This window comes from Ochlerotatus camptorhynchus, unplaced genomic scaffold, assembly GCF_037179485.1.
Source record: "Ochlerotatus camptorhynchus isolate MF236.1 unplaced genomic scaffold, CSIRO-AGI_Acam_v1.1 ptg000222l, whole genome shotgun sequence".
Classification (NCBI taxonomy): domain Eukaryota; kingdom Metazoa; phylum Arthropoda; class Insecta; order Diptera; family Culicidae; genus Ochlerotatus; species Ochlerotatus camptorhynchus.
Genome location: NW_027040712.1, coordinates 3729463 through 3873641, shown reverse-complemented (window position 1 = coordinate 3873641; position 144179 = coordinate 3729463). Strand labels below are relative to the sequence as shown.

The window sequence follows — 144179 nt, the reverse complement described above, 5'->3', positions numbered from 1 at the left end:
ACAATGGTCTGGTCGTTGGGAACGTGTGGTTCTGAGTATGGCGATGAGTGTGCAAAATATTACGCAACTCTATCGGAGGTGGATGCCACTTCGACTTGTTTCGTCTACTTACTACTCTCTGACGACTGTGCTGGGGAAGCAGCATATACATGTAGCTAATTGGTGGACTTGTTAGTTAATTCGACGCTTTTGGACAATGCTGGACATTTACCAGTTTTTCAATAGTTTCTTGTTGAAAATCAACATTCGGAAGCATTGTTATCGATGCGTAGCCATATTTCTGATAAAATTATTGTTGATTTTATTATGTGTAACACTCGGGTTATCAATAAGACATTTCACGCATAAGTTTTTGTATCCTTTCAAGGAAGAACATTGGTAATAATGTAGATGAATAGGATCAAAGCAACTGATTTTTGGGTTGTTCTTATCGATTTTTGGGTGAAATACCACAAACGATATAACTTATCGAAAAAAAGTTCTGTTTTCGATAGTTCCTCCTTATTCAAATATAACATGGCAGAACAGGAAACCCAAATTGATATGAAATATATGATACCTACTTTGTGAATTTAAACCCAGTTTTCTCAACAATTGTGCGTGCTTCAAAAATCTAACTAGACGTATGGATTCAGAAGGTCTATTCAACAAAATCCAAGCCTTATATTGAAAGGAAGGAGCCAAAATAAATCTATGCTGAACATAAAAATAAAAAAAATAATCATCACGTATGAATTTAGCAAGGTCCATTCTATAAAATCCAAGCATAACTTTCAAAGGATGGTATCAAAATTCAACTTAGCTGAAAAGGAAACCCAAATTCATAAAAAAATATACTTTTAGAATTACAAATCCGGTTCAACCTTCACGTATGGATTCAGCAATGTTCATTCTATAAAATACAAGCCTATTTTTCAAAGATATGAGCCGAAACTGAGTTCGGCAGAACAGAAAAATCAAATTTCTATGAAAATACGTACTTTAGTGAATATTAATCAGGTCCGTCCTTTTCGTGTGGATTCAGTAAGTTCCATTCTATAAAAATATATTAACCTTGAAAAAAAAATACGTATCGATTGTATAAAATCCACGCCTATGTTCAAAGGAAGGAGCCGAAATTCAACTTGGCTGAACGGGAAACCCAAATTTCTACGAATATACACTCCCGAGCATAAGTTTAAGGACACCCCAAAAAAAAACATGACAAATTTGTTATGTTCATATCTCTGTCATGTTACGTCCAATTTTCGTTCTCTGTAGATCATTTGAAAGGTATTGAATGGATTTTTTCTCGCAGGCGAATTGTTCAATATAATTTTCAAATTATGTGTTCTAAAAGTTCACCCAAAGTCACAATATGTTTCAAAATTTACTTTGAAGAACCGTGACTGATTTTCTCAGAATTGGGTGTGCCAAATTTTTAAATAAAAGTAGTAGTAGAACACTTATGCTATACCATTCATACCATTCAAATAATCTTTGGAGATCGAAAATTGAACAAAACATATTTGCATGGTTTTTTGGGGTGTCCTTAAACTTATCATCGGTAGAGTACCTTCTTTTGAGAATTTTCTAAAAAAAAATGTGCATGCTTCAAAAAATGTTATTTCATTTTTAGATTCAGCAAGGTTCATTCTATAAAACCTTAACCTATTTTCCAAAGAACGGAACCAAAATCCAACTTGGCTGAACAGGAAACGCAAACTTCCATCAAAATACGTATTTTTGTAAATTTCAACTTGATTTTCTCAGAAATTCAAAAATTCCACCCTAACGTATGGATTCGGCAAGCTCCATTCTATAAAATTCAAGTCTTTTTTCAAAGATCGAACACTGAATTCAACTTGGCAGAACAGAAAATGAAAGTTTGTATGAAAATAGGGTTAACTACCCCATTTACGGCCTATTAAGCACAACCTGCAATTAGTCTTTCTTAATCTAGCGCAGTTTAGCACCAAACGGAATGTTATTATTACTGATGACTTCCAAATTTATTTGCCTTTCCGTATGTACTGTAAGATTTGATAAAGAGAAAACAATCGTTGAGATATTATCAAAAGTCTAACACTGCTTCTTGACGCCAAACTCGGCCTACGGATTCTAAACTCGGCCAAACGCATTGAAACGCCATTGAAATGCCAATGAATTAACTTCGGCCTATCGGATGAAGATAAAATTTGATTCGGTCGGAGCGCTTCTTTTGTTTTTGGGAATAATGGGTTCAAACCTTCATATCACGAGTTCTCATTGACTTCGTTCTGTAGCTTATTAACTAAAGTATCGTACCAAACGCATAATTGACTTGTTAACTCTGAAATCATGGATTTATTTGAAGTTTTCTGCTCGATAGGCCCAAAATGGGCGATTAAACCGAAGTAGTTCTCTACCCTACTTACTTTTGTGAACTCGGTTTTATCAAAAATTTAAAAATTCAACCATTACGTATGGATTTAGCAAGTTCTATTATATAAAAAACAAGCCTATTTTGCAAAGTTAGGAGCCAAAATTCAGTTCGGCAAAACAGGAAAATCAAATTTCTTCGTTTGTGAATTTTAACCAGGTTCGTCCTTCACGCATGGATTTAGCAAGGTCCATTCTATAAAATCCAAGTCTATTTTCAAAGATCGGAGCCGAAATTCAACTTGGCAGCACAGAAAATCAAAGTTTTTATGAAAATACGTACTTTTGTGAATTTGATATTTCCAAAAATTTAAAAAAATCAACCCTTACGTAAGGATTCAGCAACTTCTATTCCATAAAATACAAGCCTATTTTTCAAAGATAGGAGCTAAAATTCAGTTCGGTAAATCAGATAAATCAACTTTATATGAAAATATCTTCTTTTGTGAATATTGACTATTTTTTTTTTTTTTTTTTTGTTTTTTTTTTTTTTTTTTTTTTTTTTTTTTAACTCTTTATTTGTTCCAAATTCAAAATAAATTACATTTCATTTTAACCTAGGTGCTCCAGTTACTGCAGTAACGTACCAGCCTTAATTGTTATGATATATATCTAAGTGTTTTTACATTGTTCATGTCTTGGTAATTCAGTATTTTAAACAGGTTTTTTAAACCTGCATGTCAGTATAACAATTGATATCTTAAAACTAAAAACTAAAACTAAATCTTATCTAAATATAAAGGGAATTAATCGTTGCAATTGAGGATTGCAACGATTTTTGCCTGAAATTATTAATTATTTTGTTGGACATTTGTGCTAAAGTCTCAACATTCGAAATTCTATGTACTTCGGTTGTACTGTACCAGGGAGGCAACTTCAAAATCATTTTCAGAATTTTGTTCTGAATCCTTTGAAGTGCTTTTTTCCTGGTAGTGCAGCAACTAGACCATATTGGCACAGCGTAAAGCATGGCCGGTCTAAAAACTTGTTTAAATATTAGAAGTTTATTCGTCAGGCAAAGTTTGGATTTCCTGTTTATAAGAGGATACAAACATTTTATATATTTGTTACATTTGGCTTGAATGCCCTCAATGTGATCTTTAAAAGTTAATTTTTGGTCAAGTATTAATCCAAGATATTTCACTTGGTTTGACCAGGAAATTGGAACTCCGTTCATAGTGACTATGTGACTACTACTAGGTTTCAAAAACGAAGCTCTAGGCTTATGTGGAAATATTATAAGTTGAGTTTTGGAAGCGTTGGGAGAAATCTTCCATTTTTGTAAATAAGAAGAGAAAATATCTAAACTTTTCTGCAGTCTGCTGCAAATAACACGAAGACTTCTTCCTTTAGCGGAAATGCCTGTGTCATCAGCGAACAAAGATTTGTGGCAACCCTGAGGCAAATCAGGGAGGTCCGAAGTGAAAATGTTATACAATATAGGCCCAAGAATGCTACCCTGAGGAACTCCTGCTCTAACAGGTAGTCGATTAGATTTGGAATTTTGATAATTTACTTGAAGAGTTCTGTCAGTTAAATAATTTTGAACTAATTTCATAATATAAAGTGGAAAATTAAACTTTTTCAATTTAGCAATCAAACCTTCATGCCAAACACTGTCGAATGCTTTTTCTATGTCTAGAAGAGCAACTCCAGTTGAGTGGCCTTCAGATTTGTTTGAACGAATTAAATTGTTAACTCTTAAGAGTTGATGAGTAGTTGAATGCCCATGGCGAAATCCAAACTGCTCATCTGCAAAAATTGAGTTCGTATTGATGTGAAGCATCATTCTATTCAAAATTATCTTTTCAAAAAGTTTACTTATTGAAGAAAGCAAACTTATTGGACGGTAGCTAGAAGCTTCAGCTGGATTTTTATCCGGCTTCAAAATTGGAACAACTTTTGCATTTTTCCATTTATCAGGAAAGTATGCCAAATGGAAACATCTGTTAAATAATTTTACCAAGAAAGACAAGGTACTCTCTGGGAGTTTTTTGATGAGGATATAGAAAATTCCATCATCACCTGGAGCTTTCATATTTTGAAAATTTTTAGTTATAGACCTTACTTCGTCCAAATCAGTCCCCCAGGAATCATCAAAAATATTTTCCCGAGAGAAAATATTCAGAAAATCCCGAGCAACCTGATTCTCAATAGGACTAGTAAGACCCAAACTGAAATTATGGGAACTCTCGAATTGCTTAGCAAGTTTCTGAGCTTTTTCCAAATTTGTGATCAAAATTTTACCACCTTCTTTAAGCGCTGGAATAGGCTTTTGAGGTTTTTTCAAAATTTTTGTGAGTTTCCAAAAGGGTTTGGAACTCGGGTCTAATTTAGAAATATTATTTTCAAAAGTTTTGTTCCTCAGGGCAGAGAATCGCTTTTTAATTTGTTTTTGCAAATCCCGCCAAATAACTTTCATGGCAGGATCGCGTGTTCTTTGATATTGTCTCCTACGGACATTTTTAAGACGGATCAAGAGCTGAAGATCATCGTCTATTATAATTGAATCGAATTTAACCTCGCATTTTGGTACTGAGGCAGCTCTTGCTTCAACTATAGAAGTAGTCAGAGATTCAAGAGCATAATTAATTTCATCTTTGGTTTGCAAAGGAATGTTTGGATCGAAGTTATATTCCATAAATGTTCGATACCGCTCCCAATTAGCTCTATGGTAATTGAAAGTAGAGCTGTTGGGATTAGAAATTATTTCTTGGGATATTTCAAAAGTTACTGGAAGGTGATCAGAACCGAAGTCAGCATGGGTAACCAATTGGCTACAAAGTTGGCATGAATCAGTTAAGACCAAATCAATAGTGGAGGGATTTCTTGCAGAAGAAAAGCATGTTGGGCTGTTTGGATATTGAATAGTGTAATAACCTGCAGAACAATCATCAAACAGAATATTACCATTGGAATTGCTTTGAGCATTATTCCATGAGCGGTGTTTTGCATTAAAATCACCAATAATGAAGAATTTAGACCTATGACGGGTAAGTTTCTGGAGGTCACCCTTGAGAAAATTCTTTTGCTGGCCTACGCATTGGAATGGCAAATAGGCAGCTATAAACGTAAGTTGTCCAAATTTTGTTTCAACAGAAACCCCCAAGGTTTCAAAAACTTTGGTTTCAAATGAAGAAAGAATTTTATGTTTGATTCGTCTATGGACAATGATGGCAACGCCACCACAGGGTCCATCAAGACGATCATTTCTATAAATCAAGTAATTTGCGTCCTTCTTAACCTTATGGGCAGGTTTAAGGAACGTTTCAGTTATAACGGCAATATGCACGTTATGAACTCTCAAAAAGTTAAATAGCTCGTCTTCATTATCTTTAAGAGATCGAGCATTCCAATTTACAATATTTAATGCTTTAAAATCCATTACTGAATTTTAAAGTCATGACAATATTATTTGCAAATTTTACTCCAGTTTGAATAGCATCAAACATGGAGTTAGATTTAAGCATATCAGAAATCATGTCAATTAATGAATTCTGTAAAAATTCCATTTTGGGGGCAGTAATGCTTCCTAAGTCAAAATTGTCAAAATTTCCGTTAGAACGTTGGTTAGTATTTTGATTTCTACCCGCTGCAATAGCAGCATAGGTAGCTCCATTAACTCGCTGAACATTGTTAGCAGCGAGGGGAGTAGGTACAGATGAAACATTTGAAGCAGGGGAGATATTTGTACCTACGGGTACGAATGTAGAATTTGTTCCTCGCTGACCGTTGTTAACAGCAGAGGAATTTGTACCTGGTCGGAAACGTGGAGCGTTTCCTACCTGTCGGTTAGAACGAGATTGTAGGATCGCTTTGCGAGTCTTACATTCCCAAAAATTGGATTTGTGGTTTTCACCACAATTTGAACATTTAAATTTCTTAGGATCTTCCTTCACAGGACAGTCGTCCTTTGCGTGAGAGGAATCACCACAATTCATGCATTTAGCTGGCATGTAGCAATTTTTAGTTCCGTGACCCCATCCCTGGCACTTACGGCACTGGGTGAGGTTTTGGAAATTTCCTCCAGTCTTCCTGAAGTGTTCCCACTTCACTCGGACATGGAGCATAAGGCTAGCTTTTTCTAAGGCCTTAAGGTTGTTTAGTTCACTAGACTTGAAGTGAACTAAATAAAAATCATTAGAAATCCCGTTGCGCGAATCGCCAGGACGGGATTTCATTTTCATTTTGATTACTTGGAGTGGCACAACTCCAAGTAATTTTGCCAGTTCATCTTTGATCTGATCCAGGGATTCACCACTGGGCAGTCCTTTCATGACAACCTTGAACACACGTTCAGTTTTGGTGTCGTAAGTAAAAAATTTGTGCTTCTTCTCAGTAAGATACTTGAGAAGACATTTAAATCCGTCCAAGGTTTCAGCCAATACACGGCATTCACCCCGACGTCCAATTTGTAGTGAAAACTTAACTTTCACGAAATTCAAAAGTTCCATGCGAAGAGCATGGAAATCGGTAGTGGTTATCACAATAGGGGGAATCTTTTCCTTCTTGGCATTAAGCCGGGAAAGTTTACTAGAATTTTTCTTGGATGATGGATCATTCTCATCATCCGTGAGCATATCAAATTGATTACTCAAATTAATTTCATCAGAAGGGGGGTCAAGAGTTTGCCCCTTTCTTTTGCGTTTAGGCGCCATGGCGGCAGTAAATTTTTATCCAAATCGACTTCCAAGCAGATTACTATAAGAATCTGAAGGATCGAAGAGGAATTTTCCAAATCGATATCCAAGAAGGATTACCTCGGGTAGGGTCCAAACAAGGATCGAAGAGGAATAAGAGGAGTTGAACAAGGTAGAAAATTTTTACAGGTTGAGCACTGAAAAGTGCTGTTTAAATTTGTTGTAGCTTTAGGTAGTAGTAACACTTCCTTCAGCAAAAAGCAAATAAATCCGCACGGCAAGAGAGCACGATGCGGACTGGTGAATATTGACTAGGTTCGTCCTTCTAGTATTCAGCAAGTTCCATTCTATAAAATCCAAGCACAAATTTCAAACGATAGAATCGAAATCCAACCTGGCTTCAAAAAAATCTACCATCACGTATGAACTTACAAAGGTCTATTTTTTAAAATGCAAGCATATTTTTCAAAGGTCGGAGCCGAAATCCAACTTGGCTGATTAAGAAACCCAATTTTTTATAAAAAAAAAACGTACTTTTGTGGCTGTAAACCCAGTTTTGTTTAAAAAAAAATCTACCATCAGGTATGAACACACGAAGGTCCATTCTTCAAAATCTCAGCCTAGTTTTTGAAGAATGTGAATCTCACAAGAACGAGGAAGGGGTCTAGGTGAGCGGATTCTACGTTAAAAGTCAGTTAAATCAGACTAACAAGAAAAGTTTGGACTCCCCAAGGAAGATGTTGAACCACTTCAGAAATGTTGGACTCCACCCTCCCCTTGGCTAGTTTTTTAACCTGGACGTTGGTGGGTGGGCCTAATCTTATGCTTCATAGTGGAGCGTTGGAGACGGTTGGTTTAGGTCCGGCATCGTTGGCTCATGCCGTGACAAAATAGCATCATGAGCATTTGATGAGGATTACTGAGCTTCCCCTCTCTGTTACTCCTTTATTTGAAAGCCGCGTTGTAGTACGCTTACGTATAGGCACTGACGTTGGGTGCGATACTGGCGGGTTTTGCCGCCAATCACTCTTATTTTATTTATTTTTACGCAGATAGATTTATTTGGGTTTGCAAGGGAATTATACTATTGAAATATTTCAGAAAGTGCTCAACAGTGCTCCTTCTACTTGCGTGACAAGCTTTTGTTGTTGTTTTCATTGAGATATTACTCAGGGAACAATGTTAAACACCATTTTTGTACATGGTATTGCAACTAATCTTATATGTGCTTCATTTTGATTTGGGATAAGTGTTTGAACTATGGCTCCTGATTTCCACTGTGGCGTGCTTCTATTGTGACATAACCATACGTATTTTTGTGGTGCGACATAGTGGAAACGTGTGAGCGTAATTGAAGCATATACCCTATGTAATTTAAAAATCAGCTAAGAAACTAACTTCAAAGTAAAGCAAGTTAAATATAGGTCAAAGTCAAAAACAACATGAAACACGTTAAATTTTAGATTACATTCAAAAGTGCAGGTACTTAATAAAGCAGGGTAGGTAGATTAGAGATTTCAATTATTTATTAAATTAGGCTAGAGATATCATAATCATCCACACGTTTGATCGAAGTGTTTAAACACTTGATTTTTTAAATGCACAATCACATTTACTTTAAGTGTATTTCACCTTGGCTCAATGTGTTATACACGTTAATTTCTAGTGTTTCAAACTTTGAAATGTTTCACTATCTATTCAAGTGTATTGCAGGTTGAATGACACTACTGTTAAATTTTGCATTTCAATGCGATGTGAAATGCTTGCTCAGAAAGGTAAACATCGAAAACAAGAGTTCTGATTTTACCCTATCAACCCGCCTCATATATGAGAACAACCGTGGCACAGTGAGATCGAAAGAAGACTCCGGCAGCAGCACATCCCAACAGTCTATGATCGAATCCCAAATCAGACCCATTAAAAAGATATGTGAAAGCTCTGGCCTCTGGAAGTTTTGTTTATATATTTGTCAATTCATTTTTAGAGTCGGTAGAGTAGAAGTCGATAAAGTAGAATATTGTAGAATATTGAACTATGATGTGCAAAGCTATTGATATCACCCTATGAGGAACATATGGAATCCAAGTGTGTCACAATTCAAATCCATAGTGTTCAGGCATGGTTCATAGCATAAGGTTCACACATGAAATGGATGTGTTTCACAATAAACGCAAAATTAAGTGTGAGACACATGATGATGACGTGTGGAATTTTTTGAGTGCAGTTGAAGAAAATAAAGCTCAAAAAAGTGTTGGTTTAATTCGGACAACTCTCTACACTTTAAGGAAAACTAGATGCCCTAAACAAGATTGTGTCCTTGCCAAACGTCAAAGCAGTTAACAAAAATCTGGGACACACTTAGGAAATCGTTCTAACAAGTTTGGAGACAGTTCAGAAAAAGTTAAATCAATGCAGCTAATGTGCCTTCACTCCAGAAAATGCGAAATCAATTCTTTAAAACTTGGGTTCGGCATATGTTGGATCACTTCAGGAAAGCTTCAACAACTTTAAAAACGATTGAATAACATAACAGAAAAGTTTAGACTCAGTTAGAAAAATATGGATGACTTATTCGAAAGTTTGAACTCCATGGCCATCCGGGTCCTTTTTTATCACGACCCAAAATTATTTCTTATATCGCAGTTCCACGTGTTTTCGAAAAAAAAAATCGCGGAGCTCTAGGATCAGTTTCATGAATGGACCACTTTTACGGATGTTTTGGATTTTCCGGAGGACGGTCCCATAGCCATCTGGGACCATGTTTATGTCACGACCCCAAATTATTTCTTATATCACAGTTCCAAGTGTTTTCGAAAAAACCACGGAGCTCTAGGATTAGTTTCGTGGATTGACCAATTTTACGGATGTTCCGAATCTTTCGGAGGACCGTTCCGTTGTCTCCAGGATCCATATATAGGAACTTTAACTGTATTCTGGTTAATTATGAACATTTGTGCCCATTAATCTAATTAATGGATCTTAGGCCACTTGCAAAACCCATAAACACTCCTTTAAACAAAAAACGTGTAACGAATCTTTTCGCTATTGAATAAAGTAGATGACCTTATTTTTAATCTTTTAACAATCAAAATTTTTGAAATTCATCAAGAAATGACTATGTTATGCTATTGCAAACTGGCCGTTACACGTTTTTTTCGGAGGCATCGTATCGTATTGTTAATAGATGTTACAACTTTTCTGACTTCAATGTTTCCCATGCTAGCTTTAAGTATTTATTCTTTAATGTTTTGTCATCCTAATTAAATAAATATCATTTCCTAAATTAGTTTAAGCATATATGTATCTGCAGGATTTAATGTTATCTGTTGAAACATTTTCCGCCCACTTCAGGAGGGGCACGGTTGGTCCTTCTGAATAAATAATTAAATAAAAAGAGAAAGTCGTAATCCTTGCATTAGGGTTCCTGTGCAGTTTGATTCCAAAAGCACCGAGTTTTGATCTATTTGAATTTTTCAACTAAGGTCAAACCTGTGCCCCAACTTACTCTACATGCCATTTTCTTCTGATTGGAAAGAGTGCTTTACTGCATATTTCAGCGAACACCAAACAAATTTTGTTGGTATAAACAGAGAAAATGAAAATGAATCTGCATAGCAGACAACTTTCCTCTTTTCCTCTTGGTCCTATATGTAAAACAGAAGTTTTCTACTCAATTTTCTACCCACAATTGCTAAACGCAGTCTGCGTTTGTTGAGATTCATTCCTCTTGAACTTGGTTTGTTATTCATCAATGCATCATTCCTATTACTCTCCATAGCAGCGATTCTCAAATTTCTGTTGCTTGTGACCCACTTTGAGAAATCCCATAAGCCAAAATGACCCTTCCAAAATGGCTACAAAATAAAAAAAATCATGTAAATTTAGGTTCTCTGAGACTGAAATATACGAGCGTCAATTTTGACATAAAATTGAGTCATAACAAATGCGAAATTCAACTCAAAATAACGTGCTTTTCGTCGAGTAACGAACTTTTCAGTCTCGGAGCACTTAATTTTACATGAAATATTTGTTTATCCTGATCCCTTACGTCAAAGATGGATTCCGTCACGTGTAAAATTAGTTATTTCTTAGTGTGTTCTAAGCCGTGCCTTCAAACTACAAAACAAAGAACAAAATGGCGTTGGATGAAAATAATATTCTTCTACCATATGCCAAAATATCTAAGCCTCCCGAATAAAGAAAACCTAACCTAACCTAAATAAAATTCCGACAAGTTGAAATTCCTGAAAAATAAAAAATACCATTTAGCTTTAAGCCAAATTAGTCCAAAAATACCTCAAATGGCCGAAAATAGTCTAAAAACACAGGAGTGTCATAAAACAAAAAAGTTGCATTAAAACTAAAAATGGCACAAAATCTCAAAAATGGCCTCAAAAAGCTAGAGTAGCTTTTAACAATGTTAAAATATCCTGAAAACTTTCAAAATAATAGGAATACCTCCGAAATTACCTCAAAATCGTTAAATCGTAAAAAATGGCCTCACAATCGCAAAACTAGCCTAAAATTACCAAAATGGTCTTAAAAAATGCCAAAAAGGCATTAAAAATTCCTAACGATGCAGTCAAAGTTCTCTTTCCAAACAGGCTTTAAAATGTTGAAATGGCCATGATATCTCTAAATTGACATGAAAACATCAATTGACCAATTATCCTGGAGTTAAATAGAACAGCCCCAAGCGTCAACAAGATTAACAAATTCATCAAAAAAATGGCATTTCAATTCGTTAAAGAATTGAAGACATCAAAATAGTTAAGGAAGGAAAGAAGGATTGCGTTAAGAGATTTAAATTAGTGTAAGAAATTTTCAACGCTTTTGACCTATTTGTCTGAATGCGACCCACCGGTGGGTCGCGACCCATAGATTGAGATATGCTGCTCTATAAAGATAGTACACAAGAAGAACGACATATTTAAAAACTTTACAAGTCATTTTCTATAGAAACGTAATTCGGCATGTTTGTTCTTCATTCTGGCTTTGAAACTCTTACACGAACTTTCACCTGCTCTCAACTTAGTGTTCTATGAAGCACTTGCGCAGTTATTGATGGAGAGTTTTTCTATGCCCACAAATGCATGATAGCGTTTTCAAATGTTCTAGAAAAATGTTCCTACATTAATTTCCTCCGAAAAACTTTTGAACAGTAACAACCCCACATGCTCCGAGTTTAGCAGTATACGATCGCGATCGAGAAAACGTCCCCAAAATTCATTTCGAGGTCGGTACCTAAAAACGTGACGTGGTTGTAAGATGAGCTGGCGCTTTTAGTTTGTCTGGCCATTTTGTTTAAAATACATGACAAATTTACATCCCTACACTTCTTCGATTATAAAAAAGGTTCCTTATCCTCGGTTTGATTCAAAATTTCAGTGTTTGAAATTCAAACAATGAGCAACAACTTTCATGATGGTCTATTTACATAAATCTTCTTCTTATTATTATTCTTTTTCGTATTTCAAGCCTATTGCTTATCGCATATTAGTTTATTGCGTGCTCTCAACTTAGTGATCTAGATGCTTTTCCACAGTCGTTAATTTAGAGCTTTTAATGCCTGTACCATTTTTGCATTAGTATAATCAAAGATGAATACTAAGATGAAACTGTCGGAAGAAAAACTTTCAATTTTAGTGTCCTCTTTCGGTCCCTTTCATCCCATGAATACCTCCAGTATGCAAGGTAATTTTGTGGTTTAGCTGCCCCCTCGCTTTTTTTTTTTTATCAAAACAATCACACCGAAATCAGAGATGTCCCGTTTTTTAATTACTCGATTAACAACTAATCGATTATTTTTTGTTCGCTGTCCTGTCATTTTTCCACCAATGAGAGTGCAAAACATGTTTGAAACGATCGGTGATGATCCTCTGAAGAAGTTAATGCTTATATCGGCATGATTTAACCGATTACAAATATTTTACTGTTCGGTTCGTTAATCGATTTATCGATTATTCGAATGAAAATCGGCCATCACTAGATGAAAATGAAACGTCATTTAAAATACAAGGACCGTACATAAATAATGATACAATTTGAAAGGGACCGGGGCTAATCACAAATTACGTCCCCACGGTAACTGAAATAAACACGAGCGTTCACCGGTTGGTATAATTGTTTTTGAGGTGTTTGTGTGGATCTACAAACGACAGGATCACCAGCACGTGAATCAGCACAAGTGTACCCCCCGACTGTGTTCACTCGGCTGTCGACATAAGCAGGTGTCTCATGTAATCGTCTGTTTACTCGGCAGCAACCATTGTGTGGTCCTCCTCATTGTTCTTCATCAGCAGTTCTTTCGGTCGATGCGTCGTCGACTTTGGAAAGCAACCGTTTCGTGATGAATGTGTGAGTGCTGACCACGTTTTGCGTCCATTGCTGCAATGCAAGCACTATGCTCCCCGTTGGCGAATCAGCCAAACAATGAAACCACTGGAAGTGGCCCCCGTTCTGGTGGAGGAGGCTTATTGGATAGAGGAAGATAAAATGTTTATTGTGTTGTACTTTTTGACTGTAGTTTTAAGATGTATTGTATAGTGAACAAGAATCTTCGGCTCTGTAAAGTTAAGTCGGTTGAGCCTTATCAAATAAATTAAGAAACAAAAAAAAATAGATAGGCGCTACCAAGGGGCAAGACAATTTCAATATATGTTTACCGTTCTTTTGACGGTTTTAATTAACGAGTGCCAACGCGCGCACAACTTAGCATGGAACGAACATGGACTTTCTCTTACGTGCAAAATGCCTGGCTGGAGATTTCCAGCCGGGTCGCAGAGAATACACTTGATTTATTGAGAATGTCGAAATGCCGAGATGGGTAGTCCCATTCGGATCGAGCTCAAAAATCAGAATCACTGTTTATTTTTTTGCCATTTAAATGATCTTTATTTCTTGTGATTGTGTGGTTTACATGTAAGAATTTTTTAAGTGACACAGATGCGTCTTTTCAACTTTAGTACATTTGAGATTTCAATTATTATTTACAGTTCCTAGTCCTATCAGGCCTATTTTAAAGTATGACCACCTTAGTGGGATTGGTTTGATTTGAATTGGAAAAAGGAGACTACTTATAACTACTATTTACAACTACAACTAACCTACAACTACTATGTACACCTAACCTACTATATACAAATTGCTTATCAAAGCATGTTCTGATAAATTACATTTTTGTGCAAATTTAGTCTTAATTTCGTTAATTTTGGAATCTATTTTGGCAATGCCTGCCTCTTCATGTAAATTTGTTATTCTAGTGTCGAAAGGACGATCAAGAACCATCCTCAGCACTCTATTCTGAGCGACCTGGATTTTGTTCCTGTGAGTCTGTGCACATGATTCCCACACCGGAGCTGCGTAGAGGATCGCAGGTGCTATGATTTGTTTGTAGACGGCCAGTTTGTTCACCCTTGAGAGGCGGGATCTGCGGCAAATCAGCGGATACAGACACCTAACCAAGGCGGAACACTTGACTACGGTTTTCTCCACATGCGAGCGGAATAGGAGCTTTTCGTCAAACAACATCCCGAGATAGGTTACTTCGGCGGACCACTCAACCCTTGTGCCATCCATGATTACAGTACAAGAGGGAGCCGGTTTTAGTTTGGGTGATTGCCGATGGAGGAACATGATTGTTTGTGTTTTGGAAGCATTGATTTTGATTTTCCACGTGGTGGCATAATCAGCAAAGGCGTTAAGGCATCGTTGAAGTTTGTTCGTTATTTCGCGAGGCATCCTTCCTTTGACGGCTATTGCGGTATCATCTGCAAACAGGAAAAACACGCAACCGTCTCCAAGGGGAGGAATGTCGGAAGTGTAAATGCTGTAAAGCAAGGGGCCCAGCAGACTGCCTTGCGGGACTCCTGCTGGGATGGAAAACGTGTCGGAAAGACAACCATTCAACGATACCTTAAACGACCTTTGCTGGAGGTAGCTACGGATGATTTTAACCAGATGTAATGGAAAGTTGAAGTTACAAACTTGAATACAAGCCCATTGTGCCAGACATTATCAAACGCTTTCTCAACGTCTAACAAGGCCATGGCTGTGGACTTGGATACAGCTTTGTTACTTCGGATGTTATTCATCACCCGCACTAGCTGGTGATTGGTGGAGTGATCACTGTTTATTGAACATGCTTATCCTTTTATATTGAACATGCTTATCCTTTTATACAAATTTGGTTACATTGGTTTATGTGTGGTAGAGTAAGATATCTATGGTTTAGAGTGAGACGACTGGAGTGACATATAATTTGTCCAAAATTGCTCATCCTAGCATAATCGATAAGTTTACATGTACTTTACTTAAGCGCTTGGCGTTGTCATCCGAAACCTTTCCTGCTGCGCGAACGACCTCGGACCACACCGGTAGGGTGGAGAGAGACGAGAGCGCGCTGAAAGTCCAGTATCGAGTGGCTACACATATGGCTCGTTTAGAATTGCATAATTGCATTCTTTTTACCCGGGCGTTGCCTTTGCTGTCCGGGGGTGAATGAATATTTACTGTTTTGGTTGTTTAGTTATGTCAGGGAATGGAGTATCATATTTGTTAATTTGTATTTTACTGCAATAGGGAATGGTATACCACATATTTCAATATATTCCCAATATTATCAATACGCCAAAACCATAGTATCACTGTCAGGGCTGGCAAATTTCATGTTCAATTAAAGATCTCACGCTATATGTACAGAGATACTTCTGTCACTATCATCGGATGAGAAAACGATTAAATAGATTTTCTTCAAAATCTCATCGCATTTTTTGTCATGGCAAAACGTGACAGTCTTGTGATCATTGCAATTATTGCTATTAAAGTTACTTGTACCGAGAAACATTGGCGTAGCTAGAAAATTTATCTAGAGGGGGCCTAGGGGAGGGGTGTTGTTTTTTTTAATTTTGCTTTTGGGTTTATTTTTTTCTGTGACCAATAATAAGACATTGAGGTTTACTTTTATTTTAATGGTGAAACAATAAATTTGATTATATTTATTTCATAGCAATCATTGAGACCTCAATTGGGCGAGCCTTAAAAACATACTCAATTAGAACAAGCAATGATCCTTTGTTCATGCTTTTTGTAATGAAATCACATAGCGTCCGGATCTCATAAATAATAAATCTCAAACTTAAGAAAATGCTCAGAGTAAGGTAATTCCATGAATTTTGTAGCTAGCTATTATTTAGATTCTGAATATTTCGTCATCATGTAGGTGCTAAATCACCAAGGCACGGGTCTTCCCTATAGAGAATGTACAAACATGTCCATAAAATCTAGATTCATCATTCAAGATTCCATCAGATTCAATTAGCTGGAAAACTTTTGAATACCGTAATCCGGGGATAAATTGATCACTATTTAACGTAAATAAATAAATTTCTACAATAAACTTAATTGAAAAAAATAATGGTATTTAAATCAGTAGCTATGAGGGCTATATTTTCCTGCATTTTTTTTATAATATTGAATGTTTTGTTAATTTTTAGGAAATATTTGAAATTTTAAATTTGTAAATATCGATATGGGGTGAAATTGATCAACACCTCAAATAGCTGCCCAGTGCATTCCTAGTAATTGTTCTTATTAAATGTGGATTCCATGAATCCGATTCAGATGCTAAAACTCTTGTGTGAAAAGAGTTTTGAGCAGAAACACAAAAAAAAAACCCGAATTTATCCACCTATGGTGTGATCAGACCCTTCTTACTTATTCAAGTTTATTTATTTTATTGTCATTATCAGTGACCAAGCCCCCCACCCCCGTGTCATCCAGTGACGCTACGCCACTGCCTGGGGGTACCCGGAATATATCCGGGTGTAGTCTATTTGGTGAGGCTACCAATCACCTTATCATCGTATTTTAATGTGATTTAATGGGTTTTAATTCAATTCATATTCAAGCAACTTCCCCGGGGTACCCGGAACATGTCCAAGAGTGTGTCCAATGTGGTCTGGAACACTTAACACGACTTGCATTGATCTTATTTTTGAATTCTGTAGTAATTTGATGTGATGGTTTTAATACGTTTTCCGTTAAATCCAGCGTGAAGGCCCTTATTCACCGGATCTTATTCCGGCCATATCTCCGGAACCGGTTCACCGATTCCAAAACCGTTCAATAGCGTTCAATGGGACCCCAAGACCTATCATTTGGCGCCGAGTTTGTCCAAATCGGTTGAGCGGTTGCTGAGAAACGTGAGCGCATTCATTTCGTTACATACACACACACATACACACATACACACACACACAGACATGTTCCGATCTCGTCGAGCTGAGTCGAATGGTATATGACACTCGGCCCTCCGGGCCTCGGATCGATAGTCGGTTTTTCAAGTGATATCTATACCCTTCTTTGTAAGAAGGGTAAAAAGATGTCTTAAATGCACAACGCCTAAATGTAGGTAATGTCATTCAAAATCACTGGTAATTTTGCGAGAAACATTCTACCGCAATTTTTAAAATAATTCGGATTCAATGACACTTAGTTTAGTAAAACATGATATTTAAATGGTAATGACATCAATCGTTGCAGTCCTATGATCGTTTGTTTGGATGTTGATATTGTATGCTAATTAACGTCAGATCTACAAAATTTTAATTTATGCAATATTTTTCTTTTCTTCTTGTTAGGAAAAACACATCAAGGCAATCATTGGAGTCTCATGATGATATACTTCTAATATTTCTCTTAATATCTATCAAATGATCAATTTCACCCCGGTGATCAATTTTCCTCCGGATTACGGTACTTCCTGAACAACCTACAGTCTTGACAGAACATTAAATTTTTAAATAGTTGGAGATCCTCAGAACTTGATCAACCTGAAGTCTTGAAAAAATATCCAGAGAACTTTACTTATATCTTTATCTATATGGAGATCTTTTGAATATTTCCTGCTATCTAGGAAGGATGTCTGAAAGAACATCCTGTAACATAACTCCCTTAAGTTTTACTAAATTTCCTCAAATTCTACGAAGTTCCCTGAACTTATTCCAAATTCCATATTTTTTTCAATCTCTCGTTTCGTTTAATTCTACGAAGATCTCTGAAAATTTTTGCACCTCTGCAAAGACGCCTAAAACATCTACAAATATTCTTGAACGTCTGGAAAGTACCTTGAAATTTAACGAAGTTCTTAAAACCCCCAAGAATTTCTTTAAGCTTTTTCGAATTCAGATCTCTGACAATCTGCAACGAAGTTCCCTATACTGAAGTGAGAATCCCTGAAGTTCCTAGAAGTTTATTGAACTATCTTAAGATTTTCTACGAAATTCCCTGAACTTTTTCAAAATTCCTTACACTTATATGAAGTTTTATGCAGCTCCTCAAAATGCTACGAAATTCGCAAAACTTCTACAAAGTTTGTTGTACTTCTACGTTTCTCGATGATTTTCCGCGAAGTTCAACGAAAGAAATTTCTTGCACTTGTACGTAATTTCCACAACTATTCCACGATTATGAGGCTTAAAAAAATGTCCTGAAATTATATAGAGGTTCCCGATCAATAATAAGCTTCCCTAAATTAAAAATAATGTGTTGAGGCATGAAGCTTTTCAAACTCAAATAAATTTTCCACTTCTTCGCAGTTTTCAGAACTTTTCCAAGTTTTTTTTTTTATTTTTAGCATTATCGACAAATTCTTAGTCGAGAAAAGCATGATCTGCCCGAAAATGGACATGTTCACAGCCTTAGTTAGTCACTCCAGTTAAATTAAAGTCACCTAAGAACTCTTTGAAGCCAATTTGTTTGCTTCTTTGGTTCGATTATACGTCAATTATTGACAGTTGATGTAAACATTACGAGTTTCAACTTCGTACATGCGTTTGTTTGTTGATCAAGTACGTAGTGTATCGATGGTTGTCTCGGTGTTTATTAGTCGGTGAAATTGTAAGAATCAGGTACATTATATTCACGGTGGCTTCAAGAATCAATAGCTATGCAATGAACGTAGCTTTAACTCATGTCAACATCAGCACCACCACTATCACCGACGGCGGTTTCAGGAACCAATGGCCGTGCCAGAGGATTGATTTTAGTTTACATTTAGAGCTCAAAGTAGGCCTCGCATTAAAACTGACGTGTTCCGGACGACCACATTACAGAATCTGTTCATGCGGTGAAACATTGCAAATTCTGCATGCTTTTTTATGCAAGTTTTTAATAGAATCTTACATTTCTTGGTTGGGTGTGAAAATACGGATTCTCGAATCAGTCACTTATGGAGCAACTCTGGATTTTCTACTTTTGCTAAAAGATCTTATACATATTTCACCACTAATTGCTTGCCAACTTTTATCTCATCGAGAATCAACGTAATATGAGTGGAAGAATTCTTGAAACTGACCAAGACGATCATATCTTAACTAGGCATCAGTTGAGTTCAGGCCCGAATAATGCTTCTACGGTACTGTTTTCTTAATCTTAATCCATATAAAAACATGGAATAAAAGCTGATTCCCCACTTGCTCTGGTAGTATCTGAATGTTCCCCATAATTTGTTCGGCCCATAAAACATCCCAAGATGAACGTCATTCTGCTCCCCCATCCCATGACAAAGCACCGCCATAAACAATTCATCGTGAATATTGGGTACTAATAGTCTTTGCGCGGCAGGGTGTCATACTTGTGTTTACAACACCAGCAGAAGACACCCCAACTCAAAGCAACATCACCATATTGAACGGGAAAATCTCATGCTGCTTTGGAGAGCAAGGATAGGAATTCATCCCCGTCTCCCGTTGATAGGCCAACGGTTATGGAAAACTGGATGCTCTGTCCGTCGTTACCACCCACCAACCGTGTGCCTACACACAGAGGAGTCAAACACCACGCAGTTGGGGGCGCTACAACAACATTCCAGTCATCATCCCGTGGTGGTGTTGGGTGATGAGATGGCATCGCCAGCACGATGAGCTACTATGAGTGTGGAATGTAACACTTCGGGGGAGAAAAAACGCTTCCGATGCTGAAGCGGACACACGTTCACAAGACCGTGCGGGATTAAGGATGCAACACAGAGCAAGCGAAGAAAATGTGATTCCTCTTGCTTGAGCTTATCCTTACATCATCCATCGGCGTCATTGTGCGGCTCTGGCGTGTTTCGCTGTGGGTGTGTGATAGTGTGAAAAAAACTGGAATGCTAACAGCTGGTACGGAACATGATACTGTTTTCTCAGTTATGAGTTAGAGGGAGAGCCGAAGAATGCCGAATGGTGGTAATAATGACTATGATGATGATATGCTACTTACTAGTAGTGAAATGTGTCTCAAAGTGACGTTAGCAGCCGGCAGGCAGTATGCGAACAAGAATTTCTTTTACTCGAGCTAATGAGCTGAAGCTTGAAGTAGTGCAAGTGGTTTATGTTGTAGCTTTTCGTCTAGAGCTTTCAGTGGAATTTCAGCTAGGCAAACAAAAAACATAACAACTTTGATTCAAAGGAAACCGAGGGTTAAGTGTAAAACAACAGTGCCACCCACGCATCACACTTTATTCAGTTTCCATTCATAAACTTTCCCATTCGCAATTAGGTCAACGAACGATTTGTTATAGAGGTTTACTTTCTTATAGCCATTCAGCAACATGTGATGATCACTTTACGACCAGCACTTTCAAGTAATCACCAAGCCCGTTAGTAGCCCGATAAGGGGCCTTTATGAAATATAATGGGTGTCCCTAGAAAAAATAGTTATAGGTAATATTGAATAACTTTTTAAATTCAGTTGGTACGTGAAAGTTATCTTCTTAAACTTTTTTCTACTCATTACATTGTACATTTTTGCTGAAGGAAGCGCCTCGTTTAATCCTTTAATAATAAAAATGTTACGACCAACTTTCATGAAAAACAAGGTTTTTTAATTTTTGATTTCTTCAGTTTGGGGGAAGAACGCGGATACAGGTCTTACAGCAATCGAAAGGATATGTTCCAATACATTTTTTGTTGGTCAAATCAAAGCTTAATAGTGCGGAGTACATATATTTATAATTAAGTCAATAAACAGCGTTATAGTTTTCCAAAAAAAAAGAGATTGTAAATTGATAACTTGAACCCATAAAACATGATATTATACATCCATTCGAGTTTGAAAATTGGTTTCTTCGGCAAAATTGCTTTTTCCCTCTCACCCCAGCAGGCCTGGGTTCAATCCCAGTCGGCGCTGCCGGGATGTTCTGATGCATAACATCTCTGATCACGCCTTCCTTCGGATGGGAAGTAAAGCCGTTGGTCCCCGGTTCATGAGTTGATGGGTCGATAGGTAGGGTCCAGGTGTGGGAGCTGCCTTCCTGGCACGTCGGTAGCATTGGTGCTCAACACGGAAAACAAGATCGACGGAAAAAACAAACCAAAGGAAAAAAAATTGCTTTACATAAACAGTTCTACAACTATGTCAAACTATGTGCTAGTCTATTCAAACAATGAAGAGTGTGAAATTTGGGTGATTAAAGGCAGACTAAAAGTAAATTGGTACGCCCCTCATGCGCCGCTAGCACGCCTCTAGTGTTGAGAATCGAAAATCTTTCACAGTTGTTTGTTTACACTTCTATAGAGAACAACTGCAGTGCAACATGGTGCAAGTTTGACCAAAGTAGTCGAACGCGTTCAGAAATAACTTGAAATTGAAAATACCTACCTGGAAAATCAGGAGTAAAACGAAATCCTCGGCCCAACGTATAACAACAGCATCCGGGTTATATCAGGTCTCCTGCCCTCTACTCCTGCCGATTCGGCCTGCGTGGAAGCGAAGATCCTGCCTATCCGGTACCAGGTCATGAATGCAACCGTCATCAAAGCCGCATCATTTGTTGCGAAAACATCTAGAAATGGCAGGATCTTCCTCCTTGATGAGGGGAACAGAATCCTGCGCACGATCGCCAACATCGACCTCCTCCCGGTGGCTAGGACCCACTGGCACGGAGAGAAGCGTTGGTTCTCTTCCGACGCCAATATAGATAGCAGGATAAAGAACCGGTTCAAAGCAGGGGACAACTCCCAGGCCTTGCGTCGGTCCGTTGCCGAACTTCTCAGTTCACGAAACGCTGAATTTTTACACCGGTACACTGACGGTTCCCGATCCAACTCAGGCGTTGGCATCGGAGTATCCGGAAGTGGTATACTTGTTAGTAATAGTTTATCGCTGCAATGCTCCGTCTTTTCTGCTGAAGCTGCTGCAATTTTTCATGCAGCTACAGTACCTGCCAGCCAACCAATCCTCATCCTGACGGATTCCCACAGTGCCATACAGGAACTCCGTTCGGCAGCTCCGTCACATCCGTGGATCCAGGCCACACTGAAGTTCGCCCCAAGGAGCACCGTATATACATGGATACCTGGACACTGTGGGATACCAGGCAACGAGGCAGTGGATCAACTCGCTAGATCTGGACCATCCGGTCCCAGATTCACAGATAAGGTGCCGCTGCAAGACATCAAGCGATGGATCAAATCCACAACACGAAAGGCATGGAACGAAGAGTGGTTCGGCGCCAGGGGACCTTTTATCCGGAAGATCAAAGGAAGCACGGAGGCATGGACGGACCTCCGGAATCAACCGGATCAAAAAGTGTTATCCAGGCTCCGAACCGGACACTGTAGACTGAGCCACAATCTCGGTCGAGGACCATTCAAAAAAAAGGGAGGCCTTTCCAGCATCCGGAACCTCCTCGGAGACAACGTACCCGCTGCTGACGCCCTCTTGGTTTTCCTCAGGGAAGCCAAAATGTATTATAGTGTTTAGTTAGGTCCTTTTGTCATTTTCTGTTTGTGAGTTTTCTTCAGGCTGTCGGGACGGTTCCGCACGGGATGAGCCTTTGGACCTCGTGACGGTGCCGTCTTGTTCCGATTAATGTTAAATGTTCATTTTAACTTGTCACTTCCTATGAAAAGCCTGGAAGGCTGTATTCCAGCAGGCGGTGGGACGCCACGTGGGATGAGCCGTCGGCCCTCATGACGGTGTCCACTCGCAGAAACAACAGCAACTAACGAACAACAATGTTCGTAGAAGTAATATACTCTGTCAACATAAAAACTCCGTTTTTGAGGTTCTTCTTCTGAGACCTCTTTATGACAAAGAGATGAACTAGCCTTCGGCTAAAAATCTCTCAAATAAAGATTAAAAAAAAAAACTATTGTTTGTGCTGTAATTGAGTTTTAAGTGTTAACGAAATTGTGCTATAGTGGATTGCCTCCCGGAAGCCCGGTTTTCCGAGTACGGATGCCACACTTTCGGCGTGTAGTTCTATCGAGAGTCTCGTGACCGTGGGCGAGTTTGAATCCGGTCCGGTTGGTGAATTTAAACGGGAAAGTGCTGTCCGTCGCGAGTGTTGGTGGTGATTCGGTGGTCAACGTTGCCGAGAACCAGCAAGTTTTCCACTTGCAAAAGTGCTCGGCTGGTGGTCTCTCGCCAGTGTCGGAGATTGCGAGCAATCTGAAGGATGTCTCGCTTGATACGCCCAAGACTGGACGGGCGGTAGCTGGTAGCCGTGAACGGTTCCTGGGAAAGCACTAAACGTGAACCTCGTTCCAGATGACCATTGGAAAGCAAGCACATTTGTTTTCGTTAAACGAAGTATTACGACAAAGGTAATTGCTATTAGATATTTTTGCAAACAGTGACAGATAGCGGACGTGCAGATCCCGGTGAGGTGCCGGGAAAAGGTGTTATATCGTAGACAAATGGTGAGTACAAAGTTTGCTGTGTTCCAAAGCGAAACATTAATCATATTTTGTCGTAGAGTGTAGTGGTTTTTAGAAGCTCGATGACCCTCGAGGGACCTTTCTTTCTTAATGAGTAGAATATTATGGGTTTAATCCGGTTTGTGTGTGTTTTTTTTCATCGATGGAATAAAGTGCTGGTGTTTCCGTTAGTTCCAGACTGATTCGAGATTTGAGCATTATTCTCGATAACTTTTTCAGAGGGACGTATCAGCTTTTGTAAACAATGCATTTGGCCGTCGATTTGGCGTAACTGGTAGCTCGCCCACGCATGATAACACTATCATCAGATAGGGAAAATTTTCTCCAGTTACGCCAAATCGACGATCAAATGCGTTGTTTACAAAAGCTGATACGTCCCTTTGAAAAAGTAAACGAGAATTGTTTTTGTAAGCATTAACTTAAATCACCGATTTCTTGCGAATAAGCTCGAAAACTAATAACACAATTTGGTAGCGGAATGATTTCATTATCATTTGGTATAGTTTGTTAGGGAGATTTGGCTTTTATACGTCAGAAATCTGAGATTGACATTGTTTGTTTACAGAAGCAATAAGGCCCAAATCTCAAATCAAACCGGAGTTATTGCTAAATTCTAGAGAAAGTTTGAAAAATTATGCTGAACTTCAGCTATCTCCATTAGGGTCCACGGAATAGCAAGTAATGTATAAAAACATTTAGATGCCCCCCTCGCGATCTTTTCAATACACTATATTATATAAACCATTAATTTCATCACATATTATTGTTACATTCATTCATAACTCTGAGCGTTTGGTACAGTATGTCCACGCATCCTTCCACCCTTGTAGATTCACGAAATGCATCTCGGTTTAAATAGATTTATTTAAACTCAAATCATTTCACATAATCATCTTTCCGGCATATGCAACGCAGCAGACTGGCCGTTTTGATGTTTGTTTCATATCAAAGATATGCTTTAAACATCAATGTTGACAAGAAAAATTATTAGGCGTTATCTAACCTTATCATTTTCCAGGATGTTTCCCGTACTGGCTCATACTGGCTGCGTTTGTATTAGATAGATAGATAGATAGATAAATTCATCCATGTTCAAGACAGATCCCAAGTTTTTTTTCAAGCTCAAGATATTTAATAAAATGTCTTACTACAATCTTTCACTTTCCAAAATTCAACCATGGCGTTCAGCATAACAACCTTAAGTCTTATGTCTTAATGAGACTTTATAAATCTTTCGAATTATTTAACTTCAAAATATCAACTTTATTGTAGAGCTCATAAAATCTGTCACATTTGTATAGTAGAATTATTGTTTATGATTCGTGGAACTAAATCAAAATATTTGAATTCTTGTCACCCTTGGCCGTTTTTGACATCCTCTTACTACGGCGCGGAGTGTGGCCCACACTTGACGTAGAAACTTGCAATATGGCCCACCATATGCCTTCTGCTGTGCACTTCTGAGATTGAAGGTTTCCGTCTTCGGTAAAGTTGTTCAGATGGACAAGACCTATCCTATACTATTGATGAACAAAAGTGACTGTTATGAACTATATTCTAAAGTGATTTATAAGTGGTTTAGTGGAATAATTGTATTCCTTATCACGTTAGTTTTGAGAAAATATTTTTAAATAAACGAAAGCTTAAATTGAATTGCGTATTTCTTTCTAAATGTGGATGACAGGAATTTCTTGAACATAGTTGGCAACTGATGGCCAAGATTGCTGAAGAGAGCGATATTCTAATTAGTTAAAATATCTAATAAAAGCACAACATATAAACAAAACTAAGCTCCATAGATCTCTGGGGAGTGAATTCTAAACTATGATTATTACCATATAATTGTTTTATTTAATCATAAAAACTTTGCTGAAAACAGCAACCTTCTATCTAGGCAAGCTGTAAAAAAAAACTCGAAACAACGTGAAGCAACAGTGAGAACTGATGAGCAAATTCTGAGCTAAACTGTTTACCATAGAATAGGTCTAGTTTATCTGAACAACTTTGCCCAAGATGGGAGCCTTCTATCTAGTCAAGATGTTAAGTTCCGGCAAACAATACAAAATTAATGTTACACGAGCACCAGCTAGCGAGTGAATTCTATGCTGAACTGTTTACCCCGAAATTGGTCTTATTTATTTGAACAGCTTTGCTGAAGATGGAAACCATCTATCTAGTCCATCTGAGGGCAAATGATTCAAAATAAATGTCACACGAGCGCTGCCTGGTTAGTGAATTATGAGCTGAACTCTTTACCATAAAATAGCTTTTGTTCATATGAACAACTTTGCCGAAGACGGGAACCTTCTATCTAGTCAAGATGTTAAGTTAGGGCAAACAATGGAAAATTAATGTCACACAAGTGCCACCTCGTGAGTGCAATCTAAACTAAACTGTTTACCATAAAATAGGTCTATCTAGTTAAGATATTAAATTAGTGGAAACAATGGAAACTGGATGTCACACTAGCGCCACGTGGTGAGAGAATTCTGAAAAAAAAACTCTGTTCCTACGGAGTAGCTGCTGTCGATTTGAACAAGTTTGCCGAATATGGTAACCATCCACATAAGCAGGATATTTAGATATACTGAATCAATTCTATCATATACTATCTATAGTTCTGAAGACCTTGTAGTCTTGAATATCTTTGCAGAAGGAAACAACAATCTACATGATTGGGATCTCGTGATATATTCATCTCTAATATCACAATATGCCACTTCATGGGTATAGTTTTACAATGAACCCCCCCCCCCCCCCCCCCGAGAGATCAGCCCTTTAAAAAAAATCTGATAGTTTAAACAGTAATTCATCTAAATTTACTTTGCAAGTAATTTTAAATTTCAGAATTCTATTGAAATTTCGTTAAGATGCGGCAATTATAATTTGGGGTCGAATTGACCCCAGGATACAGACAACGTTTGTGTTTCAATAAAAATTTTCCAATAAATATTTTTTCATGTTTTCTGGAGAGAATGTTATATTGTATTACAGAGCTCTGGTGGACGCACCTATTCACGAAAGAATTAGTAAAATCCATTGATAAATAATAAAGTTACAGGCTCTCAAAGTGGCCTAGGGTCGAATTGACCCCAATGTACAGAAAAAGGGTTGAATATGGAGTCACTGAAACTTATACATTCAGAATAGAGGTCACTCCCATCCCCATTCAGTTGATTCATTGTGTATTTCACTGGTTCTGATCAATCACGGAGTAGCAACCATTGATATGTGCAGTCAGTCTAACCTAAGCTATGCTAATAAATAAGGCAAAATCAATCCAAAGTTTCGTGTCGATAGTTAACGTACTGAGCTCTAGAACAATGTCATTGTTTCGAAAGGCTTATTTGAGTTTCCTCGTTTCAAAACTTATAACGACAACTGCCCAACTTTGTAAAAGTAATCATATGGGCTTACGAAAAAGTTTTCTTTATTCAAATATATTCCGGTGTACAATCGGACAGAAGTCGCATTCTTCGACTCCACACAAATGTTTACCGCTGTAAATAATGATAAGTTGGGTATACATCGATCCTGACAACCTATCCGTAGCTCGAGATGCATTCCAGTGTGATTTGCTATTCTACCATCTTACACCCTTCCGGTGAGGTACTTTATTTGTTTACGCAGCCAGTTAACTGACGAGCACCAATGCACTTTGGCGCGCACTTGGTCGGGATGTTCCTTGGCCGGAAACTTTTCCATCAGCACCACCCGCATCTTCTGCGTGCAAAATAATAACAACAAGTTTAGCCATTCTCGGCATCAGCGTCTGCCCGAGAAGACCACCCACTCACTGGGATGGGAAAAACGAAGACGGAAAAACTCGACTCGGCTCCGGCGTAGTTACGATAGTATTTTCCACAGAGCCGCCGTATGGGTCGGTCGGGATCGTAACTAAGCCCGATCCGATCCGAGCTGGGGCGTCGCGATGGCGATGGCGTGCTCGACGCCGACCGCCAGAATGCTGTACAGCTGCTGCTGCTGCGGGCAGTGCCTGACTGTCGGGAGGGAAAACTCATATAAGAATGCGTGGCTGCTGGTATCAGTTCATCATTTTACTATCGGTTACTGTTGCTTGCGGTTGCCAAAGTAGGGACCTACCGATAGACAGATCTAGCCAGAGTGAGAGAGCGAGTGAGGCGAGTGTGAGGGACACTGGAGGGAATCGCTTCCAGCTGTTGAGGACGGTGTTTGATCACACACAGAGGGAGCACACTTCCACGGCTGCTGGTGCTTCTTTTGTCGTCGGGGGTCGGAGTCTTGTTTGAGAAAGGACTTGCTGAGTTTCTGGCTCATGTGAAAAGGTTAAAAAGGCGAACGAGCGTGTGTTTCTTTTGCAGAGACTTCCTGAACGACAAAGCGTGCTCTATTGTTTCGAGAGCATAGTTTGGTGAAAGGCGTAGTGTTTTCCGGCGGTTGTGAATAGCGTCAACTAGGAATTGGCAGCTTCGGTTCCGGAAGTGCGCTAACAAGTGAAAGTGTTACCCGCGGTTAGAAAATTGATGAGTCAAAATGAATAAGTACCTGGTTGGAAGACTGTTGATCTGCCTGTTGGTAATGTTTATTGCTAGTGCTCGAGGTGCTAGTAGCTACTTCTACGATTCGGAGGAACCCTATCCCAACCTGCTGGACGGTAAGTGATGCATGTTCTGTTTCGAAATCGGTGCCATAATTCCACTCTTATCCAGTGAAGTGCAAACATATGGTTGCCTGTGAAATCCAATGCAGTGAAAGCGCGCATTTCGATGGGGTTCGTGGTGTTTGTCATTTCAATTTCCGTCTGTCCAAATCCATCCTGGGACATGAGATGGAAGTGGATAGTAGAGAAACGGGTAATATTAGGGGTCCTGTTCAATGCTGTGCACGTACGGTTAGTAAATATAATATCCACCAGATCGTGAATGGGTTTTATGTCCTTTCGCACACACTCTACACGGTATTGGGTGTGTACTTTTGTTGATTTAAGAAGTGCGAGTTTAGAAGGGGCTGATTATTTCAAATGGAACTGCTAACGGCTTAGGCTATTTTTTTTTGAATGCGATAGATCTGATTTCATTCTTTTTACAACGTCCCCAAATCAAGTATTAACAAGTATGAGTAGTGCCACTTTTATAGGAGAAATACAGTAGATATGGCCCGGGGCTCTACAATATAGGAATCGACGTACAGGCACTGTAATTGTAAAAGTTTTTTTTTTACTTTTCTTTGATATATATATCTAATAATACTTTCTTTTAGTATAGGCACAGCTACAAAAAAAAAATACCGTGTTGGAGATGCACACTAAGTCTACGGTTTGTACGGAAGTACATAATGTTTAGTTTTGTCACGCGAATTGAGGGGTGTTTAGGTGATCGAAATTTGTATACCCGATTCTTTCGGTAAATTTGACATAAATCAAGATTTTGGTTTTCTTAATATTTAAACCTGTTTATCTCCGGAAATATGGCCTTAATGGCGATTTGAGAAGTGTTTAGGTAATCAAATTTTTTAATACCCGATTTTTCCATTAAAATTTTTGAAAGTCATCATGGGAAAATAATAATAAAAAACAAAAAATGTGTTTATTTTATTGCAATTTCAGGTAATTGTCTGCTCTTTTAAAAATTGTCACATGTATAATGGTTTATTGGTATTTAAATTATTAAACAATATTTTACAATTATTAACCTGATTTTAATGAATATGTATGATTTTTTTTCGTTTTGTCTGAAATCTTTACCATGCTCCTAATTACGATCATTGGGTTCCGTTCATACTTTTCATTATATTTTCCCGATAACTGTATACCTTAACGTGTTTGTATAAGAAATTACTAAAAAGTCGTTGAAAATTGAACTTCAGGCAATTTTCGTAGTTGATAATTTGAATCCTTTTGTTAGGTTTGCTCATAAAACTTGTGGCATGCTTCTTAAGCCGATGTCTACATTCTATTTTTTCTAGAAGTATCCCATGATTTCTTCTGAGTGCTTTTCAAAATTTCCTAGGTAAATATTGGGATTCTTTTTGGAATTTCCCCTGAAATTTTCTCCACAATACTCTAGAATGTCTCTACAAAACACTCTAAAGATATACCTTATTACGTTTTTTTTAACTCTTTATTTGTTCCAAATTCAAAATAAATTACATTTCATTTTTAACCTAGGTGCTCCAGTTACTGCAGTAACGTACCAGCCTTAATTGTTATGATATATATCTAAGTGTTTTTACATTGTTCATGTCTTGGCAATTAAGTATTTTAAACAGGTTTTTTAACCTGCATGTCAGTATAACAATTGATATCTTAAAACTAAAAACTAAAACTAAATCTTATCTAAGTATAAAGGGAATTAATCTTTGCAATTGAGGATTGCAACGATTTTTGCCTGAAATTATTCATTATTTTGTTGGACATTTGTTCTAAAGTCTCAACATTCGAAATTCTATGTACCTCGGTAGTACTGTACCAGGGAGGCAACTTCAAGATCATTTTCAGAACTTTGTTCTGAATCCTTTGAAGTGCTTTTTTCCTGGTAGTGCAACAACAAGACCATATTGGCACAGCGTAAAGCATGGCCAGTCTAAAAACTTGTTTAAATATTAGAAGTTTATTCGTCAGGCAAAGTTTGGATTTCCTGTTTATAAGAGGATACAAACATTTAATATATTTGTTACATTTAGCTTGAATGTCCTCAATGTGATCTTTAAAAGTTAATTTTTGGTCAAGTATTAATCCAAGATATTTCACTTGGTTTGACCAGGAAATTGGAACTCCGTTCATAGTGACTATGTGACTACTACTAGGTTTCAAAAAGGAAGCTCTAGGCTTATGTGGAAATATTATAAGTTGAGTTTTGGAAGCGTTGGGAGAAATCTTCCATTTTTGTAAATAAGAAGAGAAAATATCTAAATTTTTCTGCAGTCTGCTGCAAATAACACGAAGACTTCTTCCTTTAGCGGAAATGCCTGTGTCATCAGCGAACAAAGATTTGTGGCAACCCTGAGGCAAATCAGGGAGGTCCGAAGTGAAAATGTTATACAATATAGGCCCAAGAATGCTACCCTGAGGAACTCCTGCTCTAACAGGTAGTCGATTAGATTTGGAATTTTGATAATTTACCTGCAAAGTTCTGTCAGTTAAATAAATTTGAACTAATTTCATAATATAAAGTGGAAAATTAAAATTTTTCAATTTAGCAATCAAACCTTCATGCCAAACACTGTCGAATGCTTTTTCTATGTCTAGAAGAGCAACTCCAGTTGAGTGGCCTTCAGATTTGTTTGAACGAATTAAATTGGTAACTCTTAAGAGTTGATGAGTAGTTGAATGCCCATGGCGAAATCCAAACTGCTCATCTGCAAAAATTGAGTTCATATTGAAGTGAAGCATCATTCTATTCAAAATTATCTTTTCAAAAAGTTTACTTATTGAAGAAAGCAAACTTATTGGGCGGTAGCTAGAAGCTTCAGCTGGATTTTTATCCGGCTTCAAAATTGGAACAACTTTTGCATTTTTCCATTTATCAGGAAAGTATGCCAAATGGAAACATCTGTTAAATAATTTTACCAAGAAAGACAAGGTACTCTCTGGGAGTTTTTTGATGAGGATATCGAAAATTCCATCATCACTTGGAGCTTTCATATTTTGAAACTTTTTAGTTATAGACCTTACTTCGTCCAAATCAGTCCCCCAGGAATCATCAAAAATATTTTCCCGAGAGAAAATATTCAGAAAATCCCGAGCAACCTGATTCTCAATAGGACTAGTAAGACCCAAACTTAAAATTATGGGAACTCTCGAATTGCTTAGCAAGTTTCTGAGCTTTTTCCAAATTTGTGATCAAAATTTTACCACCTTCTTTAAGCGCTGGAATAGGCTTTTGAGGTTTTTTCAAAATTTTTGTGAGTTTCCAAAAGAGTTTGGAACTCGGGTCTAATTTAGAAATATTATTTTCAAAAGTTTTGTTCCTCAGGGCAGAGGAACGCTTTTTAATTTGTTTTTGCAAATCCCGCCAGATAACCTTCATGGCAGGATCGCGTGTTCTTTGATATTGTCTCCTACGGACATTTTTAAGGCGAATCAAGAGCTGAAGATCGTCGTCTATTATAATTGAATCGCATTTAACCTCGCATTTTGGTACTGAGGCAGCTCTTGCTTCAACTATAGAAGTAGTCAGAGATTCAAGAGCATAATTTATTTCATCTTTGGTTTGCAAAGGAATGTTTGGATCGAAGTTATATTCCAATAATGTTCGATACTGCTCCCAATCAGCTCTATGGTAATTGAAAGTAGAGCTGTTGGGATTACAAATTATTTCTTGGGATATTTCAAAAGTTACTGGAAGGTGATCAGAACCGAAGTCAGCATGGGTAACCAATTGGCTACAAAGTTGACATGAATCAGTTAAGACCAAATCAATAGTGGAGGGATTTCTTGCAGAAGAAAAGCATGTTGGGCTGTTTGGATATTGAATAGTGTAATAACCTGCAGAACAATCATCAAACAGAATATTACCATTGGAATTGCTTTGAGCATTATTCCATGAGCGGTGTTTTGCATTAAAATCACCAATAATGAAGAATTTAGACCTATGACGGGTAAGTTTCTGGAGGTCACCCTTGAGAAAATTCTTTTGCTGGCCTACGCATTGGAATGGCAAATAGGCAGCTATAAACGTAAGTTGTCCAAATTTTGTTTCAACAGAAACTCCCAAAGTTTCAAAAACTTTGGTTTCAAATGAAGAAAGAATTTTATGTTTGATTCCTCTATGAACAATGATGGCAATATGCACGTTATGAACTCTCAAAAAGTTAAATAGCTCGTCTTCATTATCTTTAAGAGATCGAGCATTCCAATTTACAATTTTTAATGCTTTAAAATCCATTACTGAATTTTAAAGTCATGACAATATTATTTGCAAATTTTACTCCAGTTTGAATAGCATCAAACATGGAGTTAGATTTAAGCATATCAGAAATCATGTCAATTAATGATTTCTGTAAAAATTCCATTTTAGGGGCAGTAATGCTTTCTAAGTCAAAATTGTCAAAATTTCCGTTAGAATTACTTTGGTTAGTATTTTGATTTCTACCCGCTGCAATAGCAGCATAGGTAGCTCCATTAACTCGCTGAACATTGTTAGCAGCGAGGGGAGTAGGTACAGATGAAAAATTTGAAGCATGGGTGATATTTGTACCTACGGGTACGAATGTAGAATTTGTTCCTCGCTGACCGTTGTTAACAGCAGAGGAATTTGTACCTGGTCGGAAACGTGGAGCGTTTCTTACCTGTCGGTTAGAACGAGATTGTAGGATCGCTTTGCGAGTCTTACATTCCCAAAAATTGGATTTGTGGTTTTCACCACAATTTGAACATTTAAATTTCTTAGGATCTTCCTTCACAGGACAGTCGTCCTTTGCGTGAGAGGAATCACCACAATTCATGCATTTAGCTGGCATGTAGCAATTTTTAGTTCCGTGACCCCATCCCTGGCACTTACGGCACTGAGTGAGGTTTTGGAAATTTCCTCCAGTCTTCCTGAAGTGTTCCCACTTCACTCGGACATGGAGCATAAGGCTAGCTTTTTCTAAGGCCTTAAGGTTGTTTAGTTCACTAGACTTGAAGTGAACTAAATAAAAATCATTAGAAATCCCGTTGCGCGAATCGCCAGGACGGGATTTCATTTTCATTTTGATTACTTGGAGTGGCACAACTCCAAGTAATTTTGCCAGTTCATCTTTGATCTGATCCAGGGATTCACCACTGGGCAGTCCTTTCATGACAACCTTGAACACACGTTCAGTTTTGGTGTCGTAAGTAAAAAAATTGTGCTTCTTCTCAGTAAGATACTTGAGAAGACATTTAAATCCGTCCAAGGTTTCAGCCAATACACGGCATTCACCCCGACGTCCAATTTGTAGAGAAAACTTAACTTTCACGAAGTTCAAAAGTTCCATGCGAAGAGCATGGAAATCGGAAGTGGTTATCACAATAGGGAGAATCTTTTCCTTCTTGGCATTAAGCCGGGAAAGTTTACTAGAATTTTTCTTGGATGATGGATCATTCTCATCATCCGTGAGCAAATCAAATTGATTACTCAAATTAATTTCATCAGAAGGGGGGTCAAGAGTTTGCCCCTTTCTTTTGCGTTTAGGCGCAATCGATATCCAAGAAGGATTACCACGTGTAGGGTCCAAACAAGGATCGAAGAGGAATAAAGTTGAACAAGGTAGACATTTTACAGGTTGAGCACTGAAAAGTGCTGTTTAAATTTGTTGTAGCTTTAGGTAGTAGTAACACTTCCTTCAGCAAAAAGCAAATAGATCCGCACGGCAAGAGAGCACGATGCGGACTGAACCTTATTACGTTGTCTTTTCTTTTAATTCTACTACTATTGTATCATTTTACTATTACTTTAATAAAAATCTATAATAGATACGTATTTCGTTTGCAAACTTTTTCAGTGTCTAGTTATCACTGAAGAAGTTTGCAAGTTGTAAAAGAAATACGTATCTGTTATAGTTTTTTTTTAAGTAATAGTGAAAGTGAAAGTGATACAATAGTAGTAGATGTAAAAGGAAAAACAACGTTATAAGGTATACAATTATTCTACTAAAACGCTCATAAATCAATTTCTAACTCTTAAGATAATCTCTAAAGAAATCTGGGAATTCACTTTACATGGTATCGACTACCTGGAAAAAACATGGAAAACCAGAGGACTCAGGGAATTCCATTTGTGACCTGGACACTCAGGTAATCACAGGGAATTTTCTTTAAATTCAGAGACTTATTTCTCAATCCTTATTCATAACTGCATTTCAAACTATAATGATATCAAAAACGACTTGAACAATTTAAATCCAGGCGAAAGTTCTTGTACAAACATATCTTAAAGATTTAAGACATGGACAATTTCCTCAAAGTTCTGGGACGTACTTCAGTTTTAGGGTTTCGTATTTAGTAAAATTTTGAAGATTGCGGACATTAAAACAAGTTTCTGAATTACTAAAGTTTTGAAGAATTCCGGACTTATAAATATTTTTACTATACCGTTTATTTTTTTTATTTAATTTTGTTTAAGACCCAAGTCTTAAAACAAAAATGAAGGTTTCCGTTTACTTTGAATTTATTAGATCTCAGACTAGGAATCAGCTTAATTAAGCTCTTTGAATATGGAAAAAAAATCTAGGCTCAGAGTAAAACAAACTTAAGATCCTGGATTGAAGAAAAAAAACATAGTCAAGCGCTTTGAAATATTAAAAAAAAAATCAGGAATAGCAATATCTCGAGCTTGGAGCAATTTTGAAGATCTTGTAAAAATATTAAATATGTATAATTAAGATGAATGTTCAACATCCTGAATTTTTCAATTTTTTTTTATGATTCTGAGCTTCGAAAACATATCATGATCCCAGAGGTTCTGAAAAATGATCCCAGGGGTTTTGAAAAATTACTTTAAATTTTTGATAAATCGAGATACCTAATTTAAAAAAATCCGGCCTTAGACAAATTAAAAAGGATCAGCTTCCAAAGCCCAAACCGAAATTTGACTTGTAGGACTTGAAAAAATGGATCCTGGATTTGCTCAAATAGGGGAAATGGATGTAATGCCGGCCTAAATGCCTCTAATTTGGGCTAATACCTAAATTCAGCAATCGACTAAAGGTTCAATAGCGACCAAAAATAAATCAACATGAACATAAACTTCACATGTCAATAGGAAAGTTGAGAAAAACATTCTAACTTCCGGGAAAAGTTCTTAAAAACTTCAAATGGAAGTCACAAGAAACACCCTGGAGATTTTTGCCGAAAATTAAATGGAAATAAATCGGAGAAGTCCGAAAAAACTTCCCAATTCTCATTGTGTTTGTTGTAACAGTTAAAGTTTATAAGAAACTTAATACTGAGAGTGGACCGCCATCCTTCGCCTCCGCCAGGCAACGCCATTTCTTCAAAAGTTCAGAAAAGCTTCAGGGAAGCTCTTCGATATTCAGAGAAGCTCTTTAAATTTCAGGATAATTCTATGAGCTTCAGGGACAATTGGCACGCTTCAGGGAAGTTCAATGTGGTCTTGGTAAGTTCTTCGAATGTCAAAAGAGTTATGTGAACTCTATAGCATAATTACATAGCTCTGAAACTCCAGGAAAGATCTACAAAAACAAGGTTTTTTTTCAATAGTCCGGAATGCTCTGCAATCTTTGCGGATGTTCAGCGAACAGCAGGGAAAATGTAGTAACATTAAGAAAGTACTGTGAAATATCTGCAAATTTCATGAAACATTTGAAAATTTCAGAGAAGTTCTGCGAATTTCACAGAACTTCTAAGCACAACAGGAAAGCTTGAAGAACTTCATCGAAGTTCTACGAAATCCAGGAAAATGTAAGAACTGTCTCGTCGGGTGGTCGTTGGATCAACTCCCTCTCCATGTCAGAGAAAACAGGTACTATCCAGCTTTTTACGCTCGAGCGACATACAATTTAAGGCTGTGTTCCATTTGGAAAATTTTCACTTAGATTTGACACTTCGAAAATAAATTAAGATGTTCGAAAATCCCTCTGTTGTTGATCGGCCGATTTTTGAGAAAGCGTTTGTCGAAATTGATTCCTTGTCTGTCAGAAATAAGTCTGCTGGAATAGCAGGTTTATTTGAAAATTTTCCATCTGTCAAATTTAAGGAAAAATTCACCAAATTGAACACAGCCTAATAGCGAATTTGTTTATTATCGAGGTTGGAACCAGTTCCAACCCGTGCGAACCCGAACTATTTGTCAGTGCGAACCTTAAACTGAGGTAGGTTTTAAAAACAAACGATCAAACTGACGATTGTCATAAAACAAGCAGCTCCAATCTTGATACCCGATCCAGGTTGGACCTAAATAATAAACAAATTCGCTATAAATCACCCCTTTCTGGCGTATGACGATTACCATTATGGCAAAGACCAAGATGGCCATGATTGATGAAATTTTTCTGCACTTTAGCAGCGCTAGCAACACAAATCTGATTTCCATTTTTGTTGAGTCGATTTCGTGCATAATTTAATTTTAATCATTATTCCTAGTTTCACAGATACAGAAAACGCATGTAAAGTGTAAGCAAGTGTAAAGCTTTCATCGTTTTCCTAAAGTTCAAATAGCGTGTGATAATATTCGAAGAGCACTTTGGATCAACTTCGTGACGCTCAATGGTGCATCCGGAAGTAATCTAGTTAGCACCTCCCGGTCAGAGCTGGTAAATATCACGGCCGTCATGTGACAATGAGAAAATAGCCCCTCTCACTATCACGAGACGAAACTACCTATCACTGTCATTTTCCAATGATCAAGCACTCATGAGAATAATTATTGTGCGGTTTTGACATCAAAACTTCTTACTAATTTAAATGAATTAAAGCAAGCAACCGTATGTAATCGGTAAAAAGAATATATTATTAAGATTTCCTCGTAAGTAGTAACATTAATAGCAATAAATGAGCTAGTAATTACGATGAACACAACACTGTCACGTTCTGTCATGACAAAAAAAATCATTCTAAGTGTTTTTATGTTACTTCATACGCGAAGTTTGCGATTTTCAGAGTTGGTTGGAAATGCTATCTAACATGACGCTTTAGTGTGATAATTTATTAGCTAGAGAATGATTTTAGAAGAGGGTAGGTGGATAGTTCCGTAAGAGTACGGCAGTATGAAAATTGAATAGAAGTTGAAAATGAGAGAAGGGTCATTAATGCGACAGTACTAAGTCAAACGCACACCTTTTGCCTAACCCATACGATGTACACGGAGATTTGAAATATGTCTTTAAATCTACAGGAAAAAAGTGTGCAAAATTCGCGTATGAACTAACATAAAACACTTTGAATGTAACAACTCAAGACGGAAGTGGCCGTCAACAATGCTGATGATGGTACAGCACGCAACAACCACCCTACTGCTTTCTCTCTGAGATGACCAAGTTGGTCATGACGAGAGGAGCAACACAATAGTTGGGTAAAGAAGAATTGTATTATAACACACCATCGACTGGAAATGCTGTCGGCAACACGGGGCTTTAGGTAGTGATGAAACGTAGCTTTTCCTAGACTTACAATAAATTCTATGTTATCAGAATTTTTGTTAATAAAAAAACAATAGAGTTTGTTGTAACATGATCAAATTGTTTCGGGATTTTTTTTGAGGTTACGGTTACTAACAATTCCGCTTTTCTATTATTAAAGTTAATTTTAAAATAGATTCTATTGTATATAACAATAAGTTCCATTGTATTTTTATTGTTTTTGACAATACCATTATTTTTGTATGGTCAATATTTATTCGGATATGGACATATGACACATGCCACGCTCTTTCAAAATCATGAAGTTTGACACGTCGCACGGCTTGTTTTAATGATAGAAAAGAACTCTAGACAAACATTTCAAAAAGCCCTATCTGCATTTATCGATTCTCTTCATCCACTTTCTCTTTCGTTAATGGCTCAGCTGTAAAACCTTTCCCTGTTGTATTTGACGTTTTGGGTGCAATCTAAGATCTTCCTTTATCAAACCATGTGGTAAAAAGAGCGCAAAATCTGTTTGCATAGCAGTGGTTATCAAAAGAGAAAGTCGATTAACAGAATCGATCAAAGCAGATAGGACCTTTTGAATTGTTCATCGAGAACTGTCCCAAATAGATTCTACCGTAGCCTGCTCCAGACTTTTCGAAGTGCCCCCATAAGTTTGTACCGAAACCAATCTATATCTATTGGTTAGATCTTTCAAAATCATGAAGCTTTACACGTCGCATGGCATATTTAAGTGTTAATCACGAATTGTCCTCACAAAGACTCCGCCGAAATCTGCTTCAGATGTTCCGGACTGGCGAAATTAGTTTGTACTTGAAACCAATCTATGTCTATTGGCTTGATCTTTCAAAATCATGATGTTTTATACGTTTCACGGCATGTTTTGATGTTACAAAGAATTGTCCCAAAATGACCGTGCCGGAACCAACTTCAGATGGTTCGGAGTGGCCACATCAGTTTGTACCTGAAACCAGTCTATTGGCTTGATCTTTCAAAATCATGAAGTTTGACACGTCGCACGGCATTTTTTGGTGATAAAGATGAATTGTCCCCATCGATACACTGGTGGAACCTGTTTCGGTATTTCGGAGTGGGCCGTGTTTGTAAACATTACTCACATGGTTATTTTTCGTTGTACTAGGGTAATTGATTCTGGTTGGACCAACCCAAAAACTGACAATGGTTGGACCTATTTTTTAAATCACTAGTTTAGTCAATCTTAGTTAATTGGTTTTTTCAAAGATCGCTTTACTATCATAAAAAAACTCTTTTTTTCAATTTGCATGGATGTTTTAATGAAAAAAAAAACTTCAAAACAATTGAGTTTCAATGTGTTTTCAAAAAACTTCACTTATCACGCATTAGCTCATCATAAAGCCTTACTTTCAAACATACTAAAAAGGAATATTTTTTTAATTTTTTAAAACTTTCATGCAGTATAAAACTGCTTTAAGATGTAAACAACACGTTAGTACGACATTTATCCATTGGTTTCACTAAAATGTTTGAATAATTGACAAAATTCGAATTCGAATGGTTGAACCTACGCATGATGATGGTGGACCTATGTGTTCCTTAGACGGCCGCTAGGTGCACTTTGGTTTGTTTACATCCTTCATGCGCAGCTGAATTGAAATTTGATTTCGCGTTGGCCGAGTGTTCAGTTTCTTCGATTAGAAAAATTGCTGAAGTAAAGAGTTATATAAATTAAAAAAAAAATCACTTACCGCGTACCAACGAAAACGACACATCACGCAAAAATTAAGGGAAACCACGGCAAGAAATATGGAAGTGAAATAGTGTTGAGTGTTGATTTGGAGTACCAACTAGGGGATTTGGTTTGTATGTGCGCTGCTTCTGGCAGTCCCAAGACGGCCAAAGAGATCTTAGAAGCTGCTAAGGACTTTGTGTTACTATTTGGGCGTAAATTTAAAGGAAGGATTCCATCGTCAGGTTGGCTGAAAGAGTAACCACCGGTTTCCGAACCACCACGAAAGCGCCGAAAGAATCAGTTATAGTCAGGCATGGAAAATCATTTACATTCATTTCATGCATTCATTTACATTCGTTCGCCTCTAACTTGTTTCATCAACAGCATTTCGCAAAACGATGTATAAAGTTTTAGTAGGTTTTGTTATTAGCTACAACTTTTGTTCATAACTCAAATCTGTATCTCTCATGCATCACGAATTAGAGCGGGCAGAACTTGTTACTGTTTTTCAGTGAATGTAAAATACATTCACTGAAAATCAGTAGTGGCTTCTGTTCGCTCTGGTTCGTCATGCATAAGAGATACGGATTTGAAATGTTAACAAAACTTGTAGCTAATACCAAAACCTACAAAAGTTTCACACATCATTTTGCGGAATTCTGTTGATGAAAAAAGTTAGGGGCAAATGAATGTAAATGAATGCACGAAATGAATGCAAATGATTTTCCATGCCTGGTTATAGTAATATGAATTTATATTAAACCTTTCTCATACACCTTTTGTGTGTAAATTAACTTGAAATAAAATTTTAACAAACTAAAAATTGCTAACTGAAACCTATTTCCGAAAAAAACTTCTAGGAAAAAAAGAAGTTTAAAACTGGAATTAATTCACCTGTGGTATGATCTTCATATTCCTGTAAGTTCTGATATTCTGTCATTTTGAGCCCTTAAATTCCCTGGGGGCACCCAGAACATGCCCGGAAGTGATCAATGTGTCCAAGGCACTCAATATTGTTATTGATCTAGTTATCGAATTTGTAAGTAATGCGAAGTGTCGCATGATAGGTTTTATTCCTTCCATGTCATATGTAGGTCCATGGTCCATACATCCTGGAACGTGTTCCGGCCATATCTCCGGAACCAGTTGACCGATTCCATGAATATACGATCGCTTTCAATGGGACCACAATACCTATAGTTTGACGTTAAAAAATTTCCAAATCGGTCAGCGATTTTCGAGAAAATGATGAATAGCTAATACGTGGAAAGTGAACTTCTTTAAAAACGCAGTGAAGCTCAAATTTGTTGATTTTTTTTTAAATAACAGATTTATAAAAACTGTATAAAAAGAGGTTTGTCATGATACCAATGAGCTCTGAACAAAGTTTTTGAACAAATATTTATAGCATTTGCAAAAATAGGTCCAACCATCATCATTTTTTAGGGCCAACCAAAATCGTAATTCTTTGCTGAATAAAATCGTTTTATAAAATCATATTATTTAACTTTTTATGGTATTATTAGAAACAGGAAAGGTAGATCTTTCCCCTAAACACGCATTTCCATAATTTTTTTGTTGAATTAATAAAAAATACGACATGAATTTTAATGTTATTTGAAACCAGCCTATCCATCATCGTCAGTTACCCTACTTGTGAGGTGATAAAATAGCAGCAAACTGATTTTGGGCTGTCGAGGACGAGTGCGTAAAAGTTAAGCATAATGTATGCATGACATATAAAGTGATCTTTACCGGTTCAGAATTGAATCAATATTATAAACCGGAAAAAGAACAGCGGTTTATAGATGTTCAGCTGTAATGTGTGGGGAATTACATAGCTTAAATAAGCATAATAAAGGAATAAAATATAGAATGGCTTTTACCGATTCAAAAGTGAATCGATAAAATGAACATATAGGGGAAACAGCCTCCATACACAACAATAGACTTCTAACGTTGCTAATGTACCACAACAATAGGGCTGTTTCCCCTACAATAAAACATTTTTCAGTTAGTTGAAATTGCTAAAACCTACGACTGGATGCCTTCCTTCCGATAACAACTTGAGTGCAATAAAATCGATAGAACTGTTTCAAACACATCGTCGGTACATGAGCGAGTTGGCGATCATCTCTTTTTTCCAGTGGTGGCGGGGGGAAATACCCCTCACCATCCCTCTCCAATGGGAGAGTTTGGTAAAGAGAGATGATCAAACCGATTCTTACCTTCCTAAAAAGTTGTCCTTGCTCGTTTTCTACTCTCTATATACAATTTCCACACTGGTGTACTCTAACGCAACTATCAACTTTATACTTTCATCACCTCATCTCCTCATCTATCGAAGAAAAATGACCACTTTAGTCTGTTTTTTGAAATTAGCATCTTCATTTATGTAAATCGTTGACTTCACGCAGAAGTAATACAAAACATATAGTTAAAGTGCATTTTTTTAGTGTTACCAACAACGTCCCATAAATGTAAAATAGACTACTTTAACGGTTCCTTTATACGCGCTTGAGGTTTAATCATAATAAAAAAAATCATTACATATAGAATAGACTTTTTCGGTTCAGATTTGAATCTTTACACAAAAATCGGTTTGCTATTTTCTTGAAAATTACATAGCAAATAAAAATACATTTACCCGGGTCATCACTGAACCGGTTCACAAAAGCACCAACCAACTCCCATAAATATAAAGTAAATTACTTTAACGGTTCCCTTATGGGCGTTGGAGGTTTAAATAACCGGGTGTAAAAAGTGACTTGCTACCAGCCCGGACATCCGGACATGTTCCGGATACCCTAGGGGAGGTGGCCAGTTTCTGGCTTGGACCAAAACCCATTCATGCGGACACTCAAATCACATGAGAGTTCAAAAACAAGTGCAATTGCGGTTATATCAAGAGCCCAGGATCACATTAGCCACATTTGAACATGTTCCGGGTAGTAGAGCGTTCCTTTCAAGGGCAAAACCCCATCATACGACACATAGAATCAATACGTAGGAAGGGTTAGATCAACCGATACAGAATTAAAATCGATTAGTGCCCTAAATGCTGCACCCTTATAATCACAACTGTTGCATATCGCGTGTTGCTACCAATTACGCCCGCCATCGCCCGAAGTGACGCTAATGAGTGCATAATGGGTTTGATTTTCTACCTCATTTACCGTGTCGTGGTTGTAAACATCGATCGACATTTAATTAGTACTTGAATTAATGCAATTAGTTTTGCCTAGTAGGAGTTCCAATGCAATACATACCAGTAAATGCAACCGATTGGTGAAAGAAAGCCCGACTTTGCGTGACATTTGACCATCAATGGTTGACTCGTTTCCGGTTGGTCCGAAAGGTTTCAAGTCCTAATAATGCCACCATCAGAGCAGAGGGATGGTGATGAAAGTGAGCTCATCACACACCACAAACATATGTTTATCCACCGTTTATGGTTTTTACTCAGATGCGTTTTAGTTGGAATCAGGGTTGCTTCCACTCACTTCGTTGTAAAAAAATGTTTTTCGGAATAATGACATCACTCAGAGTGAGCGCTCACGAGTTATAAAATCGCTGATTGTGACTCTCTGAAAAGGAAACTGACAGGTTTTATGTGCCAAACACAAATTTCACAACCACAACTTACAAGCACACAATATCATTATTAACATCTAGGCTGAGTTACATTTGGTGAATTTTCGCTATTCCAACAGACTTATTTCTGACAGACAAGGAATCAATTTTGACAGACGCTTTCTTGAAAATCGGCCGATCAACAACAGAGGGATTTTTGTACATTTTAATTTATTTTCGAAGTGTCAAATTTAAGTAAAAATTTCCAAATGGAACACAGTCCTAATGATTTCATAATTCCGAAAAATGTTTTTTATAGCGAAGTGAGTGGAAGCAACCCTGGTTTGAATTACCGAATGCCTGAGTGGGTGGTGACTGACTTCAATGGTTGCCTGAGCTATAAATTGGTTTATGGCTTTTTGGGGGAGGTGTGTGGATGTTTGTTGTTTGTTTGTGTAAATTTGCACAGATAAGGGCTATAATGATTGTGTTGATTTCAATGCTACAGCTCTTGACACTTCAATTGGTGCTCGTAAAACTTCTGGTAAAGTGTTGTTCCAAAATTAGATCTTCTTTTAACGAGGACCTGTGCGTGCAAGGCTTCACCAACTAGACTCACCTCGGTAAGCAAACACACTCACTGTATCGTGTTTACTTACTCAGGTCTCGGTGGTAATTTAACTGAGTGTACTGGATCAACATTTTACTACGAATCCATGAGGATCCAAAATAGAATGGGTGTACACAAGACGGGCATCTTTGAAAGGTTTCGGTAGTACGGTGGTAAAGGTCAGAGAATTTTATGGAGTCAATATTTAGAAACCGAAAGTGTGAGCAAATTTCAATGTAGCAGAATGTACACAAGGTCTGTTCACAGTTTTATTGAACACATCTTGATGGTAATTCTAAGATGACTAATAAAGTAATTTTGTTTTAAATTCCTCCAGACAGGTGAGCTAAGTAAATTAAACTTCAAGGCGATTTATTTCCATTTCATTGACAAAGCTGGGTGACAAAATACTCGAAAATTGAGCAAACATTTTCCAGTTAGATAAACACCTAAGTTGACTATTGAAATATGACATATGTCACGGCAAATTCTCATCATCACAGCAGCGATTGAACGTGGGAGGAGATTTGTGAGACATGTTACAAGAACAAGACAAAAAATATGTGATATCTGATGCTTCGATACTTCACAGCACTCAACGATGTAGGTTCCTGTTGCGACACCTCTGTTTTCCAGAAAAATTGTTTCCTGGAATGAGAAACATGCTGGAAAAGGTCTTCGTGACAAATATCACTTAGGTACCTGATGAAGCCCAGCAGGACGACAGCTTTTCACATACATTTACTTGAAGCGAAGTTTGCATGCCTTATTCATTGAAATGGTGAACCGCTCGTCGCCATCGGCATCGGTATAGACGGAATTGTGGCAAGGAGACAATGTTTGTACATGTACCAGTACCTTCTGCAACCCAGTGACGCGGATGATGTAAATTGAATCATTTCGATTCTGGGCATGAATGGATAGGAAAAACTGCGGGCGGATGTACGAAAGAAGTGTTGGGATGGAAAAAAAAGATTAATTTTATCGTCAATATTGGCTCAATAACAAATCGGCCACCTGCTGGGTGGTGGATGACAGCTCCTAGGAATTTCCATTTCTTTGACATGGGTCGGATCAGGATCAGTCACATCCTACGTGATGCTGATGGGAAAAAATCAAACTTCCTCGAAGCGTGATTGAGACGTCCGTCCGGTCGGTTTTTGGACTTGATGTGCGTGATCATGGTTGTCATGAAAAGTTCGGGTGATGACGTAAAACCCTGAAATCCCTGACCAATATTAGCTGCCAATCTTTCATGAACATTTGTTTTCGTATTACCTATGATTTGAATATGATTATCCGTACGGCAATTTTTATTATCTTCGTATGATGATTATTATTGAATATTTTAGTATACAGCTATCCTCGAAGAACGCGTTACCTACAGAGTTGCACCCCCATCTTTTTCTCGGGGGAGTTTCAACTAGTCGGTCTGATTTTTTGCATGTGAGTAGGGTCAATGGAGAACTACACTGAAAAAAGTTTTCACTTAGTTTCTATTAGGAACGCACATAATATTTTTCCAATAATAAGAATAATGATTTTTATCTGAATATCACATTGCATAAGAAATTCTATATGAGAAATCATATAGATTTCATTGGACACATAATGTTTATGTGATTTAGTGGTGCATTTTCCAATTATTGGATTACATGAAAGTTATGTGAAATTCATATGGATATTTTCCACTGGTTATGTGATTTATTTTATGACTGTAGTCACTCGCAGAAAATCAGAGCGCTTGGTTGAAAACCCACCGAGACAAAGCGGTGGGTGCAACTCAGTGGGTAACGCGTTCTTCGGGGGAAGCTGTAATATGTGGGTAATTTGTACTGGAGATCGTGGTAGGCCGCGGTGAAAAGTTGACGTGTTTTGTTTTTGCAGCTGTATTTTTTCGAATGAAGTTTTATGATTTTATGTAATTTTCAAACGCGATTGATGATTTCAAAAGTGTTTTTAAGTGTTAGTGATTCAAACAAATTCTTTAGAAATGTATCCTTGTCGAGGGGAACCCGTTCCACCAAATTGACTTTTAAAGCACGCTGTTTGTGTTTGTGGAGGAGAAAACGTTATTTCTCTAAGGGAATCTTCCGGAACCGATTCGCTGGCAAAACGGGTACCTCTAGAGTGCGTGAAAATCCTGGGTGAAGTGCCTTGAGAATTTCTAGAAGAAAAGTGGCATACTCGCAAAAAATGGAATAAGGAAGTTATTGACGGCTTTGGATAATATTGAGCAACTGGTGGAATTAGGTGAGAGTTTTCCATTTGAAGGAGCTTCAAATTACTGTTTTGTGTTATACATGTGGGTCTCGTGACGCAATTGAATTACATCTTGAGACATTTTCCGCGGTGTAAGATCAAACAAAGTCCGGTTCTAAACTCTTCTTGTGGACAATGTACACAGTTTTTCCATTTTTCTTCATGGTGGCTTAGAAATTGGAATGCTGTTTTCCTGTTTTTATGTTACCTTAAATTTTTCCTGTTTCCTCAAAAGAGAAGAGAAACGATAAAATAAACAGTATGCAAATGGAAGCAAAGGCTTCAATCAGATGAATCAAGAGGAATTCGAAACAAAATTGGTAAAAAATTTCCATTGAAATCGATTAACTGCTGTTGAACAAATTACAAAACCATACATAAATTACAAAACTATACATAAATTCAGCAATCGACTTAATTTTCAATAGCGACCAAAAATTTCCATTAGTACCGTCCCATCTAGATAAAATTGATAAATAGCATATTTTTAGCGGGGAGGGCCCAATCTTAGATCAACATTAGGTCAACATTAGAGCCATTTCCCCTACGTGCCAGATTTGGAAATGATTATTTTTGAATATGGAAGTGTGTTTATAATACAATTATCCATTTGATAAAGGTAGAGTGAACATGTGGGGCTTATTGTAATTGAAAGTGACCTCGGAATGGCCAGGCATTCTGAAATAGGTTACAGGAGCTGCAATAGAGCTAACACCTTCTAACTCCCGAACTAAACCTGCTTTTATGTAATGATTATAAAAAAGCAGTTTCCTTTCATAATATTACTGCTGGCCAGTGGGGACTGTACAGACACACCCACAATATGTGGGGAATTTGTACTCTAAATGGCTTTGAATTACTTGCAACAACCAAGACAACCAGAATGCATGTCAAAATTGTATTTTTTTTTAAAAAGAATTCAAACATATTTATGTACAGTGCGTTCGGTTCCTTCGTGCAAATATTTTAAGGAGTGTTAGAAGATCACATTTGATGAAAATAATTGTTCTACGCATATGCTCAAATCTCAAAGATTACTGAGTTATTAAACTTTTTCTGTTTTGGTCTATGCTTGCCTCTAACACGGAAAATTCGGAGAACTTTGAGATTTGGGCGTAATTACTTTTGTAAACAAACATGTCATTCATTGATTTCTCGCGAATAAAAGAACAATATCGTGGACAAACTATACCAAATGATAGAGGAGTCGTTCATCTACCTGTTTGTGTTGTTAGTTTTTGAGATAGAACTTTAATTCGCGAGAAATGAAGTGTTTGTTTACAAAAGCAATTACGCCCTAATCTCGAAGTTCTCCGGAAATATGCTAGTTAGCACACAATTATCGGCTCCATTGGATAGCTTAGAAAATTGTATAGTGTCCTATCTACTTCAAGTAAACTGCATTTAGTTACATTTTATAGATTAACATGTCTAAAATTAGGTGTTTTCCCCGTCGCTCCACGTGGCGATCAAGTGTGATGTTCGCGCTGCATACAGACGTCATGAGAAAACACGGTGGGGTTGAATTAACGACCCAACATTATGTGTTTAGAACAAAATTGCAACAACACTAATTGAGATGGAAAATTGATGTCAAAGAGAGAGTTATAAACCGCTTTGAGGGGCATATTTTGGATAGACAAAAAATTTACTTTATTACGTATCTTTTGAAATAATAAGGGAAAACTCTTGGATAATCACTTATTTTAGACATGTTTATCTCTTAAAATGTAATTAAATGCAGCTTACTTGAAGTAAAAATGACACTATTAAGTAGGCAATTTTCTAAGCTGTCAAATGGAGGCAATAATTGTGTGTTAAGTAGCGAAGAGTTAGAGTCAATTTACTCAGTAATCTTTGAGATTTTTCATCAAATATGATCTTTCATCAAAACATTTTCAAACATGTGTAAACGTCAAACGCAAGGGAATTGACTATGCGCGCCACAGGTGGCGGTACTACCAACTACGATACTTTTTAATTGTCCGTTAAATGCTTGTTCGATGAACAACTTTCGAGTGTTATGTCTGTTTGTCTGTGTTATCAGTGTCAATCGATTCTCCTGCTATTACACTATATACTGTCCGAATATAGGATCACATCCCATTTTTAAATTTATTTACCAGTCAAATTGCTTTTTGACGTAATCACCTTCCGATCAAAATAGTTTTCGATGCTACTTAAGTCACCCGATTTCTATGAAGATGCCGTTTGACTTAAGTAACAGCGCTGAGAAACCCGTGAAAAGTGTACGTTCGTCGTTTCGCTTTCTCATTATTAAAGTGAATAAATCGAACTGTTTGTTGCTAAGATGATTTCGGTGGTCCTAAATGATGAATGGGCTGCACTTAAGGAGACGTAATTGATAATTCTCCCGAATATCCTGGTAAATACACTTTCACTTAAGTAACAATAGGGGCCACCAAACGACGTATAATAACTTTTGACTCAAAAACCAGTATTTTTTAGCATGAAAGCTAGCGATTTGCATTTGTATGATTAAAACCCTGTTAAATATGTTAAACATTGCTATCATTATGAGATTATATATGTTTAATTGGAAATAGGAATAACTTTTCGGTAATCAAAACAAAACTTTATTTTTCTCGGATTGGTGCGAATGTTACTTACGACATAATGAAAATTTACTCTTGAAATGGAAATTACTACTCCTTCTCTCTCTTTTTATACAGGTATTCCACTAAGGTGCCCACAGGATTTTGCATAGTTGTTTGGGACCGCAAATGAAACCAAAAACACATTGTTCTGAAAAAATGAGCATCCTAATACATAATGTTGCACAACAGAAGTCTTTTTTTTTAGTATAATGCTTTTATTTCACGTTCTATACAGCTCTTGTCAATCGTTTGGGTTTCGCAAGAGCAAATGAACAAACGATTGTCTAGCGGTGCTTTCAACTGATATTTAAGTGTCCTTTGCGCACAAGGAGCAATTGGCTTCAGCATTCTTGGACATTAAGAGGGCTTTTGATTCAGCTTCCATTGAAATTCTATCAGACAATGTGCGCAGATGTAAACTTTCTAGAATTTAAAATAATTTCTTATACAATTTGAAATTCCATACGTAGAACTTCGCGGAAAATCAACGGGAAACGTAGAAGCGCAGCAAACTTTGTAGAAATTTTGAGAATTTCGTAGCATTTTGAGAAGCCGCATACAACTTCATATAAGTGCAAATCGTGTATTTCTTGGCAAACTTTGAAAGTTCCTGCTTGTTTACTTACTCCGGAACATCAAACTTGTGCTGGGCGGTGAAAAACAGTAAAAACAAGAAGCTGCCGGAAGCCCGCCTTGACGTAAGTCTCATCATCCATGATAAGACAATGAGTCAAGATTTTGAGCCTTCTGCACTTTGTACGTATGCAGTCCCTCTCGGTCCTTGGCTCTCTGAACGAAAGACTTGGAAAAATTTAACTTTTTGGCCACATCCCTGACCGAAGCATCGTAAAAGCGTTTAAAACGCTGTACAGACTGGAGAGTTATAACATGTTATAACGGTTGTCAAATAATTGCAACACAGAAACCACCATCAAGATAGCGCTATAACATGTTATAACTCTGTAGTCTGAACGTACTATAAGCGGTTAACCATTAAACTCTTTCAAGACACGCTTGTGATCTTCATCACTAATAGAACATCCCTTCTTACTGCATTTCTCCTTCCGTTCGATGCTCAGAGTTTCGTAGTAACGTTTAATCACACGACTCACCGTTGACTGCACGATTCCGAGTTGTTTTCCGATGTTAAGAGAGATGAGGATTTTCCAGGGGCTTGCGAAAAATCAATTCGCGACGTTGCTTTCCGGGTGACGCCATTTTTTCTAACTCTTCGAAAAACTGACAGCGATAAAATACAGTGTAAACAATACACTCTAAACTACTTCTACCCTAATTTTCAAGAGAAAATACCCAATAGGTAATTTTCTACAGCGTTTTTTTCCGTGATGCAATTTGATTTGGGAAAACCCTTTATGCCACAGGCCCTCCTTGGCACCCTCCAGTAAAATTTTCCAGTTACACCAATGGAAGTAAAGCCGTTTGTCCCCGGTCCATGAGTCGATGGGTCGATAGATAGGGTCCAGGTGTGAGAGCTGCCTTCCTGGCGTCGGTAGCATTAGTACTCAGAACGGAAACAAAATTAAGGGAAAAAACAGTTCTGCTCTGCTCATCATACCATATAGGGTGAGAGACCAAGTAGTTGAGGAACTAAGACAATTTATTTATTAAAAATTTAAATAACGATTTACGTACAACTTTTCTACGTCAAACTATAGCTTTCAATCTGTATTTTGTTAGAAAAATATTTCATCGTTATTAAATTGTATACATTTTTCGAAAACTTGTCCTCCATTAATAGGAACATTGTTCCAGTAGTAGTGATAGTTGCTAACTTTGGTTCCTATAATAGTGGAACGCATTGGTTTCTTATGGGTTCCACTATTATAGGAACACTACCGCAACTATAAGTGCAGAGGAGTGAAAATCTTATGTAAAATAAATTGTTTTCCGTCATTTTTGGGCAAATCTGCTTTATTTTAGGAGAGCTATCGATGAAAAATAACCTTATCCGGTTTCGCTCATTATTCTGACGCAACCCTCATACCGCAACTATAGGTACACCACTATTACTGGAACACCTACTCTATGGAAAAAATGTTTCCAAAATATTTTAAACACTCAGTCATTTACAAACAAATCCATATGAACTTGCTCTTTCGACGGTAATTAAAACAACTCTGATGAATAAAAAAATAGATGACCACACTTTAGGTTTTTTTTCGAGAGATTTGAACTCCAATTTTATGTCAATATCATTATTAAAAACATAATTTCCACGTGAAAATATTTTGAAAATATTTTTTACATTTTTTATACATTATATAGGGGAAATGACGGCTTTGGCATACCAGACTATTTTCCGCAACCCAAATTGAAACACTATTTTCACTGGATTTTCTTACGAAAACACTTCGCTGAATGCATGCAAACGATTCTTTATGCTTTCAGCTTCAATGTGACTATATTTTTACCACTGAGAAAAAGCAATCTAGCAAGGTTTTCTTGAAATGAAACACACGCACTACAAATTGTAGCTGATTTCGAGTTGCCGATAATAGAACAGCAGATTTACATGCAGTTCAAATGGAACGGTTGCCGAAGAAAAACTGGTTGCCGACAATACTCGCTCTCACTAGAGAAGATTGGAGCTTTGTAAAAGCGTTTCAAAACAGTTTTTGACAATTCTTTCGACTGAAATTGTTAGAGCAGCTGGCAGCAAAAGATTGTAAACAAACCAATACAGCATATGTGTGCGTTCCTTAGAGAAAAAGGCTATAGAAAGAAGGTCGCTGCTTAGGTTGCCGAGAATACGTAAATTCCCCTATGTGTTGGTTTAGTTATTTTACAGCATTCCAGATTTTGACAGATTTTATAATTCAACTGGACCAGATTTCTTCGAAAATGACCTGGCAACGCTGGAGCTATGAAAAACATAGGAAACTGGTTAGTTTTAGTCTGCAGCCGTAGGGAAATCGGAGAAAAGTGGGCATGTACCGTCATCTTCCGTTTATGAGACCTTGCACCATGGAAATCGTTGCAAATACAGTATGAATTGCGGATACGACCTTAGCCTGAGTTAATTTTTTACCAAATTATGTTTACCACTCACTGCTTTATCATTGAAAATTTATCAAATTCAAGCCTCCTTTTTTAAACGAAGATATATCAGAAACTACAATACTCACAAACTTGCTACTATATAAATAGTAAATAGAGCAAGGTCCCACGAAATCATAAACACGCTCCATTATATGTGTATTTTTATCACTATTTCAACCATATTAGCTTTACCATAGCTTAACAGCCAGCAAATCCCCTTTGTTTATTGCTTCATGCAATAACAACACAACCTTAAAAAACTTTGCCCATGTCCACCGACAAATCAGATATCACCACTCAAAACCACATTATCGAAAAAGCAAACTAATTTCAAAACTCACTTTTCTAGCCACATACTTGTAACCACATACATGCGACACCAACACGATTAAACTTATAGATTAGATTATGAACACCTACCACTAGAAAGGAATAAAAATGTTCCACAATCAGTATAAATATGGATCACATGCACCTGGGTAAAGCTCCACGCCCACCTTTCGAAGTAAATCCAACTCAACGGATAAGCCCCCCCGATACAGTACAGCTGGATAAAAGTGGTCAATGTCATGAATAACGATAGCAAACTTTCCCAGGTCTGGTCGATTATGACATGAAAGAACCGGGAAAATCAATCGGTTGCTCGGAGCACTGAAAGCCGGTGGAGTTAACCCACGTGTCGGCATCACATGGACGTAAATCGCCGAATCCATCTATGAATGGTCGGTATCATCGATGGTCCTTATTAAAAGTGGCCTTCTTCGAAGTCGTTTTTCCTCTTACAATGTCAATCAGCTCAGAATAGGTAACGCACAATAGCATTATTTCAACCGAATGGATGTTCTTCTAAAGTGACCTGTCGGGATCGGCTTTTCCGATTGACTGAATGTGTATTGAAATATTTGTAAGCCAGACAATGATTTCGTAATCAATCAGTTGGTAGGAGGTTGTAGGACATACGTTGTGAGTTTTTCACGAGGGGCGGGTTTTAGTATTATGCTTTGAAATCTACCACGACAGAGACGGATATTGATTTTAATTTTGTGTGAGAGTTTGCCTTTTTCATTTTATACACATCTATACTCAAACGAGTACTTAATTCGGATGTGTGTGACAACTGAAAAAAAAAACTACGTTTAGGTTGGGTGAGCCAGTAGTTGAGGTACTAAGACAATTTGTTTATTTAGAAATAAACAAACGATATGCATATAACTTTTATTCGTAAATCTATAGCTCTCAATCTTTATTTTACAATTAAATTTTAAATTGTGAAATTGTATACGTTTTGCGAAAACTAGTCATCAATTAACAGAAACTCTGTTCCAGTAGTTGTGGTAGTCGCTAACTTTTGTTCCTATAATAGTGGAACGTATCGGTTTCGAATGGATTTCACTATTGTAGGAACACTACCGCAACTATAGGTGTAAAGGAGTAAAAATAATAAGGAATATTGATTGTTTTCCATAATTTTTGGGCTAATTTCAAGTTTCAAGTTCTACTTTATTTTAGGAGAAATACATATGAAAAATAAATTTATCTGGATTTCTACCATTGTTCTGGCATAAACCTCATACCGCAACTATAGGCACACTACTATTACTAGAACACCTACCTTATTATGACCAATTTTCGAACTAAAGAATGTACACATTATGATGCTATGATGTGGGGTGATATTATCTATGTCATTGGGCTGAATAAGTCACTACGTCTAATGGTTCAATGGGCCAAAATTTTCGATAAATAATAATCGATTGATCGATTTAATCATCGAAATCATTGAATTGATCTTTTGATTCGATTCATTTTTCAAAATGGCACAAAAATGTTTCAAATATATTACGTAAATATATTGATCTTACGTTACATAAGCTATCTTGTTATGACATTTCAACTATAATAGTAATTTATTGTGATGATTGATATCATTTAGAAATAGATTGTGTAGTACGTACGCTGTAAATGCTTTGAGTGTAACATACATCACTGCTGGTCGTTGAAAGTTAAGCATTTAATAGTGTAATAGAAATTAAGTAATTGCACGAAGTTAAAACATTAAATGACTCACTCATTAGAATCATATGTAAAAGATGCCTGGTCAGTGAAATAGGTGTGTTGCATAAAACTAAGCCGGCGCCGGTGGTGTAGTGGTAAGCGTGCTTTCTCACCCCAATGGGTCTGGGTTCAATCCCAGCCGAGGTCGGTGGGATTTTTCTGAGGCATAAAAATCTCTGGTCACGTCTTCCTTCGGAAGGGAAGTAAAGCCGTTGGTCCCGACCCATGTGTGTTGTGATGGGTGCGATATCCTACGCAGGTGTGAAAGCTGCCTTACTGCACATTCGGTTGCCGTCAATGGATGGCAATCGATGTCCGTCGGTGATTGGCACTAGATTGCGGAACAGAGACCGACGTTAAATAAAGAAATGCATAAAACTATAGTATAGACAGCTTGAAAATAATCGTATAAGTTTTATTAGACTAATGACACTTAGTAACCGCTGTGCCCTCCATTGTTAAGTAGAACCTTTTTCAATCTTCTTGGCATTGACTCAACCAAGCACTGAAAAGTTTCCTTTGGTAAAGCATACCACTCTTTTTAAACTGTGGTCCATAGTTGATCCTTATTTGAAAATGCTTGACCAGATAACTTTCTTTTAAGCTCGTTCCATAAATTTTCGATGTGGTTGATATCAGGAGACTAGGCCATGGAATAACCGACACTTTGTTTGCACTATTCTCTATAATAAAGATTAAAAAAAAAACTTTGTTTGCACGAAACCATTCCTTTACATACTAAGAAGTGTGTTTCTGATTGTTGTCTTGCTGAAAATGCCATATAAGAGGCATGTTCTCTTCTGCATAAGGGAGCATAACCTCCTCCATGTTTTTTTGTTTTCAAATCTGGTCATGATAAAATTAATACGGAAAATGGGACCTACTCCATACCAAGAAAAATAGCCCCAAACCATGATGCTACCACCTCCATGCTTTTACGGTCTTTACCGTGTACCGCGGATCGAACTCTTTACCGGATGGTCTAAGTGAGATTATAGTAAATGACTATTTTGATTTCATTTGACATATGGAAGTTTTTGCTCAGTATACTTGATTAGGTAAGTGATTCAACAGGTTACAATATTTGTTTCATTGGTATTATTAAAGCAAAAAAGATTAACATATGAAACAAAGCGATTAGATGGTCGGAGTGTAAAAGCAGGTAAGTACGAAAAGTACTTAATTCAGATATCCCAAACTCATCCAAGAGGGGTCCCAAGAAAGCCAATTGAGCCATGCGTTTTGTATTGAGCCGATATCGATTCTGAGTGGTTTCACTAGTTTTGAAGAATTACCTCTCTGACAAAACACTTGTTACCATTCTTGATAAATAGTCTCGAGCAATGGGGTATACATGGGGATACACACAGGATCGACAGAACGTGGGAAAACAGGCTGATGCAAGAAATTTTGTAATTCGGCCAATATGCCCCCATGGTGATCCGGTTCTGACATAGCAGAGAACCGATGAACCTGAAATATGTCATAAGAAGTGAATGTTTGTACATATGTAGATTAATAACTTTCTTTACCATTTCTTCAGATGTGTACAATCATCTCATCCTCTTTCGGTACTATAGATCTGCTCAAACACAATTTCAACTGCCCGAACGTGAGCTGAAGACTCCAGGGACAGGTCAATATTAAATTGCAAATGCAAATTTACTGATTTTTTTTGTTGGATCGAAGCAAAAAATCAATTGAAAAGGATCGATCCAGTCGATTTTTGTCGTTTTTGGGATTTATTCAAAAAATCGATTAACCGAACCAAAAGAATCGATCTTTTGTGTTTCGATCCATGATCGCCCATTGCTACTTGATATACCTCAAATAAAAAAAAAAAGAGCGGATCATGCTTTTAAAACGGAAAAATTCGCTATGAATTTTTAAACCAGGTATTTCTTCAGATGAAAGCTTTTCTCTACGGTCCATATACATTTTCAGGGAAGTAAGTCGTTGGTCCCCGGTCCATGAGATGCGTCGATAGATAGGGTCCAGGTGTGGGAGCTGCCTCACTGGCGTCGGTAGCATTGGTACTCAGCACAGAAAACAAGATCGACGGAAAAAAAATCAAGGACAAAAAAGCATGCCACTGCAGATATCGCCAAGGCGTTCAACTGGACACCGGACATCCTGGCTTAGCTTGCGGACTGGAATTTGCGAATTTTCAACCACCCCGCTTTTTCAAGTGTGCCTCAGTAGCCACCATTCATGTGGATTATTTGAACAGACTGGCGTCACGCAGTCACTCTCTTCAGGGTGCGGATGAATGGGGTGTTCCTCAACTTCGGCTACCACTTCAGTGTGATGAAGAAAAGCTGCCAAACGAAGATTTACCTGCAGCGGACCCTTGATAAAGCATGGTCCACTTAGTAATAGAACAACATCATTTGGGTCTATTTCGGATTTAAATTAACGGATTTGAAAATGGTTTTTTCTCAAGTGCATACAATGATTGGAACGTGCAAAAATTGGTCGAAAAAAAATCGTTTCTTTCAGTCAAAATTCATATCATACAAATCTTCTTATTTTTCTTTTGGTAGTACAATTCATATATTTAAAGGAAAAATGTTCGTTTATTCTTTTGGTTTGCCAAAAAAAAAAATTGCCGTGCCTTCCGTTTAACCCCTTTCATTAAATTTTGCACAGTGGTCTCATCGACCTTATTCGTCGCTGAATGTCAGTTAGATTTAAACTGCTGCTCGTTTTCCATGGATTTATAAGTTTTTTTGAGATTCCGTTTGACCATGGCCCAATTTCGTTCGATAGGGCGGAGTTCTGGGCTGTTGGGAGGGTTGTGGTCTTTGGGTACCACAACCACGTTGTTCGCATCGTACCACTCGATTGCCTTTTTCCCATAGTAGCAGCTCGCCAAAACAGGCCAGAAAAGCACAGGACTATTATTTTGCTTTAGAAATGATAGCAGCTTTTTCAGGCACTCATGGACGTAGATCTCTTGATTGGTGGTTCCCGTAGTAATGAAATACCACTTTTCAGACCACATGTACATATGGCCTGCAAGACGAGATATTTTTTCGGGAACTTCGATAGTTTTGAAAATATCAGCCACCTTCTCTTTTCCTGATGCGGTATAAAACTCCTGTCCCGGAAGCTACTTGAAATCCGCCTTCACATAAGTTTCGTCGTCCATGACGACACAGTAGAACTTTGTGAGCAGATTCGTATACAGCTTTCGGGACCGTTGCGTTGCCGACGTATTTTGTTTGTAATCTCGGTTCGCCACCTTCACCTTCTTAAACGTCGACAACCCGGCTCGTTTCTTGGCCCGCTGCACAGTAGTATGGGAGCTTGCCAGCGACGTCCCGGATGGAGAGGTTAGGATTCCGCTTATATTTCACCACCACCTTCTTCGTCGTCGCTGCCACGTCCGTATTACGATTGCCACCGCTTCCAGGCTTCCTGGTGGTCGACAGACGCTCCCCAAACACTTTTTAAACGTTTGTCACGGTCGATTTGACCACATCCAGCAATTTTGCCAACTTGGCGTGTGAGAACGTCGGATTCTCTTGCTGCGCGAGTAAAATTTTGACACGCTGCTCCTCTTGCTTGGACGTCATTTTGAAAACTGGAGAGCAAACGGTGAAAACTCATCATAGGAACCATTGTATGTACACTCAACTTTCAAATGCAGCATTTCAGGTTTTTTTATGCATTTTCAACAGAAATACACCAATTTGAAGTTGAATAATTTTTGCGCGTTCCAGACTTTATTCTCTATATTTTAAGAAAAAAAATACAAAACAACATATTTGGCGCAGTTTCGAAGGAATTCTCGAAATTTTTCCTTAACACGACCCATCAAGTGCTGCACGACGGTATCGTTCACTATTTTGGCAATTTTATCCCAACAATTTTTCATCTGAGCTGCCGATTTGATGACTGTATATTTGACCTTCAGTTTCCTCTTCATAATTGCCCAGTAGTTTCCAATGGATCTGAACTTGGGACAATTGTACTCCGACTGGACTAGACTCCGTTGTCATTGTACCATTGTTGTACTTCCCGGCTGTAGTGATACCTCGCAAGATCCGGCCAAAATGTCAACGGACCATCATGTGACTGGATGAAGGGCAGAATTTACTTCTGAAGACATTCGGTTTTATAAACCTACGAGTTCATCATTTTATCACGAGGTAGACAACCTAATGTCCCAGTTCGGGATATTTTGGCTAGATGCGATCTGGAGTTTATGCAGCTCATATATGTTTTCTTTAAAAATATTAACCATAGATTGTAAGTTTGATTAACCTTGTGTTTAGTTTGTATTTTGTGTGTGTGTTTTTTTTTGTATATTTGTTTCTGTAATAATTGTATAATTACAGAGTTGATATAACGTCGATAGAATTAAGTATATTTTTTAGAAATAGTGAAATTTTTAAATCATAAATCATATTCCAAATCTCCTTTGTCCTCTCCCGATCCAAACAATTGTCATCCACTAACCTCGAGAAGACCGCGAGTAATCGGTCAAATCCTTTAATTTTAGATTTAAGACATTTATAATGTATAAAGAAAATGATAACTTGGCTCTGTAAAGTTTATTCGATTGAGCCTGTACAAATAAAGTAATCAACAAAAAAAAATCATTTTATCAGTGACGAAAACTTTTGTCTTCTAGCCACACCTGCAAATTCCTTGTTAGGTCATATATTTGCGTGCGAATTTATCCGGAAACACAAATTTGAACCTGCCAGGGACACCTCCCTGAGCCTTCGCCTTGTAAAATTTTGGTCTTGGAAGCTGTCCGAAGTCGGCCTTTACATAGGTTTCGTCATCCATAAGTATGCACCTGAGGGAGAGTCGCGAAGAGAGAAAAATGGAACGTGAAATGCAGCCAGACGGCTGCTGTCACGAACTGTCATTGGGAGCTTTTCTTACAGTTGAACAAGAATACACAAGGCGGTATTGAAATCTAGCGTAAAGTAATTTATGACAAACTGTTGTTTCCAGCTATTGTATTCAATGGGACACCGTTTCCTTTTAATTCATTCAAAATACACATAAATCAATATTGAAAGATACCATTAACCAAGATTTTGTCAAAACATCTAGTGGCATAATAAAATACCAAACAGAAAAGTACAGTTTCTCACTGCACACTGAATCATCTCAAACAATCACTACACGCTCAAAGCAGAACACGCTATTTTGCTACGCCAGTTTTGATTTGATTTCAATGGCACAAATTTGCACGACAAGAAGAAAAAGTAAGGGAGAACAGCCCATAATGCACCCCTGGGGTAAAATGCCCACTTTTAGAAAAACAGCGATAACTTTTCCTCAGATGCATTTTCCGGGTAACGGTTTGTGATTGTTTTCAACTGGAGGTTTCACAAATAATTCTTGATCATAAAATCATGTATTGACCTGCTGATTCCTTAAAAAATTACATTTTGTGCAAAACAGGACACAGTTGTTAAAATCATCGACTGTAAATTAAGCTTTTAACATCATATATCACAAAAAAAATAACAAATTTACGTTTCGTATATTTTTTAGAAATTTTACTTGATGAATCACAGTTTAACATTCTATTGAGATTTTGAGACCTTATTTCTGATGTAACATAAAGAAATAATCATTTGAAATACCGCTTCCCTTTGCACTATCTACTTGCAGGGGTTATGGTTTGTTTACCATGGGGTGCATTTTACCCCAATGTTGTGGTGCGTCTTGGCCATTGTTGTCGTGCGTCTTGTCCCAATGTTGTGGTGCATATTGCATCATGAATCAGGCGTTTTGCCCCGCTATCATTTTGGAAGCAATTTAGAAAACATGGTAATGAACCAAACGCCATTACTTTCTTCTTGATTTTAGCTTCCATTCGCCAGCCATTGACGATTTTGCTTAAAGGGTGCGTTTTGCACCATCCTACCCTATACAATGAATTTCGTGTGTGCTATCTACTTCTCCCTCCCAGGTATGCACCCACCGGGCTTTGGCAGCAGGTTGTCATACAGCTTTCTAGCACGGGTTCTAGCTACGGTATTCTGCTTGAGTGATCGATTTGGTTGCCTACTGGCGCGATATGGTTGTAAGCCTTTGTGGTAGCAAATTTGCTGCACTATACTACGGGCGGCACTATACTTTTTACTCAAATCGCACGGCCATACCTGGGTTGCTTCTAACGGACCTTACGACCTTTCCATTGAGCTGACGGTTGGCAGTTCCACTCCGGCATTTACTTTGAGGCTTCCGATTCGTCGTCAAGGTTTCCCTGTACGTTTTGAGTATTCGCCATACCGGGTTTCTAGTAAAATTCAACACTTTATCCAGCTTGGACGCGGACCACAATGGATTTTCCAGGTGACTGTGCATGATTTTGTTGCTACACTCCTCTTGCATGGTGACTGTCTCCACAACAAGAACGTTTTATGAACTGAAAAAGTACAATGTTATTGACAGCAAATAGACATCAAAATCTTCCAAAAACGTTCACTAGGAGTGCTGTAATAAGCAAAAGAGTTTGTTTAATTACTAAGTGGGCCATGGTTTAAGAGAGTCCTCACGAACAACAGATATATTCGCATGCGCGTGGCCTAAGCGGTGATAGTTTACTGGCAACTGACTATAGCCCCGCACATTATCAGGCAATTGGGGCGACATCCGGACTCATCTTTTCCACTCCTGGGCTGGCGGCTAGCGTTAAAAGTGGAAGACTACTTTTCGGCACGTACAATCGACAATCGACTTCGCAAAAAAGACTACAGGAGTAGATGACGGAGTGTCCCTCTTCGTGGAAGCAAACAGGCCTTTGAAAAGCTTGGCAGACTAAGAGCTCCTCCGGTAGTTTTGAATTTCTGCCTGGTTCGAAGGGGAATTCCCCAGCGCTGTTGCTTGCACATATGTCTTACCTCTTGGCGGAGCTCCTAGGAATGAAAGCCACGGTTTTTCAAATACACGAAGCATCCATGTTTCAGAACAAAAAAATATTATCCCTTAACATATTCCTGAAGAAACAATATTGATCTATTCTTTAGTAACTAAAATGCACTAAACTGTAACGGTAAAGTATAAATGACGGATCCACTCATCCACGTAGCTCCTAATAAAAAAGCGATTAGAATCAAGCGGCCCTAACCCTGACCATAACCTTCTCATCACCGTTGCAAAACAAAGCCCTTCAATTATTCCATTGATGCGATGAATTATTGCAGCTTGTCATAATCGCCTCGTAAAACTATCCATTAAAAAGTAAACTGCCCCATATAAACGGTACTCGTATTCGCACTGGTGGATGTGCTCCAGTATGGGATCGAACCAGCACAATGACACGATGGCGATAGTAAACCCACATTACTTAACAAGGAGGTGACACGTGATGAAGCATATTATTTTTATCTCCTGGTGATCAGGATCGCCACAGTTTACTCCCCACCCACGCACGTAGTCTACGATGCGGTGAAAACTAAGCCCTATAATTTTATGGGATGATTCCAAAGTGCACGCGATGATGTATCGATGTTTGGTCCCTATCATCCATAAAGGACTGACATAAAAACAAAAAAATGGGCATACATTTTTATCACTCAGCGTGATGTCTGCTGGGGGACATTGCTGGTTGGGGAAATTTATGGATCACAAATGTATGACGTAAAGTGCAACATTTTTTTTATTTCGTCGGTGGTGGACTAAAAGGATAAACAGCTAGCAGATCAAAAAGAATCAAGACACAGTGGGCACTCGGTCACAGTACTGGCTCTCGCAGGGGATTCTCGTAAAAATGGGAAAATATGGCCACGAGAATCATCGAGAGCGAAAAAATGCATCTCTTCTTTGCAGTCTCAACGTCCCAGTGGAATAGAAGAGGCGGATGATGATACTGGTTTGCAGGGAATATCCGTTTCCGGTGGACCAAGTTTTAATATTTTATGGACATATTGAATCGATATATAGATGGAATTTATACTCAAGCACTTGAACTCAGATATAGTGTGGAGCTTGTTGACAGTGGTTTAAAATTGTTAATTGAGATATGTCGATGTTGATCAAATTTTGTTGCAACGGCAATCTAGGGCCTTCTCTTAGACTAGTCACACACGGCGTGAGGGGATGAGTTTGATTTCCGGTTCTGTCAAGGTTTTTTTTTTCGGCTTCGGTGTAGGCTAGAGAGTATCATTGTGCTTTGAGTAGCAACAACATACGAATATACAAAAAATGGACAAGCTTAGAAAGTTCACAATAAACAACTGTGGAAATGCTCAGTAGGGTGGGTCAACTTTACAACCCACTGCTACCATTGCTTTTTCGATATATATTGATGTCCTCAACATCTCTGTCAAATTTAAACGAATTTGGTAATGCTTTGGATTTTAGGGAGAGCTCTAAAGTTTACTCCTCAGAAAAATGCTACGCTCGGCTCATTTCAAACTCGCGAGTGAGGCTCCATCAAGCCTGGTTCCAAGGACATTGTCACTCTAGTCAATTGGCATGGTGTCTAATGACATGTTAATCAATTTCTGAAAATTTTGATAAACTGCACGTCTGGTTCTGCTGAAATCAAAGATTGGCCACTTCCTCCGAGGTTTCCGGAACCTGTTTCAGCAACTTTGGGTGGTCCATTTTGGTATTCATGTGCGCCATCTTTCAGTTCTTATCTCAACCTACAACTTTGCATAACCTGCAACTTTGGTTCTATCAAATTGTCTGAGCTTCGTAAAAAGCGTGGATACCCGGGTACCCCGTCACCCGTTTAAGGGGTACAAATAGTACATGGCCACTGATTAGCCCCTCATTCACCCACATTTTTTCACCCAGATCGTTTGTGTTAGTATGTCAGAAAGCTTTATAGCGATAAACATCACGTAAGGTAGGTGTACCAGTTATGACCATACGTTCCTATTATGGTGTGTTCCAGTTATGGCCAATGGAATTCCCATAGGCCATAATTGGAACACATCATAATAGGAACGTATAGCCATTACTGGTACACCTACCCTACATGATTTTATTTCAATTCAAACATCAAAATGTGTACCCGGGTACCCCGTCACCCACATAAGTAAGGGAAATTGTATTGATTTTATACATTAAAGTACTGCTCACGTATAAAAGAAGAAAAAGCTTTGAAAAATATTAGATTCTAATATCTTTTCTTAGTTTTTCGAGAGAACTGATCATGCATAAAAGAAGGAAAAATCTAATGAAAATAAAAGATTTTGATTTCTAATAAATTTTTCAAATCCTGAAATTCACAATTTTTCCAAAGTTCTAAATGTATATTTTTCAAACTCAAAGACTTTAATGCAAATTTAATTTGCAGTATCTCAAATAATTCGCATGATTAAACATTCTAAGAAGGTTATATTGAATTGATAGTATTTTTTTTAAACTCTTTATTTGTTCCAAATTCAAAATAAATTACATTTCATTTTAACCTAGGTGCTCCAGTTACTACAGTAACTTATCAGCCTTAATTGTTATGATATATATCTAATTGTTTTTACATTGTTCCTGTCTTGGCAATTCATTATTTCAAACAGGTTTTTTTTTTAAACCTGCTTGTCAGTATAACAATTTGATAGTAATTTTTATTATATCATTCAACATTCAGCAATATATATAAAAACCAAATTTTATCAGATTCAGAATATTTACTTCAGTTTTTGGCCTTTCGATCTTTTGTCCTCTTCACCATTTGTCCTTTCGATGTTTTGTCCTTTCTACGTTTTGTCCCTTTCGACCTTTTATACTTTCGACCTTTTATACTTTCGACCTTTTGTCGTTTCGACTTTTTGCCGTTTCAACCTTTTGTCGTTTCGACAATTTGTCGGTTCTACCTTTTGTCGTTTCGACCTTTTGCTTTTCGACCTTTTATCCTTTCGACCTTTTGTGTTCGACCTTGTAGCCCTAAACCGCCTGTGGGTATGCTTGGAGCTTAATAACTATTTACACATAAGTTGAAGCAATTTGCGATCTTCGACAAACTTCTTCTGCACTATATTACCAATTTAAGTCAAAGAAATTACCAAACTTGACAAATTTTTCAATTTTAGATATGAAAATTACTTTTCCCATTCATTTTCGCATACAAAATTCAAAAATTTCCTGCAAATTCAGATCGTTACCAAATCCGCTTGAATTTGGGAATCACAATACAAATCGAAAAAGCGGTGGTTAGCAGGAATTGTGATCTGCCATATAAACTTGACCCACCCTAGTGCTCATAGAACGTACACTATTTGAGGGTAAGTGTAATGTGGCTCTATAGTAGAGGACCATGTCTGAATCTCATTTTCCCGCTGCAACTTAATTTAATTAATTGTAAATCTATGCATCAACAATGAACTGCGACCGATGGTGGCAACAATGTTGCGTCCCGTAGGTAAGCCTCCCATGTTTTGCTAAACATTAAGTTTACGCTACATCTCCTTCACAGCCCACCATATCTTCAATTGTGATGTAAACTTATGTATAAGGCCTGCCATAATTTACCATCTCCGTTTCCGACTAATAAAATTATAATCGTAATCTACATACGTAATTAAATATCCAACCCGTTCCGGATCGTCCGCCCGCTACAAAGAAAAAGCTATTTCCACTGGCTGGCGACAATGTCATGAATAAGGTTTCTGCTCCTATTACATCCATGATGGCAACGATGCAGCATACCTACTTAAAAGCAATTTTATTTTGGCTAGAGATAGAGATAGTGGCTTGTTTTGCCTATGACAAGACAATGGCGGCGACAGTGTGCTGAAGTGACACAGCCAGTGTGTAAGAAATGTTCCATACGACCCACGTCGGGACGGTGGTAATTTATACCATTTCATTCACAAGGATGTTGTAACAGAAAGCAGCACCTCTAGGAAGTGTAATTGTGTTCATGTCATGAGAGAAAGCAATCGCATCCCAACGCGGGTGGTATTGTACGCTTGTATGGGTATGTACATGTAGAACTAGTATTGTTCCCATCCCATTTGAATATGTCAAAGTACTTGCTAGGGCTGGTTGCAGGTCACTATTTAGTGACTTGGTCACTATTTTGAAGCCATTTTTTAACGTAGGACTACGTCTGTTATTTATATATGGGGGTACACTTTGTGAAATCGAAAATGGAACATGTAACAAAATTATGAAAGATTTTGAACGTTAATAGCTCAGTTTCCTCTGGACCAATTCCAATCATTTTATCATCGATCGATCAGAAATATTTCTACGCATTTGTACAATTTAAGACTATCATTTTTCAAAATGTCACTATTGAAAATTGCATGAATGTGCAACTGTTGCTATGATAATTAAAATTAGCACCGATTGCCTGCGAAATGCGATTTCCCTAACACAGATTTCAAAGTTGAATTCCATCTGGTCAGCACCGAACGGTGTTTATTCAATCACCGCGTGGTGAGTGGTGGTGTCCTCCGGTATACAACGAAAGGCTCCCTGCAAGCAGCTAGCTATCAAGGCTGGCCTTAACCGCTGATTGTATGCAGTTCTTATCACCGTGTGTGATGGTGTCCGGTCGTCGACATCATCAGCAGCAGCAGCAGTGCTTTCGGTGCGTGGCGCTGAACATTGTTCTTCAGTACACAACGAAAGGCTGCCTGCTAGCAGCAAGCGGCAGCCCACATGAGCATCCATAGAAGGAGGAAGAAGGCACACCGCTATTGATCGGAATCAGTAGCTCGTCGTGAGTCGCTGTGGGCTATCTATGTCAAGCGCGTCATACTAAAGAGTATAAACAGAGAGAACTCTGCTCAAATTCCTATTCCTACACAAAACACAAGCTCCTGCTGAAGTTAACAAATAAGATTTATTATATAAGACCACGTAGTCCTACGTCACCATTGCGTACAACTCCATAGGGCTGTCTCTTGAAGTTTTTATTTTTATTTCAAAATTGTCATAGACCTATTACAAATTAATCATTTCGTCCGGTCATTTTTCACAGAGATGGCGCTGTTCCGCTGGTAGGAAGTGATAAAAATCCCCATATAGAATTTGAAAGAAGTGGGAATAATTCGCTTTCGGTGCATATTCAGATCAAAAAAAGTGAATGACAACCTAAAGAAACTAGTCAGGGACTTTGTTGTTCAGTTTTGTTTCCAGGAAATTATTGTTAAACAAGCTACAATTGAATAAAAATGTTTTTCCCCATACAGTTTAGGCTGCTTTACTACCAGTCTCCAGAGAGCCAAAAAAAAAATCAAATTTGAGAGAGAAAATTCTCTCAACATGCCATGTATTTTGATGACACTCGATTTGTGATTTCCCTTTCACAGATTACAAAATAGAGTACCTGACACTACAAAACATGTCTGGTACCTCTATATGCATTTAGTTTAACATTTGAAGTCTCTCATTTTTATATAATCTGCGCAAAAGATACTTTATACCCCGCCCAATACATACAAATCGGCGGGAAATTCTGTGAGGGGTGAGCAATTTTGTGTGCAGAATGTGTAAAAAAAGGAGGAACTTCGAATATTATTCGAAATGCATATATAGTGGTACTTGACATGTTTTGCACTGTCCTCTGTGAACAATTAACGTAAAAACAGATTAGGATTAGTTTACGATAGATGTCACCGCAAACAACAGCAGTGACATCTGATGGAAGATGAATGCAGAAGCTTGACAAAATGATTAATTGCCAGAGGTTTCGAAAGAAGTTCTAAACCCAATTTTGTGACTATTTTACTTCAAGATCTTGAATATTTTCCAAGCCAAAATGTAAACTTTTTTCAAAGGCCAACAATTTGACACGTGGTGATTCTCGGTGTCTAAACAAATACTAATGTTTAGACACCGAGAATAAAAATCATGTCACAGAATCTGGAGTTGTATTGCCTTTTTCCATTATAATAATTTGGCAATACACAGCAAAAAATAAATTTTAATATTACATCCAAGAGGATGCACTTCAATCATGTCGAAAATCTCATGAAATTTTTATGGTCACAAAAATAAATAAATGTAGTAAAAGCAGCGTAATGTCAGTTCATGCACTGTATTGATGATAATTTTGTCCTTTTTGGCAAGTAATATTACACCATATTTTCGACACGATTGAAGTGCATTCACTTTGATGTGATCTCATTTTTTTTTCCAGGTTCAGGTTTTTGAAAAAAAAATATATGTTGATGTTCATAAAATGTTTTCTAAGCGTCAGGAGCATTAAAATTGTTCAAGAACTGTGAGCTTACAGTCCATACGTTTTAAAAATAGAGAATTATATCAGACCTTCCAATTTTCTCAATTTTTTTTGTCTTAGAGAACTCGATTTTTTAAGTCCCAGCCAAAAAAATATATAGGGGAAATGGATGTAATGTCGGCCTAAATGGCCATAATTTGGGTCCATACATAAATTAAGCAATCGACTAAATTTTCAATAGTGACCAAAAATATCCATTCTTCTTCTTTTTCTTCTTCTTCTTCGCATTTCAAGCTTATTGCATATCGCATATTAGCCTATTGCGTGTCCTCAACGTAGTGTTCTAGAAGCACTTCCACAGTTATTAATTGAGAGCTTTCGATGCCTGTACCATTTTTGCATTGGTATAATTGTGTGGCAAGTCCAATCATACTTCTATGCCCAGGGAAGTCGAGAAATTTTCCAACACGAAAAATTCCTAGACCGGACCGGGAATCGAACCCAGCCACCTCCAGCATGGTCTTGCTTTGTAGCTGCGCCTTTACCGACTGAGCTAAGGGAGGCCCCAAAAATATCCATTAGTACTGTCCCAATAACGCGTTCATCTAGATAAGATTGATAAATAGCAGATTTTTAGCGATGGGCCCAATCTTAGATCCATAAGCCAACATTAGAGCCATTTACCCTATCATATTAATAATATGATCCATTCTTGTCTTTTCCATACACTTCAATGGCGGCCCGAAAAATATTGCTTTTCGCAGCATCTACACAGCAAAAAATAAATTTGAGTAAATTTGCACTTCAATCATGTCGTAAATCTCATGTAATATTTATAGCCACAACAATAAACAAATGTAGTAGAAGCAGCGTAATGTCAGTTCATGCACTCTATTAATGATAAGTTTGTTCTTTTTGGTAAGTAATATTGCACCATATTTTCGACACGATTGAAGTGCATCCACTTTGATGTGACGCTCATATTTGAGTGAAATTTACTCAAAAGCTATCAAGTTGAACATTGCATTAGGTCCTAATTAACATCGATCGATTGTTTTCGTCGACTTTCTCTTTCGTTCTACAAATCCGCTTCTTGCTCTGTTTACCGTATTAGATGCTAGATAATTGCTTCTTTTATCGAACTATGTTTTAAAAATAGCTGGAAATGTATATTCATGACCCTGGGCTTAGATAATTAAAACACAGATTACTCAGTCGGGCATCACTGCTTTTGCTCGAAAAGTACACGGTAAAAAGTTATCACATCTAATCCAAATGCTCTTGCATTTGACTCAGTCTGTTATGCGGCACTACGAATCGAAGTGATTTATCATTTATTTGCGTATTGAAATAAATTGATTTGTTGTTGAAAAATATGTGCTGTATAACACCTTCAAATCAAAATGATTAGCATTTGAATTAGCACCACTGTTTTCATCCATTGAATTTGATTAGTATTGCTTTTGGAAGCAAATGTCAAAAACGCTCATGCCAAACATACTCGCGAAGATGGCAAGTCAACAACAAAATGAGGTCAAACGAGAGAAGCGATAGTTCTCCATTTCCACCCGAAATAATTTGCGTTCTAGAACGTGAGTAATACGAAATTGTTGCTGTATTCAATAATTGTGTTTTATTCAGATAAGTTCGATTACAAAACATTGTCAAACTTATCAAATTTATTGCTCAATGTCTCGTCTTGCTTTTACTAAAAGCCTTGTGATGTTGTTCAATCTCACTTGGAAACATGTGATCTGGGTAGTAATATGATATGGTCATATTCTGAATAACATATAGCAAGGATTGCAGTATATACATGTTATATATTTATTTAAACCCATTGTCAGCAAAAATTAAATCCAAACATAAATTATTTAAACTTCAAGTGATAGATTGTTAATATCACTATGGTTGACATTTCGAGTTCAAAGCACAGCACATCAACAACGATGTGCAATACAATTTAAAATGAAGTGATTTGCTGTTGATTTCATCGTGCTTCGATATGATCTCTTCCAAGGGATTTGCACATCGAATTGCAATGTTTGGCAAGTAGTGCAAATTCAACAGCAAATCACTTTTCATGAACGTGATGTTTTTTTTACCGTGTAACATTGATAGCGCGCTATCTGTCGGCTAACGGGTGCGCATTTTGAATCAAAACTGCCCTGCGCACTTTAATGTTTTGGGTGGTGCATTCCACATCTGACGTTGAAAATTTAAATTTTGTGCACTGAAAAAAGGTTTCACTTAGTTTCTATTAGGAACGCATGATTGTTATCTGAATATCAAATAGCACAAGAAATTCTATATGAGAAATCAGTGTGTCTATATGAGAAATCACAGAGTGTCTCGTGCCCTGTCTGGTTACTTCACATCCCATCGGAAAAACCCCTTTTGGATGTGCGATAAATGTGCGGAACTTTTTGAGAATTCGCACCTCCGATCCATCACCAATTTGGCAGTTGAAAAATCACCACTGCTTTCTCTCACGGAAGCTATCACGAATTTGCAGACGGAAATTAAACAGTTGTCATCAAAGCCTGTCCCGTCAATTCTGCCACCTGCTGTCAACCGATGGCCAACACTTGAAGCAACTCGACCATCAAAACGATTTCGTGGATCCGACTCTGTGGTGCCTAAAACATCTGAGTGTCAGTCTGGTTCAAAACTGTTGGGTCAGAACGTCATCTCTGTACCTACATGTGAAAAACCGGCGGCAAAATTCTGGCTCTACTTGTCCCGTATCCAACCGTACGCAACGAAGCAATCTCTGAAATGGTGAAAGCCAACCTGGAACTCGAAAATGAACCTGATGTTGTGAAATTGGTCGCCAAAGGAACCGACACCAGTAACATGACCTTTATTTCATTCAAAGTCGGTCTAGACCCAGCTTTGAAGAAGAGAGCTTTGGATCCATCATCTTGGCCCGAAGGAGTTCTATTCCGTGAATTCGAAGATCACTCGGCTCAAAAATTTCGGAGACCATCTGGTGTGAATCTAACACCCACGCCAGTGACACCGCAGACGACGTTTGCAGCAAATCAACCGATGGATGGACCCCGGGACGCGCAAAAATAAGCATTTTGGAAGCCTCTTATCCACTCAGCACAGTCGCGCCGATAAATGGTGAATGCAGTCGAAGTCGTCCCGGCCCTGTGTCTGATGTGCGAGAAGAGGTCTTCCAGCTTGCTTGTCTAGGCAAGTATCAACATAATTTTCATAATTTCCTGCCTGATGATGATTCCCTCCTCAGATCACCAACTTGTTCTGCCGGGAGTACCTCCAGCCAACATGGACAACGCCTTGAACGTCCCCTACCTATGTCGGGACGCGCCGAAAATTCCTACACGCCGGCATCTCGTGACAACAGTTGTGGAATTGCTGGTGACAACGATGTTTGGCTTTACTTCCAAAACGTACGTGGTCTAAGAACCAAAATTGACGACCTGGTTGTAGCGGTATGTGATTGCAATTACGATGTCATCATATTGATAGAAACGGGCCTTGACGACAGCATCAACTCACTGCAACTTTTTGGTACTGACTTTAATGTATTTCGCTGCGATCGCAGTGCTCGTAATAGCCAGAAAGCGAAGTTTGTAGGAGTGCTTATTGCCGTGGCCAGCGTTTACAAGTCTGTTGAGATAAAGACTATTAATGGTAGTAACCTGGAACAAGTAAGTGTGTCTGCCTGTATTCGCGGAAAGCGGTTCGTTCTTTGCGCTGTATATATTCCTCCAGATCGTAGTCGGGACGTAGGTGTTATCGATGCCCATTTAGCTACTCTTCGTGAATTACGTGATGCAACTCCAGATGGTGACCTTTTGCTTGCTTGTGGTGACTACAATCAACCACACATAGCATGGGATTGTCTTGATGATGGAATCTTAAACCTTGATCCTTCCACGACGTCTGCTGCCAGTGCTGCTCTGATGGATGGAACGAGCTTCCTGAATATCCGGCAATACAACTCTATTCGCAATCACCTGGGGCGCATCCTAGATTTGGTTTTCTGTGATTCCGATTGCAACATTGTAGTTAACGAAGCGGTGTCCCCATTGCTTGCTATTGATTTGCATCATCCACCGATTTTATTCTCCTTACCAACTCAATCCGATTGTGTTGACCGTGTGGAATCCCTTGATGCTGGTTTTTTTTTTTTTTTTTTTTAATTCTTTATTTAAGAGATTTTTAGCCTTAGGCTAGTTCATCTCTACCTTGATGCTGGTGAACATACGCTCGACTACTCAAAAATCGACTTCGTCATGCTCAACGAGTTCCTGATGAGCTGTGATTGGAGCAGTATTCTGGCAACAAATGACGTCAACGATATGGCAGCACAATTTTGCAACATAATTTGCAATTGGCTCACCGATAACACTCCAAGACGAAAACCTCCTATATCTCCTGCTTGGAGTTCTCCTCTCCTGCGGCTTTTGAAACGCGATAAAAATTCCTGGCAGCGTAAACTTCGCCGACATCGAACTTCTGAAACGAAACGCAACTTTCATCGCGCTTGCAACGCCTATCGTAAGCTTAATTCAACCCTATACAAGTCATATGTCTTGCGTGTCCAGACCAATTTACGTAGAAATCCCAAGAGCTTCTGGAAGTTTGTGAACTCCAAGCGAAAATCGTCGAATATTCCTTCATCCGTATTTTTTTGGCGATTTGGAGTCTACTTCTATGCTCGAATCGTGTGATCTATTTTCCCGCCACTTCAGTTCTGTTTTTTCGGATTCAGCCGCCAACGCAGATGAAGTAGAAAGAGCGGCTTGCAATGTTCCTGAGGGTCTCATCGATTTGCGTACATTTGTGGTTAGCAATATGTATGTCGTTAAAGCTGTTAGGAAGTTGAAGAAATCTGTTTCATCGGGTCCTGATGGTGTACCTGCAATCATTTTTTGCCGCTGTGTTGCTGTTTTAGCTGAACCCCTAGCTCGCATCTTTACCGCTTCGTTGCACCAAGGAGTTTTCTCCGAAATATGGAGACATTCCTTTATGTTCCCTGTCCATAAGAAGGGCGACAAACGTGACGTGACAAATTATCGTGGCATAACAAGTCTATCTGCAGCTTCAAAATTATTCGAGATCATTGTGAACGATGCTATCTTCTTTCATGTCAAGAGCTACATTTCAGCAACGCAACACGGATTTATGCCAGGACGCTCAGTTACATCAAATTTGCTGGAGTTCACCTCAACATGTATAAATCACTTGGAAAATAGGGCTCAAGTTGATACCGTTTATACCGATCTGAAAGCGGCATTCGATTGCATCGATCATGGTATTCTTCTTCGGAAAATGTCTCGCCTGGGAATTTCGGATGGTTTGGTTGATTGGCTGAAATCATATCTTTCCAACAGAACACTTCGTGTCAAGCTGGGTTCGTGCACTTCATCACCATTTGCTGCAACCTCCGGTGTTCCCCAGGGCAGCAATTTAGGACCATTGCTGTTCACAATCTTCTTCAACGATGTGACGCTCCTCTTGCCGAGTGGTTGTGTGCTCATATACGCCGATGATCTCAAACTATACATTGTTGTCAAGAACGTCGAGGATTGCCGTCAGCTCCAAGCAATGTTAGACCAATTTGTTGATTGGTGCCGCTTAAACAAGCTTTCCGTCAGTATATCAAAATGTGTGGTCATGACATTTAATCGCACAAGAACGCCAATCGTATTCGATTACTCAATTGATGGATTTGTACTAGAAAGAGTAGAACAAGTAAGCGACCTAGGTGTAATGCTGGACCCTAAACTTACGTTTGACTTACACCGTTCAATGGTAATCACTAAGGCTAATCGTCAGCTTGGTTTTATATCAAGAATCTCAAGAGATTTTTCGGATCCGTACTGTTTAAAAGCACTGTACTGTTCACTCGTTCGTCCGATTATCGAGACTGCATCTGTTGTTTGGACTCCCTACCAACTTTCCTGGAACATCAGAATAGAACGTATCCAAAAAACATTCATTCGTCGAGCATTAAGACAACTTCCTTGGAGAGATCCACTAAACTTACTTCCGTATGCTGAGAGATGTCGCTTGCTAAGCATGGACACGTTACAACGACGGCGACAAATTCAACAGGCAACATTCGTCGCGAAGTTATTAAGTGGTGAAATTGACTCTACCCACTTACTCTCTTGCTTGAACTTTCGTGCGCCAAGCAGATTTCTACGCTCAACGTTCCTATTGCGTCAAGACTCACACCGCTCTTCTTTTGGACAACATGAACCTGTTACGAGTATGATTCGCACGTTTTCTACAGTTGAAGAGTTGTTCGAGTTTGGGGAACCTGCTGCTCAATTCCAGAGACGTATTATTAACTCCAGATACATTTAGTATTTGTTATGGCTTCTGGTTCATTAAGACTTATTGTCAGATGGATATATTAAATAAAAATAAAATAAAAAATAAAAATATTGATTTCATTGGACACATAATGTTCATGTGATTTAGTGGTGCCATTTCCAATTAGTTATGTTATGAAAGTTATGTGAAATTCACATGGATATTTTCCCCTGGTTATGTGATTTACTTTATGAGTAGTTATATATCACAAAAATTTACTTTATGAGTGTATGTCATTGGTTTGCTTTTTATTAGCTGTGTACAATCTTAAGCGGAGGAGAAATATTGTCAATTATTTATTTATTTATTTATTTGGAGAGAAAAGCCCACACTAGTGGGCGCAAAACCTCATCATTTCAGTACCAACAGATAATATGGAATCCTACTGATATATTTGTTTGAACTAAGTCCTAAACATATTAAAAGATATTAATGATAACATAATTAACTTCATTTAAATACAGAAAACAGAAACCGAAGCAGTTATAACATTTGTTGAAAATCTTGCACATGCTAGTTAACGGCTCATTAGCGCCGTAGTTTGTGCGAGAAACCGGGATATTGAAAAAATAAAAAGAACGTAAATTTACGCGTCTGATATTGACATTCAACTGCTGCAAAAGTGAAACGCAATTAATGACCGATACTAGGAGATCAGCGATGAAGGTAGCCTTAGAGATGCCTCGGCGAACACTCAGACATCAAATTACAGCGACTTTCATAACTAGGGAGATTGAAAGGATCATTCCAGGGGAGGCAAAAGAAGGGCGAAACGTACAAATCTTCGCTGAATGGCCTCAATACGATTCACCCCGTTGCTGTAAAAAGGAGCCCATACTACGGAACAGTACTCTAATGGGAGCGGACTAGCGAACAATAGAGTGTTTTTAAACAGAAAATGTCCCTAAAGTCTTTGGCAAAACGAAAAACGAAACCAAGTTGAGAAGACGCCATAAGCCACATGGTCCTTGAAGGTGAGTTGTGAATCAAGAACGACGCCTAAGTCTTTAATGGTAGATTCACGGCTTAATATTTGCTCCTGCAGGCTGTAAGCATAACAGTTAGGTGATTTTTTCCTGGAAAACGTTATAATGGCACATTTAGAAGCATTTAATACCATCTGTCACACCAAACAGTAAAAACGTCCAGCTGCTGCTGAAGCAACAATGGGCCATATGAATAAAAAGAGTTTACTTTACTTTCCCGTGCTTTTCTTACGGGAAAAGTAAAGTAAACGCTTTTATTCATACGACCTAATGCATCACTTCGATCTTTGATGACAAAGTATAGTTTGAAATCGTCAGCATAAGACAGCTTCAGGCAACGGATCGAAAGGTGAACGTCATTCAGATACAATAAAAATATAAACAGTCCCAGATGACTGCCTTGAGGTACACCAGAAGACACAGCAAACGGTTGAGAAAAATGATCTCCAATCTCCACTGACATATGTCGACCGGTGAGGTATGATATGTTGATATATTGATGATGTGCAACTATATTGTAATCAATATCGTCAATCTCTGCATTGTTGATATTGATGATAAGATTGGCAATACGATTATTGTCAGTTTATTGACGTGTATACCGTCAACTTTAGAAAATTAATTAAATATCAGTAATTATTCATAAGATAGTAGCTATTAAGGGTTGCGTTTATTTAAATTTTTAGAACAACATGCTTATACAACTCTTTGTTGTAGGAAGAGACGGTTGCTGAACGCAAAAAAGTATCGTAATGTTTGCGATTTGTTTTTGAACTTGAACCGAATTGTGACGAACCAGAATACAGGAAAATTTATGTCAATTTTACATAAAAATGAATCATATATGAACACCATTTGGGTTTGTTTGCTTTGCGCCCAATCAAAATAATTTCATCGGGGTAAATTGATCTTAGCGTGCAATGTAATCAATGCGCAGGGAGAAAAAATAGTTCACCCGTTGTCCGCCATTCTCAGTCCGACGCCACATTTTTGTTGCCAGTTTCTATTCCGAAGTGGCAAATCTATGTTTTAATTATCTAAGCTCTGTGGATGTACACGCTAACTTGAAAGTACTCATTAATGAGTAAAAAAAGACCCATTTTGAAGAAAAGTGGCTTAACTCATTAATGATTAAACAATTTTACCCATGAATGAGTATCTGTTACCCATTAATGATTAACAATTACTCATTAATGGGTAAAAAAATTACTCATTTAATGAGTTAAGCCACTTTTCTTCAAAATGGGTCTTTTTCAACCATTAATGGGTACTTTCAAGTTAGCGTGTAAAGAGAAAATCTACGAAGAGAATCTGTCAATGTTACTTAGAAGCGAATGCATTGTTCGACTTGCTTTCACTTGACTTGACAATTCGTTATGTTCCAAGTAACATTGCAGGTTTTATCGAGGTTTTATAGCAATCTACAAGTCTTAATCATGATCTACAGGACCCTCATTAAACCAAAATTGTTACTTGGGATGTGTGGTCGAGAGATGATCTATTTGGCTTTTATTCGGATTCCAAATGCATCGTGCTTTATGTTCTCTGTATCAAACGAAAAGAAAACACTTTCTTCCTCATCAATTCTTACGCGAGAAGTGAAAGTGACGTCAACAATGTGGTTACGTATCAATGATAAGGAGTGAAAAAGAAGCGTGATTTCACATGCCAAACCTTTGCAGATCGGGGTTCATCTTCGATAGGACGAAGTTGAATCGATTTATAGACCCAATTTGAGTACAGTAGACCGACATAACATCCACATACCTCGAAAGTTTTCTTGTTAAAATGGTGAGTTTTACAATTTTCAGTCGTACCTAATATATATTTAAATAATAAGAATATCGAAGCTTGCATGTTGACAGTAAAATATCGACTGCAACTCAATTATTACATAAGATACGGCATAAAATGCTATTGAATGCTTCATATTAGACACCATGTACAAAAAATACCTCCTGTTCTTGCATTTTACATATTAAAAATATTATTGTAATATCTCATAGTGTCATTATTTTGGAAAAGTAGCATTTTAGCTGTAATGAGCATTTGTACGTTTGGGTTAATGTGCTATAACCAGCAGGTAGCATAATTGCTTAAATTCTATTTTTTCGGCTATGCTTGATTCTGTTCAACTAGGTACGAGAAATTTACAACCAAATTTTTATGAGCTCACTGCAGACTGAGACCTTTTTCATCGTTAATAGCAGCAAACTTGGTAAAAACAAAAACATTGCAACTTCTCAATTGATAAATTTATGCAGCTTGCCTTCCTCTAACGCGTTACTGTAAGCCATCGCCAGAGCGATGGAAACTTTTTCACTCCACGAACTTTGCCTTTATCGTTTTGCAAAATTGCTCAACTTCTCCTACCCGTTACAGTTGTCTACTTTTGTGTGTGTACTCCGACTGCCAAGAGCACTATCCTGATGAATAGTAATGGAATACTTTCCGTGATGGTTTATGATAATGGTGACACAGTTCGAGCCAGCTCAGATTTCGCTGAATCTTGGTTTTCATTGGCGCCTCATTTCTCCAGACTGCAAAAAAGTCGTATTCGAGAGAAGAAAAACCTTTTCCCTTTATAAAATCTTTTCTTATGTAAACTATTGTTTTTAAATACGATCAACATTTTTATATTATCATACGTAAAACACAGAATTTTCTCTCTTATGCAAATTATATGCATATGAACTGGACTGCAGATGACGTTTTTCGCCATAAAGGTGCTCGGGAGATTTTCCCAGAAGCCAAAGAGTTAACGGCGCCGGTGGTGTAGTGGTAAGCGTGATTACCTCTCACCCCAGCAGGCCTGGGTTCAATCCCAGTCGGCGCCGCCGGGATGTTCTGAGGCATAACATCTCTGATCACGCCTTCCTTCGGATGGGAAGTAAAGCCGTTGGTCCCCGGTTCATGAGTTGATGGGTCGATAGGTAGGGTCCAGGTGTGGGAGCTGCCTTCCTGGCACGTCGGTAGCATTGGTGCTCAGCACGGAAAACAAGATCGACGGAAAAAACAAACCAAAGGAAAAAAAAAGAAGCCAAAGAGGATAGAATTGACTTTCCACCACACAATATCTATGTATACCTAGTGGCAACACACCTCGTGCGAGCTTCAACAATGCGTGGGTAAATACAGGTCAACGTTAATTCGGGAACATTGAAGCCTTGAAACGAAACCTAATTGCCAAACGATGAGTGACGCAATTCCACGTCGTCATACTTGCCGTCGTTGTCAATAAGGGGAATTAGTGTCTATAGAATCTGGCTGTTCTATTAGATGCTTGCCCACCAATCTGAATGCTTCCGTCACGCGCCGTCGCATCGGTTACACAGTGAGATGGATGCTTCGATGTTGAAAGCTAAATTTGTTTCAATTCCTAGAAAGCTACGGAGGAGTGTTCGGAAAGTGCTAGTCCAAGGGGGCTGTCATGTACGTCATTCTATAGAAGATGTGGCGCTGGACTGAACTGATCGAAAAAACGGAAGCAGACATTAAAGTTTTGATGGTATGATGTTTGGGCTTGACCAATTGCAAATTTTTTCAAAAGTTAATCTGAGATGGTGATATTAAATACCCTGCACTGTAATTTCTATCCAGACACATAGTCCAGAAATATGGTTGCTTTTAAAAGATAGTTTTTAAAGCCAAATGCCACGTAAATTTTATGGTGACCCTGTAGCATGTTCATTACCCAAGTAACCATAGGCACGTTATTTCGCCTTTTTGGCTACAGATTTCTTATAGGCATATGAGTTTGCAAAAAAAAAATGGTAAAGATTGATGAAGGTTTAGAGGTCACGCAGATCGCTCTTTTGGGAATTTTTCATTACTTTTTAATGCAGAATGTTTACGTTAAATCAGGAATCGAAATTACCATTGATGTAACAAGATAAATGGCACTTTTCACCCGTATAGAGAATGAAAAGTTAAAGCAAATAGCGAGAGAACTTTGTTTAAATCAAGCAATTCTCTCGAGAAAAGTAGCCATGATAATTTCGTCTCACTCGGTAGTGACAGCCGATAACTTTGTTTCCTTTTCGGGTTTTTTTTTTATCTGGTGATTATGATTTTTCACCCCTCCCGAGAGCCCGATTTTAAGCTGTCTTCAAACCGCAGCAAACTAAATAAATAGGGGAAATGGCTCTAATGTTGGCATATGGATCTAAGATTGGGCCCATCGCTAAAAATCTGCTATTTATCAATTTTATCTACATGGACGCATCATTAAGACGGTATGTACTAATAAATATTTTTGGTAACTGTTGAAAATTTAGTCGATTGCTGAATTTATGTATGGGCCAAAATTTGGGGCATTTAGGCCGACATTACATCCATTTCCCCTATGTATTTAATTTTCTCTCGTTTTGGTCCTTAGTTGGCTCAAACCAATAGAGCAGTGGTGCATATCCAACGGTCTGTGTGCCACATTCGGCCCGCCAAGTGAGTTGTGCGGCCCACGGAATGCTTTCAGTCTGTGGAATGTGTACCCGAATGTATGCATAGAGTCTTAATGTGTTTTGTAATTTCATAATAATCATTATCCCCTGAATTAACTTTGCATTTTCCTGTTGATTGTCTAGGAAAACACATCACTATTCCCTAAGTATTCTGTTTAAATTCGGTTGAAATACTCTTTAAAATTTTCGTAAAATTGTTTTTTCATTTCAATGAGCTTTTTTTCAAAAGTATCCTTGGAATGTTTCCAGAAGCTCTTTGATCTTTTGGAATCTTCTTCGAGATTGGCAAGAAACTATCCTCCGAATTAGAAATCACATTAGAATTCCTTTGAAACTATTATCAAATTGAGATTCCCTTGAATTTTAGATCATTCAGAACTCTGGATTGGTCAGAATTTCCCTGGAATTCTCTTCAAACTTTTTTCTTTACCATGCACAGATTTTTTTTCAGAATTTCTTCACGAATTTTTCATGCAAATGCCAAATTTGTCTTAAAATTCCGTTCGAATTTCCCAACAATCCATTATAAATATTTTTTTAATTCTGTTAAATTCTCCTCAATACTCCCATGACACCACCCTCAGGTGTTGTGAGTTTGAACTTCCATGAAATTCAACTCAAAACTACAGCTAAATAACCTCACCTTGACGCTATTACAGTCCTAGAATTCATTTGGAACCGAATCAACTTAACTTTCAGATTCCTTTCGAATTCTTATCACAATTGGGTTGTTTAGGTATATTGAGGTGGGATGAGATAAAAAAATTCGTCAATTTTGGTGCACTGTAACTATTTTATATAAGTGCTACTACATTAGCAAAAAACACTATCTTAGCGCCCCTCGGACGGACGTATGAGAGCGAGCTGTCAACTAATATATTTACTATAAAAAAAAAAAAAAAAATGAATCTTGATTTGAAAACTGAACTTTATGTTAATAAAATCGATGCAAATATCCTTGTACTCAGAAAACGAAGCTCTTTCAGATGATGTATATAAAAGGGTATGTTTTTCGCAATCAAATAATCCAATTCTCTTGACATGTATGTCAGAATTACTTAAAAGTTTTTGCCGGCATTGGTTTGAAAATCCTGACAGGATTCACTTGGAGTTGTATAGTTTTGGATGTTTTTGAGAATGCTGCTCTGAATTCTCTTTGAGTTCTTCTCAGAGATTTTTTGAAATTCCCCTTAACATTTCCTCACAATCTCCTTGGAAGTCTCGTCAGAATCACCATTAAATTTTACTTATTTGAATTCAGAATAGTGATCATAATAATCTTCTAGAATTTTTCTAAAGCTTTACTCACAAACCTTTTGAATTTATTTTCAGAATTGCTTTCTAGTCTCTTCAGAATTCTTCAAGAATACTATTTTTATCCTGTGAGTTCATCCAAGTTCAAAAGAAATCCCTAGTAGTTTTCAAGCTCAGATCTTAACTTTTCATTTTCAAACTCATGGTTCAAAAATTAATACTTTTACTACAATCTATCTCTTTCCTAAATTTGGCCTTGTAACCCATTCAGCTCAATGGCGTTGCATATAAAACTTTTCCGCGTTTCATTTTAGTTAAACGGGAACCTAGTTTCATTACAACCCATCGCTGGTTGTGAGAAGGTGATCACGCCGTGATCCACCCTTATCCGCTGACTTGCTCCTGCTTGCTGCAGGACCAAGTGCCACGCCGTCCAAAGCGGTAATGAGCAGAGGCACGACAGTAGCGCTGTTTAATATCTTTTCAGGTTCAAGCAAAACAATGTTCTTCTGAAAAAAAAAGCTTTTTGAAATTAAAAAAAAAAAATGTTTTTAAAAATAATAAAATCTTTAATGTCCCAAAATGTCCATGTCGTTTTTTTTTTTAATTTTTGTGTAAAAAAAAAACTTTTAACGTTTAAAATGTTTAAAATTATGGACACTAAAAATTGTAAAAACTCGTAGAACATTTTTTTTATAAAACATTTTTTTTCATGTAAGTTATACTCAGAAAACAATGTTTGAGTAATTTTAAATCATTTTCCGTGAAAAAAATACACAAGCAATTGTATGCACAAAAAGTTTATAATAAATTTTCTTGATCTACGATTTTTTGTCAGTTTCCAAGTGTCTATTCGAAAAATTTACATTTTTGATAAATTGAAAAAAAGTTGAAAACCTGGGATTTTTTTTTGAAAAAGGGGAAATGGATGTAATTTTGGCCTAAATGCCCCTAATTTGGGCCCATACATTAATTCAGCAATCGACTAAATTTTCAATAGTGACCAAAAAATATCTATAAGTACCGTCCCAATGACGCGTCTATCTAAAAAAAAATGATAAATATCAGATTTTTAGCGATGGGCCCAATCTTAGATCCATTGGTTAACATTGGAGCCATTTCTTCTTCTTAAATTTTTTTAAATTTTTTTTCATGAAATAAATAAAAAACAATATTTTGTTTATTTTTCTCAGAGAGACACATTTTTTCTCTACAACATTGTTTTTGACGTCATTTTGACCAGAAGCGTTTCCGTACTATAATTTTTGAAAAATTTCAAAGACGCCATGTTGAAAATTTTGCAAGATCCAAAATGGCTGAATTTTAGCAAAAATGAGAATCTTTACCCATAGCAAACAATTACGGAATGTTTCATATAAATCGAAGAAGGACGATCAATTTGTTTTCACTATTTTTCCTGGAACGGCTCATTTATGGAAGGGGTACGATGATTAGAGACCAAAAATCAACGGCTGACGAAATTTTGGCGACATTTGACGAGCACTAATGGGCTTGAGCATTTACACATCCTGTTAATGCTCGTCAAATGTTTTGATAATTCACTTTGAAATGTTTATGATCAGATTCCAATTACTGTTTGCGACCAGCTCACTAATGCATCATTTACATACTTCTCTCCGGGCATGATTTGTGAAAAACAAGTCGGAAATAATTTGCATTTCACTTGATGGCGGAAATAATCGGCAATTTGTCTATTTTCCCATCACACGCTGCTCTCTGTGGGAGGACTGCGTGCTCGATTGGTTGTTGGCAGGATTTTGGACATGATTCAAGCCACTTTATAGCTTTCCTGCCAGAAAATCAGCAGACCTTTCCGCGCCGTGGGAGGGCGGCGAATTAAATGCGAAATTGTGTTATTTTCTTTGTCATTTCACCACCATCACCCCTATTTAAGTGGGAAAGCCCGAAGGCAAACAGTCAATGAATTTCAATAAGATTATGTTCAATCAATTTGGGCTAAATTTAGGGACTTTGGTCTCCGCAAACGTTCCAATGAAGCTTGGTTGCCTTATTGCTATTAATAAATTGAAAGGTTCTGGATTGTTGAAAAAAGCTTTCAAATGACGATCAAATCTAGATTGATTTCTTTATGCTGTAGCATCCGGTCGCAGTGGTCGGTCGGGGTGACACGGATAAGGTGTGTTGAAAAGTTGATAAAGTTCCATATTTTCATTCTCCTCCGGTAAGTCGCTTAGGTACCTAATCCTTCTCAACAAATCGATCGAACCAAAGCCACCGCCGACAGAGCGATTAAAGTAAGGATTTCCTTTGAATGGCAAGTCAATTCCTAGAGAGAATGTAACACAGGACTAAACCAACGCCTTCGGCAACAATTTCGCGTTGGCAGGGTCGCGGAAAAATCGAAAATGATTGCGGTAGACTGAAAAATGATTATTAAATAATCGGTCCTTGTGAATGGCACCATGGCTCCATTCATTTTTTCCAATCTGAATAGAAAACTGCGTGGGTGAAAGAAGAATGAAAACTTGATGATAATCTTATCCTCTTTTGAATATATTGATTGCATGGGGGAAAACTTCAGTCTGAAGGATGTTTCTTTATTTGGTTACTGTAGTGGCATTCAGAATAACGCCGCAAAAAGAAACGTTTATAAATTAATGTATTTAAGTATTTTACAAGAGATCAAAAGTTTATTAAAGAAAGGGTGTTGCTGTTTAGGTTTGATTGAAACCTCTTATGTTTTTTTTAAACGGATTACTGGCTCAATATCCATTATTAATTTAATTATAAATCCTTGTAACGCGGGTGGATCTCCTTTTTGTGGTGCGTTACCGGTGTATGATCTACCACATCCAACTCTGAAAGTCGTATACTGCACGTATGAAGTAACAAAACACTTTGATTGAATGTGATGAGATGACGAGAGAAGCAAAACAATAGTTCGGTAAAGAAGAGTTGCATTATAACACCACTGCCTGGAAATGCTCTCGGCCACGTGGGGCTTTAGGTAGTGATAAGCGCACACTCTTTTGCCTGTCGATTTGAGGAAATACCTAAAATCCTCTCACCCATCAAAGTGTAAGTCAGGTATAACAATACGCATTTGATTAGCATTGTCGCATAAATGGCCCTTCGCTCAATTTCAACTTCTGTTCAATTTTCACACTGCCATACTCTAGCGGAACTATCCATCTATCTACTTCAGAACTTTATCTAGCTAATAAATTGTCGCACTAAAGCTTCATGTTGATATTAGTATAGCATTTCCTCCCAACTCTGAAAATCGTTAACTTCACGTATGAAGTAATGCCGTGGATACACTTGTATGACAAATTATGAACAAGAGCATTATTTGTATAATAAATTATGAGCACATCCATGGTCACATTTGTATAGTTTTTGTATAGTTGTTGTGTAGTGCTCATAATTATTATACAAATAATGCTCATGCTCATAGTTTGTCATCCAAGTGTGTCCGCGGCATAACAAATCACTTTGAATGTATCTGTTTATGTTATGATGGTTCATGTTATTATTAATGTTGACATATGACATTTCAAAAGTGCATTTCGAGTCATATCGACCCTAAGATGCATTGTTTTTCATATGTAATGTATTTGAATTAGCGACCGTTGGGCTGTATTAAGTCAACAACACAATTGTAAGAACATTAATTGAACCTTTTTACTGGCAATATTCTATTAACGCCCGAATTATATCACATTTATGAAAAGGACGTGATATCTTCAGGACTAGTTAATTGTAGTCTAAGAACTATTTGAACAAAATCTGCGGTTCCAATCTTCTAAACCACACGGTGGATCATATGAGGATGGGCTTGAGCAGTGTTGGGAAAATATAAAAAATCAAATCTCACCAAAACGCCATAGATCACGCTTGATTTTCGTAAACAAAAATCAACAAGCAAACAACTGCGGTTGTTTTTGCAAGCTGTGATATCGCATCAAGCTAACAAAACTCAGCAGCTGCAAATCTCATCAAACTGTGGTGAGGTTGAGTTTCATGATTTTTGCTTTACACCCGAATGCAACCGAAACTTCCATAACGGCTGGCAGCAGTCACTTCGTGTCTGCCATCGGTGAAGAGTAAAAAGAGATAGCAAACTATACTTTCTTTTTCTAAGAAAACGATGTGCAATGGAATCATTTTTGTGTCGAGTCAGAGCTTGCAAAAGAGCTTGTTAAATCAATATTAAGCATGATATTTTGTTCCAATATCACACGTGATATTGCGAGCGCATGAGAGCGGAAAAAAAATCAATTGATTGCTGGTTTTGCCAACACTGGGCTTGAGTATGATAGACCACCCGTGATTCCAAAGATCAGCTGTAATTGCACAAAAAAAAAAACCAATAGATGGCGCTTGCTAGTAGCGGTCATTCTCAATGTGAAAATGCTAGTGATCTAATATAAACTGAAATCTAATCGTACTCAGAGAATGAGTCTCTTATACTCATTCGTATGGAGCAATTTTTTAAAACCGTTGGTTACTCATGCGCTGAGTGACCTACGCTTTAAGTAATTACACCATGCGAATAAGTGAGAGTGACTCACAACTGAGAAAACGAGACTGCCTCTCTGAGTTAGTTTTGTTTTAAGTGTGTTTTGAGCAATACAGGCGCCAGTCACGTCCGAATGCAGGTCATTTAGGAAGAGGGAAGAAAATTGTTGGCCTGTTACTAGCTTTACTGGAAGCCGAGAAGTCCTCAGCATCATAGGAAGGGATGAGGGTAGGTAATAGGTGAAAATTCGTCTTGGTAAAAGATTTGTTAAATCATGTCGATGCAAAGGTTGTAAAGGAACTTGAGACTGAACCTACGATTTTCTACCCAGTAAGCAAAAATGGTTACCATTAGGCCACCAGGCCCTGGCCAAGCTGCTGTTATCTTTTATTGTCGGTATTAGTCTCATCGAAGACGATATTTTCAGAATTTTAAATCATGGAGCCTGGGATTGAACCTACGATCTGCTGCTCAGTAAGCGAACATTTTTGCTATTTAGGTAACCAAGTCCCTTCTATTTCAAAAATAATTATGAATGAGTTTAATCAAGACGGTCTTAAGGAATGCAACAAGGACTATCATAGCCTCACAAACTCCCGCAAACAAAACTACACCTTATTAACTAAACTCCACCTTGATAACGGCTACGAGTGTAATTTGAAATGTTGTTTTGGAGAGTTGATTGCGCTTATTCGGCGGTCACAGAAATAATTGCTCCATTTTTGTCGGCATAAACAAATGTGTAACACACCTCCTTAACACTATTGGTAAATCTTGGAGAAGACGAATGTGCATCGGAAATGGGAAAAGTGTACACGCTCTTTGTTGAGCACGGCAAATGAGAATAACTCAATGGCTGAGTCGAATTCGACTCAATATTGCAAAAAGTGAAGTTACTCAGTGAATGGCTAACATTTTCCTCGCTTTTCCAGGTAAAATCAACGAAAATTTAGTAGTAAACCAATAGAATGACTGACTCTCGATTTTTCTCATATTCAAGAAGATTTTCGTGGAAAATCGAGGAAAAGTTACCCACCCACCAAGTAACTCCACTTTTGCAAATTTTCAATCGAATTCGACTCAATTTAGGCTCGTTTATGTTTTTCAATGCATGCAAAAAGTTGTTCTGCAAACGCTCTGAAGAGCCTGTTAATGTTCAATATGTATATGTGAGATTATTAACCAATCAGAACCGACTGCACTCAAATCAGCTCAGCCATTTCCAAGTAAACTGAGAAAGTTCCTATTAAACAAATACCATAAACGAACAATAACACAAATAGTCGAATTCTTCCACAATGGTTTGGATGATACCCCAAATACGTGGTTAAGCAAAATAACCATAACAAATTTATTAGGGTTGCCAAGTTTGATCTCGAATTTTCACTTTTTTGTTCATATCACCGAAGCCAAATACCCGATCAAGATAAAAAGTCAATAGTGTTCTGCCATTAAGGCATTTTTTGAGTAAACATTTTCAAAATTTCACTGTATCAAGCTAAGAGTGTATATAATCACAGTAGACATTGGTTGTCAGAATAAGTTCATTTGTTTACATCATGGCTTCACCGCGCTCGAAACCAAAACGCCGGTCTATCCGCTCCTGGCAGATTTCGATCAAATTCCTGGGCAGGAATTTTATATCTCGGTTGACCGGAAGAGTGCCCCGGAAGAATGTAAAAACAAAAAGAAATTCGAAATTCGTTAAAATTTTTTAATGTTCCTTGTCAGCAATCTGCAGTTGTAGGCTGAAAAGCGAAACTTTCGTTACTTTTGGGACTATGAACCAGCAAATTTGTCGGGAGGAGAGCCTATGGAAGAGACTACTGCCTTTTCTGGAGCAGCATGCGGTGGGTTGCCTTTTCTAGCCGGACTTGGCAAGCTGTCATCACTCAAATTCCGCCAAACAGTGGTACAGCGAAAATGGTGTCACAATGGTTCCCAAGGAGATGAATCCGGCCAATACTGCGGAACTAAGGCTAATTGAGAAATACTGGTCAATTGTGAAGCACACGCTGAAGAAAAAGGGTGAAATTGAAATTGACCTGAAGGATTTCAAGCGGAAATGGATTTTGGCAGCCAAACATGTGGGAACATGGCTCGTGCAAATGATGATGGGCCGTGTACGAAGAAAAGTTCGAGCAATGGCCTATGGTAAGAAGGAAGACTGAAATAATTGTCTTACAATAAGTATAATATCTGCTTATGTATTAGAGTGGGCCATCGTTCTACGGAAAAACGCAAACTTTACCTCACCAGTCGAGTACAACCCTTTTTTGGTTCCATTTGGAGTCACAAACAACTGTCCAAAATTTGGGGACGATTGGTTGTAACTCGGCTTTCCGCATTGCGTTTGAAATTTGTATGGAAATTAGCATGGGAAAACCAACTTTTTTGCATTGAGTAGCGTTGAGTATAATCATATTACCAACTGTTGGGTACAACTAACTTACTTTTGGTTAGAAGGCTAGTGGAAAATTCCATACGAACTGCACACAAGTAAATGAAAATTACTTTGACCCGCTTAACCTACTTTTGGGTTCCTGCACTATAGTGCCGAGATGAGTGAAAGGAACTTAATTTTGGGTATTTTTTTCTAACCGTGTAGAGACCACAATTTTGCATGAACCGTGCAAATAAGTATGAAAATTCATAACAACTTTGCCAAAGAAAGTACGGTGCTAGAATGTATCTAAAAAAAGTTATAACTATTCAAATATTTGTGGTTTCAATTAAACTCAAAAAATCCCTTTTTCTGCCAACACTGCCGGTGTACCAATGGGAGTCAGATTCCAAAATTAAATAATATCGGAGTTTCTTATCTTACCGATTTGGTATGTTCAGATGAATTATTCAAAAACAATGTTAGAGATGAACTAGCCTAAGGCTAAAAATCTCTTAAATAAAGAATTAAAAAAAAAAAAATATTAAAAACAATAGCTCTATCTCATATCAATTTTTTCAAACTGAAATAACTTCGGAGTTTCTTATCTCATCGATTTGGTATGTTCAGAATGAATTATTGAAAAATATTTGCTCAATCTCATAAGCGTTGTTAGAGGGGGGAGGGCTTACTATGTGCAGTTTTTAAAACGAAAATTGTTGTAGTGTCGAATCCGTTTCCCTCCCTAGTCTTTTTGCGCAAGCGTTCTCTAATACACACCAATCGTCTATTACCGACGATATGTGCTTGTACCGCAACCACTCAGTATCGGTCGATGTGAACAAATACAGCTCGTATGTGTTCTACATCATACATGTTGGATAAGGGATGTCCAATGCAGTATGAATAGAGCAATGAGTTGTTGGCCTCACCTCCGACCACCGGGCCATAGTGATGATTTAACATCAAATTTATTTTTGGATTACGGTTAACGACTTATAGTCAATTTTATTTGTTCATACGAAAGTTAGAAGGTACTCTCAGTACTTGAGGGCCGGAAAGAATACCCCCCCCCCCTCCCATATCTAACAACGCCTATTAAATGGAGTACATGTTTTTGACTACATCTGAACATACCAACTTGACAAGATCAGAAACACCGAAGTTATTGCAGTTTGAAGCTTTACTTCCATTTATATGAGTGAGGGGGCTGGGGGTTTAGTTAGCCCCCGTCATCTCTTAATACGCCTATGAGATTGAAAAATTGTTTTTGTATAATTCATCTGAACATACTAAATCGATGAGATACGAAACTCCGAAGTTATTCCAGTTTGAAACTTTACTTCTGTTGATATGATGTCCCCCCTCCGACTACTTTTGAATATTTCATCTGAACATACCAAACCGATTAACTTCAAAATTATTTCAGTTTGGATTCTGACTTTCATTGGTACACCGGCAGTGTTGGCAGAAAGAGGGATTTTTGGCATTTAATTCGAAACATTGATCTTTGAACAGCTATAACTTTTTTTTAGGGGTATTCTAGCACAATACATCCTTGAGCGCTTGAGCAAAGTTGTTAGGCACTTCCTGAGCTATACTTTAACGCATTTAGATGCGTAGTTTGAGCAGTTTGTGGTCCCTAGTAATAAAGATGCAAAAAAGTAGGTTTTCTCATACTAATTCCCATACGAATTTCAAACCAATCGTCCCCAAATTTGGCACAGTTGTTTAAAACCCCAAATGGAACCAAAAAAATATTGTTCTGAAAAAATGATCATGATGGCCCATCCTATTATGTATAGCTGTTACATTGAACTATGAAAAATAAAACGCATTTTTAAAACCCAACAAGATTTTCGTGTTCGATTTTTTTCGTGTTCAACCTTTATGTGGCTCAGATATAAACCAAACGGAACTGGTGTCACTCAAGTGTTTGAGCAGCACTACATTTTAAAATTTAAATCATTTCATGAAAAGTTTATTAAGCTTCAGTAGTTTCAAACGATTCACTGTTTGAGTTGCATTTTTTCTTCTCTGCTCTGTCCATACTGAGCTTTACGCCAGCCCTCAACGTAGGTAATGATTTTTTAAGCGCTCGCACAGTAACGATTAGTTGAGAGTTGTCCACGTCTTATAATTTTTATCTTTGTATATGAGCATGCATGAGCATGATTGACCGCCCACGGTTTATAATTTTTATCTTTGTCAATGTCCAGGAAAGTCGAGATAATATCCAACAGGAACATTTGAAATTGAACCCGCCGTCTTCACCATAGTCTACCGTACCTTCACTGCAACTGGCTAGTCTACGGGGAGGCCCCAATTGCAATTGCATCAGACCATCCGGAAAGCATCTACCTGTTTCACCACAATAGGAAACCACTATTTTATCCCCCAAAGCTCTTCGGTAAACACCATCCGACATATTGTTTACAACAGTAATAGATGCACTCCCTTATAGAGCGGCTTGTGTTCTCGTCTTCATTAGGTCGCCTCCACCGCTAGCCAAGGAATATTCCAAAGCTGTGGTATCCCTCGTTCCCTCTGGTAATGGTGTTTACTTTTCTCATTTGGACTCCCCAAGCGTTGCGTTGGTTAGTCGTGCACGTCTTGTCCCTTAGCCGTCGGCCGTTGGTACGACCATCAGGAAGCCCCGGCCGGACGGAATATGAGATAGCAGCACAAAAAAGAAAGTTTTCCTGTTGCTTGTCTTATTTATTTATATCATTCCACTTGAGCCTTCAGACCGGAGTACCACTTCCTGATGGGTATCATAGTTTAATTATTGGGGACTTATAAAGGTACGGTGCAAACCGGCGACTGAGCGGGCAGTGCATCTCTGCGATGGGGAATAATTTCCGGAAGCAGCACCGAAGGTACGATGGAATAAATTGAAGGAAATCCTACACCCAAAGTGTAACGAGATGCAACAGGTGGCTAGCAACACGTGATCTTTTGTTTGTTGTGCAAACTGGGAAACTTTTCTTATCGAATCTGCTGCTTCCACCACCTACCTACTATGAGCGGAGCGGGCGGTTGATTGCTGGGAAATCCCTTTGAGCTACAGGTAACTGGATAAAGTTGGATCCCACTTCAAAAGTATCCATCGTAATCAACTTCCTTTGGATGTCCTGTAATTTACTGCACTTTCTGCTAGGTTGGTGAAATCTCTCCGTTGCGAAAAAAAAACAAATTTCCCAAGAAAGGTGAATGGGATTTAACCCGATTTAAAACTTTCAAGAGTTGATTGGTTCGCAGCAGAAGTATTTCTCTTAATCCTAATCTAATGACATCATTTCCAATTTGTCTGCCCATTGAGATTTCTGAGGAACGTTGACGGCACTTAGGGAATTATGGGAATGCTCAATCCCTCTTTTTAATTTTCTTCGATATCTCAGCCAGTTTTGTTCAAATTCAACCCTTTTGCCAATCACATCAACGAATGGTTACTAAGTCACAGTTCAAGGATCATATCAGTAGATGAATATTATGTTTAAAGATGTTTAAACCATTTTTCTGAATTGTGGAAAACGGACCAGGTATCCGCACCATAGGGAGACTTGATCCCTTATATTTCACTTGATTTTTGCACAGCAATAGTTTCATAGCAGTAATTTTATGCTTTAAAAAAAAGTTGAAAACTGGATCTAACCACCTAGGGTGATATTTGACCCTGCCTATATTACTTCCAAAAATCCATCATTTGACAGCAAATTCCACAACAATGAAAAATAGCATTTTTGTGCATTCCCCTTTTTGCAGTCATAATGGGTGCCTTGGACCACAATGGCATAATCTAAGTTTGTTCTGAAAGTCCCGAGTTATGGCTTTGATTCAAGTCTCCCTACCTAGGTCGTAGCAAGTCTCCCCACTAGGTGAATTTTGACATAGGACTACGTCTTTAATTTCTATACTGGGGTACACTTTGTGAAAACCGAAAATGGACCATGAAACAAAATTATGAAAGATTTTGAACATTAATAACTCAGCTGCCCCTGGATATATTTCAATAATTTTATCACCAATCGATCAGAAATATGTCTACGCATCAAAAATAAATACTTTCAACTGATGATTTTCAACAAGGAACTATTGAAAAAGTGTAATGTCAAGCATTATCTAAAGTACAAATAAAAAGTTATAATTTTTTCACTGTTTCAAATCAAAAACGGAAAGAGTTAAGATAATAGATGATCGATCAATTAAAAGAACTAGATTTTCTTCACATTTGTTCCGTGCCCTAGCGGTCCTACGTCAAGCTCCCGTTCAGACCCTTCTCCTTTTTTTCTTTTGAATTCTATAAAATTAAATATTTAATTAATTCATGATTACCTGTTGGAAGGTATGATATTAACCATACGTAAAGCATTTTTGACATTGATAGACCGAACATTTTTCCACGAGACTCGAAAAGCCTTTAACCCGTTAAAACAACGAATAGTTTTTTTGTAAACAAAGTAAAGATATTTCAGATATATTCTTATTGAAATAATGAATAGTAAGTGTAGAATACATAACACATCGAGCGCATCATCATGAAAATAATTGCCACGGACCATGTCTCCGACACACAGACACAATCAGGCTAAGGCCTTGTTGTCCTCTGCTGTCCGAAGAAGTCGTCTCCACTCTACTCGATCCATGGCCACAGTTCGCCAGCCTCGTAGTCTGCGAAGGGTCCGCAGGTCACCTTCTACTTGGTCGATCCACCTTGCCCGCTGCGCGCCTCTTCTTCTTGTTCCTGTTGGGTCGCTTTCTAGAACCATTTTCACTGGGTCGTCGTGCGGCATTCTTACGACGTGCCCAGCCCACCGTAGTCGCCCAATTTTTGCAATGTGGACGATGGATGGTTCTCCCAGCAGCTGGTGCAATTCATGGTTCATTCGCCTCCTCCACGTTCCGTCATCCATCTGCACTCCACCGTAGATGGTACGCAACACCTTCCGTTCGAAAACACCAAGGGCGCGTTGGTCCTCCACGAGCATAGTCCAGGTCTCGTGGCCGTAAAGGACCACCGGTCTAATCAGCGTCTTGTAGACAGTCAACTTCGTGCGGCGGCGAATTTTATTCGACCGGAGCGTCCTCCGGAGTCCAAAGTAGGCACGATTCCCTGCCATAATGCGTCTTTGAATTTCTCTGCTGGTATCATTTTCGGCGGTCACCAGTGAGCCCAAATACACGAACTCATCGACCACCTCGATTTCGTCACCGTCAATCTGAACTCGGGGTGGGAGGCTAACATTGTCTTCCCTAGAACCTCTTGCTTTCATATATTTTGTCTTTGATGCGTTGATGGCAAGTCCAATCCGTCTAGCTTCAGCCTTCAGTCTGATGTACGTTTCCGCCATCATCTCAAAGTTCCGTGCCATAATGTCAATGTCATCGGCGAAACCAAGGAGCTGGATGGACTTCCTGAATATCGTGCCACTCGTGTCTATCCCAGCTCTTCTGATCACACCTTCTAACGCGATGTTGAACAGCAGACACGAAAGTCCATCACCCTGCCGTAACCCCCTTCGAGATTCAAAGGGACTCGAGAGTGTCCCCGATACTCGAACAACGCACGTCACTCGATCCATCGTCGCCTTGACCAATCGCGTCAGTTTATCCGGAAATCCGTACTCGTGCATAATCTGCCATAGCTGATCTCGATCGATTGTGTCGTATGCGGATTTGAAATCGATGAACAAATGATGTGTGGGCACGTTGTATTCGCGGCATTTCTGCAGAACCTGCCGAATCGCGAAAATTTGGTCCGTGGTAGCGCGGGCACCCATGAATCCCGCCTGGTATTGCCCCACGAACTCTCTTGCATATGGTGACAGACGGCGGCATAGAATTTGGGAGAGTACCTTGTAGGCGGCGCTCAGCAGTGTGATCGCGCGGTAGTTGCAGCAATCCAACTTGTCGCCCTTTTTGTAGATTGGGCATACGACACCTTCCATCCACTCCTCCGGTAATATCTCCTCCTCCCAAATCTTGGCAATTACCCAGTGCAGCGCTCTAGCCAGTGCTTCACCACCGTATTTCAATAGCTCACTTGGTAGTGGATCTACACCAGTTGCTTTGTTGTTCTTCAGCCGACCGATCTCCTCCTCAACTTCTTGAAGATCAGGGGCCGGTAGCCTGTCGTCTTCTGCGCGTGCTCCAAGGTCTGTTGCCGTGCCACCTTCGTTTTCTGCTGCTTCACCGTTGAGGTGCTCGTCATAGTACTGCTTCCACCTCTCAATCACCTCACACTCGTTCGTGAGAAGGTTACCGTCCTTGCACATATCGGCTTGCGGCACGTAGCCTTTGCGCGAACTATTTAGCTTCTCGTAGAACTTCCGTGTGTCGTTTACGCGGTACAGATTTTCCATCGCCTCGCGATCTCGATCTTCCTGCTGACGCTTCTTCCTTCGGAAAACCGAGTTTTGTCTGTTCCGCGCTTGTCTGTATCGCTCCACATTCAATCTCGTGCGGTGTTGCAGCATTCTCGCCCGTGCTGCATTCTTCTCCTCTACTAACAGTTTGCATTCGCCGTCAAACCAGTCATTTCTTCGGTCCGGGATTGCAGTACCTAGTGCCGCTACAGCAGTACTACCTATGGCTGAACGGATGTCCCTCCAGCCATCTTCAAGAGAAGCTGCGCCAAGCTGCGCCAAGCTGCTCTTCCGTGGGTAGTGCAACTTCCAGCTGCTGCGCGTAGTCCTGGGCAACTCCGGTGTCCCGTAGTTGCTCAATGTTGGGTCGTGGCGTTCGACTTCGACGTGTGTTATGCACCGTCGAGAGTTTTGAGCGCATGCATACTGCAACTAGGTAGTGGTCCGAATCTATGTTCGCACTGCGGTACGTGCGGACGTTGATAATGTCGGAGAAGAATTTCCCGTCGATTAGAACGTGATCGATTTGGTTTTCTGTGTGTTGGTCAGGTGATCTCCAGGTGGCTTTGTGGATATCCTTGCGGGGGAAAAAGGTACTTCGAACTACCATACCCCGGGAGGCTGCAAAGTTCACGCATCGTTGGCCGTTGTCGTTCGATACGGCATGCAGGCTGTTTGGCCCGATTGCCGGTCTATACATTGCCTCCCGTCCTACCTGAGCGTTCATGTCGCCGATGACGATTTTGACGTCCCGTTGCGAACAGCCGTCGTACACCTGCTCCAGCTGCGCATAGAACGCTTCTTTCTCGTCGTCGGGTCTCCCTTCGTGTGGGCAGTGCACGTTGATGATGCTGTAGTTGAAGAAACGGCCCTTAATCCTCAACTTGCACATCCTCGCGTTGATCGGCTGCCAACCAATCACGCGTTGGCGCATCTTACCCAGCACTACAAAGCCGGTTCCCAGCTCGTTGGTGGTGCCACAGCTCTGGTAGAAAGTAGCCGCTCGATGCCCGCTTTTCCATACCTTTTGTCCCGTCCAGCAAAGTTCCTGCAGTGCTACGACTTCGAAGTTGCGTGGTTGAAGTTCGTCATAGATTAACCTATCGCAACCCGGGAAGCCGAGCGATTTGCAGTTCCATGTTCCGAGTTTCCAATCGTAGTCCTTATTTCGTCGCGTAGGTCTGTGCCGATTGTTCCGATCCGTATTTCTTTCTTCGGTATTTGCAACTTTGTTTTTTTTTCCAGGGCGGCTTGTTGGGCCTGCCCCAACCCCCTGTCTCGCCGGGGGACCATCGTGCACAGCTCTGTTTAGAGTCCCACGCTGGCACTAGGACGGTGATCAGCCGCTCCTAACATGGAGAACAGACGCCGTTTTGAGCCGCACCTCCATGGTGAGTAGACGCTCAGGTTTGGTGAAGCATTTCCTCTATCACCGTACTATGGTTACCACGCCAGTGTTCGCGTCGCACCTCTTCACTTTGCTATTGCCGGACTGGCAACATTGCCCAGGCTACGCCAACCAGCTGTGTCCATGTTTCAGCTGGTAGTCTTTTGTTATCATATGACTCGAGGAGGCGTGAAGTAGGAACTTGTGAGGACCAGGGCTAGGTATTCCGCTCCTTCCAGGTTGTCAACTCACCATTTTGTAGCCATGTCTCCACCCGGATCAATTAACCCCCACCCTCCCCTACAGATTGTTTTGTTTCAAGTCTCAGCTGCAGTGACGAGTGCATAATTTATTTTTATATTTTCAATTTTGCTTTCAGATGACAATGAAGACTCGGAAAAGGCTATGTCAGATGACAGTTTACTGGACAATATGCTACAACAAGGTGCTTCCAAGTAAGTAGCAAAACTGTGAACGTGATTGTTTATGTTAAGTGATTAAAACATCAAATTGAAGCGCGGGTTGCCAGCGAACCAGGAAAACCGGGATATAACCGGGAATTTGAAATGTAACCGGGGAAATAAATAAACCTTATCATACGAACAAATTTTCATGCCACAATTTAAAAAAAAGCTAATAAAACACAGCAAACCTTTACCAAAAGAATAACTTTCTATTTTTGCTGCATAGTTTCCATTAGTTTCCCGTCTTATTTTTTAGAATTTGGTCATTCAGCAATATTTCAAATTGATATTTTGCCCTATGCCAATTTCCGATGTAAAGTGCATTGAATTTTAAAGAAAACATTGAAGATGCTGGATGTGAAAAATACCAAAAAATCTTGATGATAATTAATAGAAAATTCCGAATATAATTCCAAAAGCATCACGAAACGAATTTCTAGAAAATTTTAAGGAAACTGGAAGGAAGCAAAATAGCAGAATAATTTAAAGAGGTCCAAGATAATTCTGAATACAATTGAAAGACAATTCTGAAGGTAAATGTTTGGGAAGTCAAAAGAGAATTAGAGTGATTTTTGAATAAAATTATAGCAGGAATCTTCAATTCCTACAAAATGCTTTAAAATTCAAAGAAAATCTAAAGATAAATTAAACGTTTTTTTATGGATCTACAGAGAATTTCTAAACTGCTATAAATATTTGTTTTAGGGACTCTCGCAGAGAATCTCAATCGTATTTTAAAAGAAGTCTGAAACAAATGCTGGGAAAAGATTCAAAAGGGAATGTTTGAGTATATTCTAATAAGATCTTGAAAAAACAAGTCCAAATTAGACCCAAGAAAAATGCTGCTGTCTTTGTAATGACCCACATAACCTAGTGATCTTGCAACTGTCGGCTTTATATTTAATTTTAATGTTTATCGCACAACCAGAAAAAATTCCAAAATTACAGGCAAAAATCGAGAAAACCAGAAAATATGCTAATCAAAATTCGTTGGTTACGTATAGGAACTTTTCAGAATTCCAAAATCCCAGAATTAAAAGAATGAAGTCTCAGCTATTTGAATTATTTCAAGTTCGGCGTTTTAAATATTTTTTTATAGTTTTGGAATATCCGGCATATTTAACTTTAAATGAAACACCTTAAACCATGAAGATATTTCTAAATCCTGGATCATACAATTTACTAAGCATGAAATCTTTAAAAATCTAAACCTCGAGATTTAAATTTTTTCCCAAACCAATCAACTCTCTAATAAGGAAAATCCCAAAGGTAGATTTTTCTCCTTTAGTTTACTTAAATCTTTGGTTTTTATTAGTTAGGTAGGTTCCGATGCAACACATTGTAGTTTAATTTTTATACCTGTGATCTTGACTTTTATACCTAGGGGATGAGTACTTAAGGGGGTTAGATTTTGATAAGTTCTTTAGTGGGAATGACACTGATGAAGACTACACATTGTAATCGATATACGTATCTGTCATGTATACCAAAATTAATTAAGTGGAATTAAATGGAAGATAGCCTTTTTTTTGCTGTTTTATGCACGTTGTATTCTTCTGAAATTCCCATGGAATTACCATAAGAAGTTCATCTCAGAATTCCTATTAATTCTTTGAAATTCTCCTCATAATTTCCTAGGAAATTTCTTTTAAATTTGTTAAAATTATCACCGAAACATCGTTAGAATACTCGTTCAACGTTTTATTAGAACTATCCTTGGAATTCAGAATTCAATTTTCGTTGGAATTACCTTAAAAATTTCTTTAAAACTCTTATGAATTTTTCAGTATTATTTTTCCTCAAAATGAAAACTTCAAATTAAATTTATTTAAATGCATACATGTTTGAAAATAAAGATTCAGAAAACCTATGTCGCTTTATTCCTTAGAATTTTATAATATGTTATACTATTTTCACTAAGTAGTCAGAACTTATACTACCAAGAACATAAATAACTGAAGGGTACACACGATACTGACTTAGCTCAGTCGGTAATGGTGCTGCTACGAAACAAGTCTATGCTGGAGGAAGCTGGGTTCGATTCCGATTTCGATTTTCCGGGGTGGAACATTTCTCGACTTCTCGACTTACTTGGATGTATGATTGTACACACATAGAAAGCTCTCAATTAAAATGTGGAATCGCTTCAAAAACACTAAGTTGAGAGCAGGTAAACAGCTAATATGCTATGAGCTTGAAATAAAATGTATTTTTAAGTAATGAAAACATTAGTCGCGTATTGGTATTTGAAGTCGCGGATTTCTTTATAAGAAATCGCGGATTTCGTGTATCAAATTTTGAAGATCTTGCTACAGCCCTGTATTTAAAACCCGCCATTACCGAGCGTGGAAAGCTGGATACCTTTCCCTATTATCGTCAGGAGGGAGTTCTTGAGCGCTTATTTTTTGCATCATATTTCAGAGCTTCGAATGGTCAACATCGAGCGCTCAAGTACTTCCCCAACTAGCATTCGGTTTTGTTATGGATTTGAAGTGGTTTAAATATAAGGCTTATAGTGGACTTGGAGACCCTTATTAAACCTGAAATGTTGCTTGGGTTTGTTTATGCCCTGACAATAATAGCTAAAGATTTGGCCGACACTTTCATTTTCCCTATAGAATATGAAGGAAATAAAACAAAGCTAAGGCCTGCCTTGATCGATATTGTCAATGAATTTTTGGATAGATATGGCAACATGATAGATATGAGAGAAGGGTGTACTGAATTGTTCAAAATAAACGGATACAAAATCGTGTTTTCATGCCGACAAGACATGGCTGTTAGTATAATTTCCAATTAGGTTAACGAATGTTTCATTGTATCGATGTTTAAGCAACCACCAATTACAAACGATTTAACATGATTGGTGTTTATCGTCTACCTAGTTATCGCTTCTCCAAGTTTTAAAACAAGCTCGAGTAAAAATTTACTAGTATTGCAAAGTACAAGTGTGTATTTTTGGATGGAGATATGAATGTTCCTATCAATCGTCCATCAAATAAGGTTGTCAAAGTCACACGTGCTTTGAGAGGCAAGATACTTGAACACGTAGTTTTCAGTACACACTGAGATAATTATTCCTACAAATTTCATAAACTACATCGTATGAACGTATGCAAATACGAGCCTGAATCAATTTCATAATTATCTTATGTTTTCATACTCCATCTATAGCATTCATAATTTGATACAACAAAAGGTATACGAAAAACATTAAAATTTCATAAACACATCGTATGAATTATTTTGGTTCCGCTTACGGCAAAAAATCATACGATGATCGTATGAAATTTATTTAAACAGTGCAAATCAAAACAACAACAAAACACAAGATGGCGGATCCAGCTTCAAGACGTGGCGCAAGGCTCCGTAAACCTGTAAGTAAATTTAATTCATATTGTTTCATTGTAGTTTAAAACTTATTTACATTTGTAGACAGTTAAGCAAGCTGCTGTGGACGGGTAAGTGTCAGATATATGTTTTGTTTTTGTGTTGATAATTTAATACAACAGTCAATTTTTTTGAACAGGAATCGGACACGAGTACAAACAAAACTACTCGCAAAATCGTAAGTATAAAGTTTTCAGTTGGCTCGTTATTTTTCACAGTACTGAAGGTAATCCAGCCCCGAGCTAAAAGCCTCCCTAATAAAGAAAACCTAACCTAACTTTACAATTTTTGTTTAAAGAAATTGGAACCACCATCAATATCCAAATCAGCTTTTCTTCCTGCCACAGCTTCAATAATTCAACTGAGATCTTCTATTCCAGCTGTGTTCTAGCAAACAGGGTTGACAGAAAATTACGCTAAAGTGCTGCAGAAAAGAAAGACACTGAAGTCCTTGGAAAATGTAGGGCAAAACAAACAACAAAATTTCTTAAAAAATTTAAACTAATCGGTTTCATTTTCAATCCTCAGCTACCACAAATTGACGAACTGGAAAACCGTTTAAAGCTGCTACTCCAGCTAGCAAAACTGTATCTATTGCTGCAGCTCCACCTTTCCCAATAGCATCAGGGTCGACGACAGTTACCACAGTTACAGAAAACACGAGCTGCCTCGGAGTCTTAATTTAATATATATAATATAATAAATATAATAAATAATTGCTTGGTTTAACGGCTTTCTCAGTCTTAATATCACTCTAAAGACTACGATTTAATATGCCCGACGCTTCAGTCATAGGTTTTAGTTCATTGTCTATGGCCGAAACGTCGGGCAGATTAAATCGTTGTCGTTAGAGTGAGATTAAGACTTAGAAAGCCGTTAAACTAAGCAAATCACTCAAGTACTAGTCGTCACCATCACTAATAAAGTAATTAATTAACTCAAACTATATTTTTCATCCATATCCTTTATGAGTTTCATACGAAATGACAAATGAAATTGTTCGTAATATCCTATGATAGCTATTGTTCGTTTAGATTGAGATTCATAGTTATTTGCATGAAAAATCATACGATGGCTGATTGACAAAAAACTGACAGTTCTTCATAGTTCGGTCGTATGAAATTCAACATAAAATCTTGTCGCAAAAAATCATACGATATTTCTATGAAATTTGTTTGATTAATAATCTCAGTGCAGAAATGGCCTGCTCAAATACCAACGAAACCATCCAAACAGACGCCAGTGATCATTCCATGATAGTGACATCTTTAATATTATAGTATCTTCAGAAAAATAAACTCAACTATTAACGAAGCGAATCATCAGCCATAATCAATTGAATGAACGTTTTTCCATCGCTCTAAGTACTAGTACTGAGTGACTCACTGTTAATGATAAGGTACGTTGTATTGCGTTGCGTTTGTAACGGAGTAATTAGTAGATTGCTTACTGGCAACTGTCATGTATCTACTTTAACGTTATCATTCTGATTGCTTAAGGAAAATTATTTGGGAGTGAACAGCTCTCCAATCAACGTTCAGAACAAGAAAAGCATGACAATTACCATTGCCGGCCACGCCCATCTTCTCCGTTACGGGGAAAGGAAAGATATTGTTGATGTAAAATCTACTTAACGGGAGGTCGGTGACCCTCCGACGCCCCCATAGATGCTACGGAGTTGGAAATTTTCTCAGCTACAACTTTGTTGAGGTCCACTTTTTGTTAAAATGTAAGGAACAAAAGTTATTGATGATTCAAGTCACTAATGTCTTATGACTATGCTCAATCAGCTGTTCAGCAGGCAACATTGGTGTTTCTGATGGATAGAATAGAGCACTAAAATCATGTCATGTCATGGCTACTATGTCACACTGCAGAATACAGTGTTGCTCACAAAACAGCTGCTTGATCATGCGAAAAGATTATCAATCTCTTAAACAATTGATAGCTATTCAAACCGACCTTTGGCTAAAAACTGATCATCTGCAAAGTTGTAGCTGAGATAATTTCCAATAAGAATAGTTATAGAACTACTTAATAGTGTAACATGGCAAATTACTTGAAGATAATAAACAAAAAGTTAGGTTTTCCGATAGTAATTTCCATTTAAACTTTAAATGGTTTCTGCCATGTCAGTTTCATACCAAATGAGTTCAAATTTTGGGAGTATAATGAAGACCAGTTTTGGAAGCTTTTGAACATGAGCGAAAATTTCAAAATTTGCATCAGTCTGCTGCCCATGGATGACCTTGGATGTATGGAAAATGATGAGAGAGAGAGAGAACCTTTTATATCCAAGATCTCCTAGTCAAAGAGGCTACAACAAATAAAAGACCGAAGCAAAAGTGACTATTCCCAAGATCTTAGCAATTGATGGATGAACTTTTGGGGCGCAAAGTCATAGCGCTGTGCAGTTTCGTTGAAAATCGAAGATAAAGAGGGATCTCATGACATGCAAGTCAGCAACATGTTCAACGATTTCTTTTACAGCATTGGTGAGAATTAAAGCCAATGGAAATAAAAGCGACAAGGTTATATGGAAACCGGTTTCCTTTGAAAAAGTTATTCTATTGATTTAGAATCTAAAAGTCAACAAATCTGCCGGACCAGACAATAAAGTTTGAATACAAAAAAATCCGGACACGAAAATCTTGGTGGGGTTTAAAAATGCGTTTTATTTTTCATAGTCCAATGTAACAGCTATGGTATTAGGTATTAGGTATTATGCAAAAAAGGCAGTAGTCTCTTCCGTAGTCACTCCTCCTGGTAAATTTGCTGGGTCATGGTTCCAGAAGTAACGAAAGTTTCGCTTTTCAACCCCAAACTACAGATTGCTTACCAGACAAGGAATTTTTTGGGGAATTTCGACTTCTTTTTGATTTTACATTCTTCCATGGCACGCTTCTTGTCAACCGAGGTCGTTTCGAGCGTGCAGGATTGAATCACGACGTGCTTGCCCTGGTTAAGGCATGATATAAACAAATGAACTTATCCTGACAACTAATGCCTACTGTGATTCTTTACACTCTTAGATTGATTCAGTGAAATTTTGAAAAAAAAATCTGAAAAAATGCTTTTTCCGAGCGGGAGAAAATAATTAATAAATTTCCTACCTAATTCTGATCTGATACCAACATTTACTGTTGATCAGCATGACAAGAGATAAAATACCAAAAATTTGCATGCAAAATGTTTGTAAATGACAAACAATTATATTTGGATAGCAAAAAAATGCCTGTGTAGTATTCTTTTGGTATTGCATTTGCAAAATTTGGTATTGGAATGGTATTGGTGGAACATTTTTTCGGTATTATTTTTTTGGTATGTCTCTTCTTATGTTAGGCTCATCCATACCAATTTAAGGTATCGAGATATTCGTTCCTGCTCGGGTAGTGGCACCGTTTTTAATGTGTCCGTATTTTTTCGTGTTCAACCTTTATATCAGCGACAATAATTAAAAACCATCATCTAGCATTTGCAAACATACATCAACATCAACATGAAATTATCGATCTGTTCAAGGCAAACCTCAACACCTTAAGCTTGATATCTTGCGCTGATGCGTAAATTGACACCAATGCAAGTCTGGTTACGTATGGTAGCAACCCAGCTCTCGGTAAATCCTTACGACGTCCTCAGCTGGGCTTCGGTCTTGTAGAACACCAGCTCTCTGTCAGGTAACTTAGACTGCCGCTTAGAAGCCGCAGGGCACCCCGTCGATCTTGTTTTCCGTGCTGAGCACCAATGCTACTAACGCCAGGGAGGCAGCTCCCACACCTGGACCCTACTTATCAACTCATGAATCAGGGATCAAAGGCTTTACTTCCCCGAAGGAAGGTGTGATCAGAGCTGTTATGCTTAAGAACACCTCGGTGGCGCTGACTGGGATTGAACCCAGACCTGCTGGGGTGAGAGGCAATCACGCTTACCACTATACCACCGGCACCGCTGCTGGTTGGTTAACTATATGCTATAGCATATTTAAAAATCATTACTCGCATTAAGTGCTACAAAATATGCCTACAAATATATTTACATCAATTTTCAAATGACCAATACCGAAAAAACGGTATTTTCACATGACAGTACCGGTATTTCGGTATAAAAAAATCACCCGATATTACTGGTTATTTGTTTAATTATCACCCTATTTTTTTAAAATTTTCGCCCCATTATCAATATATCTACCCCATTTTCAATGCAGCTCACCTGCAATACGGTGTACTCTATAGAAGGTGAAATATTCTGATAAATGACACTTGCAGGGCTGGAAGTGGGTATGTGATGTAATAGTAGTTACTTTAGTGGCTTAAATAACGAAAATATTGACCAAATAGTGACTTTTTAACAATAAAAAAGTTATTAATAGTGACATTTGTTGTGATATGTTGCTTGTGACATGTATCCAACCTCACAACGTAAAGAACGTTGTGTACCTGGGTATGCGAGACAAGGACGTGGCCGACACCATTGCTTCAGCCCATCATTTGAAACATATTGAAAGTAAGGGGAAAAAGTTTCCATTACCCATCTACGTCGAGAGCAGTGCTGTTGACGTACGGATTCACGATCTCCCGTCGGATATGGATAATGTGGTTATCGTTGACCATATGCGCCAGTATGGTGAGATAATTGCAATCAGAAGTGAAGTTTGGAAAAGCTACTTTCCAGGCTTCATTAATGGAGTTCGCGTCGTAAGGATGAAGCTTAATCATCCGATTCCCTCTTACATTACTGTGGACGACGAAATGACTTTGGTGTCATACAAAAACCAAGTCAAAACTTGCCGTCACTGTGACCGAAAATCTCACCCGAAACCACGTTGCTCCGAAGTGGCAACAGCGGTAGCAGCAGCAAAAAACAGAATTCTCAATCGGAGATGGGGAAAAATGACACCAGCAGCGATAAAAATCACAGCAACAGTAACATCAACAACAACACGAAGACCAACGGCAATAGCAAGCTTGCGGACGCAGCTAAAGATAAGCAGTGGCCTTCTCTTCCTAAACCGGCAACTGATGCAGATCTACACATAAACAATAGAGCAGTGATGAACAAGCGACAAAGGTCCGTCGAATCGGAAACAACAATCAACCATACGAAAAAAGTTAACACGAACGAACCAACTTCCAGTGATAATTGCAGCCTGACCACCGTGAGTTATATTTGTCCCTACACGCAGCGACCATACAAGATCCCGTCGTTTGAGTGGATTGAAGATGAACAGCAGAAACGTGCTTTGATCGAGGATTACAAGCAGAAAGTGGATGCTTTGTACCTAGTGCAGCAAAATGAACGAGACAAAAATATTTGAATTGTTTTTTTTTATGATACTTGGCTCCGTTGAGTCTTTCTAGACATATGAGCCTTAGAAATAAACAGATTGAAAAAAAAAGTACCACTTGGTTGCCCATCGTTCTGCTGGCACCTTTTTTTTATTAATTTTTTTTATAAGGCTCAACCGAATTAACTTTACAGAGCCGAGGATTCTTAAACTATAGTCAAATATTATAAATTAACAATATGGTTCACTCTTCTATTATCCCCAAGACACGATTTTTCCCGACACTAGCGGCTCTAGTGACGCGAAAGGTGTACTCAATTAATAATGTTTTGTTGTTTTTGACATCATCCTTATCCAGAGGGCCAGTCACTTTCGAATATATGGGAATGGTAGGAAACCATTTGGAAATGCATGAACATTTTCAGTTTTTTTTTCATTATCGTCTTTATGAGCAGTTTGGCAGTTGTCACAAATGACATCAAGATGCCTAGCCAGAGTAAATTTTGTTCTGAATAGTTTTCAATCCGACAAGTAGGCTTATTCATATTGGGCTATTCCGCTTTTCGCGCTGCCGTTCCGCTTCCGCGTAATAAATAATAAAGCGGAATGAAACGATGCAAAATGGCAAGCAGAACCAAAACAAAACCGCAAATAAGACTACCAGAAACTCAAATTTCTAATGGTCATAGGGTTACAAGAAGTTCAAAATAAAAATAAACCCCGTTAATATGCACGAAGTGTCATTCAGATTAGTGGGGGTCCACAGTATTGTAGGATATTTGGACACCGCAAAAATCTCCCTTTTATACCTGCACCACACGCTATTTCAAAACTACCCAAATTTGGGTAGAATCCACCCAGATCCGTAAAATTGAACCTACCCAAAAATGGGTAAACTGTGTTGGGAGTGACAAGTTGACAAACGAACAACATTGACATAAATCCGATCGACAACCGGTGGAAACTAACGATTTTAAATTGATTCACTACTTGTATAGCCTATTGGTCCCAAGCAAATCGATTAAAGTACCCTATTCTAGTCGAAATTCTAGTACTACACTATGTTTGTTTTGATTCTGTATGGAAGTTTGACAGATAAAATGAGGGGTTCGTGGATTTTCCTATGTTTCGAGCGGTGCATCAATTAGCTTGGACCGAAGATAGTACCAGAACTGAGCCAAAAAGATGAGCACATTTTTTCGGGATCTTCTGGTCTTAGAGTTAACTCTATGGTACTATCCTTTCACTTCACTGAAAAATCCCATAAGAAACTGTCAATGATTTCTAGCAGAGACCATTTTTCGACGGTGCCGTCAACGCCAAAAATGGAGCACGAACGAAGGCGATGAAGCACACAAAAATGACAGTATCAAAGGCAGCGCAGGTTGCTATGATTTTCATCCAAAAATAAGTTAAAATTTCCCAATGTTGAAAACATGACGGTTGAGTACTTTTAACTTAAAATCGAATTCATTTTTATTATTTTTATTTTTTGAGCTTTTTTTTAAATTTAAGTGTTTTTGAGTGTTTTTTTCTTACCGTGTTCGTTAATCGATTACCCAAAATTGGGTTAACGATTATTAACGTGTTGAAAGTTTTCCTCCTGTCAGTTGCCAATGTGGTATGTAAAGAGGGATGGCAGATATAATCTGCATTTTCTTTTATTTGTTTGGATTACCTCTAAGCTTATTGTACATTCAAACTATAGCGGATATCACGTTATTTAGGCACTTTTGATAACGCTATTACGTTATTAATATCAACTATAGTCTGAACGTAGTACAATGTCATGACGTCAGGGTAGGCGTGTAAAATGCATGAGAAAGCTAATACTGTTTGCCACACCTTTTATTTGACTAAACGTATGAATTGATTACACGCTTAAATAATAAGGCCACGAATGTTTTTAGTCACCTTTCTCACCGGGAGAGGGTATTACTTATGCGTCTTTTTAGAAATATATGGGAATTCTGGAAGTGAACCATATTGTTAATTTATAATATTTGCTATAGTCAAAGGTACAACACAATAAACACTATCTTCCACTATCCAAAAAGCCTCCTCCATCAGAACTGGAGCCGCTTCCAGTAGTTTCATTGTATGGCAAATTGTTGTACGCCAACGAGGGTCACAGCGCGTCCATTGTAGCAATGGGCGCAAAACGTGGTCAGCACTCACACACTCATCACGAAACGGTTGCTTTCCAAAGTCGACGACGCATCGACCGAAAGAACTGCTGTGAGGAAGACCACACAATGGTTGCTGCCGAGAAAACAGACGATCGCGTAGCATACATCGAGAGTGGCCTGCTTTTGTCGACAGCCGAGTGAACACTGTTCTGCTTGCACCTGAAAAGATATAAAACAACGCATGCCTCTGCTTTTTCTTATTTGCATGCAGTCACTCTTTGAAACAATCTCTCCCAATGTCCACATCCTAGTGTATGCTGATGATATCTCATTAATTTCCTTCCATAAATTTAAATCTTTGGCTCGAAAAAGAATCCAGTCAGCTATTAATACGGTTGTTCACTGGGCAGATCAAAGAGGTTTCGTCATTGCCCCGGAAAAATCAAAACTTCTTCAAATTAGCTCCAATAGAAAAGGTATTAGTAAACTTCCAGAACTGAAAAACAAACCATCATCCCTGCAAAACAAAATCTAAAAAAAAATTGGAATCTACCTTGACCGCAGTCTTAATTTGAAAGATCATGCTGACTTTGTTCGCAAGGCTACGGTAAACCAAATGCGAGTTATCAAGTCTATTGGAGCTAGAATGCCTTGTGCTCAAAGATCAAAAATCCTCAGGATAGTTAATGCCTGGCTATTTCCCAAAATTTTATATGGAGCTGGACTCTTTAGTAGAGGTGGTGATACTGTAGTGCAAAAGCTACGTTCTTTGTATAACCAATCCTTCCGATTTGCTTCAGGTGCCTTTGTAACAAGTCCCACATCAGCAGTTATGGCGGAATGTTGCCAGCTCCCCATTCAAATACTATCTGCTGGTTTGCCTTGTAACTAAAGCTGTTCGGTGGATGAGTCTAACTGGTCATAATGAGGTTCCGTTAGTTAATTGAACAAATAGTCTTTTTGAGTACTGCTATTTCTTTAAATTCCAGTATCACTTCCGTCGGTTTGTTCTATCTTTAGTGCTGAATATTCAGTGATTCCGCCAGTTGCCTACGTGGTATGAATATTGATTCTACACGTCACCCTTGGTTAATTGAGGCAGAGCTTACGGCTATTGCAAATAGTGTTTCCTTATGTTGGATTCCCGGGCATTCCGGGAACTGGCAGGAAATGGTAGAGAACTTCATCCTGTTGAATTGTCCGTTCCTTCGCCTTACGTCGTCAGATGGGCTAAGAGTAAGATCTGAGGAAGATGGGATTTGGAATGGTTTAAAAATATGTCTTACGCACCAAGGAAATGCCACAGATCGCCCCATTCTATCAAGAATTAAAATTGGGCACACCCGTATCACCCATAGCTACAGGATAAGTCAGCGGTTAAAGGTGGATCACCTTGATAACCAAAGGGGGGAAAGGACTTGGGGTACCGTACTAAGATGCTGTTCATTAACTACCTAGACAGCTGACGTAAGGGGGAGTGGGGAGGGGTTGGCACTAATCCATGGCCCACACAAATTAAAAAAAAATATATGTATGGACAATTGTCTACGCAGGGAGAAGGATGGGGGGCTAGAATCCCAAAAAACTTACTACGTAGTTAATGAACCGCCCCTAATACGAAACGCGGAAAAGTAATTTTTGCAAAACAAAGACATACGTATGAACCAACATTTTGTTGAATATTGAAAGTACTGTTTTCTGATAAGGAAAACAATTGCTTGTTGCGTTATCTTAAAATGCAACATTCACTCTCTTCTCTGCTTTAGAGACCTAATTTAAAACTAATGATGGAACTACTGAAAATAATTAACATATTTTTTAGTAATTGTTTAATCCCACAACATGCATGGCGCCTTTGTGGACTACACTGGGGTGCTACTCCACAATATATAACGGCTTGTTTAAGACCCCACATTTGAATTTTAATAATTAATTACATTCCAGGAAAAATACTTGAAGCAACATCGAACCATAACCGAAACATTGAAATACTTGAAAATTTTAAGATAAAGCATAACAGTCAAAAATATATGACATACATCAACTTTGCGTAGTTCTCCGTCATAGTGCTGTCGTGTCTAGGACACAACCCTTTAATTTTTGTAAACAAACAATTAACTAAGTTGATATTGAGGCACAGAGAAAACTATTTAAGTTCAAGGATTTAGTCAAATTTTAATAATTTTAAGACAATTTTAAAGATTTAGGATATAGATGAAGCGATGCGCTTAGCAACTGGAAGAACTGCAGTCTAGAATTAAATGTAGATCTTAGTTAGCCATGAGTAATTTAATAAAAAAAAATCGTTCTCTTCTCTGTAGCCGCATGTCGGTCCCATAGTCGTTTTTGTCAAAACTGAGTTTTTCAATGCAAATGGTAGCTAATTACCCATATTTTCATAATACTAGATGAACTCATCAACTTTGTTCTGAAAAATTTTGAAAGACAGTCACATTGGTTGTCCCATCACATAAGAATCAATGGTACGAAGCAAACATAAAACGCGATTTCCTCGGCTTGCTGATTTTCGCTATGGGACGGACATGCGAAGAGCGGCAGTATAGTGGTGTCTCAATTCCTACCAAGAATAGAATCTTCTGTAACAACTCAATCATAGAAAAGAAACATAACACTGGGACCTAGGCAACTTTTCTTTTCATGGACATAAAACTAAATTTGAGTGCGTCTAGGAATACAAATCTCGATTGTGAAATATTAGGGATTTTGTGATGTATGATAGAGTTTTGTAACCATTTTTTTTTATTGCTGGGTCTTTAAAATTCGTGATCTCTAAGACTACCTTGTTTACCGTGGTAAAAACAAAAATCCGGATTGCTTTTCCAAACTACTAAGGAAATTTTGTCAGTCTCGATAATTAAAATCGTGTAGTTTTCTGTACTATAATTCACCACCGTTTAATTTATCAAAAATCGTTCAAAATATATGATTTTTATAATTAAAACTGAAAATTAGTTTATTGATTTTTTTGAATTGCAGGAAATATTGAAATGCCTCATTTTCCATTTTTTTTCAAAAAAAGATTAAGTACAATTGAAAAAGCATTGTTAAAGAATATGATAAATAAAATATAACCGTTGATATTATTAGCAAGTAATTGAAATCATGTGCTTACTCATTGAATGCGCCTTAAAGTTGAATTATATTGGATGAATAATTGTTCACTATTCTAAAAACGCTAATTGTTCTAGGAACGTGGCGAAAACTAACACAGTGGCGAAATATAATTCTTCTACCCTACAAGTATAAAATAAAAATAAATCATAAATTAAAACCAGGCTTATTTTTAGAGAGCGCACAGAGTCGCTTAGCACCTCTTGCATCCATGTTTCCGTCATTAATGGTTGATTTGATTAACAGGCTCAAAAATAGCACATCAATTTCGAATTGGTATCCAACAAACTCATCAGCAGTTAAATTCTATTAAATCACAGCCCACGAATCCCTCAAAATAACTTTTCAAATCCACTCAATCAACATAACGCATGGCAATGCAATTCACTTGACAGCCGAATCCATTACTAGATGAGGGTCACAAATAGCTGAGCACTGTTTTTTTTTTATTATCGATCTGACAGGAAGTGCCATTACAGTGAGCACGCAATCGACAGCTATTCAATTTCCTGCGATAATCCAATTTTTCAACGACCACTTTTAGAACACTGAGTGAGCGTGAGAGGGAGGAAGGGGCAAGACATGGCCCCCATGTCTCATACCACAATTTCATGTAATGTGATGATATTTTGGGCTGTAAATCGCTTATCACAGCTTCAGCTATCCCACTCACATAGGATGGAGTGAGTTTTTTTTCAAAACAAATAGGATCAGGACATTAGAAGCACCCTCCATCAGTACTCACTTCCACTGTTTTGGAGGGTAATGGCATATTGTATGTAACACTCTAGTCTTACCAGATGTTGGAAAAATCATACCGAGTGTTTTCTGATCTGACTCGTAAACATAACAACGCTGTTTTGCGATATACAAGTTGCGAGCCAGACAAATCTACTTAGCAAACCACATGGTAAGGAGCTTAATATTCCAACAAAATTGTATCGCGACTCGGTGAACTGACACAAACAGTGCTGGAGTGAATCGTTTTGCTTCCCCGTCTCCGCTGAATTTATTCGTCACGAATGCCAAGAGATCCGCAAAATTGGATTTATTGAGACGAAATTTACATAAGAATTTCCACGTTTCATTTGACTATAGCGAGGATTTTTTTCCATTGCAACATGGGATGTTCTTAACAAGCGAGATGTTACAAGTAAAAAGAATCGTATTTCTGTGAATGCGGGAGACACAATCGAAGGATCCATTTTATGTACCATTGAAATGGAATTTCTCGGCATTATTGGTTTTTGTTATTTGTGATAACCTGCTTGTCTGTATAAAGTACCATATTCGCCGAGGGTGAAAGCAGGGAACATCTTCCATTTGCTTTGATCTCGCTGTTTAATTTAATTATAAATTGTGAATCCGCAATTTAATTAACTATGTAAATTGATTCAGCCGAAAGCCGATGACACTAATTGCTTTTGTGGAAGAATGGAGTTCTACCGATGATTGTTCTGGGTTTACTTGGAATAAATAAATCAGATTGCAAATGAGTGGAACACAATTGGTCATTCTAGACAACACATAATGATGTTCAGAAAATAAAACTCGAATTAAACCACTTTGTGGTGGCACGTTCCATTTTGGAAATATCTCCATAAACAAATGTCCGATCGATATACAACTCAAAAGGGTTCCATGATCTTGTAGATCAAATGATCTGAACTTCAACGTGATTAACTGAACCTGGAAAATATTATATACAGTAACCTCTCCATATATGCGGTGGGCGGTACCGTCCACCCACCGCTATTTCTTGGCTGTCCAGCAACCAATTGAGCTGATTGTCTTTCGGTAGCTAGTTTATGGTTGACACTAATCACATTACAAAACAAGCGTAATTGGTTGAAGGATAGCCGAAAAACAACGGTGGGTGGACAGTACCACCCACCCCATATACATATGGAGGGGTTACTGCTGTAGAAATGGATCCTTATTATAAAAAAAAACATCGTTGAAACCGGTGAAAGATATCAATGCAATCGATTGCTGGTTATGATAAAAAAAAAATTGAAGAGAAAAAACAGAAGAGAATTTTGAGGGTTTCTTAGGAGAGTGTTTAGTTCAAAACAAATTTTTAACAGAATTTTAAAGGAATCTAATTGTCAACAAAGATGTAGAAACTTCTAAAATAATCTTCTTAAGACGCTTCCTCTGGATTCTTCTTTTAGAATCATTAGAAGCTTCTTTTAGAAGCTTATTCTAGAAGTTTTTTAGAAGCTTATTCTAGACTCTTGCCCGTCGCTCCACTCCTCTGAATAAAAAATAACACGGGCAGGACGATAAATCGATAGAGGTAAATCTGAGAGTTCAGTGCGTTCAATAAGGAAAATGGCAAAGGAACACGGGATCAGTGAGTTTACGGCACGGAAGATCGTAAAGGAAGATTGCGGGGCGAAGTCGAGGGCACGGAAAAAAAACTCACATGATTATCAACCGCATCCGGGAGCTACGAGTCGAACGATGCAAGAAAATCTTGAACTTCCTTAAGCGAAAAAATCCGGTAATCCTGTTTACCGACGAGAGCATGTTTACCGTATCAAATTCAAGAACCGACCGGCATATTAGTTCTCTTCCGGTAAAAGACGTGACCGACGAGCACAAGAACGTGTATCCAAGCATTCTGCTAGCGTTATGGTGTTTGGATTGGTGGCTTCCGATGGCAAAAAAATGGACCCGGTGTTCATTCCAGAAGGCGACAAGGTCACCACGGAGGTCTACATCGGGATTTTAAGTAAGCATGTTCTTCCGTGGATCAAAGAACAGTACGGTCCGAAGCCAAATGTTGTATTTCAACAAGATCGGGCTCCGTGCCACGCCTCGAACCGCACTCAGAAGTGGTTGCAGGAACATCTTCCGTTCTGGGCGAAGGATATGAAGCTGCCATCCAGCCCCGATTTTAATCTGCTGGATTACTCAATATGGCGCGTCATGAAGGCCAAGGCCTGTTCTAAACGCCACCCGAGTACAGCAAACCTCAGAACATTGACCCGTACCTGCCGTGCATTCCGGAAGCGTGTGGAGGCCGTAATTGCAGCAAGTGGAAACTCGATCGATGATTAACATAGGCAGCCCTACTTTTGCTCAATAAAACAGATAAAATTATCCTTAATAAGTAAAAAAAATCTTCTTAAAATAGATCGGGTAGCTCCTTAAATGATTGATCAAAATACGTTAAAAATCTTAAAATGTTCAGTAAATATTTAAAGTACGCTCCTAAAATAGAGAAAACTGTACATTAAGCATTTGAAAATGCTCCTTAGTATGCACCGCTTTGCACCATTTTGAAGTGTAATTGTACCATATATCACGGAAAAGCTGCTGTAGAAAGGTTAATAAGTACCATGAAATCAGCTGAAATGTTCAGTAAAAATGCACAAATGTACACAATGATTGATCAATCATTTAAGGAGCAACCCGATCTATTTTAACGAGGTTTTTTTTACTTATTAAGGAACATCGTCATTGTTTAATGATTCATTTACCTTTTTACCATTAACATAGTTTAAGACTCTGAGAAACACCCCCCCTTTGAATAAATAAAAAAAAAATCGAAAACGAAATTTTTGAGCATTTTGACATTGCTCAATGGTGCGAACATTATCACGCATACGGTTTACAAGATGGATACCAAACTGATTATATAAATCCTGCCGCTATGAAAGTTTGACAGATAAAATGAGGGGTTCGTGAATTTTCCTATGTTTCGAGGGGTACATCGATTAGCTTGAGACCGAAGATAGTATCAGAGCTGAGCCAAAAAGTTGAGCACGTTTCTACGGAACTTTTAGGTCTTAGAGTTACCTCTAAGATATAACCATAGAAGTAACTCTAAGACTAGAAGGTCCCGAAGAAACTTGCTCAACTTTTTGGCTCAGATCTGGTACTCTCTTCGGTCCCAAGCTAATCGATGCACCCCTCGAAACATAAGAAAATTCACGAACCCCTCATTTTATCTGTCGAACTTACATAGCGAATCAAAACAAACAATGTGTAGTACTAGAATTTTGACAAGAATGGGGAACGTTAATCGATTTGCTTGGGACCAATAGGCTAGCCAAGTAGTGAGCCAATTTAAAATCGTTAGTTGCCACCGGTTGATATAACCTTGTCTACCGCCGCCTTCGTATAAAACTTGGTAGCTAAGAGTCGCAAATGCTTGCGAATAGATGGGGTGTGCCACAAGGAAGCGATCCAGGACCACTGTTATTTTGCCTGTTTTTCAACGATGTTTGCTCTATTCTACTCGATGCATGTAAAATTTTGCATGCAGATGACCAGAAAATCTACTTGATAGTTCGATCAATAGAGCAATGCCAGCAGCTGCAGTGGTATCTTGATCTTATTGAGGACTGGTGCGACAGGAATCATCTTGTGATTAGTGTAAAGAATAATATCATTCACCCGCAATCTCCTATCTGCTGGTCTTGGACGATCTATGTTGAAACGTTGGAAAGAGTCACAAGCATCACAGAACTTTGGCTGGAGCTATATTACAAAATGACGTTCCGTGATCATTACTCCAACATCATCGCTAAGGTTAATCGGGATCTGGGCTTCATCATCCGCATCTCGAAAGAGTTCAGTGATCCGTATTGTTTACGAACTCTGTACTTTTCCCTGGTAAGTTCCGGGTTAAAATCAGCATCGGTCGTGTGGAGTTTCCATCATGATGTTTCGATAAAAATGATAGAGACAGTTTGAACTCCCACTGTACGAAAGTCGTTGCCGGTTACTAGGAATGGCAACTCTGGAGAGAAGAAGAAGCCATCAGAAAGCTATCTTTGTTGGAAAGCTGCTGTTGGGAGAAATTGACATCCCCTACATACTTTCTAGAATCAACTTTAGTGCTACATCCAGACAGCCCCGCCCGCCCGGATTAAGTTTCAGCAAACTGATTATGCACAGAACAAACTTATTAGAGCAATGTGTGTTGTGTTTAATCAAGTTTTTAATCTCATCATACTCTCTTGCCGTGCGGATCTATTTGCTTTTGGCTGAAGGAAGTGTTACTCCTACCTAAAGCTACAAAAAATTCAAACAGCACTCTTCAGTGCTAAATATTACCTTCCAATTTTCTACCTTTTTTTTATTCTCATTCCTCTTCCATCCTTGTTTGGACCCTACCTGTGTTAATCCTGCTTGAATATCTAATTGGAGAATTCCTCTTCGATCGTTTGGAATCTTATAGTAATCTGCTAGGAAGCCAATTTGGAGAAACTTTCTTCTGCCGCCATGGTGCCTAAACTCAAAAGAAAAGGGCGACCTCTTGATCCCCTTTCTGATGAAATTTATTTGAGCAATCAATTCAAAAGTTCCATTAAAAATTTCCGGCTTAATGCCAAGAAAGAAAACGTCCCCCCTATTGTGATAGCCACTTCCAATTTCCATACTCTTCGCATGGAACATTTAAACTTCGTTAAATTTAAGATTTTATTTTAAATTGGCCGTCGCACAGTGGGACCATTCTGAAAAAAGACAGTCAATACCTTTTTCTACCCTTTATCGTCGTTCAAGAGACTTGGTGTCTTGGAAGAAGTTTCTCGTAATAATGGTCCACGTCTTTTGAAATAATTATCCAAATTTTTATTAAGCTGGTATTACACTTACAAAAACTATTTTTTTACTGGTTCGAGATAATAGCTTTATGTTTTCAGCAACAAATTTTATGAAACTTTGCTGAAGACACCAAACTTCATTATATTCACAATATTTAAGTGAACTCTTGACAGGAGTACCTTAAAATCACTGTTTTGGCTTTTTTGGTCTTATAATCTCAACTAAACGGTTTGACATGTTCTACATAGATTTAAATATCATCAAATTACACAACTTTGCTGAAGACAGCAGTAGTATGTATAGCTTTGTTTGAGTTTTACAGTGGGTATATTACCAATATTTCAATTAAATTTTCTCTTGAGATTGCATGTTTTAGCAGCCACGTTTAACATGGTTTGATCAGTCATGATGTGAAGTATAAACGAGAGTGTCAAAATTGACGCTTGTATATGTCGCTCGTAGAGCACCTAAATTTACATGAATTTTCTAAGTGTGTGTGCATTGGCAAGCCTTTTTGAGGCCAATTGTCAGGTTCAGCGCTGCGACTCAACGCTGAGGCGAATGATGGAACTAATGATTGGACGCCTCATGGAGGTTCTACTTGTCTTCGGAACAGCTTCGCAGCGGGAAATAGCAGGGAGGTAGCACTAGATACAATGAGAAGCAGCTCTCGCAGGACTTCTTCTGTCTTAATGAACTCGCTGACAAACTAGAAATTGTCTTCTGGGCCTGGTTTTGGCCAGATCAGCAACCGATTATAGATAAAAAAAACTCCACGAAAAAAAAAAACGTCACGTTCGATCACACACACAGTCTACTCCTTCTCCGTGGGCACATGATCAACCTCAAACATAGATTCACGGAAACAAAGGACAAATTGACAAAAAGCGATAAAAAAAAAGAACAATCTCGCCAATGCAACAAGACGCTATCCCACTTTTCATCGTAGCAATCCCAATTGCAGATGATCCACTTCTTGACAGGAGCCAACATATACCATTCCGGTTCATCTGTTTGAAATTCCCCGAGTAATGTTCTCCTTTGATAGATTCAGCGATCTGCCACACCTCCATCATAATATTGGGATGTCACGAGTTTGTTTGAGGCTCCACCTTGGTTTCAAAGCCACTAGTAAAAATACACGCTGCTCGGGGCTCAGAAGCAGCCATTACTGTACAGCCCTTATGAAGACGAACCACATAAGAAATGTGGAACCAGCCTGGACAAAAAATCACAACAGATCCACCCAATTTGAGTATCACTGCTCAGACTTCATGGTTCAGATTTACTCTTCACAAACTTCAGGTCTCTATTTGCTTGACTTCTAGTTGTAGAGCCAAAGTCTTGACATCCAAAAAAAAAAAAAACACGCGAGCTTAGAACAGTAAAAATAAACGTGATGTTCGTTTACAAGCACAGCCTGCTATCTTAAAGAATTGAAAATTTGGAAAAAGCTCAGAAACTTGCTAAGCACTTCGAGAGTTCCCATAATTTCAGTTTGGGTCATACTAGTCCTATTGAGAATCAGGTTGCTCGAAATTATCTCAATGTTTTCTCTCTAGTAAATATGTTTGATGCTTCCTGGGAAACTGATTTGGATGAAGTAAGATTCATAACTAAAAAGTATTAAGATATGAAAGTTCCAGGTGATTATGGAATTTTCTATATCCATATCAAAAAAATTTCTGTCAGTACCTTGTCTTTCTTGGTAAAATTATTTAACAAATGTTTCCATTTGACATACGTTCCTGGCAAATGAAAAAATGAAGCCATATAAAAATTCAGCTGAATTTTCTAGCTACCGTCGAATAAGTTTGCTTTCATCAATAAGTAAACTGTTTGAAAAGATAGATTCGAATAGAATGATGCTTCACATCAACACGAACTGAATTTTTGCAGATGAGCAGTTTGGATTTCACCATGGGTATTCAACTACTCATCAACTTTTGAGAGTTACCAATTTAATTCGCTCCAACAAATCTGAAGGCTGCTCAACTGGAGTTGCTCTTCTAGACATAGAAAAGGCATTCGACAGTGTTTGGCATGAAGGTTTGCTTGCTAAATTGAAAAAAGTTTAATTTTCCACTCTATATTATGACATTGATTCAAAATTATTTAACAACTCTGCAGGTAAATTATCAAAATTCCAAATCTGAACGACTATCTGTTGGAGCAGAAGTTCCTCAGCGTAGCATTCTTGGGACTATATTGTATAACGTTTTCACTTTGGACCTCCCTGATTTGCCTCAGGGTTGCCACAAATCTTTGTTTGGCGATGACACAGGTATTTCCACTGAAGGAAGAAGTCTTCGTGTTTTTTGCAGCAGACTGCAGAAAAGTTTAGATATTTTCTCTTCTTATTTACAAAATTGGAAGATTTCTCCCACCGCTTACAACACTCAACTAACATAGGGGAAAAGCTCCTATAGTTAAGCATGGAGACTCAATACACAACTATATGAACCTAACATGCTACATGTGTCGGTCTCAGGGAACCAAAATGTACATGACATACTCCGAGACTTCCTGGGTCATGAAGATGCTCATCAGTTGTGTTTTGAAAATAAACTTTTACCAATCATATGTTGCCAAACATGTAATGAACCCGTACTATTTCCTCCATCTCCTTCCAGGCGCTCCTCATTGATCCAGGTCTACCGGAGGTCATGCATTCGACGGGCTGGCACGTGCGATCACCGTTCCAACGACTGCTGCCACAACAGTTCCTGCCGGTGCAATCTCTGGGGCTCGAACTGTCGGTGTCAGCGGATGGGACTGTTCCAGAAGTGGGGATGAATGGTTTACTGTTCCCTCGAACGCCGCGGCTCGATCCACTCGTATGGAGGATGGTTTTTCCCCATGATGTCACTTAAGCGTGAAAAACATCCATCATCGCCATCATCGGGTCTAGTGCTATTGCTGCTATTACTATTGGTTATCGGACCGACAACGCATTCGTCCTTTGGCTGCTGATTAACGGAACAATGATTGGATTTTCTTCTGCAAAATATAACTTCGAGGACCTACGGCAACAGGACACACATATGGCAAACAAACAATGAAAATACTGTATTTGATGGTGAAATCTGGTTCATGCGCTATTTTCTGAGAAAATTCGGTGAAAATGAAGAAAATACAAACCTCGACTTTTACGTTTGTTTAGATTAAGTAAACTTTGGTTTGTTGCGGTGAACTTCTAGTCAGACGGTCAATGCTTTAGTTGAAACTGAAAAATGAGGTATGTTTTACACAACTGAAAAGGAATACACTACTTAATGATAATGATAATAATGATAATGATAAATGATAATAATTATGATTATATGCAGAGAGAAAATATTGTCTAGGTTATTCAGATTCATTCTTTACTGTTTAAGAGCTATAAGTTGAGTGAAAGACGATGGAAGATGAGAAAAAAAATGAACTAACCCTAGAGCAGCTAATGGAAAAAAATAAAGAATTATAAAGAGGCAACTTATAATCAATTAATCGATGCTTTAAAGATGTATTCCACACACAAACCTATTTAAAGCCCAGGATGTTGAGAAGCTAAGCACTTCAACTTTGTGAAACCATGTTGAATGTTTTTTTCTGATGTCCAGTGGATTTTGATACGACTAATTTATTCGCTGTTTGTGCAATATAAACAGATGAATATCAACCAATATATAAGTGTTACGAACGAAGAAGACGAAAATCTGAAAACGGAGCAGTAAGAAAAACTAATTAATTAGGAGTAATTAATATGAACGGAAAAGTGTCCAGAGCACGGTTCTCCTCGGAAAACAGGGCAGACCATCATCGTCCGGCACCCCAACCGTTTCCCAGCCTTCAAAAACGAGCGAGTGTTATTAGCTGAGTGAGAAAAGTCCTCTGCAAGCACTTTTCCCCTGCACGCATACCTACTTGAGAAAAATAACTAACGGATCTATGCGATATGCATTAAGCACATTTATCAGACTTCCTCTCCGATGTTCTTATATACATGTGTAGTAAACGATTTATCTCCCATTTTCCAACATCTCACTGTTGTACACTGCGACCGCTTTACTGTGGAAACTTAGTAAAATCCACAACCACAAACACATCAGGAGCTTAGTATCCATCAGCAAAAAAAAAAACCCGTAAGCAAAACCGATATTGCTACTCCGGCAGATAAGCTGTCCGCCACCATTATTCGGTCTGTTGGGATGATCCCTCCCGCTCCGACTCCGAAAGCTTCAACTTCAATGCTATTTCCTACAAAGGTACGTAGTTCTCTTCCCACACATCTGTCTGGCGCCTGTTTCACACTCCATTAGGCGAATCCACATGCTCCCTTCCTTGTTCAGTGTGTAACACTGGTAATCGTGTGTTATCTTACTGTTGGAAGTTTTTCCGAAGAACTGAGATCATCGGCTTTGGCACTTCCCCACCGTTTCATGGAAACGTATGAAGATTCCGATAAATTTACCTTCTCCGAGCTTAGTTTTGCTGATTGAACCACGCATAACTGCTCATCGGTTCCATTTTTGTTTCATTTTTCATCCATATGGAATAGTTATGCGCAGGGAAAAAGACAACAAATCAATTACCACCCACCCACGCGTTTCGCTATTTTGATCCAGCAGCGCGCTTCATAAAGTCGTAAATCACGTCTTTATGCGTCATATCTCATTCCACTGGAGCGTAGGTAGTTGATTCCACCCGTAAAAAATCGACTAGGAAAACGTTTTCCTACAATTGGAATTGAATCTCCTTTCCGAGTCGGAGCAAATTTGCTGTCAGTCAATATGGCTATTCATTTTCGTGAACATTTCCGTTCCACCTGTGACTACTTCCCATCTTATCTAATAGTTAATTCTATGGATAAATTGTGTCTGCCTGGGTTAGCAAAAACAAAAAAGGTCTCCAGATATGGTGGATTGTGAACTTATGCGACCAGTGCTCCTCCAGGCTGCATTTGATTACTACCATATTTATTTATTTTTATTAAATAGCTGCCCTTTTGTAAATGTGTATAAAGTGTAAAGAAGACGAGGGAGATGAAGAGAAACAAATTATGAAAACTTAAAAAAAAAAATCATACAAAACAAAGGAATGAGCAAACAAACGAACGAAACACGCAAAGAAGGACAAGGTGAATCGATGACAATGAAGAGTAAGTTAATAAAAATATAGTAAAAACCAAAACTAGCAGCAACTCGTTCGCGCCTGGTTTTTCATTTCGGAAGGTAGAATGTGTTTTTTGAGGATTCTTTCTCCAGACCGATGACACGGTTCGTTGATGACAGCCTGATTTTTCTTCTGGTTGAGTTCGGGGTGGTGAATCTAGGACCGGGTAGAAATCTGAGTGTCGTTCATCAGCACCAACCTCAGAAAGGTAAGGACTTTTTAGTTAATGATCAAATGTCTTTGTTATATGGAAATGGTTCATAAATCGCAAAAAATGAAAATCATCGTATCGTGGCTAAAAAAAAAGATGTTTTTGTGTGTAAAATTAATTTCGTGTTCACCCTTTAACAGTCCCATAGGAGACTCTATTTTAAATCATTGAACAGTGGGCAAAACCTGATCAATTGTCGCACTTAAAGGGTGATACGGTCAAAATTTGGTCAATATCAACTTGACGTATTTCTTTCAATTTTGCATTTAAAAAACCTGAACACCCCTCATTTTGAAGGTGTGTGTGTGTAGAATGTTGCTCCTATTTTGATTTTGGAATTCACTCTTCAGTTGTCAAAATGCCGTCCAAGCAAGAAGAGCAGCGTATCAAAATTTTGCTCGCGCATCGCGAAAATCCGAGCTACTCGCACGCAAAGTTGGCAAAATCGCTAAAAGTTGCCAAATCAACCGTTACAAATGTAATTAAAGTGTTTGGGGAACGTTTGTCGACAGCCAGGAAGTCTGGATCGGGGGGAAATCGAAAACCGGAAGCCGCTGAGACGACAAAGAGAGTTGCCGGTAGTTTCAAGCGAAACCCTAACCTCTCTCTCCGAGATGCCGGAAATAAGCTGGGTGTATCGTCTACAACCGTGCATCGAGCCAAAAAACGAGCCGGACTATCGACTTACAAGAAGGTAGTGACTCCAAATCGCGATGATAAACAAAATACGACGGCCAAAGCGCGATCCCGGAGGCTGTACACGACGATGCTGACGAAGTTTGACTGCGTGGTAATGGACGACGAAACCTACGTCAAAGCCGACTACAAGCAGCTTCCGGGACAGGAGTTTTATACGGCAAAAGGAAGGGGAAAGGTAGCAGATGTTTTCAAGCACATGAAACTGTCAAAGTTCGCAAAGAAATATCTGGTTTGGCAAGCCATCTGTACCTGTGGCTTGAAAAGCAGCATTTTCATAGCTTCCGGGACTGTCAACCAAGAAATTTACGTGAAAGAGTGTTTGAATAAACGTCTGCTGCCTTTCCTGAAGAAACACGGTTGTTCCGTACTGTTTTGGCCGGATTTGGCATCTTGCCATTACGGTAAAAAGGCCATGGAGTGGTACGCCGCCAACAACGTGCAGGTGGTTCCCAAGGACAAGAACCCTCCCAACACGCCAGAGCTCCGCCCAATTGAGAAATACTGGGCTATTGTCAAGCGGAACCTAAAGAAGACCAAAAAAACTGCTAAGGGCGAGCAGCAGTTCAAGGCAAACTGGCTTTCTGCGGCGAAGAAGGTGGACAAGGTGGCTGTACAAAATCTGATGGCAGGGGTCAAGCGTAAGGCCCGGCAATTCGGATTTGGAAAAGCGGAAGCATAACTGAATATTTTTCCTGAATTTTATACTAATTGAACTTGAAAAAGAAATTTAATTTGATTTTTTAAATAAACGATTTCACCGATTTACACGCGTTTTCCCTTGACCAAATTTTGACCGTATCACCCTTTATTTCGAGTCACTGCTTTCAAGAGGTTTGAGATACTTGATCTTATGTAATAAATCGGGGAATCGATTTCCGCTGGTTTTGTCTTGCATAGGCTACCGAAATTGTCTCATTTTGCCCGTTTCTCCCAATTTTCTGTTAAAATAATATGTTATTTAGCTTCATATGCGACTGCTGGTTATCTACAGCCATGAAATGCAGTGGATGATATGGCAGAAAGCCAATAAAATCAATTACAACTAATCTCATACTGTACAGACTAAAAAGGCTTTTTGTCCTATTTTCTCCAAAAATAATTATTTAAGGGTAATTATTAATGGATTTGAAAACTGCTGCTAGATTTCAGGCATATAACGCATAATTTACTATCTAAAAAAGTTCAACGAATCGATTGGAGTTTGTAACGGATAGTGTGAACCCCGGGAAGTAGCTCATTTTCCCCAAAATTCCCAATTTAAGGGTAATTAATAACAGTTTTGCAAACTGCCCCGAGTTTTCAGGCATAAAATACATCATTGTTTTTTTGTGAAAAGTCCAACGAATCTACGATAAAGACCACGAAAAGTAGCAAATTTGGCCCAAGTTGCCGCAAAACTTGTTTTTGATGGGGAATTTATAGCAGTTTTGAAAACTGCCACTAGATTTCAGACATAGCACACATAATTTCTTATGTAAAAAAAGTCCAACAATTCGATTGGAGCATGTATCGGATAGTGTAGACCTCGCGAAGTACCTCATTTTCCCCCATTATGATGATATGGAACTACTTACTGTAGCAAGATCACCCACGTGCATCCACGGTATAAATGAGAATTTCCTTCCAACAATAGGTTCATACAACCGGTAAAAAAACAGGTCATTCAACAGTAGTTGAGAAGAGCCCGCCCTCTATTCACGAAATGTTAAAGACAGAGAGTTGGCGTTTTCACTCTCCCCATCCTTTTCGCATCAATGGGGTGCCCTGGTGAACCTTCCCGTACCAAACACATAAAGGGTATACCGTTTAAAATCTGCATACACAAAATTCATTCTCAAAATTCGAGTTTTTATTATAGATTATCACCAAACTTTCAGGGAGTAAAAAGAACAATTAAAGTTAGATTTGGCATCATTCATTTAATTTATTTCGCCTTTATATCAGAATGCGCGATCCTTGGCCTTAACCCCAGCCATAAGGTTCTGCACGACCTCAGAATCGACAGTTTTTTGCATATTAACCTATGCTTTCTTCCTTTTTATCTATATTCTTCACCACTTTAGGTCATTTTAGAAGATGCTCCTTCATAATGGCCCAGTATTTTTCTATTGGGAGCAGTTCCGGAGTGTTTAGGGGGTTCAGATCTTTCGGCACGAAATCGACATCATTCGCCTTTTCTACTATACTCGCTTCGTTGTCGTGCGCGACAGTCTGTTTTTTTTTTAAGTACCGTCCGCTCTCCCCCACACCAAAAAGCTCCATTTTGAGCCCCCTGGTAGTGAACACTCAACAACTCAGCTATAGGCAACACAATAAATACAAAGGGACACTACATATAAAATGGCTGAGCATATTTTAATTTACAGTTCTACAATAAGGAGACACTATTACGAACAAAACAATGTATGCGCTTCTAGTGGATAAAGTATCCTTTTAAAGAAGCGCATATATTTAAAAAATTACAAAATTAATATTAATATACATACTAAGGAAAGATGGACAAATAATTAATCCTTTAAATTTTGACGAACCTCTTAACGGAATCCCTTTCTGGAGAGCTTTGAGTGGGCTGGTTTAAAGCACAATGCAAAGTAAATTTGGACACATTCAAGTGATCATAACTGAAGAATTAAACAACATACATGGTTGAACAAAACGTCAAACAAAAGGGTATTTATTCAGCTTTCAAACGATATATAACAAGTTATTACATTTCACCGTTTCGAACGAACTGTCGCACTTTACTTGTGATCGAGCCATCATGATCTGCACAATCGCTGGGGACACTGTACCGGCGAACATATTGCACTTTAAACGCATTTGTTGTGCATTTGTCACTTCTTTACCGCATCCTCGAAGTTTTTGCTTGACAATTACCCAATATTTTTCGATCGGTCTGAACTCAGGGCAATTCGGAGGATTAATCTCTTTGGCGACGAAATTAACATTGTTTGCAGCATACCATTCTAGTACCTCCTTAGAGTACCACCAACCGGTGAACACTCGTGTTTATTTCAGTTACCGTGTGGACGTAATTTGTGATGAGCACCGGTCCCTTTCAAATTGTATCATTATTTATGTATGGTCCACATATTTGAAATGACGTTTCACATTCATCTAGTGATGGCCGATTTTCATTCGAATTATTGATTAATCGATTAACGAACCGAAAAGTAAAATATTGGCAATCGGTTATATCATGCCGATATAAGCATTAACTTCTCCAGAGGATCATCACCGATCGTTTTAAACATGTGCTGCACTCTCATTGGTGGAAAGATGGCAGCACAGCGAACAAAAAAAATCGATTAGTTGTTAATCGAGTAATTAAAAAATGGGACACCTCTGATTTTGATGTGTTTGTTTTGATAAAAATGAGCGCAAAATTTCATCTCTACCGAGGGGTCATCAAAACCACAAAATTACCTTGAATACTAGGGGTATTCAATGGATGAAAGGGACCGTGAAAGAGGACACTAAAATAGAAAGTTTTTCTTCCGACAGTTTCATCTTAGTATTCATCTTTGGTATCACCAGTAAATCTGGTTGAAGTCCGCCTTCACATATGTCTCGTCATCCATTCAGGGAATCAAAATGAACGATTCAGATAAAGATAATGGAATTCTCATTTTGGTTACACTCATGATTAGTACAAATACATAAATCACAATGGACAGTTCTGGAAACGATAATGCGATTATCATTTGTGTAACAGATCATGATCATATGAAATAGCGATAATCTCAGATCATCATCATCAGCTCTCGTCACTGAAAATTCCCAATTTAAGACAAGGCTAATCAAATACCCTATTATATGTGAATTTTCGGAATGAGGATGACGTATAGAGATCGAAAAACGATGTTTGCCGCCATTATGAAATCCAAGATGGTGGCCATCAATTTAAGAAAAACTGTCGAAAATTGATAGCCACCATTTGGAAATTTTGCATTGTGGGTATTTTCGGAACAGGGATAGCTTGCAGATGTAGAAAATTAATATCTGCCGCTATTTGGGAATCCAAGATGGCGGCTGTTGATTTTAGAAACAACTTTTCCCTACAATGTGGGCATTTTTGAAACCGGGATGACGTGTGGATGTCTAAAATTGATGTCGGCCGCCATGTTGACTAGTGTATTTGTCAGTTCTATTTAAAACCAAAGGCCACCAAATTGGATTCCAAAATGGCGGTTAACATCGATTTTCAACATCTACACATTATTTCAGTTCCAGAAATACCCATATTGGAAGGATATTTGACAGTTTTTTCCCGAAACCAACGGCCGAGATGACGGATTTCAAAATGGTGACCTACATTGATTTTCAAAATATATGTGTCATCCCGATTCCAAAAATATCCGTATTGTAGGGTATTTGACCTCTAGAACAACTTTTCCGAAGATTTTGAGATACATTACATTAGATTTTACATACATACATACATACATTAATAAAACTGTCTGTAATTTATCGAAACTTACACAAAAGTCTGGACTTTTCTGAAGTTTCAGAACTTCTTAAATGTTCCTGCAGCTAGTGTGGATCCGCAATAAAAACCTGATAGCATCCTTGAAGTTCCGGGAAAGTTGAAACAACTGGCGGGAGAAGATGAAAGAATCATTCGAGAGAAGGCTGGAGAAGCTTCCAAGGTAAGGTGGAAGAAAATTCCAGGAAGTTTAAAAGTGAATTAAAACTTCCGGAAGTTAAATAATGTTTAAAAAATATTTATCGACTCCTAGAAATTACCGGAAAGAGCCATCGACTATTTCTCGATTGATGGGTAGCCAAAAACCTCTCCAAAAACGGAGGAAATGCAAACATTAGTCGAAAGAGTAGCAAGCTAAAAAAATATGAGGTATTCAAAACGATACAAGTCTCTAACAATTTTTTTCCGAAATTCGAGCGCGGGCAGGCAATAATAATTAAAAAAAAATTGGTATAAATCAGTATAAAATCTCAAAAGTCGGTATTCTGAGGAACCTTCCCAAGTAACAATTCTGCAATCATTTGGCATCCACTCTGATTTATGATGGTTTTATAATGGCAATGAATAATTTTTTGAGTCACAGTGTAAAACGTTCCTGCTTAGTAGTTCACCTTTCCGCTATTTTAAAAACATTTTACAGTCTGGCGAGAAGTCAAAAACTGTCTTATTTTAAAATTAAATTTAAAGTAGTTCTCAATCCCACCATAAAACTGTTCTAAAAATCAATCATAAACTTCATTAGCAATTTTTTATTATTGTCTTGATAAAATACTCTATAAAACTGTTCTATCATTATAAAAGCAATCACAGAACCATTCGGTTTTAAATGAGAGTAAAATGCATATATTGTTGCCTTTTAGGCTTGTCATAAAATCTCATGTCATAAAAACCACATTTATAACAAGGATATCTCGAAGGATAAACGAAGTTGGAGGAAAAATTCAAGCGATGCTAACGACCGAAGGGAAGTCGATTTCAGTAAAATTTAGTTTTTTAGAAGAAGCATCTGGTGGAGAAGACTGAAGTGAGCGTGGTCCTCAAATTCATAAAACATTGTCAAAACAGTCTGAAAACAGACCATCCTTCTCCAGACCTTGCGAATAGATGAAGATCGGAATAACTTGCGTCAGTACCGACAGCAAACCACTGAAACTGTCAGTTAGCGGACACTAGTTGGTTTCCAATCCATACCTGCGATTTTATTCGGTGAAAGGGTCATCACTTGGAAAAAAATCATTCAACCGTACATTCCCGCATCGTTTGATGGTGCACTTCCATAACCATCCGGAAGAAGAAGATCTTTTCGGGAATGATCGAGGTTACAGCTGTGCGAAATGCGAAATGCGAAATGTTGGGAACACTTTCTGAGTAGCAGCCATCGGGAGAGAATCGCCTGGAAGAACGCTGAATCGCACAGCGCAACTATCGAAAGATAAACAAACTTTGACGTTTAACATTATGTAGGCAACATTGCTGCCATAAATCTGAACGGGTTAGGATCAAGCAAAATGGCTTTAGATAAATACAATTCAGCCTACAAGTTTTCTTCATAAAAGCCATTTCCAACCTTTATGAATTTGTTGATGATTTCTTGAAAGCAAAATAACTTTTTTTCTATATTTCCTTGGATTTAACTTTATTTAGTTAATTTAGCAATGATAAAATATTTAGAGGGACTAAACCCACGGTCTTCTGCTCAGTAAGCAAAAACGTTTGCCACTAGGCAGACGAGCACCTTTTTAATCACCGAGTTACTGTTATTACCATGTAGTCATATTAACAAATAAAACGATTGACGAATCTTGAATGTGGATGGGCCTGAGATTAGACTCATGATGTTCTGCTCAGTAAGCAAAAACGGTTGCTCTTTGATATGTAAGGACCTGGGACCGCGTTTTTCTGCTCAGTAAGCAGGCCACTGTAACCGACGATCTTTCAAATCCGAAAACTAAAAACTACGAAAAAGTACTTAGGCCTTCATTAAGTTCCACTTTCACGCGACGTTCAATGTTTCAATTTGCTCTTTACGTATTGTTCAGGCTATAAATAGGCTCTTTTCAAAAGTTACGCGAGAAATACGCACAATCGTCGCCTACCTCGCAAAACTGGTTCCAAACGACAACAAAGGCATAAGCAACGATGGATTGTTGAACTTTGCTGGCTGGTGTAGTGCTGCTGAAAAAAGATAAGTCTATTATTTTGGTTAGTGATCGTTTTGATTTGGGTCAGCCCACGTTGTGCTTAGGTTAGTATAAATAAATAATACTATTTAGTCATATAAATCACCACAGTTCGTTATCTTCAGCGTTATCGGTTTTCGTTTCTGGATCTTTAGTTGCCTCTGTGATATACTTACTTGCGGCATACTATTTTGGGAGTGTATATGAGCGTGTACCATGTACGGTAGCTCATCTCTCATCGTGATGGTGGGACATAGTAGACAAGGAGGTATTAGTATTAGTTATATGTAAACAAACAAAACAAAAGAAGAGAAGAGGAAAGAAGAGCAGACAAATAAAAAAGGGATGAAGTAGATAACAAATAAAAGAAACGTAGGCAGATTATTAGAAAAGGCATTATCCGAGACTCGGCAATCAAATGTCACTCCCGCCGAGATCTCTGCGAAACCCCCTCCCCGCCGAGACCCACACAGCCGAGCTCGGTAGAAAAAACTAAGTGTGTAGATAGATTAGTAGGAAAATAAATAAGACTACTTTATGACTCAAAGTGCAATGAATGAGCGTTAGTTTTGGGATCATTTCAGTGTTAGAGTTATGTTAGTTTTGATCCGTAATCAGCCCTGCTGACCCCTCCAACATCAGTTGCAGGCAGTGGTTGTTAGATAATGCGGCACTGTAACTACTACTATTTTAGAGGTATGATTCGTCAAGTTTATACAACTCAATGTTTCAATTGAGCCAAACTATCTATCTTACAATTACAAAAGCAAACCGAAACTTACAATTATATGCAAATGCAAAATGAAACTTGACAAATCATCGTCAATCCCCTTATTACAGGGCAGGGCCTGACGATTTGAATCTAATTTAATTTTGATCAGTGAACGGGCACCATATGGTACATTTTCTCAACATGAACCTATCATTTCTAGCCTATCTGAACTATTTAATAAATGGAAGCCATAACATGGGTTACGCTCCCCCTAAGCGGGCCCTCCGCATCCTGTCTCTGTCTTATCTCAAATACAAAATGCCAATGGTATGAATGTATCTACATATATTGGTCAGGCTTCAGAATCGTCCAGTGGGCAGTGCGCTCTACACTCCAAGTTACCTTTTTTTCAAATTTACCGCAAATTTGATATTTTACCCATTGAGTGTTGATTAGTTACAATGAAACATTGTGACAGAAGTTGAGGTTACTAGTGTATTAAATAATCTAGGTCCTATTTAGGATTATATCTGACAAATCCAAATCTGGCCAACGCCCACCTTAAACCTAAACCGGTTCTAATCCACCTGAAATGACTAACGTATGGAAGACTTTGACTACCCGGCTATGCAATAGTCTCATCCCGTGCCTTATGGCAACTTGATGATTCTAATGCGCTCATCTTCTTGCACCACCCAGGGGAGACTTGGTCCTGTACCCAATGCTTAACTTATCTCCTTTCCACTCAGCTACTCGCAATTTCTTGTGATATAGTGGGCGGAATATTATTATATGAGACAATTCAATGCAGACGTCTTTCCAAATTTGGCAGATCGACAGGTAATCGGTGAGTTACCACGATAGTTGCTATTCAACAACTCGACAACTTCCCATCGTCAACGCCTGCTATGAGAATTTCCTATTGCAGACGCCAACGAAATGACGTCATCGAGCTATTGATCAACTACCCTGGTTATCGCCTGGTACCTTATAGCACGATGCTAGGAGGCGAACCGGAAGAATCGATGAGCTACCTCCCCCAGCTAGCAATGATAAAATATTTAGAATGCAAAAATCGATATGAAGAATATATATATTTTTTCTTAATGTTAAATAATTATTAAAATCGATGTGTTTCGTGGGCAGACTCAAGTTTTTCGATGTTTTCACGTACATTTCACATCAAATTTAAATGGCACCTGAAACTAGGCCACTTCATGAGAACTATTTTATAATTTTTGAAATTCGGCAGGATTTTTAAATGATCAGTTTTTATGTTAATTATTTTGATAAGATCGGATGGTATTTATGAATCCTTTTTTATCTAGATTGTTGTTTTTTTTCTAGTGAACTTAGCAAGTAGCTAGGGTAAATGGCTCGGATAATGGTTTTCAGAACCTTTTCCAGAGTGGGCCAACTAGACAGATTCTAGCATCAATGAGGTTTTGGTGGATGCATCAATGGCAAAGCAGTTTTGACTAGGGTTTTATGAATGTTGTTTTATAGTAGCTTTGTAGTATTTCATAAAACTTAAAATGTTACTTGGGTTATCTGTATATCGGTATCTAGTTCGGAAATCGGTATAAATATCGGTATATCTGGCAATGCTGGCGCAGAGTCATTCGGTTGGAAAAATTCTCGCGTCATTTTTCAAAAGGTCCTGAGTAACAAATGTAAACCAATCAAGTTAATTGGTGCTCATTTTCTAAAGGTGGGGCCAATCTAAAGTTAGGTACTCTAATCTGAAATCTGTGAAAGGGAATCTAGTATCACGTAGAACAAAACGTCCAATGTAACACTCATTGGTCAAGTCATTGAGAAAAATCGTCCGATGTAACATGTCCAATGTACAGCTTTACTAGTCAAAACGTCCTATGTGTTTTTTTTTTCTGCGAAGCATGAAATTTAAAGTAAATTGCAAGTTTTACCGTTTCTACTGAATCTTCATTATTATTATTCAGTGACGCGAGAATTTACTCTCGTATCCCAATCTGTTTGTAAGTGAGGATAGCTGTTTTGTTCCTGTGGTGCTCGCGCGAGTGAATGAATTTTCCCATGCTTGGTTGCTAAGAGACTCTCTTGAGCTTCACGGACTCATAAAAATTTTCAGGACATTGTTCAAGACTTCATTGAGTGTAGGGGATTATAGGGCAAGATGGCATTTCGTTTGTTCCTGAGGTGTTTTTTGATGGTATTTTCGTGTGTTCCTAAGTTGTTCTGTGAGATGTTTGTTAATAATCATCCCCTATACTAGGCATATTTTTGTAAAACAGGCTGATGCCGTATTTCCCCTATTTATGTTTAAGATCTTAACTCTATAGTGGCTTGGAAAACATTACATATCGTATTAATACCATTCGATGATGTGCATGTTTTGAAGAGGCTCTCTTGAGCTTCCCAAGCTCATAAAGTTTTTCAGGGCATTGTTCAACACTCCATTGAGCTTATACATCTTCAAGATCTTAAATCCAGAATACCTTGAAGATCAATAAATATCTTGATGATACCATTCCATGATGTATATGTTGTCAGGAGGTTCTTTTGAGCTTCAGATTTTCAGGACATTGACATTCAGATTTTCAGGACATTGTAAATATATCAAATATTCTGAGTTTTGGCAATGACTGCAATGCAGTTTGATCAACAATTAGAAAGAAATGGTTGTAGTTCGTCCAGAGCCAAAACGTAGGGGTGAACTACAACTAAGTCGTTCTAATTGTCGATCAAAAGACTGGAAAGCCGAAACACAGAAAATTGCTGAAAAAGAGCATGTAGAAAATCACGATATTAACTCCAGCATAGTTCGAAGAGCATTACACTTTTGATTGTCATCACTGTATGATAGGCATGTCATCATGAAGCTTTGCGAACCTTTGTCTTGAATATGTTGGGAACGTGGGTATCAAACCACATTGAATCTATAGTATTGAACATCAAGATCTTTTGACTTCAATTCGCGTAATCCCAATTCGATAGCGCTTTTCCTGTTGAAAATATCAAACATTGTTTTCTTTTTGGTTTCATGTAAACTAGTCGACAAGGATATTGAGAAAATTGTGAACCTGATAGTATCCTCGACTAGATCGTAAATCGAGCCATGCTTTAAAACCGAATCTACCGAAAAAAAAAACAAACCACCGAATCACCCATCATGTTGAAAAAGAATGCAACGCCTATCAAATAGATTTCGAAGCGTGCTGAGTACCTTATTATTACTCTCATTTGATTTCACGGCTTACACCCCTGTGTGTTCTGGTGTGCCTACACCTACCTTCACGCATGATTGAGCGACTTCGAATCGGCAAGGGTGATGATGACGATGATGATGTGGGTGCAGAATGGAATATACACGAGTTCTAAATTAGCTTATTATTGATGCTTGAATGGTTCAGCTTTGATGCCATGGGACGGCGACACCCTCAGGACTCGGGAAATATACCGTAGGAAAAAATTGTGTTGATCGTTAAAAATAAACACTGCACGCTCCGGTGGACTTTGACTTCGTATGAAGCAAAGGTTAACTAGCTGGAGTGTAGAATACCGTTGCTGTAGCGTAGGAACATGGATCATAAATTTTCAATTTTACCGATGCAGATTCAATTAGAAAGCTAGGGGTAAACAATCAATAACTTGGAAAGTACAGGAATATGCTGGTCCCATAAACTTTCGTCGTCATCGAGGATTATTGAATAGTTGTTTGAGTAAATATGGGGTAATTGATTTCGTGTTTTATGAGTTCTTCTCTAAATGTTTGTTTTTAGACTGTTACAATGAGTAAATTTAAAAAATCGTATAGAGATTGTTTATCTGCATTGCAAATAGATAAATAATGGAATATCTGCATACCTCATGTTACATATTTTCAATCAATTGAGACAAGGTCAATGTTATTTTTTTCCATAAATAGGCGACAAAGTTTCGAAGGTAATGAGCCAATAAGAAATGAATAAATGAAACATATACGTATCAAATCAATGTGGGTTAATAATGAGCACCACACCACCAATGAAGCATATTCACTTTGAACCCACATAAGCAGTCCATAGTTCCGATCCCGATCATTAATTGACAACATCAATCATGCAGCAGGCCGTTTGTTGTTCGATTGCTGCTGTTGGATGTTTCATTTCATTCATTCCATACTCGGTGTATCATGACAAAAAATTCAAAAATTAGCCACAGTTGTTCACCGTGCACGCGTACGCAGACCGGTAACGTTCGATTCACCCTCGCACCCTCTGACTGTGTTTTGGAATTTTTGTACATCATTTGATCTAGATTCAACCTTAATTATACCCGGCAATGGAAGACTTCCAAGTAACCCCTATATTGGTGGTTCACAACTGAACAACTGTTGTGAATTTTAAGTAGGACCAGGAATTAATGTGAAATAATTAGGAATGGTGTATTATTTGCAGCAGCATAGAGCACGTCGACCGGAACACACCGACTGTTGCTGGGTTGAGGGTTGAAGAGACACAGAGGAAAAATTAATGCGTGGTATTCGTTGATTCGAGCAGCAGTACTCGAGTTTTAGACAATCCTGAAGGATTACTTTATATTTTAGGAGACACTTGCGGTGATTGAAATGTTTATATTCTTCAAGGGTCCTATATTATTTGTTGTTGTTTCCATGTCAGTTGTTTAGTTTGGCTCTCTAATGTCTAAACATCCAATCATGTTTGGTGACCTACCCCTTGGTCACTCCGCACCAGAGCTGGTTAATATCACGGCCTTCAAGTGACAATGAGAAAACAGGTCCTCTCACTATCACGAGACGAAACTACCTACCATTAGCTTTCTTGTCATTTTCCAAAGATCAAGCACTCATGAGAATAATTCTTATGCGATTTTGACATCAAAATTTCTAACTGATTTAGATGTATTTAAGCAAACAGCCTTATGTAATCGGTAAAGTGAACACATTTTTAAGATTTCCTCGGTACAAGTAACTTTAATAGCAATAAATGACCTTGTAATTACGAAAATCTTATCACTGTCACGTTCTGGCATGACAAACAATTAGATGAGATTTTAAAGAAAATCTCTTTCATCGTTTTCTTATCCGATGATAGTGACTGAAGTATCTCTTTAGATATCGCGTGAGATCTTTCATTGAAAATGACATTTGCCAGCCCTGCTCCACACACCAATATTGGGTCATCTTTTTTGTCAGTGTGCCGATTGTGCCGGTCATAGAGCAAACTGCGATTGTTTGTAAAATACCCATCCCGGCAACCCGGTATTTCTGACACCTTGAATGTTATGGTTTCAAATCGCAATTATAAATAGGATTGAGGATGAGGCGGAAAGTAGAGGGTGTGCGAAATTTGGGTGTTTTGTGTTCATAGAATAATACAAGTTCTGTGTTTAAGAGTTTTATAATGCCCGAAACCTAGCCTTTCATGATGTGAAAAGCAACGGTCTATCAGCGGCCGGAAAGAGTTGGAACCAGTTGAAAACATTTTTGTAGACCGACTATAGAGGATGTTGAATATGACTTCTTGCTGAATTATTTGAATTAAGGATACTAATGGGGTCTGATTAACTGCCTCTTTCTTTTGATATGCCCAGCAAAGTAGAGACAATTCCCAATCCGAATTATTTTCAAGACTGGAGTGGGAATAAAACTCGCTACTTCTTGTTCGGCAATACAATACTATCTTGATTTTGGTCGAACACCATTAGGCGGAATTTTGAAAAGTAAAACATATATATATATTTCTTCGTCTATTTTACGTCGGTCTCTGTTCCACAATCTAGTGCCAATCATCGACGGACATCGATTGCCATCTATTTCCGGCAACCGAATGTGCAGGAAGGCAACTTCCACACCTGCGTAGGATATCGCGCCCATTCAACACATATGGGCCGGGACCAACGGCTTTACTTCCCTTCCGAAGAAAGACGTGACCAGAGATTTCTATGCCTCAGGAAAATCCCACCGACCTTGGCTGGGATTGAAGAAAGCAGTCACGCTTACCACTGAATCACCGGCGCCGGCTAAGTAAAACATTGAACTTAGAGAATTCATAGGAACAGTTTTCAAAACAATTACAAAATCTTGAACTATAAAGGATTTACACGATTGAAGATTTCTGAAAATTATTTAAAATTGCACCTATAAAAGATTAAAATTTTAGGACTTGAAATTTTTTACTATATTGTCCTTAAAAAATAAATATTCGATTCAAAGAAATAGGATCGTGAGTTTTGTCCTAACTTTTAAATCGTTGACATGAAAAACTTTCCATTCCAATGAAATATTAATTAATAAATTAAATCATGGACGGGTGTTAAAAATGATTTATGATCAAAGACTTGACTTCTTTTAAACATGAGCAGTTCATTCGAGTTTTGAACATTATGATCTGAAGCCATATTTTTTTGTTTATTAATTTATTTGATAAGGCTCAACCGAATTAACTTTACAGAGCCGAGGATTCTTGGTCACTATACAATACATCTTAAAACTATAGTCAAAAGGTACAACACAATAAACACTTTATCTTCCACTATCCAAAAAGTCTCCTCCATTAAACCGGGAACCGCTTCCAGTGGTTTCAGTATTTGGCAGTATTGCCAACGGGGGTCAGAGCGCTTCCATTGCAGCAATGGACGCAAAACGTGGTCAGCACTCACACACTCATCACTAAACGGTTGCTTTCCAAAGTCGACGACGCATCGTCCGAAAAAACTGCTGATGAAGAACAATGAGGAGGACCACACAATAGTTGCTGCCGAGAAAACAGACGAACGCGTGGCACACATTGAGAGTGGCCTGCTTTTGTCGACAGACGAGTGAACACTGATCTGAAGTCATATGTCTAGTCACATGAGTGGTTCTTTAGAGACATTTAGTATATTTAGTATAGTAATTTTGAATTTTACTGGCGATGTAAACATCCATGCATGCATACATGTAAATTTCCTTTTCACGTAAACTAGCAGCTTGCAAGAAATGTTGCAAACAAAAGTGGACAGTTGCATACAATATACGGATTATTCCATGATATGTCTCATAAATTTACACGATCTATAATCTAAACTTGTATGATATATGACGCTCCGTTTATGTGCATCATTATAACGGAAATTTACACTACTTTTTTTTAGCTGTGTAGCTATGATTTTTGGCATTTTGGATCAATGTGCTCATAGGTCTCTTCTTCCCATTTTTTTATTTCGCATGTTTTCTTTCAAAACTCGATGGAAGTTTAAAAAATGCTGCAAATTATTTTGATCTAGATCAGTTTAGCTTGACTAGAGCAATTTTTGTATAAATCATTTTCTTTTCAATTTTCTCACGAACGATTGCACCAATTTTATCCAAACTTGAACAGCTGAAACTATAGCCTACGTCACAAATTTCAGAAGTATTTGATTAGTCTTAATGTTAATACGATGCATTTTTTTTAATAAATATTAAACAGTAGAAATGTGGTTTTATAACAGTATTTTTTAACACAATCCTTTGATATTACTCTCAGTTATAACACAATAAATATTTCGCTAAAATCATTATTTTGAAAACTTATATTTATCATTGATTTATTGAATCACATATGGAAGGAAAGGTTGAACGCAAACAAATCCGGACACATTAAAAACGCTACCATTGAGGCCTTTTTTGAGTAAAACTTTTCAAAATTTCACTGGATCATGCTAAGAGTGTATATAATCACAGTAGGAATTAGTTTTCAGGATAAGTTCATTTGTTTACATCATGGCTTTACCGGAGAAAACAAGTCGCGATTCGATTCTGCACGCTCGAAATGAAAATCGCGGTTTATCCCCGGTTGACCGGAAAAATATAAAATCAAAAAGAAGTCAAAATTCTCCAAAAAGTTCCTTGTCTGGCATGCAATCTGCAGTTGTGGGCTGAAAAGCGAAACTTTTGTTACTTCTGGGACCAGGAGGGGTACCTATGGAAAATACTACTGCCTATTCTTGAGCAGCACGAGGTGGATTGTCTCTTACGGCTGGGCTTGGCAAGCTGCCACTACTCAAATTCACAGTGGTTCCCAAGGAGATGAATCCGGTCAATACTTCTCAACTAAGGCCAATTGAGGAATACTGGTCAATTGTGAAGCATAAACTGAAGAAAAAGGGTGGAACTGCAATTGACCTGAAGGATTTCAAGTGGAAATAGAATTTGGCAGCCAAACTAGTGGGAACAGGGCTCGTGTAAAACATGCTGGGCCGTGTAGGAATAAAATTTCGAGCAATGACCTATGGCAAGAAGGAAGACAATGGTCTTCCAATAAACATAATACCTACTTATGAATAGCTGTTACATTGAACAATGAAAAATTAAAACCATTTTTATGCCTCAACAAGATTTTCGTGTCCGGTATCAGAGAACCAAAGGACAGTTCAAATAATTTCGAGGAAATTGCAGAAAGCTTGCATAAGTTTTGATAAGTCCATGAAAAGCTCCGAGAGAATTCCTAGAACGTTGTGGAGTTATATTAACATCTGGAAAATGTGACAGTATTTTAAGAATTTAATATGATTATCATGGGAATTTCACGAACTTAAAAAATGAACGAAAATTTAACTAAGTTGAGTAATGAACTTCAAGGCTGCTCTAATAATTATAAAAAAAGCTGTATCTTCATGAGATATTCAAAAAAAATTTGCAACTTTTAGAAGGTTGCATGATTTTTATCAAAGTCCCAAATACATCGAAGACGATCAGACAGCTTCAGAGAAATCCAATTAAATTAAAGAAATCTAATCACACCAACACAGCCAGTTCTTGAAAGCATCCTGGAAAATGATATATATACCTACATTGTTTTTCTTGTCTATTTGATATATGTTTCACATCGAAGATGCGTCACACATATCAAAACGGCCAGGCATACTGTGCAGCATTTAAGGGGCAAGATGATTCAGAAAACATCGGACCTGTTTAAATCGAAGATTTAAAAACGTGGACATCTCGTACCTTACGTTCCGATTTTGGTAATTATATAGTTGGTTGGTCGTTGGAAGCATCAATGCTAGAAAGGTCAAGTGATGCTCCATTTTCTTCTGACGGTTGGGGCATGAGCAGTAACTCTTGTCCTAGCCTTTTATGACTTATGGGTATGGCGCCATTACTCGCTTTTCGAAAAGAGAAGAAGGAAAGGAAAAGGAGAAGGACAAAGGGAAAAGGATTATGTGAAATCTATGAACATAAACAATATTTTTGATTGCCATATATGATTACCTTTGTATGGGTCCCCTCACATTGCTCAATCCCAGGCAATGAGAAGGCGGACTCTCTCGCAAAGGTGGGCGCGCAGGAAGGCGAATTGTATGACAGGCAAATTTCACACGATGAATTTTACCATTTAGTGCGTCAGAGTACCTTTTCGAGTTGGCAAACCGATTGGGACACTGGAAATCTTGGACGGTGGTTACATTCAATTATTCCTAATGTTTCTTCGAGAGCGTGGTTTAAAGGCTTGGGCTTAAGTCGTGACTTCATTCGCGTGATGAGTAGACTTATGTCCAACCACTACTCGCTAGATGCTCATCTCAATAGAATAAACCTCGTGGACAGCAACATCTGTCGGTGTGGAAACGGTTACGATGACATCGAACACGCAGTTTGGCAATGTACGGATAATGACGCCGCCAGAGAGCGACTTTTGAATACCCTCGAGGCCCAAGGAAGACAACCCTATGTTCCTATCAGAGACGTGTTGGCAACCCGTGATCTCTGCTATATGCAGTCCGTTTATGTTTTTCTTCAAATGTCTAGAATAAGAATTTAATTCCTTTTGTCTTTTGTATCTCTTTATTAGTTTTTGTTTGTCTTGTCCCCCCGTCTCGATGAGTCTCATCGTCGCCCACTGGTCACCATAGCCGGTCGAACTCCGGACGAAGCTAGAACAGCACTACCGTTCATACTGGCGACAACGCTCTGATGAGACAACAAAACCCTACCCCAAGCTCCTCCACTGATCCTATCCTTCGAAAATGTACCCTTCTAACCTCGAGTAAGCCGCGAGTAATCGACCCAACTCCTACTAGACATAGAATTAAGTGAATTTTGTTACACACAGTGAACAATGAATTATCGGCTCCGTAAAGCTAACGCGATTGAGCCTTCCAAATAAACGAACTAGATAAAAAAAAAATATTTTTGATTTGAAATATACAATATAGAAATGCATGTCACTACCCGAGTCTTGTCACTATTATCAAGTCATGAAAAGTAACAATGACTAAAATGTGATCCTTTGATTACTGGAGAATCCTGATTCCTTAGTTTGAAGTTGTCACGACTAGGGTTCGGTGGTAGAACTTATACCAGTAAGGTACCACAAAAAGGAGATATCCCAACGTTACTGATTTGAAAAGACAAAAATTTACAAAATGGAACGAACTCACCAAGGTTATCCAATTGAACTTGAAGGCTGCCTGACATGTGTTGGTGTAGAAGCCCAAATTGTAGACGAAGCTTTACGAAGATCAACATGAACTAGTCCGGTTTATGGTAGTTGCGCGGTATGTCTTCCTTCGATTTGAGATAAACAATTGTTCGGATGTATGTAGTCGATTTTTTATGTGCATTGGCAAACCTTTCGTGGCCAATAGTCAGGTTCAACGCTGCGACTCAACGAATGATGGAACTAATGATGGGACGCCTCGTGGAGGTTTTATTTGGCTTCGGAACAGCTTCTCAGCGGCAAATAATAGGGACTGTCTAGAAATTGTCTCCTGGGCCTGGTTATGGCCAGATCAGCAACCGATTATAGATAAAAAGAAACTCCACGAAAAAAAAAACAAACGTCAGGTTTGAACACACGCACAGCCTATTTCTGCTGTCTCAAGTCTCACGTAAACAAGCTTCACTCCATATGACGGGAGATATGAGAACTTCGTTGACAATATTAGATCGATATTAATTATTTCGTTTTGATTCCAGGAAAATTAAGGAAACTTAAAAAAGTTTCAGAAATTTCAGGGAAGTAAAGTCATTTCAGAAAAACTTCAAGAGCTTCACGGAAGTCCATAGATCTTCAGAAAAAAAAAACTTCGAGAACTTCATAGATGTCCATGGAACTTCAGAGAAGATCGAAGAACTCCACGAATGTTTCATGAACATTTGGAAAGTATGGGAACATTTAAAAAATCTAGAGCTCTAGGACAGTTCCATGAATTTCAGAAAACTACCGGGATATTTTGAGGAGTTCCCAAATTTTCAGGGAAATTGCCAGATTTTCCATAGAACTTCAGAGATGTTAAGAACATTTTTGAGTTCTTCGCATAAGTTCTGTGAACTTCACGGAAACTTAGACAATTTTAGGACAGTTTAATTAAATACAACAAGCTTCACGAGATCTGCTAAAACGTAAGAGAGGTTTCTAGAGTTTCAGAAAAGAACAGAGAAGCACTTTAGATAAGTAAAATAAAATTTAATTAAAATTTCGAGATTTTCGGCGAATTGTTAAAACATCTGGAGCTTCCTAAAATTCTAGAAATATTGCGCAAACTTCACTGCCGTGAGATGAGAAAGTTACGTTTACGCCACAATGTTCAAATTCCACTTTTCACCATCTAAAAGCTGGTCAGAGTAAGCTTTAATAATAATTAGATGAACCACACACATTTTCCAGGGAGAAATTGATTTTTGAAGAGTTCATTGTTCTCTCCTTTATAATCCCTGTTTAAGAGAACTCAAAGACACCGAAAATATGGCTTTATATTTACCAAACTCCATGATTCAACCCGTACGACTCAAATGCTCAACCAAATAACATTCCATATATCCTTTCTCAAATTCCACGCATCGCATATTTATTCATAACCTCAACATAAGCCACCGCAGTCTAAAGACCCAAGCCACGCGCTACTTTCAACGCTTGGATGCCCATTTCGTCTACTATCGTTACCGTTTTTCTACATCTCAACTGTGGTTGTGAGGCGCATGGAACGCCACGCGACACTGACCACGCGACCAGCACACGATGGACTCTGTGGTGCTCACTCGACGGGACCAGGACATTCCTGACTGGTTTGATGGAAAGAGGTCACAGTTCACTGAACACCTTCCATCCATATTTATTCGGGGTTTGGAACGAGTGCAGCAGGATACGTTTGCGCACCCCATTCGTATGTGGTCTTCTTCCGAAAATGACCGACTATTTATCTTGTAATTTGATCCAGCCAATTTCCAGTAATGGTGCGTGGTTTCTACAGATAAACAATCGGTGGGTGACCGGTACGTAGTATTTGTCAATCAATTTAGTTTTATTTTGCCAAGATAGTGTTCAACATCACACCAAATCAAACTATTCAAGTATGATCAAATGTAATGATGATTAATTTCAAATGAACAATTCAAGGTTAGGTTGTAATTTGTAATTCAATATTTTCATGTTGAATGGTCAGGTCAGGTCAGGATCCACCCTAATGAACTTGCTACTGTATACTATCCAGCCGTCACCATGACATGTTTTCGAACTGCTAGATTATTTCTATTTTTGGCAGCACCGAAAAAAGTCTTAAATCGATAATGCTGATAAACGCTGCTAATAACGTGATAACACTGGTTGCACTCCATGTTAGAGAACCAATTTTCGCTGCCGGAAACGTATGCTAATATTTCCTATCAGACTGATGAATATGGTGTACACACAATGTTGGCATAGATAAAAATATATCCTGCCTTAATGAAAATAACATTGATCGAGGGCAGACAGCTGAAGGCATGTAAATCGACTTATTTCACACTCCCGTGGGGAAAAGAAATGCAGTGTCCTATGGACATGTAGGTATGAACGAAGTGGAAATGAGAGCAAATGATCAATTATTCATGAATGTCTGTTGACAGTCCTTCGTGTTTCTGTCGCTTCGGTTGAAATAGTCGTCTATTTTGGGTATGATGGCATTATTCGGTATTCGTATGAAAAACCATGAAAAAGTTGAGTTGCAAGACAGGATATCTATGTTTATGATTATGGTTGTAGTAATCTTCGGAGATATTCACTCGAGTGATATTGGTAATAATTCATTTAAACTTTTGTCTATTTCCGGACTAGTTATTTAAAATTTATGAAGTATACTGGCTGTGAAGCCTGACCTGACATAATTGTCGGTTTTGTCCGAAACTTCTTCAGACTGAAGATTTAGTGAGCTTCCACGGTGGCGGAAACAACAACAATTTAGCGGGAATAAATTATTTACTCCATTTCTATTCATTTCAGGGGGTTAAGGGCCACCTACATAAGCTCCGGGTCTGACGCGTTGTGGCAAAATTGTCTAACTGTCAAATTTAAGTCAACGCAACGCAAACGGATCTAATGTGGATGGCCCTTTAGTGTCGGCTTCGTAGGAGTTGCTTATAATTAAATGAATTCTTTTTGGAGCCAAAATGTGCTTCATAACTTTCCCTACAAGTTTATTAATGATAACTTTTTCGAAACATTTAAAAACTAAACTGTTTTTTAGGGCACCATAATTTACAGCAGCAAAATACTTCTAGCGTGGCCAAATAAAAAGCTACAAAAGTGTTGCCTTTAATAAATGATGTAACCATTTATAACTTAAAACAAAATAGTTAGATAACAGATTAAATTTCAAATGAGGACCACCCTAATCACTTTTTTTAAAGAAGGCTCATTTAATTATAAACAACTTGTACAAAAACTCTAACCCCTTAAAATGAATAGAAATGGAGTAAATAATTTATTCCCGCTAAATTGACAATTCCAGCCACAGTGTGCAATGTGGCATGTGGCACACATAGACGCTAGAAGGCATTTTGTTTTAATCTGTAGCACGCACGCAATGACGCAATTCCTCGAAAACCTGTTTCCAGAATATCCCACGGATGCTGGAGAAGATCAGCTGTTCATCCGCATGGTAATACATGTCGTGATAGTATCTTCACGCAATACAAATGGCATGGACATCAAAAGTGGGTAGATACTACATCTTCTGAATATGTTTCTTCCAACAAATGTATTGCAGTTCGTAGAATAGGATTTTTCAAGAATTAATATTTTCGTATAAAACCTTCACGAGATGATTTTCTAGCCAGCAGAGCAATTCTCTGTCAAATTAGCAAACGACTTGGCACGAGCGCCTCCGATTTTGATGAAACTTTCAACGTGTCTTCAGTGTGGGAGATTATGATTTTTCCTGCAGATCACGAGACTATTTTGACTCAAGACTAATTTTTGTCAGGGCATATGTGTTTTCACATATGAATTTTTCAAACAATTCAAACTCATAAACCGTTTCTTGATGCAGAATTGTGTCTGATAAGAAGTTGTAGAGAATTGATTGGACTTTAAAGGAAAAAAAATATATTCTGAAAAAAAATTGTTTTTTGAAAAAAATAAAAATAAAAATATAAATATCAAGAACAACATGTGAAAAGGGCATACAAGCTTTTTGTAAACAAACATTCTTATGCCTTTTCTCGCCACCCATATGACACCAACGGAAACCATCAACATCGCCGGATAGGGGAAGGTTTCCCCTTCCCGATGATGTTGTTAGTTTGCGTGGGCGACCCTCGGTTGGCGAGAAGAGGGCCTACAAAGGTTTGTTTACAAAAAGCTTGCATGCCCTTTTCACATGTGGCTCTTGATATACAATGTGATTTTCTTTTCATTCAACGTAGGCTTTTTTATTTTTTTTTTCTGCGATGACCATATGTCATACGGCCTTTTTATATTCATGCGTTGATTCAAATATATGAGTAATTTTAAAAATAAATACATGTACAGAAATCGAATCATGCGTCAGCACTTCTGATAAATGGTGATACGGTCAAAATTTGGTCAATATCAACTTGACGTATTTCTTTCAATTTTGCATTTAAAAAACCTGAACACCCCTCATTTTGAAGGTGTGTGTGTGTAGAATGTTGCTCCTATTTTGATTTTGGAATTCACTCTTCAGTTGTCAAAATGCCGTCCAAGCAAGAAGAGCAGCGTATCAAAATTTTGCTCGCGCATCGCGAAAATCCGAGCTACTCGCACGCAAAGTTGGCAAAATCGCTAAAAGTTGCCAAATCAACCGTTACAAATGTAATTAAAGTGTTTGGGGAACGTTTGTCGACAGCCAGGAAGTCTGGATCGGGGGGAAATCGAAAACCGGAAGCCGCTGAGACGACAAAGAGAGTTGCCGGTAGTTTCAAGCGAAACCCTAACCTCTCTCTCCGAGATGCCGCAAATAAGCTGGGTGTATCGTCTACAACCGTGCATCGAGCCAAAAAACGAGCCGGACTATCGACTTACAAGAAGGTAGTGACTCCAAATCGCGATGATAAACAAAATACGACGGCCAAAGCGCGATCCCGGAGGCTGTACACGACGATGCTGACGAAGTTTGACTGCGTGGTAATGGACGACGAAACCTACGTCAAAGCCGACTACAAGCAGCTTCCGGGACAGGAGTTTTATACGGCAAAAGGAAGGGGAAAGGTAGCAGATGTTTTCAAGCACATGAAACTGTCAAAGTTCGCAAAGATATATCTGGTTTGGCAAGCCATCTGTACCTGTGGCTTGAAAAGCAGCATTTTCATAGCTTCCGGGACTGCCAACCAAGAAATTTACGTGAAAGAGTGTTTGAATAAACGTCTGCTGCCTTTCCTGAAGAAACACGGTTGTTCCGTACTGTTTTGGCCGGATTTGGCATCTTGCCATTACGGTAAAAAGGCCATGGAGTGGTACGCCGCCAACAACGTGCAGGTGGTTCTCAAGGACAAGAACCCTCCCAACACGCCAGAGCTCCGCCCAGTTGAGAAATACTGGGCTATTGTCAAGCGGAACCTAAAGAAGACCAAAAAAAAACTGCTAAGGGCGAGCAGCAGTTCAAGGCAAACTGGCTTTCTGCGGCGAAGAAGGTGGACAAGGTGGCTGTACAAAATCTGATGGCAGGGGTCAAGCGTAAGGCCCGGCAATTCGGATTTGGAAAAGCGGAAGCCTAACTGAATATTTTTCCTGAATTTTATACTAATTGAACTTGAAAAAGAAATTTAATTTGATTTTTTAAATAAACGATTTCACCGATTTACACGCGTTTTCCCTTGACCAAATTCTGACCGTATCACCCTTTATTACACAAAACTAAAAATTTTAAGCGTTCCTGGATCCATATATTAAATATTTGTTATTTAGGAAGTATTGTAGCTTGGTCATTATTCCAATGATGACTTTGAACAGCATCCTGAAGTACAAATGAATAATTCTCTGCCAAATCACAAATAATAACTACTCCTCCTTTTTTAAAGAAGCTTTTGAATCATTTATATAATCATGAGTTAATAACCTAA

At 38.2% G+C, this 144179-nt stretch overlaps 1 protein-coding gene across 1 annotated transcript; it reads left to right on the top strand.

The window, feature by feature from the left end:
* The first annotated feature begins 27795 nt into the window (after positions 1-27795).
* LOC135703914 (U8-agatoxin-Ao1a-like) lies at positions 27796-119671 on the top strand. Its single transcript, XM_065225283.1, has 3 exons — positions 27796-28379; positions 94871-94946; positions 117086-119671. The coding sequence occupies exons 1-3, from the start codon at positions 28259-28261 to the stop codon at positions 117246-117248; spliced, it is 360 nt and encodes a 119-aa protein (XP_065081355.1). The 5' UTR covers positions 27796-28258; the 3' UTR covers positions 117249-119671.
* The last annotated feature ends 24508 nt before the right edge of the window (positions 119672-144179 follow it).

Coding starts and splice junctions, on each gene's coding strand:
- LOC135703914 (XM_065225283.1), top strand. CDS start 28,259: ATGAATAAGTACCTGGTTGGAAGACTGTTGATCTGCCTGTTGGTAATG. Junction 28,380..94,870: donor CTATCCCAACCTGCTGGACG/GTAAGTGATGCA, acceptor TTTTGCTTTCAG/ATGACAATGAAGACTCGGAA. Junction 94,947..117,085: donor CTACAACAAGGTGCTTCCAA/GTAAGTAGCAAA, acceptor ATCTCCTTCCAG/GCGCTCCTCATTGATCCAGG.